This window comes from Diadema setosum, chromosome 4, assembly GCF_964275005.1.
Source record: "Diadema setosum chromosome 4, eeDiaSeto1, whole genome shotgun sequence".
NCBI lineage: Eukaryota > Metazoa > Echinodermata > Echinoidea > Diadematoida > Diadematidae > Diadema > Diadema setosum.
Genome location: NC_092688.1, coordinates 17,005,515 through 17,134,884, shown reverse-complemented (window position 1 = coordinate 17,134,884; position 129,370 = coordinate 17,005,515). Strand labels below are relative to the sequence as shown.

General features: G+C 37.9%; 5 protein-coding genes and 1 long non-coding RNA gene across 7 annotated transcripts; 3 read left to right on the top strand and 3 right to left on the bottom strand.

Moving 5' to 3' along the window:
• Positions 1-1,245: 1,245 nt before the first annotated feature.
• On the top strand, positions 1,246-5,157 carry LOC140228037 (uncharacterized). Its single transcript, XR_011901072.1, has 3 exons — positions 1,246-1,368; positions 3,284-3,436; positions 5,048-5,157. It is a non-coding gene; the product is annotated as an uncharacterized lncRNA (long non-coding RNA).
• Positions 5,158-19,514: 14,357 nt separating this feature from the next.
• On the top strand, positions 19,515-24,368 carry LOC140226957 (large ribosomal subunit protein mL63-like). Its single transcript, XM_072307391.1, has 3 exons — positions 19,515-19,667; positions 21,998-22,109; positions 22,976-24,368. Exons 1-3 carry the CDS (start codon positions 19,597-19,599, stop codon positions 23,117-23,119), a joined length of 327 nt encoding a protein of 108 aa, XP_072163492.1. The 5' UTR covers positions 19,515-19,596; the 3' UTR covers positions 23,120-24,368.
• A 4,351-nt stretch (positions 24,369-28,719) lies between these two features.
• On the bottom strand, positions 28,720-69,945 carry LOC140226956 (apoptosis-inducing factor 3-like). Its single transcript, XM_072307390.1, has 16 exons — positions 69,844-69,945; positions 56,733-56,900; positions 55,458-55,578; positions 54,608-54,717; positions 53,760-53,869; positions 53,253-53,297; positions 52,388-52,469; positions 50,544-50,656; positions 49,088-49,266; positions 47,384-47,514; positions 46,940-47,055; positions 44,233-44,445; positions 43,137-43,254; positions 31,283-31,381; positions 29,525-29,600; positions 28,720-28,828 (listed from the first exon to the last, which is right to left on the bottom strand). The coding sequence occupies exons 2-16, from the start codon at positions 56,770-56,772 to the stop codon at positions 28,720-28,722; spliced, it is 1,662 nt and encodes a 553-aa protein (XP_072163491.1). The 5' UTR covers positions 56,773-56,900; positions 69,844-69,945.
• Positions 69,946-70,213: 268 nt separating this feature from the next.
• LOC140226955 (uncharacterized) lies at positions 70,214-83,232 on the top strand. 2 transcript variants are annotated; one of them, XR_011901004.1, is made up of 8 exons: positions 70,214-70,781; positions 73,058-73,206; positions 73,599-73,703; positions 74,146-74,295; positions 77,604-77,699; positions 77,927-78,043; positions 78,584-78,696; positions 81,954-81,979. XR_011901004.1 is itself a non-coding variant. In XM_072307389.1 (8 exons), the coding sequence occupies exons 1-8, from the start codon at positions 70,352-70,354 to the stop codon at positions 82,001-82,003; spliced, it is 1,215 nt and encodes a 404-aa protein (XP_072163490.1). In that variant the 5' UTR covers positions 70,214-70,351; the 3' UTR covers positions 82,004-83,232. The 2 variants fall into 2 exon arrangements, 1 of the variants encoding a protein (XP_072163490.1); XM_072307389.1 differs by having other exon boundaries at positions 77,922-78,043; positions 81,954-83,232.
• Positions 83,233-87,499: 4,267 nt separating this feature from the next.
• Positions 87,500-117,423, bottom strand: LOC140227577 (N-alpha-acetyltransferase 25, NatB auxiliary subunit-like). Its single transcript, XM_072307992.1, has 24 exons — positions 117,363-117,423; positions 114,482-114,567; positions 113,874-114,012; positions 112,557-112,675; positions 112,112-112,186; positions 111,147-111,333; positions 110,326-110,437; positions 109,570-109,656; positions 108,591-108,805; positions 106,626-106,807; positions 105,812-106,037; positions 104,942-105,052; positions 104,441-104,510; positions 103,442-103,541; positions 102,577-102,728; positions 101,575-101,630; positions 101,034-101,106; positions 99,787-100,066; positions 96,994-97,117; positions 96,402-96,473; positions 94,522-94,619; positions 93,087-93,200; positions 92,163-92,309; positions 87,500-91,122 (listed from the first exon to the last, which is right to left on the bottom strand). Exons 1-24 carry the CDS (start codon positions 117,421-117,423, stop codon positions 91,000-91,002), a joined length of 3,009 nt encoding a protein of 1,002 aa, XP_072164093.1. The 3' UTR covers positions 87,500-90,999.
• A 3,671-nt stretch (positions 117,424-121,094) lies between these two features.
• LOC140226954 (uncharacterized) lies at positions 121,095-123,888 on the bottom strand. Its single transcript, XM_072307388.1, has 3 exons — positions 123,587-123,888; positions 122,232-122,526; positions 121,095-121,367 (listed from the first exon to the last, which is right to left on the bottom strand). Exons 1-3 carry the CDS (start codon positions 123,784-123,786, stop codon positions 121,191-121,193), a joined length of 672 nt encoding a protein of 223 aa, XP_072163489.1. The 5' UTR covers positions 123,787-123,888; the 3' UTR covers positions 121,095-121,190.
• Between the last annotated feature and the right edge of the window lie 5,482 nt (positions 123,889-129,370).

Below are 129,370 nucleotides of genomic sequence, written 5' to 3'. Positions count from 1 at the left end.
GGAAGGGTACGATCGGCAAGTACAAATTTAAGTGGATATATAGCCGCCCTAAACAGTCTGAGTACAATGATACCCGACTTGAGAGTAAACTAAATGATGAACCCGAGCTGCATAATATCCTGCAGTTGTGCAAAATACAATAAAATAACAGCCAAGAAACGTAATAGCTGTTTTGTTAGGGAATTAAGTTGGCCACCTTGAATGAACTTTTAATTAGGTCTACGTTTAACTTGGGAAATTGTGGAAGACATTGTATTTGAGGGTCCTTTGTCCTTAGCTGTGGAGGTTAGCTTTTTAAGTGTGAGAAGGGGAGCTGAATTTTAGATCTCGCCGAGTATACAGACCAACGTAAAGCTATGTATATAGGGGAAGAACATTTTCTGAAAATGATGATTATAGCCTGCTGCTCATCATCAGTCAGTCCGAGTGTATAGTCTTCGAAGTCTGAAATATCTTGTGACACTTTGATAGATCTGGTGAATATGTAACTTTGGTTACAGAAAAAAAGCTGCCGAGGTCAGATCCGAATTACACACCAATTGTTGAAATCTCCCTATGTTGGAATATACAGTATGTGTGGCAATGATGGTGATGACAGTCAAAAAATGGGACTGTGAGAACAAGCCCACAGGAGTGCAATTTGGTGATGCCTTCACCGCGTATCTCTCTCTCTCTCTCTCTCTCTCTCTCTATATATATATATATATATATATATATATGTAGATATATATGTGGGCGTATAATTATGTATATTGATATATACATACAATGTACTTCTTTTTTGCTTCTGTGTGTGCCATGCCATAGCATTACACATTCCCTTGAGAAGATGACATTACAAAACAAAGTATACAAATGAATGTTCCCACCAGATTAGATCTCAAGGTCTTAAAAATGAAGGAAATATTGAGCTATTTGCTGGACAGTTTAATTAAGGAATTCTCCATTTTTTGTGCATTATTTTACTGCAAAACAAAAAGTAGATAAGTACATGGGAATGTTGACAACCAAAGCCTCAGAAGCAGATAGGAAAGTGGGATATGAACCAGTGCCATCCATTTTACTTTCAATAGGTGACTTTTTTACTTTGTTCTTTATGTACCCTAGGGCAGAGTGCTGATGATTGTAGTTCCTCCTTAATTTGTAATACATTTTTAATAATTTCTTGATTTTGTGAATACAAGATTTTGTTTAAAAGTGATAACCGGAAGGTTTTGTTTCTTTCTTGGATTATATTTTGTTAGGTCATAAATGAGTACCTCCATCTTCTTCGAAATGAAATCAATGTACAGGACTATGGACATGTGTTCATCATACCCTCGTATGTTGCTGTACAGTGGAATGTCCGTGGAATGGCAGTTCAAGAAGGTATGGTCACGAGTTTTGCAGGCAATGTTTTTCTACTGTAAAGCAGTTGTGTTATTACGAACACAAAAGACTTTAGTTACTTTCATACGCAGTTGCTAAATATGAAACTTACGTATAGCAGTTGATGATTAGCTCCAGTCTTGACCTCACAACGCATGTTCACATGTGCACAAAACTTTAAGATGAAACTTAAAGGACAAGTTCACCTTCATAGACATGTGGGTTGAGTGAATGCAGCAATATTAGTAGAACACATCAGTGAGAGTTTGAGGAAAATCGGACAATCTGTTCAAAAGTTATGAATTTTTTAAGTTTCTGCTCAGTCACGGCTGGATGAAAAGACTACTATAGCTTGTGATGTCACATGAGTACAACTATATAAAGAAAGAATAAAGAAAATTCAACATATTTCCATTTTTCTCGCATAACAAAAGAACACTGGACTTCTCTCTTTCAGAAGGCAGGGGGAATGATATTACCCTTAACATACGTCAGTAGCAAGTCGAAGAAATGTGCACTTTATTCAAAAAGTAAAGTTTTGTGAAATTCTCTTTTTATTTTCCTTATGTAGTTGTACGCATGTGACATCATACACTGTAGTAGTCTTCTCTTCCAGCAGTGACTGCGCAGATACTTAAAATATTCGTAACTTTTGAAGGGATTGTCCAATTTTCCCCAAACTTTCACTGATGTGTTCTACTAGTATTGCTGCACTCTCTCAATCCTTATGTATATGAAGGTGTACTTGTCCTTTAAGAGTGAATCCTGCTCAATTTTTGTACAGGACTTGCAGAATCTTGTCACATAACCTTTAATATACCCATGCAAAATAGCGCAGCTGGAGGTTGACCCAGACGCAAACTCACAAGTTCGTTGATTATTGTTGTGAGGTGATGTTGGGCACTGGTGTGTATATTGTGTAACAATCTTTGGGTTTGTACTCAGATGAGTGAGTATCAGCACTCATAACATTGTGGGGGTTTTTTTTAGAGCGAGAGAAAGAGAAAGAATATTTTGGGCAATAAGGTCAAAAATCAAATGTAAAGCGTTGAGTGAAAACGTGAAAATTTTATATTTCCTCATATCTCGAAAATGGTTCAAGGTAGGCCTATACATCATTCATGGAACTTAGTGAATATGCAAATACTGATTGGCAGTGATTGTTGCGAAAATGTTATGGTCAAAGGTCAAGGGTCAATGGCCAATCAAAAGGTCAACTCAAGCTTTCATTATTTCCCTACTATGTATGCGTGTTTTTTTTTTCTTGTTTTGTATGAGCCTGTAGTAATTTCACATTTTTATATTCATGTTATATTGCATATAAATATTGTTTCTTCATTTTTGTAAAATCAATTTTAATTCAGCCTCTGGCTGTGTTCAATGATTTGTTAGATAAAGGTGCTTAATAGTAATAATAAAAAATTACTAACATTATTCTGTGTACTCACTGATGATGTGTTTCTAATCATCAACTAATCTTTAAGATTGCTAGCTTTTGAGTGCACTCACACGGCACTTAACTAGAAGCTAATCATCAAGAGTTTAATTTTGAACGTAAACTTATGTAAAGTTTAGGAACAGCAAGTGAATGCAACTTTTCTAATGAAGCAAGTTAAAGTAGCAAGAGTGGGTTTGTGTAGTCTAGTAACAAAGAATTGTTGGCAATTAAAAAAGTATGAGAAGATAAAGCTTATCAACTGCTTGAGCAGATCGAAATCTGTCAAAAGAACCAATTCCACGCTTTGAAAAAAAAAAATCATAAAATATAAAATGCCCACATACATCGATCCTCAAATCGTTGAAATGATGTATGAAAAAAACCCACATATACCTCCTTGAAATACTAGACATTGTAAGGAATGACGAAAAGTTGTCATTCACTTTAAAATGAGAGTATTGGTTTATTTACCTGTAGGTGACCCTTTCAAAGTTCAAGTGGGCATTTATGCCAATCAACATTAGACAGAGCCACTAGATCCTTCTTGTGGCAAATGTTCCAGAAATGAAAATGTCTGTTCCTGACTCCCTTCGGGATCTGATCACACCATCTATACGTGGACAAGTTCAGGTCAGCTTTTCAAAGATAATGTGCAGAATGCCAATAGACATATGTTATGTTTTGATATCGATCTTTTATTCTTAGAATATTAATTTCAATGGTGTTTAGTACGCCATTCAATGAATTTATTACAGTGAGTATATAAACATGTACATTCAATTTTTCACTCACAGTTCTGCAAATCAAAGGAACATTTATTATGTGTATTGACCTATATTCCCTCAGGTTTTTAACAATTGACCCCAGACTTGACATGTGCAACTACTATCATAGGAGAAGAACAAACCCCCCTTGTCTCTTCAAAGATAATGTACAGAATGCCAATGGACATATATGTTATGTTTTGATATCACACTTTTATTCCCTCCATTTCAGTGGTGTTTAATGAACCATTAAATGAATATGTTATAGTGAGTACATTGTCATGTACGTACATACATTTCTTTTTCACAGTTCTACAAATCAAAGGACAATATGTTTATTGACCTAACTCCCTCAGGTTTTTTTTTTTTTTTTTTTTACAATTGACCCGAATTTCAATTGCTTTCATAGGTAGAAGTACAGACCACAAGAGTGTTTTGTAGTCAGGATATCATAACGCATAACCATGGCAGCATTACATTTTCATTAAAAAAGATTATTACTTCACATTTGGCTTCTTCAGAAAGTTTCAGCGAAGAAACACTAATTTCATACAGTGTAATATTGTTAATTGAAACTGGAACATAAAAAAGATGCAAAGTCTGACTGACACGGTTGTCAGTTTATAGTTGCCATTGCAACCAGCAATAGCAAAGATAGCTAAATTATATATCAAAATGTCTGTAATAAGATTTGAGGAAAAGTCACCAAATTTGGACAAAATGGAATGAATGGCGAAGGAGTGGCATATGACACCGAATCCTGAAATGCACTAGAAAATATATCAAAAAAGGCTTTGTTTTAAATTTCTTATTGCATTGTCACTTGATACTTTCTCAATTAAGGTTCATGAGTTTGTTAATGCTGGGAGCGTGCCTTCTATTGTCAAGCAATGAAAACTGTCTCGCCACCCCTTGATCATGTTATCGTCGGAAGGAAAACTTTGAAGGTGTTTTTCTCGAAACTCTGATTTCCTCAACCACTTGACATGCGCTAATATAATCACTGACATCTCCGCAATTGAGTACTTTTACGAGTTGTACTAAATATGACATTAGAGTAGAAGAGTAAGGGAATGATGTCATGCCATTTTCAGAAGATTGTCCTCCCCCGACCTTCGGATCCTTTTGTTGTAGCGGGTCACATATTATACTTGTGATCTCCAATAGGGCATTTGGTTAACCTCAACATAAGCCAGGAAAAAAAAATCAAATACATTTTTTCGTCCATAAGAAAGATGTTCTATGTGTGTGTCTAGATCAACGCTGATATTTCTTTATGAATTACAAATAGAGTGTTGTCATCTATTAATAGATCCAATTACTTAAGTAATGCCAACAAGTTGACTTCATTTTGAAGCTAATGAGAGTCAATCCCTCATCCCCACCACCTCAATCTTATCTCCTTTTTTGCATTTTGGCTGTAGCTCTTCAGTAAACCTTTACCTTTACCTTTATCTGTTTCTGTATGTTGGTAAAGGCACTCCATGGCACAGAGGGCCCAAGAAACAGGGGAGCTCCAAGGTGAGTGGAGCCATGATGAGTCCCTGACGTCTGCACTGCAGAAGGATGGAAGTTCGTGTGGTGCCTTTGTAATGCTGGTAATTAAACAGGACTAGCATTCTTCTTTATTTCAAATATTCTGTGAACAAGAACATGTACTAATATATTCTTTTCTTGTGCCCATCATGTAAAAGTGAAGAGGTACTGCATGCTTTCAGGTTGTTTATTTGTCCATCCCATAACACTTAATTGCAAGTTTAGAGAAAACAAAAACAACAACAACAACAAACAGGCTTTTATGTTGGCTGACCATGGTATCGGCTACAGAGACTAACAACTAGTCTAGGGCTAAATCTCTCAAGATCAAAGGTTTGATGTGAATTGCATAGATAGGTATGCTAGTACTACAGTTAACAAAAAGAATATAGCCTACACGCATTTAAAATCATGGGGTTAATCATAGAAAAGAGTAGAACTGAATTCTCACCATATTTCAGAAATGGCTAAAGGTTTATCTTCATGAAACTGTAGGCCTACTCATATGGTTGTACTGACTGACAATAATTTTCTCAGGAAGTTCTTATGCCTCAGATACGCCATAAAGTGTCACCTGAGGCATTATATATTTTCAGGTTGTCCTTCTGTCTGTCCTTTCGTCTGTCTTTCTGTCTGTGTGACAGTTGAACTGACCTGTCTTTTGGGAGTTGAAATGAATATTTCCTCTGAATGCTGTGTTGCTATTTTCTTACAAGGTCAGTCTAGAACATGAAATCTTAGTGTTATGTGTCTGCAGTAATGACATTTATTACTTTGACAACGTCAATTACAGATCCACTTCATCTTTTACTTACAACAGCTTTGTTAATGGTCCTTTAAAACCAGGTAGACGAGCTTGATGATTTCATGTTGATATCTTATCAATACTAGTTGACTATAATAAGACATTCACATATAGATTTCATACACTAGAATTTGAATTTTACATGTTTCAGCATGTTGATGTTCCAAGTTTGCTTATTGATATTATCACATTTGTTGAGCCAGTCTCCTGACTCTTTTTTAGGAATATGTTTATGATTGTATTTCCTAATTAGATGTAATAGTACACGTGATTGGTTACGTATTTCTTTACTCACATAAATGTTAATGAATGTACGTATATATGTGTATATGTGTGTGTATATATATATATATATATATATATATATATATACACAAACAAACAAACATACATACATACTTAGTTATGTTCATTAATCATTATTATTATTATTATTATTATTATTATTATTATTATTATTATTATTATTATTATTATTTGTCTTTGTCTTTAGAACGCATTAGCGATCACAAGAGGTCTGAATCCAGCTAGCCTTGGTCAGGTACATGCAAGAAATATGAGGGATATGTACTAAGGGCATTACTGGCAGCAGCAGTGAAACCACCCAAGCAAAGACGAATCTGTGATGCTGTGGGGTGCAGCAAGCCCCCTCTGCCAGCAGACTGGGTTTGTTGTGAGGTGTGTGGGAGGTTGTGTCACCTCATATTTGTTGACATCTGCAGACCTCCAAAGGGTGACTTTGTATGCCCTGTGTGTAAGGCACAGTTCAGTAGGTGAATATAGAGGACCATCTTCCATATGACTGTGACCGTGCATCACAAAACAAAAACAAAAAAGTCATACACTTGATTTTACGTGAGGACTCTTGAAAGGGGAAATGGGTCAACTGAGTCAATCTTGTGTGTTTCATATTTGCTGAAAGAGCTATCCTTCTACATAATTCTTTAGTTTGGGATCATAACATGAATGTGAAATTGTGTTTTCAGCAGTTTTTCTTCAACCTTTTTGGAGGAAGAGTAGAACGATCAGGTATGTCCCCTTTTCATTTCTTGAAATTATTTACACACTATTTACTTTTAAGTCTAATAACTTTTGAAACGATAAGTCTACTGATTTGAAAGTTGACATTAAACATGCATAGAATATGTTAAAGGAGCATGCTCAATTTCAGCTTAATCTGATAATCCCTTCATTGTGGTAGCTCCAGTGGTTTACATTCATTGCACAGCTAGCGCGGCTTGGTAAAGATTAAGTGCTTGAATAGACCCTCTTTTCTCAATTCACACTTTTCCAGAGTGTGTGCTTTCGTTCTAGTATTTAGATAGGGTAGGGGAGTCCATTTGAATTGTGTGATACATCATTTTAACCCTAACTAGGCCGGGCTATTTAGGTAGATCATAGAGCCGGGGGGGGGCCTCCCAGGCCCCCCTCCAGATCTCGGCCGTCGACCGCGCAATCGCGACGAAAATTGGCACACACATTGCCTATGATGTAATCTAAAGTACTACGAAGTTAGATTTTTGAAAAATTGTCATTTATGCTAAATTATGCTAATTTATGCATAATGATGCATGAAATCAGACAATTTGGTATAAATCACTAAATAAAGCCCGAAATGGGCACATTTTTTGTGTAAATATTCTTTTTAGTGTCCTAAGCAAATATAAGAGAAAAAAAATTGAGCTATCCAAAAAAATTTCTTAAGTATTTTATTGTTTTTTGAATTTCTTATGTATTTCCTTGTTTTTTCGACTTTATGTTTTTCATTGTTTTTTCGATGAAACTTGTCCGCGACATTGTTCTGAACGAGAAAATATGTTATTAGTTGATTTTAATCAATAAAACCCCAAAATAATCATGCTTTTATCAAATTTGACTATAAGCACAGTTTCCATTGAAATTGTACACGAATTCACGTTTTTGAGCAATTTTTGGTCTGACATGCATGTACATATTTATGCGAAACTTCGGAACCGTGCGCCCTGGCATCGCAAATTTGGTGTCAAAAGATGCGGGAGACTCGACAGAAAAAAGTCATGAAACGCCGCGGCGATAGCTTTTCGCGTTAGCGATACATCGCGCGGAACGTCGAAGGGGGGGCCTCGGAGGCCCCCCCCCGGCCTAGTTAGGGTTAAAGCTTAGAGTCCGCTCTTTAAGAATCTGCCCTTAACTAAAAATCAATGTCTGGCAACGTTTTGTTGGTTTTGTGATGCACGGTCACATTATGTCACATAATCATCCTGGATGGAGACATCAGTTCTCCAAGTATATATATTATAATGCATTATTCTACCAAGTGGGATTTCTTGAAAAAGGCTTGCATTAAGGTCATAATGACATTTCAATCTTGTAAAGATAACTTGGGGAAACAGTCTCTTCTGCCCAAAATTAGTATACCAAATCATAAAATCATAATTGTGTATGCAAAATGGCGGCTGAATCAGCATAGATTGCAATTTCAGAAATAAATCTTCTCCAACCATCTTATTATAGGAAATATGTAGTATATCATGACAAAATACCATAGGCACATGCCAGTAAATGTTTTCCTGGCTGTATATCAAGATCCTTTTATTTTCAGTGAATGTTTAATGTAATTGATAGAGACTTTATCCTGATATGAATGCATTTGTACATGCCTTTATACAGTTGTTCATACTCATACTTCCATGAAATGCAATGGAATTGATAAAGGAGACATGGCCCTAAAGTCTAAGTGAAAATTTTACACATGTGCCCAAGCTTAACCCCTCGATCGCCCAAGTCCCCATTACACAAAACAGTAAATGCAAATGCATTTGTTATAAAAGCATAGATGATTTTCATCAAACTATCACTAATGCCTGTTCTGAAAATGTGCACATATACCATTTAGGACATTCCTTTCTGAAGTTGCTAATTTGCATATTTGGCTACAACATGCTTGTGAGAAACATGTAATAAGATATTTTCTTGTAACCCTTCATGGTTAGTAAGGAGCACCTGAACAGTATTTAAGTCAAGTATATAGTATTAGAAAAAATAATGAAAACAAAATAAGTAAAAAAGGATGGAGATCCAGTATACAAATGAGATAAGATAAGTATTAATCATGCTGTTATCTGTTTTCGTGATATCTTGTAGAAGTTGTAGATTCATTCGTCCAGTTCATGCACATAGTTAAGACCTTATAAAATCTTCAATCAAATCAGTAGTTTACCCTCTCAATTACCCTTATTTACAAACAAATTATTTCATATATTTTATTCACTTATTCATTCATTGACCTTGTACCTTATATTCTTTAAACTTTCTTCAACACTCAATGAACAGTTTGTCTACACTGAATGTACAGGCCTTCTCATAATGCATGGGATAAAATCTCTTTTGCCTTGCAATTTTCAGTTCTTTAAAAGAATTGTTGGTAACGATTCATGAAGATTAAAAAGAAGTATTATTTGGTGGCCATATTGTTTATAAGTGTAAGAAATGGCTTTCTGGGCATTACTAAGATTCTTTTTAAGAACTGGGTATTTCTCTTGCCCATGTAGCACAAACGATACATAGTAATCATTTTTCCATCATAGCTGCCATTGTCCTGATCGGTGTCTTTCGCGTACTCTGTCAAAATTTCCATATGGCTTGTAAATGTAAATCAGCTTTCCCTAAGAAGCACAGACGCAAAGTGCTGTGGTGTACTCGTATTATCTTTCCGCAGATTTGAGCCATATGACCCCCAAAACTGGCACCACAAAATGTCTGTGTCAATGTGCTTGAATTATGTTTAAAAGTCTGATTCCCCTAGTTTTTACTGCCACATGTGCTTGCACGCTATCACATTTTTCAGAAATCCCACTTGAAAGAAATACAACTATGCACTCTTCAACTATAGCACCAATTGATTTATCCTAAAACTGTTGCAGCTCAAAGTCATAGAAGAGTGCTAGCTTTGCTGTTATGTAAATTTTATGTCAGATTTTTTTTTTCCAATGCAAAAGTATGAGAGTAGGAATGATGCGTCACCATGGGCCACAAAGCATTAAGAGTGGCACAAGTGCATCACCAGTTTGTTCATAACATGCTTACCGTACATTCTGTATGCAAAGTTGTGCAGTATAGGTCAGATTCTTGTGAGTAGCAGACAGTATGCTACCATGGTAAGAGTATATAATGGTGCAAAATCAACAAGGTCTTGCAACGTGATATTTGTCTCCAGCTAGTAGACAATTCCGACGAAATATGTTTCCTGTGATTATTTTGAAAATAAGATGTGTAAGACTTATTTATGACAAGCCAAAAGCATGTTAACAGTAACATGATTTCAGTTATTGTTGTCTCCAGTGCAAAAGGATAAAAGCAAGAATGGTTTGCAAGCTTTGACCACAAAGCATTAAGAGTGGCACAAGTGCATCACCACTGTTTGTATTCAACATGCTTGCATTCCGCAAAGTTGTGCAGTATAGGTCAGATTCTTATGAGTAACAGACAGTATGCTACTATGGTAAGAGTTTATTATGGTGCAAATTCAACAAGGTCTTGCAATTTGATATTTGTATCCAGGTAGTAGACAATTCAGAGGAAATATGTTTCATGTGATTATTTTGAAATTAGGTTGTGCAAGACCTCTTTATGACAAGCCAAGGACAGGTACCCAGAACATGATTTCAGTTATTGTTTTTTTTTTTTTTCTTCCACTGCAAAAGTTTGAGAGCAGGAATGGTGTGTCAACATAGGCCACAAAGCATTAAGAGTGGCACAAGTGCATCACCATTAGTTTTGTTTATAACATGCTTATATTCTGCAAAGTTGTGCAGTAGGCCCTATAGGTCAGATTCTAATGAGTAGCAGACAGTATGCTCCCATGGTAAGAGTGTATTATGCTGCGAAATCAACAAGGTCTTCCAGCTTGGTAGTTGTCTCCAGTTACCAGAAAATTCATACGAAGTATGTTTCATGTGATTATTCGATCCATCTGATCCTTTAAGTGAGGCCTCTACCAGACATAGACTTGAAGCATGTATTAATGATATGACAGCTTGGATGATACGGAACAAACTCAAACTGAATGATGGCAAAAGTGAATTCATGATAATTGCATCAGAACATCTGCCAGCAAAGGTCCGTAGTCAATCATTACGAATTGGACGTGTCAATGTACAATCTGTATCAAATTGTAGGAATCTGGGAGTTTATTTTGACCATGAAAAGTCAATGGCGACGCACATTACAAACACATGTCGATCTGTATATTTGCTACTACACGCAATATTCACATAAGTATCAGGAAATCCTTATAAAACAAAGTTGCAGCCTCTGTTATTCATTAGTATGTTTTGTCTCGTATTGATTATGGAAATGCATTATTGTTCAAGGCTTCATCTTACCAACTGGCCAAACTACAGCGTGCTCAGAACTCTGCTGCTCGGGTCCTCAGTGGAACATCTTGCTTCTCCAGCATTACCCTAGTTCTAAAAAATCTTCACTGGCTATAAGTATCCAAGAAGATAGAGTTTAAAATTTTTCTTCATACATGGAAAGTATTACATTCTTCAGCTCCAAAATATTTGCAAAACCTTGTTTCAGAATACGTCCCTGGCAGAAATCTCCGTTCATGTAATAATAAACAATTAACGGTTAAAAGAACAATCTCCACTCTCGGAGAAAAAGCCTTTGTTGCTGCAGCCCCATCTCTCTGGAACGCTCTTCCACTGAGGATCCGATCAGCAGAGACCACTGAAACATTCAAAAAGCTTCTGAAATCACATATTATGTTCGCATCTTGTTTTGATTGAATTTTCAACGAATTGGTCATTGGGTGTACATCTCTATCTATCTCTTTCTTCTTTTTCAACCTTCTTTTGTACAATTATGACTACGATGTATGTTATTCTTTTTGTAATTACGACATTTTGCTCACAACATCTAAAATAAGCCTGTTCTGTCAATGTGGCCCACAAAGTATTTAGTAGACAATTAAGAGGAAGTATGTTTCAAGTGATTATTGTGAAGTAAAGTTATGTAAGACTTTTTTTAGACAAGCCAAAGACATGTACCGAGTAAAATAATTTCAGTTATTTTGTTTTCTGATGCAAAAGTATGAGAGCAAGAATGGTGCGTCAACGTGGGCCACAAAGCATTAAGAGTGGCACAAGTGCATCACAAGTTTGTATATAACATGCTTCCATTCTGCAAAGTTGTGCAGGTCAGATTATTATGAGTAGCAGACAGTATGCTACCATGGTACGAGTACATTATGGTGCAAATCAACAAGGTCTTCCAACTTCATGTTTTTCTCCAGCTAGTCGACAATTCAGAGGAAATATGTTTCATGTTATTATTGTGAAGTTAAGTTGTGTAAGACTTCTCTATGACAAGCAAAAACTTGTGTCCTGGTAACATTTTAGCTACTTTTTTTTTTTTTTTTTTTACTAATACAGAAGTCTGAGGCCTGGTATAAGAAACAGTTGAAACCTTGCTCTTGTGTTTGCATTCTATAGTATGAGAGTTCCTAGGGATTTCAGGATCCATTCCAAAAGTAAGTAGTTTAATTAAAAAAAAAAGTAAAGTCTTACAAGTTCAACCGTAGAAATTTGACTGAAAAACTGATGAAAAATTAAGAAGTTATGAAATGTTGAAGTTTTGCTAATTTCTGCAAAACAGTTCTTGTACAGTGGATATTATGTAAATGAGTTATATAACCATGTTACAACCTCACAGTTTTCTACTGATTGTGTTAAAAAAAAAATGAAAATTCAATGCTTCCGTCAGTGAAATCTCAGACATGATGTTATTCCGTGTTGAATAACTTCAGAATAGTTATCAGATAGATATATCAGGATTTCAGCTTTGGGCATAAATGCGTTTTAAACGGGAAGTTTGTCCATATTTACAAATAATATGGAAAGTTGTGAGGGGAAGGCATGCTCATTTTGCCATTTGTATATTCATAAAGACTGTTCAAGAACTCTTTCGTGAGAAATTAGCGAAATTTCAAAATGTCACAACTTCATTGTTTTTCTTCCGTTTTGATCAGAATTTTACTGTTATACACATAATATTGTACTCTTTATTCTGAGACTAATGTATATTTCGACTAAATTTTCCCTTCAGCCATTGTTTGCAAGGAAAGAAATCAGTAACATAAGTAGTGTGAAGGGTTGACTGCAAATCATCGATGAGTGTGCATAGAGCAGAATCCACTTCTAAGGCAGTGCATCTTCAATTTTTTCTCAATTTATTTGTAGTTTTGAAAAACTCTGAAAAACTTATGTATACATATGTTATATATATATATATATATATATATATAATGTGTGTGTGTGTGTGTGTGTGTGCATTATGTACAAAACATTGACATTGGAAGAACAATTATACTAACATGATAGTCATTTTTAATGCTAAAATCACATCAAAACACCAGAGTTTAGAAGACACGTAAGTGTATTTAGTTCGTCACCTTATTATCAAAATATTTTGTTGTAAATCCAATTTTAGTGGTCGCCAAGTAATGACCAAACCTCGCTCTACTGTCGCCTTTTTATAACACATAGGCATTAGAAGAGCACTTAATACTAAGATATTGTTATTTTCAAGGGTCGAATCGCATCAAAAGACATGAGTTCGGCTGCAGGGGCTCTGTTTGTTACTCTACTAAAAATAATTTAAGTTAAAAATTCAAGTTCATCGGTAAATTCACCAATATGACCAAACCGCACTCTACTGTCGCCTCGCCACACTCTACTGTCGCCTCGTTTTATGTGTATAACGCATAGGCATTAGAAGAGCATTTAATACTAAGATGTTCACCAATTCACCAATATGACCAAACCGCACTCTACTGTCGCCTCACCACACTCTACTGTCGCCTCGTTTTATGTGTATAACGCATAGGCATTAGAAGAGCACGTAATACTATAGATGTTGTCATTTTCAAGCGTCGAATCGCATCAAAAGACATGAGTTTCGGCTCCAGGGGCTCTGTTTGTTACTCTACTTAAAATAATTTAAGTTAAAAATTGAAGTTCATCGGTAAATTCACCAATATGACCAAACCGCACTCTACTGTCGCCTCACCACACTCTACTGTCGCCTCGTTTTAAGAAGCTGTTTTATGTGTATAACGCATAGGCATTAGAAGAGCATTTGGCTAAGATGTTGTCACTTTTAACAGTCGATTCGCTTCAAAAGACATGAGATTCGGCTCCAGGGGCTCTATTTGTCACTCTACTAAAAATAATTAATGTTAAAAATGCAAGTTCATCGGTAAATTCACCAATATGACCAAACCGCACTCTACTGTCGCCTCACCACACTCTACTGTCGCCTCGTTTTATGTGTATAACGCATAGGCATTAGAAGAGTTTGGCTAAGATGTTGTCACTTTTAACAGTCGATTCGCTTCAAAAGACATGAGATTCGGCTCCAGGGGCTTTATATGTCACTCTACTAAAAATAATCAATGTTAAAAATTCAAGTTCATCGGTAAATTCACCAATATGACCAAACCGCACTCTACTATGTCGCCTCACCACACTCTATACTGTCGCCTCGTTTTATGTGTATAACGCATAGGCATTAGAAGAGCACGTAATACTATAGATGTTGTCATTTTCAAGCGTCGAATCGCATCAAAAGACATGAGTTTCGGCTCCAGGGGCTCTGTTCGTCACTCTACTAAAAATAATTTCAGTTAAAAATTTAAGCTCATCGGTAAATTCACCAATTATGACCAAACCGCACTCTACTGTCGCCTCGTTTTATGTGTATAACGCATAGGCATTAGAAGAGCATTTAATACTAAGATGTTGTCACTTTTAACTGTCTAATCGCTCCAAAAGACATGAGTTTCGGCTCCAGGGGCTCTATTTGTCACTCTACTAAAAATAATTAATGTTAAAAATTGAATTTCATCGGTAAATTCACCAATATGACCAAACCGCACTCTACTGTCGCCTCACCACACTCTACTGTCGCCTCGTTTTATGTGTATAACACATAGGCATTAGAAGAGCATTTGGCTAAGATGTTGTCACTTTTAACAGTCGATTCGCTTCAAAAGACATGAGATTCGGCTCCAGGGGCTCTATTTGTCACTCTACTAAAAATAATTAATGTTAAAAATGCAAGTTCATCGGTAAATTCACCAATATGACCAAACCGCACTCTACTGTCGCCTCACCACACTCTATACTGTCGCCTCGTTTTATGTGTATAACGCATAGGCATTAGAAGAGCACGTAATACTATAGATGTTGTCATTTTCAAGCGTCGAATCGCATCAAAAGACATGAGTTTCGGCTCCAGGGGCTCTGTTTGTCACTCTTCTAAAAATAATTTAAGTTAAAAATTTAAGCTCATCGGTAAATTCACCAATTATGACCAAACCGCACTCTACTGTCGCCTCACCACACTCTACTGTCGCCTCGTTTTATGTGTGTAACGCATAGGCATTAGAAGAGCATTTAATACTAAGATGTTGTCACTTTTAACTGTCTAATCGCTCCAAAAGACATGAGTTTCGGCTCCAGGGGCTCTATTTGTCACTCTACTAAAAATAATTAATGTTAAAAATTGAATTTCATCGGTAAATTCACCAATATGACCAAACCGCAGTCTACTGTCGCCTCACCACACTCTACTGTCGCCTCGTTTTATGTGTATAACGCATAGGCATTAGAAGAGCATTTGGCTAAGATGTTGTCACTTTTAACAGTCGATTCGCTTCAAAAGACATGAGATTCGGCTCCAGGGGCTTTATATGTCACTCTACTAAAAATAATCAATGTTAAAAATTCAAGTTCATCGGTAAATTCACCAATATGACCAAACCGCACTCTACTATCGCCTCACCACACTCTACTGTCGCCTCGTTTTATGTGTATAACGCATAGGCATTAGAAGAGCATTTAATACTAAGATGTTGTCACTTTTAACTGTCTAATCGCTCCAAAAGACATGAGTTTCGGCTCCAGGGGCTCTATTTGTCACTCTACTAAAAATAATTAATGTTAAAAATTGAAGTTCATCGGTAAATTCACCAATATGACCAAACCGCACTCTACTGTCGCCTCACCACACTCTACTGTCGCCTCGTTTTATGTGTATAACGCATAGGCATTACAAGAGCATTTAATACTATAGATGTTGTCACTTTTAACGGTCGAATCGCTCCAAAAGACATGAGTTTCGGCTCCAGGGGCTTTATTTGTCACTCTACTAAAAATAATTAATGTTAAAAATTGAAGTTCATCGGTAAATTCACCAATATGACCAAACCGCACTCTACTATCGCCTCACCACACTCTACTGTCGCCTCGTTTTATGTGTATAACGCATAGGCATTAGAAGAGCACGTAATACTATAGATGTTGTCATTTTCAAGCGTCGAATCGCATCAATAGACATGAGTTTCGGCTCCAGGGGCTCTGTTTGTTACTCTACTTAAAATAATTTAAGTTAAAAATTGAAGTTCATCGGTAAATTCACCAATATGACCAAACCGCACTCTACTGTCGCCTCACCACACTCTACTGTCGCCTCGTTTTATGTGTATAACGCATAGGCATTAGAAGAGCATTTGATACTAAGATGTTGTCACTTTTAACGGTCGATTCGCTTCAGAAGACATGAGTTTCGGCTCCAGGGGCTTTATTTGTCACTCTACTAAAAATAATCAATGTTAAAAATGCAAGTTCATCGGTAAATTCACCAATATGACCAAACCGCACTCTACTGTCGCCTCACCACACTCTACTGTCGCCTCGTTTTATGTGTATAACGCATAGGCATTAGAAGAGCATTTGATACTAAGATGTTGTCACTTTTAACGGTCGATTCGCTTCAGAAGACATGAGTTTCGGCTCCAGGGGCTTTATTTGTCACTCTACTAAAAATAATCAATGTTAAAAATGCAAGTTCATCGGTAAATTCACCAATATGACCAAACCGCACTCTACTGTCGCCTCACCACACTCTACTGTCGCCTCGTTTTATGTGTATAACGCATAGGCATTAGAAGAGCACGTAATACTATAGATGTTGTCATTTTCAAGCGTCGAATCGCATCAAAAGACATGAGTTTCGGCTCCAGGGTTTTTGTTTGTCACTCTACTAAAAATAATTAATGCTAAAAATTCAAGTTCATCGGTAAATTCACCAATATGACCGAACCGCACTCTACTGTCGCCTCACCAAACTCTATTGTCGCCTCGTTTTATGTGTATAACTCATAGGCATTAGAAGAGCACGTAATACTAAGATGTTGTCATTTTTAACGGTGGAAACACATCAAAAGACATGATTTTCGGCTCCAGGTGCCTTGTTTGTCACTCTACTAAAAATAATGAATGTTAAAAATTCAATTTCATCGGTAAATTCACCAATATGACCGAACCGCACTCTACTGTCGCCTCACCACACTCTACTGTCGCCTCGTTTTATGTGTATAACGCATAGGCATTGGAAGAGCACTTAATACTAAGATGTTGTCATTTTTAACGGTCGAATCACATCAAAAGACATGAGTTTCGGCTCCAGGGGCTTTGTTTGTCACTATACTAGAAATAATTAATGTTAAAAATTGAATTTCATTGGTAAATTCACCAATATGACCAAACCACACTCTACTGTCGCCTCACCACACTCTACTGTCGCCTCGTTTTGTGTGTATAACGCATAGGCATTAGGAGAGCACTTAATACTAAGATGTTGTCATTTTTAACGGTGGAAACACATCAAAAGACATGATTTTCGGCTCCAGGTGCCTTGTTTGTCACTCTACTAAAAATAATGAATGTTAAAAATTCAATTTCATCGGTAAATTCACCAATATGACCGAACCGCACTCTACTGTCGCCTCACCATACTCTACTGTCGCCTCGTTTTATGTGTATAACGCATAGGCATTAGGAGAGCACTTAATACTAAGATGTTGTCATTTTTAACGGTCGAAACACATCAAAAGACATGATTTTCGGCTCCAGGTGCCTTGTTTGTCACTCTACTAAATATGATTAATGCTAAAAATTCAAGTTCATCGGTAAATTGACCAATATGACCAAACCGCACTCTACTGTCGCCTCACCACACTCTACTGTCGCCTCGTTTTATGTGCATAACGCATAGGCATTAGGAGAGCACTTAATACTAAGATGTTGTCATTTTTAACGGTCGAAACACATCAAAAGACATGATTTTCGGCTCCAGGTGCCTTGTTTGTCACTCTACTAAAAATAATGAATGTTAAAAATTCAATTTCATCGGTAAATTCACCAATATGACCAAACCGCACTCTACTGTCGCCTCACCACACTCTACTGTCGCCTCGTTTTATGTGTATAACGCATAGGTATTAGGAGAGCACTAATACTAAGATGTCATTTTTAACGGTCGAAACACATCAAAAGACATGATTTTCGGCTCCAGGTGCCTTGTTTGTCACTCTACTAAATATGATTAATGCTAAAAATTCAAGTTCATCGGTAAATTCACCAATATGACCGAACCGCACTCTACTGTCGCCTCACCACACTCTACTGTCGCCTCGTTTTATGTGTATAACGCATAGGCATTAGGAGAGCACTTAATACTAAGATGTTGTCATTTTTAACGGTCGAAACACATCAAAAGACATGAGTTTCGGCTCCAGGTGCCTTGTTTGTCTCTCTACTAAAAATAATGAATGTTAAAAATTAAATTTCATCGGTAAATTGACCAATATGACCAGACCGCACTCTACTGTCGCCTCACCACACTCTACTGTCGCCTCGTTTTATGTGTATAACGCATAGGCATTAGAAGAGCACGTAATACTAAGATGTTGTCATTTTTAGCGGTCGAATCACATCAAAAGACATGAGTTTCGGCTCCAGGGTTTTGTTTGTCACTCTACTAAAAATAATTAATGCTAAAAATTCAAGTTCATCGGTAAATTCACCAATATGATCAAACCGCACTCTACTGTCGCCTCACCATACTCTACTGTCGCCTCGTTTTACGTAATATTCGCATAGGCATTAGAAGTGCACTTTTTGTCATTTTTAACGGTTGATTGAGATGAACTTCGAATCAATTAGAACTTCCAAGAATGACTGATTTCATTGAGTGTACTTTTCTGTGTTTTCTGATCTAGCCCATTTTACCCACCCCCCCCCCAAAAAAAAGAATAACAACTAACGTTAGGCCCTAACGTTACTAAAAGTATTTATTTGAAGAAATCTTGACACCCCTTACCACAATGACGATCAAACTCATCGTCAAACCATGTTTGTACAGAGTCTGTGGGATGTCAACAAGGGTGAATCGTCGATGGACATTCCTCGAGTGAGTGACAGACAGACGGACACACACACACACACACACACACACGCACACACACACACACACACACACACACACTGCTGCAACTGTGAAAGCGATATGTGTTTACATGACGTTCACTCGGTGGTGTACGTTTACAACGCAGGGGAAAGGGAATCTCCCACCTCATACATATTCAATAAGGCTTCGGCAGTCTCCGCGCCAGCTCATGAATAATTAATGTCTGTGACCTTTGGTGAAACTACTTCCCGCAGAGCATTCTCGCCTCTTAAGTGCCTACCTTGGGGGTTCCCAGTCTACCGAAGGCCAAAGGTCTCATCATTCAAAGGTCTCATCATTTTGGGCACATGGAAAGCGACTGAAGTTGCTGAATCGTAAATTTGCGAAATATGTGGCTGACAAGAATTCTCTATGGACATAGATTCCGCAGTGCCAAGGTCCCGGGACTTCAGTGGGCTGGGTAAATATCAATATAAACCGTATTGTGTGAAGTTATTTATGGCAAAAATAGTCAACCATGGAAACTGTAGTCCCATACATGAGAAACGCTGTTAGTAATCCTCAAATATAGTAGTCTGAATAAGATTAAATAATTGTTCATGCACTTCATGCACTTAATGTCCTAATTAGATAACAAGTAAATACAAGTAATTTAATAAGTATAATGTCTTGCAAACTCAGAGACTCCAACCCCAAGCACCTTCTGATCTGGAGATTCTCCCGCCCGAAACCCCTAGCAAACGGGAGACTCCCAAGTAACGTTAGACCCGGTCTAGATGTGTGCGAACCGCGAAGTTCCTAGGGTTCTAGATGTTCTCTGGTGCTATCTAAGGCTTATTTTTTCAACATACGTTAGCAATAAGTAAGAAATCCTTTCCACCGGGAGACACAGAGCCAGGGCGGGAGAAATCAAATCTCAAGCGGGAGAACGGGAGATTTTGCAAAAATGGGCTTTCGGCGGGAGATCTCCCGTCGAAAACGGGAGAGTTGGAGTCTCTGCAAACTACTGGCACCAGGTATACACATTGTACTTCAATTGTTACTGCTCTGCTCCTATGTCCTAAATTTAAATTTAAATTTGATTTAATACACCTGCACCTACTACTACATGTAAGTATGGTTGGACCTACTACTCATCGACCACCTAATGTTTATTTGCTTGATAAGAATATTTAACACTGAAATTCACGTAAAAACTTGACCTACTATGTGATGATTGAGAAAATCCAGCACTATCAAATGCCGTTCCCTTTTCAGTTCGAAGTTTCAGTGCAAAAATATCGCCGTCAAACTTGCGTGGCCTCGTTTCAGCTCCCCGCAGTGCCGCTCCTTATTGAGATCGACCGCTGTTTTTGCATTGACAATGCACAGCGGTGGGACTTTCTTGCACAGTATGATACAAATGTAGTTGATACTCATGAATGTGACCCCACCAAAGGGCGTTTACCGAAGTGATACACATGATTGATTCAGTACCTAAAATAGCAAGGCCGATTTCCACAGCAGAGCAAGTATTTGTGGACATCTGCCCTTTAATTTCTGTCAGTTCATTTCATATTTCCTTATTTCACTTTGTCTTTCTTTATTTTCCATCCTTCTTTCCTTCTTCTTTTTTCTTTTCTTCTATCTTCCTTTCCTTCTTCCTTTAATTATCAGAAAGACTTCGTAATGTCCCCCCACAAATTTACTTTACCCCTCTACATAGACAGAAAGATCCGTCTGTCCAGAGGACTCTTTTTATATTTTGCCATTAACGCTGTCCTCCGTAGACAGACGGAAGGTTGCAGTACCCATTGCTGTGTGGATGTTCTTAACCACTGTCTCTATGGAAAATTGGGTGAGGTACCTCACCCTTCTCGATTGCAACTAATTCACGGCCCTAGGTCGGCAAATTTAAGCTTGTATAGTGAAATTAGCTTTTTAAGAATACATTACACTCACCAGATTAATGAGTAATCCAACATTTTAATAGAATTTTCAACGTAAAACACAGCCTGTCGCGTCGTCACGTTCAAACTGCAGAAACATACACTATGAATCTATTAGCCAATCACATGCGAGGTAGTTTCTACGTGTTTGTTTTACTAAAACACGTACCTCGCATGTGATTGGCTTACAGATTCAAAATGGCGACTTACAGCTTGCGAACGGCGATGTTGCAATATCGATAAAATTTCTGCGTTATAACTGAGTTTATGTGAGTATTTCGATTGCACAATGTGAGAAATGTTTCCCAAATATTGCTGCATAATGTGTCATGTCATGTCAAACTTGTTTGAATGTAAAAAAGCTGTCTGAAATTTGGTTTATTGTAACATTTGATCTGTGCGCGACTGCTCCACACAGGAGCCGCAATCATTGACTTCGGTCTGTATACGGAGGGGATCCGTGAAGCCAGACGCAGTCTCCGCGGAACATTCCCCGACGGACAGATACAGACCGATCTTTCGGTCAACCCTCTACACTGCTTAACCTTGATAGCTTTCGCACAGATGCACACACTACCGGCACCTTATGGTGGTGCCTATTTCACAATTTTGCTTTCTTTTTAACAGGACAGACACAAGAGGAGTTCATGTTCATATTTCTATTCCCATTGTGCTTGATCTTTCAAGCTCAATAAACAAAGTAACTAGATTATATATTCTTTTAAAGATTGTAACACTTAATAAAATGTAGAAATTGAGTCAAGATTTCTTTAAAGGTGAAGGAAAGCAGACTGATGATCTCGTAGTGGTGATGATATTAATTTCATTCTCACCATGCACATTTCATTCACTTATTATACAGCAAGTATCGACGATTCAGACCCATCACAAGGTATATGATAAGGAATATGGAAAAGAGGTTGGCCATTGAGGAGGAGAATGCAAGACACCTTAGCAGACCCTTCCTAACTCCCGTAAGTATGATACGAACTACACATTTTACTGCCAAGGAAAACAAAGACGCAATCTTAGTTGGCTTTTTGGTATTACCATGGATTAAATGGTGGCTAAAATACTGATTTTGTTGAAGTGAAATATAGAGCACATATTCCTTTACCTATTTACCCCCTCTTTCATGTAATTTATTACATGTGTATTGTCTTGTGTCATGATTGGATAATATTGGACCTGATTTTTCTATATCAACCTGCTGTCTTGTGAAGAACTTGACATATAAAGGGCATGGTTGGATGTAGATGGAGCTCCAGTAAACTTGAAGAACACCCTGTACCATTCCCACATCTACGACCTAAAACACCAGCAACTTGTCTCTTGTTAGAATGAACTTTATCTCCTTTGCCACTTTCTTTGTCTGAAAGATTTGTATTATACCTTTGATGTTCATAGTCTTCATTGATAAACTTGCCCAAATTGTAGAGTAAAGGAGCTAAACCACTTGCTGACAATAAATTGATCTAGATCATGGCAGGAATAGGAGTGGGCTGCTTGATCAGGCTCCACCACATTGTTTTATACTGTATATTCCTCATTTGGGCACACTTACTAAAGTCTCTTGTCAAAACTTTTCTAAATAGTTACCAAGTCATGTGTGTATTTTTCTTTCTTTATGAACATTCAAATAATACATATGTTTATTTTTGTTCATAAAGAGGATGTCCAGTGTGATATTTTTTTTTCTCATGTGAATTGCTTAGCACAGCGTACAGTGGAGAGTTACTACATGAGGACATGTCAAAGGTGTGATATTTGTTTTATGAGGCTAAAGTGAAACCCAGTGAATCATGTTATTGTTCTGATTTTTTTTTTCTCCTCTGATCAGGAAGAGGAATTCGGTCATGCCAAGGAGAGGGCAGTCGAGGAGAAGAAGCAGTTTCTCACCAACTTGCGATTCAAGAAGGTCCCGCCACACCGGTACATGGACGACCACTTCTCCCACCTCAGGATATCCCGGAAGTGGGAGTGAGGCTTGGATGTTGGGTGAAGCATTGTGATATGGACTGCATCCGCAGATTGAAATGACTTTGGGACGGACAGGAGTTGGGAACTGTGGCAGACGTGATGCCTCCTCCGTGACATCGGACTCCGACTAATGTTGATATAATCAGGCATTTTGTAAAGAACATGTACACAGGAGAGGCAGTATTCTTCTCATAGCATCCCCAGCCATGTGGCTGCCAGTTTTGTCTAGTGGTAGGTGCTCATTGACATACATAAGGTTTATTTTTCCATTGTAGATGTAGGTGTGGTCAGAATATCACATGTGCACCACCTATATCCATTACATGTGAAAGTGTTGAAAGAGCTGAGGACAAGATTGAGCTGACTGTGAACTGTTCATTGATCCCGCCTAGAAAACACTCAGTTCATTTCCGTAGTTGCATGTTGTGATTTCAGAGCAGTATACAGAGTACATGTATGTTGAAACCATCATCTATTATGGTAAAATGTGATCAGTCCCATTTTGACGTGTCCATCAGTAGTGTACACATGATTATGTTATTCTTAAACTCTAAAAGGGTTCAGCACATGCACCTCAAGCTGTTAGTCATGTCACATAGATCACAGGGCCCCCAAGACTGAATAAACAGCACACAGAACTTTACCTGTAACTGACAACAGCTGAAAACTTTGTGAAAACTCTGTGAAGTTGGACCCAGTTCTGTGTTGGAGATTGATGGCAAGCAAAGTCATTTTATCATTATTGCTATGCAAAAAGCTAGGGTTCCAGCCCCTCTCACCTGTCAATGTAAGACAACAGCTCTGTGCTTGCATGCATTTGGTTAATTGAGTTCAGGGTGCATCTTGCCAATGTGATACAATGTGATATATGGGGCAAGGATTGCAAGATATGAAGCAGGGTTGGTCTACAACATGTGGGATATTTTGAAAAATACAGAGTGAATGTCTGATACAAATTGTGGAGTAAAAGACCTACAAACACATGTCACTTTCATTGTGTATATTTTTTGCTGCCTGCCATAGCAATGGTAATACAGTAATATTGACTGATGCATTGTCCAAGTGAAAGATACCGAAAATGAATTAGAGCATTTCTCTATCTCGGGACAAATTCTTGGTAAAATCAAAGCTGACAACATGAGATGAGCAAGATACTTTTCATTGCATGAATTTTTTGCAAATTGTAACTGATGGCCTTTTTCATGGCATGAAATTTTTGGCAAATTGCAACTGGTATTCAATGCAAATAGTGTAGATCAGAACTTTTGCATGCATTTTGATTTTGTGAATCTTGTCTCTCATGAAATTTGCAAAATTAAAATGCACACAAACATTTCTGGTTTTATAGTACAGTTGAACCTCTTGTATCCGGACCAGTCGGGACCGGGGCTCATCCGGATAAGGGATTTGGCCGGATATGGGAGACTCAATGCTTTATACATGTACATATACATACACATGTACTGATGTAGCCCATTGTAGTACCACATGTAGTAATGTGTATACTGCAACCTTTTCATTGTTACATTTGGGGATGTTTGGGGATGTTAAAATGTCTGAAGGTAAGCAATTTGGAAGGAAATTTGATGTAATGTATGATAATCATGTTGGAAGTACACGTAATATGTAATTCATGTGTGTTTGTGTAGGAGTTCTCAAGGAGTTGGGAATTCCCCTTTCCTCCCATAATTAAAAAAAAAAAAAAAAAAAAAAAAAAAATCACGGCGAGATTGCGTCCGTATAATAGAGAGATCCAGATAAAGGGAGGCCGGATAAGAGAGGTTCAACTGTAGATTACTTTTCTTTGGTTGATGATACAATGTAGTAAACATACACTATGTTTCATCATAATCAGTGCTCAAATAAGAGTTGCTGACTCGACAAACACATTTTTTTTTGTTTTTTTGCATGAAATATTAAAGAGCATAGAATTCTAGGAGGAATTAGTTTATTTTATGAAAAATCAATTTTGAAATGGCCGCTATATTCAAAAACAAAGTAAAACAAAGTGGTCCTAGTAAAAAGTGGGACCCACTTTTTATTAGGACCTCTTTGTTATTGAACATCTTGGCCATTTCAAAACCGATTTTTATCTAATAAACTTTGAATTCCTCTTAGAATTGTATGCTCTTAAAGATTTCATTTAACTGGTTTCTAATCATTTCACAAAAAGTTCAAACCTGAATCCCCATCCCAACCAAAAGTGTACCATCCCTTTAAGGCTTCCACCATCATCTCTGCGGGAATTTTCAGAAAATTTTACATTCTGAAATTTTCTTTGCGCCCGATTCTCATGAAACTTCCGCCATTCTGTATGTGAAATTTTACTCAATTCATAAAGTGTCCTTGAACATGACATGGCATGGCATTTGAAAGTTTCCACAATCTCACTGTATACTATCCAAATGGTAGTGTTCCAATTACACTATTGTACGTACACCAGATAATGCTCTATAAAAGTCTTCTCATTCCCAGTGGTGAATGTGATAAAGAATGCTGTTATGCAGCACTTCATATACATGAAACACAACATCAACAAAAATTGACACACAAGTCGCACAGAATCAATAAAATTCTGATTTATTCATAGTATTTTCATACATGTACTGGATAGACTTTCTCTGTTAAGGAAATGTAAACAACTATAAATACACATGACACAGACTTCAGATATCAGTACACAGCTATATGCATAATCCTACTGTACATCTCTACAGACACTCGTGCTCTAGGTACAAGCATAGGCAAACTATTACCACAGTCGTATGACTACTCATCACACATTACGCCCTGGCTGTTGCTGAAAGGAAGATTGGATTGGATTTGTGAAAGAGAGGGTAATTGTCCAATGACATGGCACAGACTGTTTAGAATATACATGTATATAGGATGTCTGTTGCTGCCATAAACGTTTCCCCATTTACAATGCCACAGGTGTGCGGTGACTAAAAAAGTGCTCTTCTCTAGTACTGGTGCAGTACATGTACTGGTCAAGACAGCATCATCTAATACAGCATATATATTAATATGTACATTGTCTGGAAACACATGATAAATATGGTAGTATTTGTACATGTCATGATTCACAAAAATGTAATGTACATAAAATTTTAAAGTAGGAGATTGACTCACAGCAAATACATGTAGAATGCAGGCAGGTTTGAAATTCAGATTAAGACATGTAGCACTTGTGACTATGGACTTGTGTACTGATACATAAATAGTACGTAGGGCAGAGCAGCCTGAGAATCCCTTGTACTGGTCCAGAATGAAAACAGAATTAATGACGCTGTCTTGTTTAACCATTATTTAACCTCTTCAGTGTTTACTAGCACAGAGGGCCCTACCATTATTACCACTCCAGTATTGTGAGGTACCCGTTCGCAACACCTGGGCTGAGAGGGGGACATTGTGGGTAAAAATATTACAATGTACTACAGTACAATTGTAGTCTAATTTCAATTTCTGAAGCATTATATGCTCTTAGATCTGTGGAAACCTGTATTCGTATTCACAAATTAAGCCCATGCTAAAGTAGCATGGTGGTCTGCAACAGCATCTTCCAGTACATTGTTTTAGTGTTCGAAAACACTGTAGATAAAAATGAACAAAATTCACATCACAGTTGCATGAACAACCCTTGCTGTGACATCACGGGGGAGATGGAATTTATTTGCATCAATCATATCCGCAATGAGTACAATGAGCATGATGTGACACTTGTACCATATGTCTTATAAAAGAAGAAAGAAATATCCAAAATATGACAACAACTGAACGTAAGGCACTCGTGCTGAAAAGAAGACATTTATCAGGAATTGATCCATACAAATACAGTACAAAACATACATTCCTTTATAAAATCTGGACGGGATTGTTATGGACGTCTTACCATAAGCCCTGATTGTATGACAAACATTTCAAAAACAGTGCCATGCTCGACATTATTCCATGGATTTATGAGATAACAATGGTGAGAAGCTATTTATGAAAACAAAGGTAACTATGACATTAAATTTACAAAAGGAACTTCGAAAAGGGAAAACTAATAAGTCTGTCAATTACATTACTCAGAAACTCAAATACATGTATTTCCATTGTGTTTCATCAATGCTCTCAGAAGGACCACATTAAATCAGTGCGCAGTAACACAAGCTTGTTTTTTCTCCTCAATCAATTATCTTAAGTGCATCATAAAAGATATGTCTGTATGTAGAAGGAAGCACATATTCTCCTGAGAGTTGCAATGAAATCTATTGAGTCACCATTACACATGGGCACAATTCTGAAGCTAAACTTTTTAAATATGCCATGTCAAATCAACAGACATTTTTTTCCCTTTTTTTTTTTCATTGTAAAGGATCATAATGGGCCTGTGTGTATAGTGTTGATACTTCTGAGAAGCATTTTTTTTTTTCAAACTCTAGCCCAAACATAAGAACACACATTACAAATGTTCATGTCAAAGTAAATGTGGCTGCCATTTTCATCAAATACACCCCCCCCCCCAAAAAAAAAACCCAAAAAACAAACAAACAAACAAACAAAACAAAAACAAAAGATCAAAACATACAGAAAATCTATTGCATACATAGATCTGGTACTGCTAAGAAATAAAAACATGAAACCAATTAGCTGCTCTCAGCTTACAAAAATATATTTACTTGAGTATAAAAAGAGAGATGATATTTTAATGCAAAGGACTAAGAACCTCTTTGAATGACACTAGTCCTGAACCAGCCTGGAATAGTAATTATGTGAATAATGGCATTCCACACTAGTTTCTTGCCACTCATTTCACACAGGTATCTCACTTCTCTTCTGCAGGCCAAGCCTGTGAAAACGTCCATGGTCAAAAATAGGCTGTAAGGGAGATGTCACTAATTAGGAGTGGTTGCCCAGATGGCTGGGGAATTAAAAACAAAATTTTAAGCAAGCTGACATCAGAATTTGCTTGTCTCATAACTTGCTCTGCCATTGCGACGGGTCCCCTCCTCTGTGCATGGAAACAAGAACAAAGACAGATGTGAGTGAAAATTAATCAGAAGTGAACATCTCTCGAACTCAAAAAATGGTTCTCGCAACATGACACCGGAATATCAATGTGGTCAGACAGTTTAGTGTTATACACGATATCCATCTGAACAGTACTATACCACTGATTGTGATGTTTGCCAAAACACAAGTAATAAAAAAAAAAAAAACACCAACAGCAAATCACTGTCAGCTATATCAGCTTGCTTGCTGTTTTTATTTCTGAATCAACACATAAAAAGAAATCATGGCATTCATATCATCTGTGCTGAAACAACCATGGCATGAATTACTGTAAAAATGTGTGTCACATATCAATTTGATTTGAAAAACAACACAAAAACAAAAATGATGTCTAAAAAGTCACATTCTTTTAAATTGAACATAAGAGAGAAGGTAAAAACACATGCAATTCTGCATATACTGATATTCCTTAGGTGAACTTCAGCAAAGTTCATTGTGTTTCAAACAGTCTTATTCTTCAACGTTGAGGTTGGTGCAACTGTATGTGCAAAAACAAAAAGCTGAAGAAAACTTCTCAACTAAACTTTGTGGATCTTGAGGATGTACTTACTGGATCTCTGATTTGGTGAGTTCCTGTCCACTCGCCAAGAGCTCGGCAAACTGGGATACCACTGGGTCAGAGTTCATGCTGGCTACAGCCGTAACAACCTCATCCCTGGTGGGAAAAATGATATACATGTAGATTAGCACTGCATCGCATACTACATTAGCTTGGGTAGTACCATAGCATTGTGGGAACACAAAACAAAACAAAACTGTAATACATGTACAAAAAAATGATTCCATATTTCTTACTGCCTAGACTCTTCTTTATTAAGGATCAAGAAATAAAAGCAAGAGTACTAATAACTGCCATCCCTCCTTAAATAAAAACACACAATTTAAATATCATGCATTAAAGCTATCCTTACAAAATACACTACGATGTTAATATTTCATAATGCCACTCTCTCCTAGCCATGCAGTTTTGAATAAGTAGCTATTCATAAATACAATGGTATTTCTATTTGTGCATTTTGATAGCTTTGATAGCTCTGTGGATGCAGAGTGGAAAAAAAGGGGGGAAATGGTACTTTAAAAAGAAGGTTGCACAAGTCTGGGGGCAAGCATAGCCCTCCCATCCCACTGATGCTTGAAAGGAAAAGTGGTAACCACACTGCTGAAGCTCTTACTAAGTCCTCTGACAACCACCAAATTAAAATGTTTATTGACTTTCTGCACAAAGAGCTTGATGATGGTAACTACAGTGTTGGAAAAAGCCAATCAAATCATCTACAGAAAAATTTGCTGTTTTGATTTTGTAATAACTGAATTAGGTATTTAATCTCAGGACCATGAGTAGTTAACTTACTTGAGGTAGTATGCCACAAACTTGAGTTCATCTGGGTCTCCGATGATGACAATGTCGTCATAGCCCTCATTGTAGCCTGGAATGGGAACAAAGGAAAGTGTAGATGAATGTGTGTCTGTTGTTATTGATGAATGCACTTGAATGTTAGCAGGAAATACAAACTTGAGATTTTAGACAAAACAGGGTCACCATCGACATGTTAACAAAGCTTCATTACCTTTCTCTTTCCAAAATTAAAAAAAAATAATGATAAACTTTTCAGAGGACGGGTTCGATTCCCACTGGTTCCTTTTTTCTGATATGTTTGTTAAAGGACAAGTTCACCTTCATAAACATAAGGATTGAGAGAATGTAGCAATATTAGTAAAACACATCATTGAAAGTTTGAGGAAAATTGGACAATCTGTTCAAAAGTTATGAATTTTTGAAGTTTTTGTGCAGTAACCGCTGGATGAGAAGACTACTGCAGTGTATGATGTCACATGTGTACAACAATATAAGGAAAATATAAAGAGAATTTCACAAAATTTCATCTTTTGAAAAAAGTATTCATTCCCTTGACTCATTACCGACATATGTTATGGGTAATATTATTCCCCCTGCCTTCAGAAAGAGGCAAGTCAAGTGCTCTTTTGTCATGCGAAAAAAGTGAAAATATGTTGAATTTTCTTTACATTTTCTTTATAATGTTGTACGCATATGACATCACAAGCTGTAGTAGTCTCCTCATCCAGCGGTTCCAACACAAACATTTTAAAAATTCATAACTTTTGCATCGATTGTCAAATTTTCCTCAAACTTTCACTGATGTCTTCTACTAATATTGCTGCATTGTCTCAATCCTTATGTTTATGAAGGTGAACTTGTCCTTTAAAATGTAGAATAGCAGTTCCAATCTTCAAAATTTGTACACAGGGAGACAAATTGAAGAATATGTTAAAGGTCCAGTTTACCTTTGGGAGCAGTGATTTCAAAAATTTTCACGATATCATATTTGATGTATATGTGTAGGTCTGTTGTATCATAAAACATCCTACCATATGAAATATTTGCAATAAAACCTAAAATATAAGGAGATATCATGGTTTTTCTCAATAAACCGTAACTGTATACGGTTTAGTCTGGAAAATTTTTTATTACAACTATTGTTCACATTTTGTGTATTTAACAACACTTAACATCGATTATATGGATTCAAATTTTGACAGTGGTTGTTTCTATCCCTAACTCACATTTTAGAACTATTTTATAGCACTAATGCTTTCATCTGCAAATGGTAAATTATGCCTTTAAAGCCATATCTTCACCCATCTGCTCAATATTCATATCTTGCTTTCATCTTATACTTTTCAAGACATTATTCAACAATTTCAAAGATTTAGGTATGATAACTGTTTTATATTAAATGGGGAAGTTTCTAGTAGCTACATTTTCAAACAAATACTTTTATACTCCCTCTATACAAACTTTACAGTTTTGTTCCAACAAAACTTTAACTGTCTGGTTTTGACATATTTCTATATTCATATTCAACTTTGATGAGGAGTAGAGTTTCCACTTAAACTGAAGCTTCTTCATTTGATTTGGTTATCTTCGCTGCAAGGACAGTGAGGCTAAGTCCATGCATGGAGATCTGTGGCCAGTCGATATGTGAAGAGAAATATGCTTACATACTGTTATGAGCGCTGGGGTAGACATGACAGATAGGCCTACATTGTCCATTTTGCTTTAATACCAGATGCCAGTCGGCCAACTTACCTGCATATCTGACACTTTTGCCAAAGATCTGAGTCCAGAAGAAAGGTATGGAGTCCATTTCCACCTTCTGACCAAGAATGTTCAGTGCTGCCACACGACCTGGATTGCAAGAAAAAAAAGAAAAAAGAAGAATGAAATACGAGCATTGACAGATTAAAAAGTCACAAGACGCGTTTCAAAGAAATGAAGAGACAGTGAGAGAGAGGGAGAGAGAGAGAGAAGGGGGGGGGGGGGAATGAATCGTCATACATAGCATAACAAGTTAAAAACTTGAAATGCCACTCTCACATACTCAACCGGGAATTTCCTCTTTCCTTCATCATGATGAAATCACGACCCGAGAATCGTTGATGTATTTTCAAACATGTTATTATCAACGAAGGTGGCAGAGAGAGAGTGAGAAAATAAATCTTACTTTAATCCCCCAACATCACGGCGATATAAAGGACGGAGCAATGATACATTCACGCTCGGAAATATTGAGGCATGCCTTTACAAAACACATCGTACTGCGAAATGTTTATTACACTAGACAATGACGATGACGCTTTTACGTTGCGAAATATCATGAAAATAAGAATGCACAATGCATAACTACTACCTATAAACGAACAATTACTGAACGCGAATAACACGACGGCAACGAAGGGAATTTTACGAAAACCTATTCAGTAGTTGCGCTTTCCCTTCCCTTTTTACGTTTGTCGATCCTTTGAGAGTCGCAATTTTTTCCCCGCATTATCATTCTCTTTTCCCTTGCACACGGCATAGTTCAACTCGTTCTCGTTCGAACATGATTCTTGCTCTAAAACAAGGTGAACTACGCTGAGCCATAGCTTTGAAGTCGCTTTGAAACCGGTACTTTGGTAAATGAAAACAGTTTCTAATACGTAGTACGTAGCAATGAAGAATAGTAGCAGATTTGTATCTAGTCCCATCCACTCGCACGTCAGTCGTTGGTTGCTTTCATTCCCGAAATATCGGAAAACATCGGGAACTGCCGCACTGTGCGTTCCCGCTACCTAGCCTATTATTTTCACTTCCGGAACTGCGAACCTTCGGCATAACGAACTGTAACTAATGCAAGTGCCCCTGCGTATGTATGATCTAAAAAAGTTTGCTACACTGATCCGAACACCCATCCTAACTATGCCTCGACAAAAAAGTTCAGTGTGCGGCGATCCTTGCCACGTTGATGTCTTGAATATAAAATCTTTCCCTATAATCATGATTCTAAGAATTGAAGATTTTTTTTTTTTTTTATCCATTTAAGAGGACAATTATTCAAGACTTCTGTCTAGTCAAGTCGGTCTTCATACGGTTACTTCATTTTAATATGTCAAACTTTCGCCGCATACATCTATGTAAGAGAACATCACACCAGAAATGGGAACAACAATTAATGATGACTACTTTTAGAAGCACGAAAGAAGTACATTAACATAGAAATCGACAGCAAGTATTGCATGCGGGAAAATACGAGACGACTATACTGCGGGTTCGCAGGATGTTGGCCGAGCGGGAATTATGCTCCCAATAGGCAGATTTTCGCAACGGAAGAGAGTTCGTTATAAAATGCACGTAAATTCACGCAATTCGCCATCACGATGAGGGTAGTACAATACAGAGTTCAAGTGGAAGAGCGTATTTCCGGGCGAACTGCTACAGTAGTTTATTGGCGGATACTTTCCGTTGGTACCCATGACCGACATGAGTTGTTTCAAGTAAAATTACTAAGCTTCTAGCTGCACAATACGAAGACTTCGGTTAGACTCTTTCCAGAAGACTCTCTAAAAACTCTCCTCCAAAAGTTCCTAATTGCTTCGTCAGAGCAATCGATATCTATATACCTCCGTCATTAATATATTTCTTTAAACTCATGAAAGTGTTCCGGTGATTCAAATTATGCGAAAGCTATACGAAACACAATATTAATATATGCACACCTTGACATTATACAGTAGGATACAACGGAATTCTTCAGCAGACTAGATAGGCCTACCCAAAATAAAATTTGAAAAGATGTAATTCGGGGGATGGTCAGGCATAGAATGTGTAAGTAATGTGTACTTTTATCAGAGATTCAGGCTAGCAGTGCGGAAACCCCACTTGTTCTGGAATGTGCCCTGCTGGGTAGAGTTATGCCCCCCCCCCCAAAAAAAAGGGGGGGGGGGAGAAACCCTAATATATATTTCATGGAGGGAGAATTCCTTGAAAATGGAGGAGCGTTTGGCACGAGTGGAATGTAAACACAGCCCCCACGAGAATTCGTCGCGGAGGGCAAGTTGTTATCATTTACATGTTCGGCATTCAGAGAGGTCGTCGGTGGTTTTTATGCTCATCAACATTCGTTACAAAACTGCATCATGGTTATGTACACTGCATGACGACTGGTCCGGTGCGTTTAACTCTAATCCCCAAGAAGGACTCCAATAGTGTTTAACACCCATTTGTTGCTATTGCTGTTGTTCTTTGTTTGTTTGTTTGTTTGTTTGTTTTAGTTCTGTCATATAGAGCGTCATTGCTCAGTACTAGCAAGGAGGCACCTCCTTATAAAGGCCTACTACTAGTACTAGTATCTGCTATCTGGACGAATTTCAGTCTGAAATTGCCCTGGCATGACAAGTTCACCTTTCCTGATTCGCTTCTTGTTCGTTGACCCTAATCCCCCGTAATTCCCGTTTTGTTTCAGACCTTTGAAAGGGACCCCGCAGCTTTGATCATGGAGCTCCATGCTTTGATAGCTTCGGAGGGTTTTCATTAACACCCCCCCCCCCCCCACGCGTCTGTAGAAGGAACTACAGTATGTTTATCTATTGTGCCTATACTCTTGCATGTGGAGCTCCAGCTCTATCGTATACTTCAGTACACTGTACTTGATTATGCACGTACTTACCAGTCATCAAGCATTTTTTTTCCTTACAAGAGTACCGGTATCGTAATCTGTGCTGTGACAAGCATTGCTCCTTAAAATAACATTCTGCTCGTTTCAGCGACACGTTCGATGCATGGAATTTACAGGATGCGACGTCTGACATAATGCGTAACAAACGAAATGAAGGAGTCTCGCTGGTGGTATGGACGTAAAATGAAAAAGTGCGGGATTTTTTTCCCAAAAAAACGTTTTCCTTTCCCCAAAAAACGTTTTCCAAAAAGACAGATCATGCATGCAGTGGATCGCATGAGCTATACCAGCGGGATCGCGGTGGCGCATGTTTTCAATCCGCTTAGAACGAAATTCATTCAGTATATTTCCCGTGAACTGACATCCTACGATTCAAAATCATTCTCTGAAGAGATCGATATAGGCTATGACTTTGATGAGAAAAAAACAAAAACAAACAACAACCAACAACAAGCATATATGCCATATCAGAGTTTCGACAGAAATTACACCATCGCCTATATAGCCTTATTTCTTTGAATACGCGACTGTGTGTCCAACATCACTGCCGCGCGAAATACGATAAACCTGATTCCACGAGTCGATTTATACTTTGCATTACGTTTCTTTTTCTTTTTCTGTTTTTTTTTTCCTGGAACAAAGAACAGTTTCTTTTTCGTCCAGGTTCTGAAAACGGAAAGTATGCCCTTGAAGCACTAACTTCGAAACTCCTGTCCAAGTTGTCTCTCATCACAAACTCCGTGGATACTAATCCTTTACTGCCGTCTGTTGGCGTTCACGTAATAAAACTGTTTGTTGTTGCCAAAATGAGGGTGATGGAATTAATTTGCCCCAGCCAGTACTTACAATCAGACGATATTACAAACAAATCAAGCACTATTATTCTATGTTATAGCAATTTTTCTGCGAGGGAGCTCTTGATAATAATCGTCTCAAACTATTTGTGTTTAGAGGTAATTTACGTGGCCACTGCTGAAAGCACAAGCAAGTTACCCAGATAAAGTGCCTTTTTTTTTAACGCCGGCTGCATGAGAATTTTTTTTTTTTGAATGTTATATTTATTTATCTTGGTATTCAAGCATTTTAAAGCAGAGTAATACAAGGATCCGAGTAAAACAAAACAAAACAATCTTATAAAACATAGACATGAGAACAAAATATACATGAATACGGAGGGATGGTCCAATCAGCTGATACTGCTGTTCTTCTAATGGGGTCCCGAGAGAATAGATACGGCAAAAATATTCATATGGATAATATTGATTCAATAAAAATGCATATATACAACTGACTCACAAAAATTCAGTATGAGATATCTGAGATGGAGAATTACAAGAATTCAGGAGAAAAAATATTCAATTTATCTCTAAAAGATATAAACTATCACACAACTTCAAGTTAGAAGCAAGACCAAATAAGAAAAAACCGTATTGCAAACGAACTTTTTCTTATAGAGGTAATCTTCATATTTCGGGTCTCCCTTCTATTAAAGTTGTCTGATAGTTTATTACCTTTCAGAAATAAATTGAACATTTTTCTCCTGATTTCCACCTCCCTGCTCGCTTCGTTTGAACCAGGGACCTCACCATTGAGGGTCCGTGGTCTGAACAAGGAACCACTCAAGCCACAACGACTTGTCCTTTATGCAGGGAGGTGGACATCTCTTACCACCTCCCTGGTCCAATTGCATTACTTTGTATTACAATTTCTATTTTGCCATTATTCAACTTGTACAACACTGTAAAGGACTGCAGACCCCAGCAGACCCCAATACAAACAAACAGAACGGTGCAAATGTATCAGTCTAAATATCCGACGATAGATCATTTATCAATAGCTTGTATAGTAGACAGGTATAGAGGAGGCAGAGAGGAAATGGAAGACAGGAGCACTCCTTGATTGACAGCAGGGGTGAGCGAGCGAGAAGTACGCGGAGACATGACTCCTTTCCTTTGTTTATTTGCAAATCACCGCGACGCCGCTCACTGTTCGGATGACAAGTTTGATAAAAAGTTCCCACGCTGACCGCTTGCAATAAAAGACACAACAATGACTTCGGTAACATGACAGACTAATTGCAACAATAAAGGAGTTTAGAGGATTAACACGGCTACTCTGGCCTTCTTTGTTTACACTGGGATAGTTCAGCGATAGTAGGGCTTACTCGGACGCTGCGGTCAGTATTGACGCAGTGAAAACAACAACAACGGAAGGAAAAACGGGACTCTATTATTGTCAAAACAAAGGAGGTTATAGTAGATTAACGTGAGATTTTAGCCAGGCGATGTCCATGATTGTTTATCACCGCCTTTGATCGTTAATCGCCGCATTCATGATCAATGAAGGGCGGGAAAGGGGCAGTCGCGGTCATTTTGAAGTGAGTAATCGTGTTAGTCGGTGTCACATTCTTGTCACCCCTCCTTTTTTTTTCTCGAGATTGCGTAAGGTTACCGAAAGGAATGCTATCTCAGAAATTGACAGGTGTGGAATCAATTTGCGGGGGGGGGGGGGGAGGAGGAGGGGCCTAATGTATCACGTGACACAATGTGACCAATACACGAAAGTTTTAACTAGCTTTTGACCAATCGCTGATCTCTTTTCAGTGTTGACAGGGTGTTACGCAAGCTACATACAGCGATTTACGAAAGTAATATGCGATCTCGCTGTAAGCACATGTCAGAAGAAATCCACGCTTGCGATATTCAGTATATACATACACACTGCTCCACTGATTATTGTTTTCTACTGACACTCCAGATACAATTTCTGGCTACCTAATCAGAGCATCACGAAAGTTAATTTGTACGAATTCAAGTGTCAGGATGTCATCTACGTACAGCAGAAGCAACTGGTATTCTCCATCATCACTCCAGACGGCGGACGGCTTCAACTTTTTCCGGGAGATCGAGAGCTTCTGGGATGGTGTCACCGAGACGCAGCCCGAGTGGATGTGGGAGCGCGCGGCCAACTTCGAGCCGTTCCCTACCACCACGCTTGCTAATCCAGCGAACACCAGCCAAGTGACCTCCACTTCCCCGTTTCCTGTAGCTGTTCAGAAGTCTACGAGCTTGCCATCAGCTGATTTTGTGTGGAGGTCGGGACCTGATGCCCACCATCCTGGGTTCGCCACCTTTAGTGCTCAATTCGGTCCATCGTGCCCGTGGTTGTCTCCGCAGCAGCACACTGATCCACGGACACCTTGCCCACCGCCGCCGCCCCCGCCGCTTCCGCTTCCCATTTGTGTGAGCAGCAGCGAGTCATTTGACTATTCCATAGCGCCGGTCCCTCCCCCCAGACTTCCGGACCAGTTCCTGAGTACCGCTGACCAGGATGCTAGGAGCACGAGAATTTTGCCCCCATTCTCATGCTTCCTAAATCCTTCCAGAACACCGATGTATTCGGACAAGTGCAGCGAACCTGTCAGTAGCTCAGATGACAACAACAATGATGTTGGTATCGAAGGCAAGGAGGGCAAGGCTGGGGAAATATCCGAGATGACTGATATGGAAACTGCGAAGCTGTGTTGTGTTGATGCTGAAGGCCCTCCCAACAACACTGTGGACTGTTCAGCCTGCAAACCTACAGAGCATGATTCCACCACACAGGATCCTGCTTCCACTGGACCTACTCGTCGTAATACCAGCACTCGTGATGAAGATGGCATCAAGAAATCTCGCTCCGTCCGCAGATCAGCCAAAAAGCGTTGGTCCCCGGCCGTGCTCCTTGCCAGATCAGCCCCGCAGCAGCCATTGAAGAAGGAGTTCCCAGAAATGCGAGCTGTCCTCATGAGCTACCTGGCCAACGTCGTCAGAGCAGCCAGATTCGGCGAAGGTGAGGAGCGCGAGGTGGCTCAAGACTGTCTCAAGGAAGTAACTATTCCCAATCTGAGGCACACTCTGATTCGTCTGGTGCCTGGTCTGGCGGAGCGTGGAATCAGCACTACCAGCGTGTCACGGCTTTTGCATCCCCTCAACACCGTCGTCATCAAGTCTTCACTGCGGGACGAGAAGTCGTGGGCGATAGTTTGCGATCTGCTCGACATCGTTGGTGGAAGAAGCAGTCTATAGACCGTAGTCTGTAGCTTGGACATGGCGTCTAAGAGTTGGGACAAATCGCTGTGTGTCTTTGTTTGGAAGGCAGAGGGCTTTCCATTACGACTAGTTCATGTTCCCTGCCTTGTAGGTTAATGACTATCTATGGTTTTCAAAACTTGCAAGCCCTTTGAGCGTGTGCCCCAGTCGGGCTTTGCTATGGCACGGTTAGATTGGATTATTAGTGGATATGCAGACATTCCAAGGATGGATCAGACAGTAACATGTGTCTATGTTGTGACTTCACATTCCGCATTCCTCTGTTGTACATTGCTGTATTAAAGCTACAACTGCCTGAATATGAACTGTAGTCATTGATGATACATTTTGGATCATGACTTCCGAGTTCAGTTTGAGAGGAAGAGTTTCACATTAATCTTTTTGAAGTGTTGACTAAACTGTATTCATCAGTAACATGTTTTGTGTCCTGACCCGAGTTTGAGTTAAATCATTTGAATAGTAAATTGGGTTCTGAGTACCAGGTATGAGTTTTAGACACTTTATACAGTATGGTACATTATTCTTTGTAAACTACTGGCTCAATTGTATTCATCAGTTAAGCATTTGCGGTCCCAGTTGAGTTTGCTCATCAGTAATGTTCTTTGTTCAGAGTATGAGCTTGGGAGGTACAGCTTCACAGTACTCTCTGAAACCACTGCCTGAAATGTAATCATCAGTGAAATGTTTTGAGTATTCTTGCTCTTAGTGTAAAGTTTAAAAGGAAGAGAGCTCTGTTGTGATCCTCCCCCCCCCCCCAAAAAAAAAAAAAAGAAAAAAAGAAAAAAAATGCACTTGAGTCTAGGGAGTGATCAAAGTCATTTTTCTTTCCCCCTTTGTTTGATCCATTGCCACACTTGGAGATAAAACAAAAACAAAAACATATCTTCAGAGGTAAATGTCAATCAGATTTTGACAATGTTCAAGATCCAGACACTATTATTTGGGAGTACCCTTTCTGAATTACTTGCCAACTAATTTGTGTGCTTCATCATGATCATGGGTTCTGGATTCTATTGAGATGGAAGTCATTAAAGTTGAAATGCACCCATCAGAAGTGGAAACATGAAGAAATTGGTATGGATTCATTGTTTTTTAAGTGTTTTTTTTTCATAAACAACAATGCTTGATGTGAAGCATTTCCAGTAGTACGCACAAATTGTAGCCTCCTAGCTGGCACTTGGGGAATGCACCTTTTATAATAATGTGCAAAATGTTAAGATAGTAGGTCCTAAGTTGCTGAATACGGTCTACAAAATCAAATTTTGATACTCACCTTTCATCAGTTGTTAAGAGTGTTCCTGTTCTTGCCAGATTGTTGTGTAGAAATAAATTAAGCTCTTGCCATTCGTTTTTGTGAAAAAACATACTGCATTCCCCAAAGTACTCTCATTTACAGTTATAGTGTACCTGTATGTACAGCAGAAGTACTAATATAGTATCACCTTGAATGCATAACCTTGATTTGGACTGAAGATGACTTCACCTATCAGTGTGTCATGTATTGATTTCCCATAAATGTGCATCATGTTTATCATTCCAGTGAAATGCTGCTCATCTTGAAACTTAAAGCATTCGTTCCAAGTGATTGAAATGAGGATTATGTGTGTGACGGTAGGCAAAGTGTACAGCTGTACTTAACAATGTATTACATGTAACATGCCTATCATTTTGTGCAAGACTTTGTGTACAAATATTCAAGTACTGTGCCATCGTAGATGTTGAAACATTATTAACTGTTATACTATAACATGCATTAGTATGACATACAGTTAATTGTTGTGCTTTGACAATTACTTCCAGGTATTACAAACATGTAAGTCCATAAATTAACAACTACGATACATTGTCAAATTTATGGTGAACTTTCCTTGTAAATACACATGAAAGCACACAATGTTACATTGTTTTCATGCAATAACTACATCATCTACCTCTATGAACCTTTTAAAGCACAGAAAAACAGGAGAAAGTGTTAAGCTGTACTGTACGTGGTGTGTGTTCGGTTACATTTGTAGTCCAAACTGAGCATTTTTGTGATACATTTGTACTGCTAATAGAGCAGCTGCTTAGTAAAGTTTGTTATATACAGTATTACTGAGAGTACTTTATGCCTTGGTACCTCAGTACAATTACACACTCTTGCCTTTGTAGAGTTTTGGTAATAAACTCTTTTTACTTACCTTTGAAACAGCACTGAGTGAAAACTGTTCATTCTTCTTTTTCTCTCCCAAATTGGGATGGTTGAATTGTCTGTTTGTTCAGATAAAAGTTCTTATCAATTTGGTGACAAGATTAATATTACTGTGCTAGAGATGCAATGTTAAAATATTTGTGTGCCATAAATGGTGAGATGTGCAGTGCATGTGGTTCATTACATTTGTCTGGGTGTTTGAGTGTGTGAGCATTTTTATTTGTGTGACTGTGTGTGTGTGTGTGGTGGATGCATTAACGTGTGAACCAAAGTCGAGTATATTCAGTATTCTATTGTATTTCGTGATACATTGTACACTGGTATGATGTACAAACCGTGGAAACACACACACACACATCCAAAAAAAAAAAAACCACACCAAACAAACAAACATAGAAATTTGTCCTTGAATTTTAAGAAGACGCAAGCTACAATTCTCTACCATGCCAAATTCATGAAGACAATGGTCTTACTAAATTTCTTCCTCCATAGTATCTTTGTTGTCACAACACGGGGAAAAAATGATACCGGTATGTAGGTGTACAGCACAGTGCACTCATATCAAAATGAGAACAGTTATAATGAAATTGTTATAATGAAATTCTTGTTGAAAAAAAGTAAAAATTCAGGTCCCCAAATAAGCATCTATACATTTTCATGTTCTTAATTGTTTCGCTATAACAGAAGTTAGTCTTAGATATAAGGAAAGAAACTGCTAGTCCCAAGGACTTCTATAATGAGAGTCGCCTGTACGGTACCTTGAAATCCATGACGAAAGCAGACCATGCTCATACTATTCTACAGAAATGTACATTTGTATGTATGTGTGTGCCCAAAAATGAGCGAGTGGTTGTGCATGCATGCATACAGTGTGAAAGAATAAGAGAGAGATACACTAGAGGAGGAGTGTGTGAGAGAGAATGAAAGACTTTGCAATATACTTCAGTAATAAGTGACATTCCTTTGCACACCCCTGCTGAGAAGCTACATTTGGTATTTGTGAGTGGTCAACATATCAAATATTTCACACTATCTCTGTCTCACTCTATTTCTCCCTATCCTTTCTCACTCATGCTCATCTTGATGAATGATTCAAAGGATAATCAATAGTAATATTGCAAGTTCTGCTCATCTGCTACCACTTCATAAATCTCTATAATAAACTGTACACTGGAAAAGGTACATATAAATGCCACATCATGTACCATGTATGAATGGCGAATTGCTCACCATTTATTGCTCTTCACATAAATCATACACATGAACCACTTTGATGAAAAAAAAAACAATGCAGAATTGATACGCCATGAAAGATGATTATTGAACTCAGATAGTGAAATAATTCAAAATTATTCATGATTTTACAAATATGCAAAAAAGATGATCACCAAAGACCAGCCATCACACACACACACACACAAGAAAAAGCAAGAAATACCTTGTCAGGAAGACACATGATCTGAAAATAACACTAAACATTCTCACGCCATATCACCAGTACAGACAGACATTGCTATGAGGGCTAACTACATGTACTGGTACCCCTACAAAGGAAACATCAAAACCCTAACAATCATATCAGTTAAAAACAAACAAACAAACAAACAAAAAACTGCCAAGCTTCATCTTCGAGTCAATGTGACAGAAAACACTTGTACATGTGCTGGTTCTTAAAGAAACATTGAAGAAACAGACAATCAAAAGGACAATAACCTTATCAGAAAATAACTAATGTTCCGTATACTACACACAGCTACATGTATATCGGTATTTTCCGGTGCAAACAGTCTTAACCCGTTGAGGACAAGTCCCGAGTATACTCGGGCAGGTGTCTATGGGAAATGCGAGTTGTAGCAAAATCAAACCGTCCTCAACGGGTTAATGGATTTGTTATATCACTGTTTATCAGTCAGATAATCCACAAGGGATAGGGATTGACATTATATACACAAACAACCATTCCAAGCCATGTAACACACTATGAAAGATACCCTGTATTTTATCCTGAAAATACTGTCATATTACAAATTGCTAACATGTTAACCTTCACTGCAAAAAAAAAAAAAAAAAAAAAGAGAAAAAGATAAAAGATAATGTTGTGTGTATTCATATGCCCAAGTGTAATTGCTAGTGTGTATGTGTGTGTGTGTGCACCTGAAGAAGAAATCTATACAAAAACTTCAGCTTCAGACAGTTCTATCAACACATGCTACTTGCATGTTCACTCCTTGTATACCATGCACTGTCAAACATTGTTTGTTTTTTTTCAGTATCACTGAATGAAATCCAAATAAATACAGTCAACCTCCCATAATCACCTATTCAAAGTCAAAGGTCTTTTCCTATCCTCTTCTCTCTACATTCTATTAATTCCAATCCCTCATAAGTCAAATTTTCTCTAAGTCAAAGCTATTTCTTCAGTCCAAATAGATTCGACTGAGGCAAGGTTGACTGTATGGAGAAAACTATGAACATACATGTGCATGTGTGTGTTTGTGTGTGTGTGTGTGTGTGTGTGTGTGTGTCTGTCTATATGTTTGTATGTGAAAGGTGAAGAGAAAGAGGGAATGAGACAGGAGGATAGAGAGACATACTCAAGCAGAGATATAAAGCGAAGACAAGATAAAGAGTGACATGCCAGTGTTGTCCTCATTCTCAGTGGCTTACCATGTGCGTGTGCAATCTGCCAATGACCGATGCTGACCTCCTTACTGTCTGCCATGGCCAAGGGAAAGGAGGCAATGTCTCCAGCGGCATAAATGTTGGGTTTGTTGGTCTTCAGGTACTGGAAGAAAGATCACCATCACAGTATGACACCATCACAGTATGACAAATGATGAGATGGTGTTTCTCAAAAGTAAAGCTGGTGTTACATAGGATATATACTCAATATCACACATAAAGAAAAGGTGTCAGTACACATGCATGCTTGTATCGCACAGTAAGCAACAAAGTTGTTTGTTATCTGAGATCACTGATGAAACAGTCTTTGAATAAAAGAAAGAAACTGCACCGACAAAATGACTCATCAGCATTTTGATCTTGCAATCCTCATGTATCAAATATTTTCACTCTTTCATGGCTATCTCATTTGCCTCATTTATTGTGCTACTACTACTACACCTGATCACTAAAGTCACTGTACCTATTGAACATGATTAAAAATGTAAACCAGTAAAGTGGAGTACTGAATGACAAAGCAAGGAAAAATGATTAGACTCTTCTAGATGTAGGAATGCACTGAAAAAAAGTGAAATGATTTTGAGTGCCTGGAGTTATGCACACAATATGACACATGTAAGGATAGATTGTAATAGCAATATGGTTATTCAGACACGGACAGTCAGAGAGACAGACAAACACACACACACCCAACATTCTTGAGGCCTCAGTTTTTGTGACAATCATCGAAAGTACCAGAAGTTCAGAGTACACTTTCCCCTCCTCAACCAAAAGCAAACAAACCCCCCAAAAAAGGGGAAAAAAAGAAAAAAAAACCTCTCCTAAAAACTAACATTGACAGAAAGACTTGCATAAATGACTTTAATAATAACAATAATGATATATGTATGATTTATATAGTGCCAAATCCACTCTGTAGAGTGGTAAAGGTGCATACAAACTATTATTTGCTTTACAAAGAAATAAATGACGTGCTTATACTAAAAGAGAGAATGCCTTGCTTCTCAAACAATGATAAACATGAAATCATAGATATTTGTCAAGGGGAAACACAAAAATTTTTTAAGGAGCAAATAAACACCTTGTCAACAACCACTGCACCACCACTGGTCATGCTGATACCGCTGTCGCGAAGGAAGTCAGTTGCTGGGGTGACGCCAACCCCCAGGATGCAGACATCGGCGATGACCGACTGACCGTCTGTGAGTATGACCTCCTTGAGGACGCCATCTTCACCTTTGAACTCTGACACGCCACTCTTCATGATGAACCTGACACCCTTGGATTCACTCAGCTGGAATCAAATTATTGACAAAGGTTGGAAATTAAAGAGAATAGAATGATGAACATGAGGGTGTATTTGGACTTTTACGGCACAGTCATCTTGGGAAGAAAGACAATCAGGCCTTGGTAAAAGAGATATATAGACTTAATATACTACATCAACTTCAAGTGTTTTATTAAACTACATGCCTCCACAACTCATTGGGCAAAATAACAGGGGGAATTTTCATTTTCTAACTCCCTTGACAAATCAAGGAATAAAAATGCTAATGTTCTTTGTTCATCAGTTTTTACATCTGTACCTTTATTCTTCCTGGCTGATCTTTTCTATCTTTTACTGTTAGTCTAATCTTTCAATGCATTCAGTGCACTACATTTTCTCTTGACATCTACATATTTTTTTTTTATGTTTAGGAATTATACCCCATGAACAATAGCTTTCTTTTTCAGAATAAAAAAGACAAGCTGGGAGACATCCTCCCACACTAATGACAGATTGATATTGGTACATGGAGATAACAAAAATAACTAGAAATGTCGCTATGGCGACTGGTATGCCTCCGCCTGAATGCATGGTTCTCCTAATAGGTCTATAGTACAATGTCTTGACAATGTATGATGAGTTTCACATAATTGGCAAAATATTAAAATGACAGGTTTGTCACAAATGTGTTGAATGTTCACTTTCCTTGAACTAGGTTTAATTGGATGGATGGCCATACTGCCTAAGAGCGCAGATATTTGGGGATTTGAGGATTTTTACTTCACTTTTGACCCTTTTTTTTATAAGTCTATGCATTGACTAAACTTTCAAGGTATGGAGAAAAAGTGTAATTTCACTATCAAATAGTAAAATTTTTGCATTTTAACTCTATGACCCTAAAATTCTAAAACCTAAAAACTCTATAACCCTATGACCCTAAAATTCCCAAGAGAATCACCGTCAGGTAGAACATGCATAGATACTGCGTAATAAGTTTAATGATGACACCTTGAGTCACTTTCGAGATATGGACCAAGAAATGAAATTTAGCATTTTCACTTGACCTTTGACCTTTGGGCAAGAAACTTCCAAGAGAATCTCTATTGGGTTATTCATGTATATATCAAGATTCAAGAAAAATCCGGCAAATATTGCATTTGAATATGAGGGAAAAAGTGAAATTATTAGGAATCGGCCTTGACCTTTGACCCATGACCCCCACATTCCCTAGATAATGACTGCTAGTCAGTACATGCATATGTACTAAGTTCCATGAAGATAGCTTGAACCATTTCCAAGATATGGAGAAAAAAGTGAAATTCTAACATTTTCACTTGACCTCTGACCTTTGACCTTTGGCCTCATAACTTGAAACTCTCTGGAAAATCTTTATTTGGTATTACATGTATACACCAAGTTTCTGGAAAAAACCTCCAGGCATTGCATAGATACAGGGGAAATAATGAAATTTCGAGCATTTGACCTTGACCTTTTGACCTTTGACCTTGAGCATGTGCCCCCAAAAGTTAATAGGCACAACTTTGTCAACTCATGCATAAATATACCAAGTCTCTTTAGGATACCTTAAACGTTTTTTAGTTTATACGCTGTCCACAAAATTGATTACGGATGGAAGGACAGACGGACGGAAGGACGAAGGACAGACAACCAGAAAACATAATGCCTCCGGCGACACTTTGTGGCGGAGGCATAAAAACTTGAGCACACTCACTGTACAAACTTTTGATATTAGAATTGTAAGTTGCCATATCGTAAATTTATCACACTTTGAATAAGTTTGATATTTTGTTATCTTTATTGAGTCTGCTCAGGTTAAATATATCTTGCCTTTTAATAGTTGGTATGTTTTCATCTATCAATATTGCAACCACGACAAAAATCAATACCGGTTTAAGTAGGTAATTTGATATATCCATACGACTTTGGTACTCCACAATCAGCTACAGTCGTACTGGGATGCACAGACTGGCATTGACCTTTGCTTTTTTAAACTTGATTTTTAATAATGAAAATGGCAATCTCATTACACACTTAACCCGACAAAGAGAATGTATTTGAAGCCCTTAGTTTGAGTTCTTTGTATACCACAACTGACAACTTCTGCAGGGCCCTGTTTTATAAAGAGTTAAAAATTGATTATGTAGTTGATTTCAACTCTAAGTCTATGGCAGCTTGTGTGGTAAGGAAATTTTAAATCAATTTTATCTTTTGATAAAACAGGGCCCAGATCAAATAACAACTTGATGCACAGTGAAGTAAACAGTAATATTCTGGAGCATGAATTATATATTTGTTTGAAAAGGGAAAATTGCCCATACAAAGCATTCTAAACCAAATTCAAGAAAAACATATTTTTCATTTTTAAAGACAAGGTTATCTACCAGTACAATAGCTGATGGAATATCTTAACTATTGTGAAACCATATCAGTTAGATTAAGGTCTGTTTTTGGGAAAGTATAGCTAATATATAACCTCTTCCATCTTTCCTCAATAGTTTACCTTTTGCAGAGCAGCACCAATCTTCTCCCCAAGAGTTGCCTGGTATGGGGTTGACCCTCTGCCAATGACAGTAACATTGGCTGCCTTGCCTGCCAGGTAAGCTGCTACCTCCATTCCTGCGGGCAGAAATGGTAATAATACCTCGAATAACACACATTTCTTAAAATGCAGCACATATCACTTACAAAAAATGCAGCACATATCACTTTGCATGCTTGGAAATAAAAAAAATGCAGCTGAAACCATCTCTGAAAATGGATCATACCAGACTGCTTTTGCCAATTCAAGACTATGTGGTATTTACAAAAAGAGAAAGACTGTTTCATCAAAGTTTGAGTGGCATAAGAAATGCAAATATGCCCATATGAATGTGGTTATCATACTTTTTTTTTTGGATGTAGTATATAAATGATGTGGATATAAGGATTCAGTTGTGTATCTCACCAATGAAGGAGGTCCCCACCACTACTGCATTCTTGCCCTGAGCAAGCTCCGCAATCCTATTGCCATCTTCTGGACTGCGAAGCAGACATACTCCCGTCAGATCACTGCCTGGGATACCCAGTGATCTAGGCCTGTCAGAAAAAGTAAATTGCAGTCAGGTGAGATTGTGTAATGACTATACAATACAGGAATCGCACATTTCCAGTTATTGCACATCAATCTAGAAGGTGATAATTTCACATATTATGTCACAGTTTGACCAAGGAGGTTTGAGAGATGGAGTCACAATTCACACTCCTCTACCAGAGGGTCTGACATTATCATTACCCTAGTGTTGCCAGGTCCACATTCATACACTTTGGTCATGAGGGACATGTTGGGTAAAAGCATCTTTATATCTTAAGGACTTTGGCACTTGACAGGATTCAAAATCGGGACCTCTGACTGAAAGTCAAAGAGTTTTCTCCACTATGCCACAGTGCTCCCACATTTCAGTGAAGTTCTTATTACAGAATAAAGTTGGGTAATCAGCGATTTGCATCTCATCCTTGCTGTAGATATAGAAAATACATGTTACACACAGTCTGAGACATTTATGCAAGTTTGTGTAAATTTGATATTACACTGCATGAGTGACAGCCTGTACAGATACACTTCCTCTTTGATGTGATAAAATTGAATGACAGAGAGAAGGCTCTGAAATGACAGAAACAGAGGATGACAAAGAGAGGGGAAGCTGAAATATAGATAGATAGATCTAGAAAGACAGATATATAGATAGATAGATACATACATTTGATAGAGTCTGCTTCGCCTAAGTTATATTCAACAGGACAGAAAAAAAAGGCTTCAATTTAGGCAGAATTTGGCTTGCATGACTGAATGAGCATACATCTGAGACAATAGGACTTTGAAATTTCCTGAAACTTAGCCAAAATTCAACTCCTGCAATTTTGACTTTGGGGAAGTCAACTGTAGATACTGGTAGATAGATACAATTGTAGATAGATAGATAGATAGATAAGGCCCCCCCCCCCCAAAAAAAAAAAAAAAATGTTGTATTGGCGTAACATGAGATTTTCAAATAGGGTCGGGCGGGCGGAATTTTTTTTCTATTTTTTTTTTTTGCTACCTGTATTTTACGTGTAAAACTCATATCTAACAAAACCCCATTCGATAGAGAGGGTCTGTTGCATCCAAAGTTTGTTATATCACCGGTTTAAAAGCCGTCACAACATACCGGTCAGAATACGAACGAACAAATTCCTGGGCTAAATCACCCAGCGCCACTGACAAATCGATTCTCCGAATAATATCAAATAAAATCTTCGAACCGGACTTGCCGGTCGCCGACACGCTGTACTGCGTGGCCATTTCCTGACACCAGCTGTTGTTGTTGTTGTTGTTTTTGATAATTCGCAAACCCGTATCGCGCCCTCTCTCGGTAAAAACGATGTATTTCCTTTTTTTCTTTTTTTTTTGAAAAGTTCAGGGTCGGGGTTTTTTTTAGGGTCGGGCGGGTTACGCCAATAGAACGATTTTTTTTTTTTTTGCCTAATGGATAGATAGATAGATAGATAGATAGATATATAGATAAAATTTAGATAGATAGATAGATAGATAGATAGATAGATAGATAGACAGACAGATAGATGGGGAAGGGAGGGAAAGATGAAAAGTGGGAGGAAAGAGGATGACCCATACCTTCCACCAGTGGCCACGACAAGGTTGTCAAAGGAGATGCTGTCCCCATTAGAGAAAGACACAGAGTTGAGCACAGTGTCAATGGAAGTGGCCTCCTGCTCAGTCTTAATGTCGATGTCATAGATGGAGAAGAAGTCTGCATTCCTGAGGGATATTGAGTCTGCTGTGGAACTCAGTGCCTGGGAAAGACATCACAGAACGTCATATTACGAAGTGGAATACATACAAAAGACATACTGTATATGCCATATATTTCGCGAATTTTGCCAGTCGGGTGCTATTTCTAAAGTTTAAAACAGAATGCGATGTGTACATGTACATTTCTCCATTCATCGCTGTACTCCATGAGCATGAACGAAAAAAAAAAAAAAACTGTGAAAAATTTGGATTGGTAAATATATAGCATATAATAATGAAATTCTCTGTCATGAAATTGTATGTTCAGTTTCTAACTATTAATCAGTTACTATATGTTTTTCTTCCTTTCCTATTGTAACAGATCACTGAAACTTCAGAATGCAAAACCCCATGTTGTATCAAATACTGTATATGCCATATATTTCGCGAGTCTAAATTCTTGTGAATCAGGAATTCCCGATGATTTCGTGAGTGGTTAAATTTGCGAGCGTGGGATCCTGCACTGAATGGAGAAATGTACACGCGTTCGTAACATTCACATCGGGGATCAGAGTTAATATTTTTGTGTGTCTTTAATTTCGCGAATAGCACCCGACTCGCGAAATTTGCGAAAATAAAAGCCTCGCGAAATATGCGGCGTATACAGTATCTGTCACATGTCATGTTCATATATGCCTTGCCTCTGTATCTTTCTTTCTTATAGTCTTCTCTTCCAGACCTACATACTCTGTGAGGAGCAAGCACATATTTCTTTTGGCAGAGATATCACCAAGGAGGTATCATACCTCCTTTATATCACATCTGGGCCCCGTTGCTAGAAACTTTGCGTTTAAACGCAACTTGCAACTGATTGTCACTGGCCAATCAAAATCATTGTTGCATGCATGTCTTCTTAATAGGGCAGACCCTGAGCCAATCAGAATGGTTGTTTCAAAATTAGCAATTATTTGCAATTGATTGCAACTTTCTTGCAACGGGGCCCAGTTCATATAAATCTACACAAATTTCAAATCTATTCATTATCTGTGTTGTTTTTCTATTCAGGAAGTATCAGCACCCCTTCTGCTAGCAATATCATACCACTATCTTTGTATGCCCTTACAGAATCTGTTAAGATATGATAAAACAGATTAGAATACACCCCTGAGGGCCACTGCCAATATTTTTGTTCCTATAATACAGTGCAGTCTTGACTTTGGCAGTGACTGGCTTAATAATGAATGCAGTCACAAGCTAGTTTAAAACCCAATGACTGCATCAGGTATGACAGGACAGGTTGATTTAGACAAAATCTTTGATATGGATCAAGATGTCTCACCTTGCTCAGCTTTGGTCTGTCATACGGAAGGTGCTTCTCTTTGGTTGCCACTATCAGCTGACCCTTGAACCCCTCCTGACGTAATGTTTCTGCGCAGGTGACTGATGCCGCGCCTAGTGAGTGTGGAATTAGATACATGACAAGATATTAATTTGTTTACTTTTCTTTCCACTATCAACATTGATAGTCATGAAACAGTAGGACACCTTTGAGCGTGATACTATGGTATACAAAATATGCGCCTATTAACCCGTTCCATACTGAATTCTAAAATGCTCGTAGACTTAATACAAAGGCCACCAGGTTCCCATACAGAGGATGGCACATGGTCATATGTCACATAGTGATCACAGGTAAAACTGACAATGTTGCTGCTCCTGCTGTATCTACTACCATCAGCAATGGTAATGATGATGATGATTCTGGTGATGATGACAATAGCAAGCTTTAGATCAGCAACGCGAACGCTAAAGACAACGCCATCAGTCTTACAATGTTGTTGTGCACATGTGCAAGGCAGCTGTTTCCATTATTCAACCCAGGAGGCTGTTGTCATCTTAGCGTTCTCGTTGCAAATCTAAAGCTCGCCAATGATGTTCATGATGATGATAATACTGATGATGGTGATGATAATTGTGATGATGTTGTTGTCATCGGTGATGATGATGACGGTGATGCTGATATTCAAGATCATGTTGTTTTCAATAGGTGACATTGTTGTTAATGTTGTTGATAATTTTACTGATAAAGGAGATGATGATGCCAAAGTCGATATTCAAGATGTTGTTGTTTTCAATAAAGTAACACTGATATTGATGTTGTTGATGATTGATTCACTAATCAAGGAGATGATGATGATGACAATGACAGTGATGGTGATGATGAAGAGGACAGTGGCAACAACAATGATGATGACAAGGAGTTTGGAATAGAAATGAAATTATCAACATGTGCTCATCATTGAGGACAGCACATGCATGGATTTAAAGGTACATGGTTCCGGTGCATTAGTCAAATGCGTACATGGGCGCACGGCGCAAGTTTCCTACAGAGACCTACGCTATCGACTCCTCTTAAGCGCTTACGCTGTGGCCCACTTCCCCGAGTTCGAAGATAGTCTGATTCACTGTAGTCAGTGGTCCGATCACTGTTCGGCTCATGATTCGGCTGAGGGGGATGACAGCTTTAGCAAACTTCTTTTGTGATGTCATAATAACAAGCACATATGCACGCACTCTGGCATTACTACAGACTGCGCAATGCGCAGAGAAGACAACGAAGGCAACGTTACTTAGCAACACCTATGCACTTTACTCTTGATGACAGCTCAACCTCGGTAATCTTCGTATCAATGCTAACGGTGATCGGCAGTATAATCAACAGCGCCCTCTACACTACCGGGACTATGCACCTTTAAAGGTAGGGGATACCTTTTACAGAACTCCCAAAATGCAGCAAAACATTGAATATGAACCTCAGGGGACTTGTTTAGGCCACTGCTTAGAAATTTGGAAGTCAACAGTTATCTACAATTTGAATAATGCACAAAACTCAACTACTCAAAGGTGGCCTAGTAATGTACTGGAATTTACGGTGAGCCCCGAAAAGAATTCAATTCAAAATCTAACAGTCAATAAAAATGTACTAAATGTTACCTTCCACTTTCAATACTTTATGGGAGTTTCTAAAATGATACTCTCTTCAACATACCACTGTGTTTATACAACTCTTCATTTAAGGCATGCAAATGGGATTCCCTACCTTTAATGTCAATTAGATGTGAGGACTTGACCCTGTAAAACCTAGAAGGATTGATGGTGCAACATTTGAACAACACAACTCACCTCCACCAATGATGAGTACTCTCTTCTCATCATCTGGTGAACAGGTTACCATCTTCTTCACTCGTTTATGAGACAGGAAATCCTATGGGGAAAAAACCCGAGGGAAGAGCAATCCTCATATACATGGAATAAGAACATTTACTATAGTGGTCTGTTATAAGAACCTAATGGAAAAACAGACATCAGCACAATAAGAATAGATTTACAACTAAGATACTTACTAAGGCATCTTGCTTTATTCACACATGCTTTAATAATTCCTTCTTGATTTAATTCAATAACTTTTAAAGGTATTATTTACCATTGAGAGCAGTGATTTTAAAAATGTTCGAGATTTGATGCTTATGTGTCGGTCAGATGTATCACAAAACCTCCTACCATGTACAATTTTGCAATAAAGCCTAAAATATAAGGAGATATCACTATTTTTCTCAATAAACCAAAACTGCAGAAGTTTAGTCTAGAAACATTTTCATTGTAACTATTGTTTACATTTTGTATATTAAACAATACTTAACATGAATTACACTGATTCAAATGTTTACTTTGGTTGTTTCTACCTCTAACTCACATTTTAGAATTATTTTGAAGCACTAAAGTTGGGTTTTTGTTTTATCTGCAAATGGTAAATTATGCCTTTAATCAGTATTTCATGATTTCAATTGATTATATGACTGACCTGTTACCGTTCTGTTTATTAAAAACATTCATGAATCCAGTTTTAAGGACAAAGTAGACACTAAGGTCTAGCTCCTTAAAAAATCATGCCAAAATTTGTACAATTGTCCAACAGGTATCATATTTTATTGACGTGTAAACTAAATGTCTTGTGTTAAAGATCAACCTGGAGGTATACCAAGCTCACCTCTGGATTCGCCTGGACAATGACATCATCTCCACTTATTCTGACCTAAGAGAAAATAAAAAAGTACGACAAAGTATGAATACTGCTGGGCTAGAATGCCTGGGTAATGATTTGCACTGAACAATTATCAAAACAAATAATGCCCCTTGCATCATCCCTTCATACTGCCCTTGAAAACTAGAAGTAAATAATTAAAATGCTTCGTAGCTATTCTATGAAGCAGAGTGAAGATATTATCACCAACACAAATTTCTGTGGATGAACATGCCATTCAAAAAAACAAAAAACAAAACAGATAAAAATAAAAAGGCTCACTCTTTCAAAGGTAGGCTTGCCTTTAGATCATTAGACTATCTTGATAGTCTATTCATATCTCTCTACGCATATACACCTTTTGTCATCGAAACCACACACTTAATTTTGCATACAAACAACCAAATAAAACAAAATGTGGTACGAACAAAAAAATGATACATGGCATTAGCTTACAAAATGCTTTTGACTGACCTCAAATTTGGGTACACTGTCCAGCCCTGGAAAGTCTTCGATATCACCTGTCTTTGTGTTGAAGCAAGCTCCATGCCAGGGACAGCGGACACGCCCATTACACAGAGCACCTGTGTGTACATGAAATGCCATTCAAGAGGTGTGCTTCATTGAGACATCTCAGAAAACTTTACATGACGGGCAAGAAAGTAGGTTCACCGAAGGTACTAAACATTTAGTTGATTCTTATAATGTGCACAAGTCATTGCACACATGCACTTTCCTAAACATACATTGTATGTGACTTGATAAATCAGAAGAGTTGCCTCAGTAAGAGTAGGTCTCTTGATCTTGAAGGTGACACACATGTTGAAATCAATTCTAATTAAAATCAAATTTTGGATGCATGCCGGAAACACTTAAAAGATGAGGAAGGAAAAATCTTAGAAGACAAATTGGCTTTCATCACCAATCAGCTTTCAAACCTAAAATCCCAGCAGGCTTCTATGCCAAAATAGATGTCAAACTGATACATTATTATGATCTTAGATATTACAGAACAACATAATGTATGCTTTCTGGTAAATCATTCATAAGTTAGACTCTATTTGCTTGGCTCACTATGAAACTGGACAAAGAAAGATTAGGGTACACACTCTTTTCCAGACTACAACCTAGAAATTCTGCCTAGCAACACCATACCAGAATGACAAACAATAGAAAAATAACACAAAATTTTTCTTTCGCACGACACTTTTCCTAACATAGTGATTATACTTTTTGCACTCAGTTAAAAAGCAATAAAACATAAATCATCTTTGCTTTTGTGCAGAAATTGCTGTTTCATTTTCTATGACAATAATTCTTACCTTTAACTAGAGGTGCTCCATAGTGAGAACACTTGTGTCCGATGGCGCTGAACTCACCGAGCTCCTTCACCAGAAGTGCCTTGCCAGTGCCAATGTCCACTTCTCGCATTCTAGTAAAGTGATAGGCAGCATCAAGATAAACCGTATTAAGTGTTTGCTCTTCCTCTCCCCACTTACGGCACATTAGTTAGGTGAATGCACAATGTTACGAACATGATGTTTTTCAAAGTCCTACTATAAAGCCATAGGCATAGCAAAATATTTTATGACAATTGAAACATTTATATGAAAAGGTTGGGCCAGAAAGTGAAGTTCTCTTCAGTATGCTCACTGCATCAAATGACTAAACAAACACAATACAATCAGAGGGAGTTCAATCTCAGTGTAGATGCAGAAGGATGCTAATTCCAGGTCTCTCTTGATGGATGATAACTTTGTATAAGATGAGACAAAAAGACTTAAACACCCATCTTTCTATTTTTCAGGACTGCCCGGTAATCAGATTGCAATAGCTATCCCTTTGAATAGGCAAGCCAAAAGGTATAGTATGTACATGTAAAACAGAGAACACAGATCATATATATCAAACTATAGTATTGTAAAACCATAAACATTTGCGGCATAACATTTTTGCAAATTGGAGCGGACAACTTTTTTGCAGCATGAAATTTTTGCCAATCGCTAATGACATTCAATGCATTGTGTAGACAAACACTAAATTGTACATGCATTTTACTTTTGAGAATCTTGGCTCTCTGTGAAATTCACAAAAGTTTAATGCACCCCAAAAATGTCTGGTTTTACAGTATGAAACCCTCAAAATAATGAAAAAGAGTGACATATATCTTACTCTCCATCTTTCATGTCATCCACTTTGCACACTATGGCCTCCAAGCCAGGTGCGTGGGTGCCAGTGCCATTCTTCACCGGTCCCTTCCCAGGGGCCTGCTTACTGGTACTTTTCGTCCCATCTGCTGCGAGATTAGGGGTGCCACCGGGTGGGGCAGGGGAGGAGTTAGAGGGTGTGGCAGATGAGGTGGGTATGGAAGGGTCAGTTTTGGCAGGAACAGACAATGGACTGACTACAATTTGTGCACATGTAAAAGTGTAATATATTCAGAGAAATGGGTGTGTTCATACATTGAATCATGCACATTCATGAGGTATAATAAAGAATAATATATATCAACTCAGGTGTAGAATTGCAAAAGGAACATTGCACCGTAGTGTAAAGGAATGCATTCCACACAAGTAGAAATGTAGTGCATATATTGCATTATGAGCAACAATGAGCATGTGTGAAATGAAAAGAAATATGAAATTACAATAAAAGATACAAATACGGACCCCAGAATGTATGTGGTTGAATACAAAACATTTAATTTGGAATGCAAATCATATAGAATGGTAACACAAAACATTTAATTTGGAATGCAAATCATATAGAATGGTAACACAAAAATGGCAGAATGTAATAAATATCCATGAAAATAATAAAAAGAAGGCATAACAAATCATATTCACAGACACAATAACACAAATTGCCAATAACAGTGACATAACAATGTCAGGGTATATATATATCCGAATGATGGAAAGATAAATAAAGAAGTGGTGGGAGAAAAGGTGAAAGAAAACTGTAAATATTTTTCTCATTTAAAGACGGCTATATAGATAGACAGATAGAAAGAAAGATAAAAAGATATATAGATAGACAGATAGATAGAAAGATAAAAAGATATATAGATGGACAGATAGATAGAAAGATAAAACAATAGATAGCTTGATAGATAGACAGGCAGAGACCTCATGCCGCACATTTTATAGATTAAAACAAACAAACAAACAAACAAAACTTCTCATTGCGCAGCAATAATGTTATGAGAGTTTGCAAAAAAGAGTTGGAATCCTATTATTATTGAAGAGAAAAACTGCATGGCTGGAAACAACTTAAAAGTCACTTTATCACATTACAATCTTCTCACTTCAATAATTATGGTGGTACCAAAGTTTATGCTGGTATGTCCTTGAAGTGAAAACTGATCTCCATGGTCTTGCAGAGTAGGACTGTCTTGGTTTTATGTCTTACCAGGGAAATGTCTCTCTTCCATCTCCCTGGTCTTACCTTGACTGACTGTCTGGTCTTTGGATGAGCACCCTCCCATGGCGTGTTGTGTCGGATGATACTAACTTCAGCTGGTGTTCAATATACTTCAACTCATATAATGGATGAATTCAGGGCTCTCTCGCAAACTCCTTCAGCCCACTGTCATGGCAAATTCTTCAGTGGCATCTGTTGCATGGAAACAAATCACCACAACTGAAAATAATCAAGGAGTCACTCAGCACTGTATTCTTTCTATCTGTTGTTGTGTGTAAATGATGAAATATCACCAGGAATATAATCACCGGCAAGAAAATGCAGAGTAAATCACCAACCCAATTCCATACTTGGCACAAACCCCACTACACTTGGTACAGTCTCTAAGCTGCAAATGCAGAATGCACACAGACACATATATCTTGTTTAAGAACTGCATATCAAAATTGTAAATATATTTGACTTAATGCTGATTCATAGTTTAACACAAAGTGCTTTCTATCAAATTGCCGAATCATTCAGGTCTATTGACAACTGAGCTGGTTGGATGCTCAGTAAACAAGTGACAAGGTACCTTGTTTTTACAGATTCCTTCCAACCTATTGGTCAGCAAATTTTGATGTGCCAGAGAAGCAGTACCATTTAGAATTCAATGTGCACTATTTTGATTTGAGTACTGGTGGACTTTGACTCGGTACATTTATTTACTCAAGAAATCCAGGTCAGACATTTCAGTCACCCGTCTAAACAAACATCACAGTTTGATACTTTCAGTCAACTATGAAAATATGAATGGCAATGAAAGAAAGAAGAAAAAGATTACAATAACCTGCAAATTGCCTTGGAGTGACATATAACTGTTTTCATTCAATCAGCCCTGTGGAGTAATTTCACAATCAAACTGCTTCACCATGAGCATTCCAGTTTTTAAAGTTTGTAAATTAGAAGAAAGAGTCTACCTTGTAGAGAAAGCTGTTTGAGTGGGTGCAGTGATATCGGGGCAGCAGATAAATGGAAATTTATGCAAAACTTGGAGTCAACAACAGTATTAAGACTATTTCAGGTTCTTGTATAAAATATACAGCCTTTAAAATGTATGGTAATGTCACTCAAAATACAATTACCAGTAAGTTTGCATAGGCAGAATGTGACACAGATTAAACAAGAGTAACCCAAAGTGATGTTCCCTTAAAATCCATAATTAGAACTATAAATCATGACAACTTGATATACTGTCTGTGACGCATGCATGTCAGATTCACAATTGATCCCATTAAAGGACAAGTTCACCTTCATATACATGTGGATTGAGATAATGCAGCAATATAAGTGGAACACATCAGTGAAAGTTTGAGGAAAATTGGACAATCCATTCAAAAGTTATGAATTTTTAAAGTTTCTGTGCAGTCACTGCTGGATGAGAAGACTACTGCAGTTGATGTCACATGCGTACAATGATGTAAGGAAAATGTAAAGAGAATTCCACAAAATTTCTTTTTTTTTTAAAAGTACACATTCTCTCAACTTGTAACTGATATATGTTAAGGGCAATATTACTCCCCCTGCCTTCTGAAAGAGGCAAGTCATGTGCTCTTCTATTATGCGAAAAAAGTGAAAATATGTTGAATTTTCTTTATAGTTTCTTTATATGGTTGTACACATATGACATCACAAGCTGTAGTAGTCTTCACATACAGCAATCACGGAACTGAAACTTCCAAAATTCATAACTTTTGAATGGATTGTCTAATTTTCCTCAAACTTTCACCTATGTGTTCTACGAATATTGCTGCATTCTCTCAATCATCATGTTTATGAAGGTGGACTTGTCCTTTAACATGAACAGCAGCAAGCCAAACCATGTCATAGCACATCATTATTTATGGCAGGAAATCAAATATGTTCTGAAATCCACTCATATGTGTACATAACATCACATGACTTCACATTTACAATTCTTGCTAAACTGAGAATGATATGTTATCTCACCTTGAAATCTGCTTAGTTAAGAGTTTTAATGTGTATTCTAATTACTGTACACATTTACTCAACCAGTTTAGATATTTGTAATTCCACTACCCCCCCCCCTTCTCTGAACTACACTGTACATTAAAGAATGATGTAGACACATGCACACCCCACACACACATTCACATAAGTGGAGCTACAATTGGAGCACCTGTACACTTCCATCACACATCTTCTTGTTCATCCCTTTGTAACAATGACACGACAAAATCTTCAACCTTCTTCCCACAGCACTTCGTGGATCATCCCACAACAATTCACACTTCACCTCACACCTGTGACTTTCAAGAGACATCAGTACCACAGGCAGCATACTATTTTTTTTTCTTTTACACTGGTTAACACAATGATCTGGTGTCTGCATGGTCTCTTAAAACTTAACTTGTGTAAGTATATTATGTCTAGCTGCAAATGAGTGGACCATAAAAAGTATTGCAGTCACAAAACTAATAATCCACAATTCTTTAAATTTTCTACTGACTTAAAGAAAAGAAAGGAAAGAGAAGGGGAGAGAGAGAGGAGGAAAATAAATGATGGTCGGAAAGGCAGAGAGAGAGAAAGAGATGAATGACAATAATATGTGGGGGTTCAAATGATTGTAATTTTGTAGAAATGTTCTATTGAATATGTTCATGGGGTAGAAGAAGGAATTTATTTCCAAAAGCAAAAATGACTTTACAATACAGCTGCAAAACAAGGCAATCAATACTGAACAACAAATTATATGATAAACTACTGGCAGCCAAGAGTACCTACGTATCTAGGTTTAACACTCCGTAAATTATTGATTTTCAATCCACCACACAATGATATTGGTTTCAAGCCTTCCAACACCCACTGAAAATCGGGTGCTGTTCATTATTCCGAAGGTTCGCTATTCCGAAGGTTCGTTGTTCCGAAGGGTCGTTAATCCGAAACACGCAAATTCCCTATACCTAGAGGTTTGTTAATCCGAATATGAAAAGGGGTTCATTAATCCGAAAATTTGTGGCATTATTCCGAAGGTTCGTTATTCCGAAGACCGGTTAATCCGAAAATGAAATTCGGAACAATGAACCTTCGTAATAACGAATCTTAGGAATAAAGAGCCTTCGGAATAACGAGCTGTAACTCTGAAAATCAACATGCAAGTACACCCAAGGTGTAAAGCTATGACATAGCATGTTATTAACACGTTGAGGATGGGCTGATTTTGCTACAACATGCATTTCCCATAGACACCTGCCCAGGTATATACTCAGAAGTCTGCACGCCTGCTTGCCTGTCTGCTTCTGGCTTGGGATGAAATAAAGGATAAAAAGGCAAGTTTCAGACAGTATCAGTAAAATATCATCTTGGGTTTACTCTTGCCTTAATAATACTTTGGCTGATGGAAAATGTGTATACTGGTATGCTGATGTCAACACATCCAGTGTGTGCTGTCAGAAGGAGGGTATTAGAATGAAGTCTACAGTATTGGAATCAATAATTAGGGCCACAGGCAGCAGTTGAAATAATTGGGGTTTTCCCAGTCCATGCAGTACGTTCATAAGCTTTTCATTATAGCAAGTCAACTGTGAATAGACTAAATTCATCATCCTTGACAGACATTCATTCAGCCTGAAACCTTAAAACTTTGAGGATGACCTGATATTGCTGTAACACGCATTTCCCATAGACACCTGCCCGAGTACACTCAGGATTAGTCTTCAATGGGTTAAGGTATATGAAAAACAAAAGTATCTTGTCACTCCTTATAAAATATGGATATCACATGATCTGAAATGTAAAATCAGCAAAGGGCATGAAGCATTCCAAGTGATCCAACAGACTGTACCTGTAATTCTGTTCTATCTATTTATGTACACAGTAAAAGTGGACATTTTCACATATTCCTTGCAACATGAAACTAGTGCGAAAATGAAAGCACTCGATCTTTTTTTTCTTTTTTCTTTTTTTGGCCTATTATATGTAATACCCTACTTCATATTTTGTTTGAAGCCCGCAAGATTTGTCTTACCTGGCTGAGCACAAAAATAACTCATGTAGATATTTCCACTTTTAAAGTGTCTATATACCTGTCTGTCTGTCTATCTATCTATCTATCTATCTATACAAATTCAGAACTTTTAACATCTCACACAGGAAAAAAGGACTACAAACTACACAACAACCAATGAAAGGAAAATGCATCATGCCACAGTCATGTTGACCATTTAAATGGACACAAACTTAGCCCACTATGCCAGTAAATGCTGCTGACTGCTTGTGCATGCATGATCAATCTATATATGCAGTACTGATTCATCAGTGTCTATGATCTGCTAATTGCCATTAACAATGTATGGCGACTGAAATTGTTGCAACATCTCATCCCCCAGGCTAGCTGCAATTAACTTTGTAATTGCTTCGTAATGAAACGTCCACAGCACAGAACAATCTATTAAACATACTTGATAATGAAATTATGGAGAGAAAGAAAGAGAGAGAGAGAGAGAGAGAGAGAAGTAAATTTTAAAGTTCATATACTGCCATATTATATGAATATAGTGATGAAGTCTCTAAGACTGAATACTTCAAATGTACAGAAAAAACCCAACAATTTCACGTTTGTACAATGTAGTTATAATGAGTAACAGTGTATGTGACTGTACTCCATCTTGTGTCAAACGATTTCACATCCCAACCCCCCTAAATAGATAAAAGAATAAAAAATCTTTGATTGTTTAAAAAGTAGCAAATAGGAGATGGAGACAAAGTCCTAAATTAGCTACCAGTGTCAAACAAAAGAGAGGGAGAGAGAGAAAGAGAGAAAATACTAACCACTCTAAATTCATTGTAGTTTACTAAGCTGTTTTATCCCTGGATGACAGACAGCACCCCCATGAAAAGGTGGATCTAAATGATTGCTTATGAATAAAATTTATAAAAACAACTATGTGCACAGGATATTATAGTCAGGGCTTGACATTAGAGGAGGCTTTTTGGCCCAGGGCCACTACAAATTTATGTTGGGCCACCAAATTTCCCAGTAAAAAAGGTTATCTTTTGGTGGTCTGATTGGCAATTAGAATTTAGAATGAAATTTCATTATATTTCCTTTCATTACGGGCCACAACGTTTTGTTTTGTTTTTGTTTTTGTTTTTGTTTTTGTTTTTGTTTTTTTTTTTTGGGGGGGGGGGGGAGGGGCATCAAAATTTTACATTCAAAGATTTCAGTAGCCCGAATAGGCCACCAAAGAAAAATGTAAATGTCGAGCCCTGTTATAGGTAATTGTGCCTGTTCATCATAATGTTGGATCACTTGTCACAGATCTATGAGCAAATAAACATGTTAGGATGCACCTGCTTGTTGTCTGACAAGGCCAACATTTCCAAACACAAAAATGCATATTTGTATACAATACATTGCTGTGAAATGTCCAGGTTTTTGCTTTTCATTATAAAGCTAGCTAAAAGTAAACACTGAAATTTCCACACTCCACTAGATTGCATCAATAACCACTAACAATTAGAAGTTAACATTTTTGTTTATCACTCCTCAAACAAAAATCCACACTTTAAACACACTGTGTGCCACAAAACTTACCCCATTCAGCACTGGATCCATTCAACATTCACGATTACGTATTATACCTGCATTAAAGGACAAGTTCACCTTCATAAACATAAGGATTGAGAGAATGCAGCAATATTAGTAGAACACATCAGTGAAAGTTTGAGGAAAATTGGACAATCGATGCAAAAGTTATGAATTTTTAAAATTTTTGTGTTGGAACAGCTGGATGAGGAGACTACTAAGGCTCGTGATGTCATATGAGTACAACAGTATAAAGAAAATGTAAAGAAAATTTAACATATTTTCACTTTTTTCACATAATAAAAGAGCACCTGACTTGCCTCTTTCTAAAGGCAATGGGAATTACCCATAACACATGTCAGTAACGAGTCAAGGAAATGTATACTTTTTTCAAAAGATGAAATTTTGTGAAATTCTCTTTATATTTTCCTTATATTGTTGTACGCATGTGACATCATACACTGCAGTAGTCTTCTCATCCAGCGGTGACTGCACAAAATCTTCAAAAATTCATAACTTTTGAATGGATTGTCCGATTTTCCTCAAACTATCAATGATGTGTTCTACTAATATTGCTACATTCTCTCAATCCTTATGTTAATGAAGGTGAACTTGTCCTTTAAGCAGAATTAAAAGTGTTCATCCCTGTGCATAAAACACTATAGAGACACACTCTAAGGGTGACACTTGCTATAATTTGTAGACAGGCACCGATTTTATACGAACCTGTGATGATGACCTTGCCATGACACTGAGGACAAACTTTTGATGTCTTTACACAACTGCCTGCATACCGACACTGTATGGCGCAATATGTTTGATAATTTGGTATTAACTTTCATAGACTGTGCGATGGGATATCTCTGCTGTTTCAAATGCCAAAAGTTGAGGGCAATGTACCATGGAAGCATACATTTCCATTGATGCATGTACATGTACATGCATAGTCTGAACATAAAGACTTCTTACAAGGCAGAATGTGCCTGCAGGTAGAATGGGGTCTAACCCTTTCAATTCAACAATCTCAAGATGCTGTTGACTTTGAGTACCATAAAATTAAAGTCAGACCTAATCTTGCAACACAGTATTTAACTGACAATTCAATTCGCTACAAACCAGTTTCTAATCTCCGTTCTACTTGGTAGTTATGATCCAACTCATCTTGTAGAACTTTCCTACATTGTAGATTTAATCTATCATATTGTATTCTGGCACCAAAATGTTTTGGCTTTTATGCTCCCAAAGTACTGGTACTGTACGGAATACACTACCGTACCCCAGTCAATGAGAATCCTTAAATGGGGTGTACAGTTCTGGTTGAGGTTAGGATTTAGCTTTTAATGTTTTGCGAGATATTGAGAAACCACTCTATGAGATGTCAAAGAGCATGCAACTTTAAGGGGTATCAAAAGTTTATTTGATGAAAATTGGTTTGGAAATGGCCGAGATATCCAAAAACAATGTAAAACAAAGAGATCCTAATAAAAGGCGTGGCCTGTCGCCTTTTATTATCACTTTTTTTTTTGGATATCTCGGCCATTTGAAAACCAATTTTCATCAAATAAACGTTGAATCCTCCTTAAAATTACATGCTCTTTTATATTTCGTAAGAGGTTTCTCATTATCTCATTTAGGAATGTTATAAACCTGAATCCCCACCTCAACCAGTACTGTACAGTCCCTTTAACATTCACATTATATAAAAATCAACATAAATCATATCTATTCTGTAAATTGTAATATAGTATAGATCTGTTATTTTAAGACCTGTAATTCTACAGTATAAGTGTAGTTTTGTATTTCTAAACATTGCATTTATTCATGTTATGTCATTACCACCTTTTGTAAGACTGTGTTGTCATACATTGTACCTACATGTACTGTGAACCATTATAACTATTATCATTATAATCATCATTATCATTATTATTACAGAAGTTACTAGTAGAATGTGCCTAAGTTTTGCCTTGTTTATCATGAAAAGTATAAAGAAAGCATTCTGCACATCTAGACATATCATGCACCAGCATTCAATTACCATCATCATGGCTTGTTTACCATCCATTCTGAGCATTCAATCAATGAACATGGTACCCTGTACCTTTCCAGTCATCAGCAGTGTTGCTTATGGCCTACTTCATTTAACCATGCAGCCTGCCATACAAATTATGTAAACACAAACAGATATTCTAGACAAAGGTATGTAAACTCCAAAAAACAAACAAACAAACAAACAAAAAACAGTCATGCTCATAAAGAGTAGACTACACTGTCTTACGCTGTTGCCAGGTACCCGCAGCATATAGTAATCACTTCCTATCGTGTTATCCACAGGAAGGAGTAATAAAGTATCATGTTTCATTTGACAAGGCTGTCAATTGGTATTTCTTAATCTATAGTTGCTAACACTACTACGGTATACTGTAATACAAGTGAAAATGTTTGCACATTCCGCCCAACATCAAACTAGATAGAAGATAAAAGTACGCTAAATTTTTCAGTGTCATATATAATTTTTTTTTTATTATTGGTATTTTGATTCCACGGAATTAAAAACGTATATGTGACATTCATCTTACCTGGCTGATAGTGATGAACTAGTTGCAAAAAAAATTTCCACTTTTACAGCAACTAATGCATATAAACAGAGTCTTTCCCTGTACAATGTATTTAACATAGTAAAACACAGTGCACAAGCACCTATCTTACGTCCAATACAGGTGTAATATTAAGACACTTTAAATATTTCTTCAATGAATATCCAAGCTTGCTATGAGCACTTATTTAGAAAACCCTTCATAATTAAATATAAACAACAACAAAACCTGTCATTTCATCTAAATTGAGGAAGAATATTGTAGTGAAGAGTAGACAGGACTGAGGATTGATCTCTGTAAGTACCTTGTTTATCTTTTCCCCCAGTGTAAAATGCGCAACTTCATTAAAACTAAAAGTGCCTCAATTTACATTACGCTTACAAGTGGAACATATGATCAAGTAATGTAGACTGTTTATAAATTTGTGAAAATGCAGCACATAGAATGCCATATGTTACTCCAATAATATAGATAAAAACATACCGGACTTTCCCTTTTCCTCCCAAACAGCAAGTGTCACAACTGTTTCCATGTTTCATGGAAGCTGTATGGCTATGAACACCCCCCCCCCCCCCCTTGTGATATCACAAACAACACAAGTCACTATGTAAGAATGCAGAGATCCTCTTGAACTTTGATTATTGATACGTGTGGAGAGAGTACACGCCTGTTGAGAAATACCGGATGAAGACCCAGTGGCAGTCCACTGGCCTCCTCTTGCGGCAGACAGGAACACAAGAGGGACAACAAACATTGTGACAGGGATTGGAGAGGGGCTGTTACTTGCTATCAATCCAATCTAGTACCATACACTGACAACTGATCCTGATCATATTCTATGGAATTGATTTCTTAAACAGAAAATAAAGAAAAATTGCTAGCTTTGTCTTGCAATATTTTTTTTTCACCTATTGAGATTCAGCCCTACCAAGCAGCCTCACTAAAAGAGATTAAAATCCACATACACTTGTACATGTGAGTTATACTGAAGTATTGACTATTTAATGTCTACACATTTATATGCTAATCACTACTGCATTTTTGTGGATGATGAGCTTAAACTTAGGGCTTCTCATTACATACATATTTTATCACAGAAAATGCAAACACATACTTTACACTCAGATAGAAGTGATAACAGATGCATGGATATCCAGCTCATATAGCATTTTAGTATGCTAATTTGTTATGCTCACACTCCAGATATTGATGCAAGGACAAATTCATGAAATATGCATGCAATGCTATACTAGTACCCCAAGTTATGCTCACATTTCATGTCAAAATCAAGTGGAGGTTTGATCAGTAATCAATCTAAATGCAGGAATAACTCCAGTACAGAGTTAGATGTGTACACATAGACTTAAAAGTCATTATCAAATTCTCTAATTTCACTTCTATGAGAAAGCTGTTTAAATACAAAGTCTGGAAATAACAGTACAGCCCCTCATCAGCAAAAGAATTAAAAGAAATGTGATGATATGATTTAGAAAGGGGTTTGCAATATTTCCAAGTGTCAGGAAGTCATAATTATTCTAGAGACCTGTGAACAATCTGAAAGAGAGCTGCTTTCAAGCCTGGCTGCTTTGGTCCATGTGAATATGACAATTCTCGATATAAAAGTCTTCATGTTCTTGTGCATAATAAGACCCTGTATAGTATAATAGGACTTTTGCAGAATTGGGAATCAATACCACATGTCCAAGAAAATTATTAGAGCGTATAACATTATCATCTTCTTGATTCTCTTATCTGGGAAGAGCTTTAAAAATGAAATGGATTACTGATCCCCTACACACAAACTAAAAACTGAAAGTGGGTTGTTTTGCAAGAGTCATAAAACAGTCATAGAACCAAGACAACTTTTCTACAAGCATATAGAATATCATTTCACATGACAAATTTTTGCAGATTCAAATTAGTGTGATTCTCTTCCATTGATCTTCTGAATGTGTTCCGCTGCATACTTGTACACAAAATATTTCCATGATGACTAACTATACACAGCCCAGTCGCTGTACATGGTACGTCGTGACAGGGCTGTACGCGCGCGACCACCAACCACTAGGAGAGCGACGTAATCGTATTACAATAGCTTTGAATTTTGATACTTAACATCATTTTTGTCACCTCAAACTCAACAAGTATACTTTTCAATATTTACTCTACATCTGATGCTATCAGTATTCAAATGTACGCAATGAAACTTATCGAAATTGATCATCATATCCAGCATGTCCACACGGTACACAATCTTTCACGCCAGGCCTAACTATACACAGCCCAGTCGCTGTACATGGTACGTCGCGACGTACCGACGGTCAGGAATTGCGCCAGAAAGTGTCATTTATTTGTTCCACGGACTTATCGCAAGTGGTCTCCATGGACCCAGTGTGGCGAACTATTCTTCTGTAATAGAAACATGCATTTAACGTGAGTAAAGTATTCTGTTTAAAGGAGAAAAGTATACATTTTCCTAAGTTTTGTAGTTGTGTTGAGGTTCCTCACTTTGAGGCTGCATGCCGCGCTCGTCAGATGCTGTTTTCGCATAGCGTAACAGCGTCTGGTCGGGCTACATGATGACATGTTTTTCTTTAATCCACCTTCCGTCAAAGACCTTTTCCTGGGGAACTTGCAACAAATTTTCAATACAAATTCTATCATAAATTATAAAACCATCTATTGTTTAGTCATATTTTCTTTTTCTTTTTTAAGGAAGTGTAAATCACAGACAGTTCAGAACACAAAACTACCTAATAGACACACACCCTGTGTCTTAAAAGTACCAACAAACAGGGAGTATTTTATGTGTGTGTATAGCAAATGACAAGATCAGAGGTCTATCAAATCATGAAATACCATGACAATGTGCAGTGATTGTTAAACTCTGCATGTCATTGCATAGTTGTGTAATAATGTCATTATCTTGGCCTTCATCAACAGATTGTTGCTAATAAGGTTCTTCTAGACTACTAGCTGGCTGACAGAAGCTTGGTTGCCATGCCAATGTCAACAATGCATCCAACAGAACTGCAGAACCTTGGTGGAATTGCTTTGTTTTGTTTTGTTGGTTGTTGTTGTTGTTTTTTTACCTTGGCCAGTACATGTAATCAAGCTGTGAATCTGCAACAAGTAAGACTATCAAGCAAAGAAAAAACTATTTAATAGTGTTTGTTATACTGAACCAGTTTTCCAATAAGAAAACGAGAAAGAAGACAAAATGGTAAAAATTTAAGGGTAATGCACAATGGATAAAAAAAAAGTACCAACTTGATACAAGAGGGCAATGAGGCCTAGCTCTTACACAGGTATTGCCTATCAGATGTAATGTTTGTTGTCAATGACAAAACTTGAAGTCGAGCCACCAAATTTAAAAAGACACTATCTTTTGGTGGTCTGATCAGCTCATGCAACAACAATTCAAAGTGAATTTTTAAACTTCCTTTCATTTTGCGATTTTTGGGCCATTGCATTTCTTTTTCAGGCCACTAAATTTTCAGATTCAAAGATTTTAGTGGCCAGAACAGGCCTCTAGAGAATAAAGTTAAATTTGAGCACTGATCATGGTAGAAATATTAGACTACTTGCTCTTCCCTGCCAGGAGTTCCCCTGGTATGCTACAAAACTTACAAATAGTGATACAATGGCTACAAATCACAAAATCACAAACAATGGAAACACATCTAGTGCAACATGTTGCAGAGTAGGGTTTAAAAGTAGGGCAATCATGCACTCACTCGATAATATAGCCTTATAGTTATAGGGCCGTAAAGTGCACAGTTGCCAAAAGGAGGACCAAATGGAATCAAGCTATTTATGACTTGAAAGACTGGTCAGTTTCTGCTGTTGGAACAGACAAATATTGTCAGAGTAGATTCAGTAGAACCACTTAAAAGTTGATAGTTACTTCTTGCATCAGGGCTGCATTTATGCTGCAAAATGAAAATTGTGGACTTCTTAAAACATTCCAGTGGCAAAAAAGAAGACAAATACAATACAGATACTCATGACATTTTCAGCCATAAGAAACTTTTGTGCTGAACCAAAAAACTACACCAGTTTCTATGCAAGGGTATACTTGTGTTACTGGCACATCATCAATGAATATTTATCAAACTTTGAAAAACAAAACCAAACATAATTATACAGCCTAACTTCATCAGTGACATCACCTTTGCTCAGGCTATGGTTTGCATTTAGAGTATACTAATTTTCTATAGGTGCCGAGGTCTAATTATTATTTGTTTAATAGAACTCTAACGTTAGATCTTTTCACTGCATGGTAGGTGATGATGAAATGGAAAGTCTATTTGCTTTCAGAAAATTGCTCGCATACCATTGAAAATAAGAGCCATAGAAATAGCCGAAAACTCACTCAATTGACACAAAAAAAGAAAAAAAAATGTTTTGCAAGTGCAACTTTACTTCGGGTAAGGTACAAAACACTGACTGAGCATCTTTTTTTTTTTTTTTTTTACTTATAGGGCCGAGAGTCTAACTGTTAGTGTTAGTCACTCACCATTAGCATTAGGCATGTTCTAATACTTCTAACGTTAGAACTTTCTAAATCTTGAACTTGGGAGAGATTAGACTTTGCTTCTACAACTTGTACAAGCTATAATTTCGGGAATCTGCTGTAGATCTACATCGATTTGACCGATCTTGGGCAATCCTGAAACCTATAATGTGCCTGATAAAGAGATACCCAGATAGGCTACCCATTCATTACCCACAGACGGCACAGCCCAGACCCTGAGCCTTGCCTGTCGGGACGGCACATCAGCCGGGGACGGTAACTCTCCCGGTATACCGTACCAGCCGCTGTCGTCAGTCGCAGGCCGACTCTCTCTGGAGAGTGGGGTGGGTACAATTATAAACATCTCATTTAGACTCTGAAAGAAAAACATTAGCCTACTTAGAACATTACTAGACCTAGATAGCTTCGTCCTACCTGTCCACCAGTGTATTTCCAAATGTTTTTCGTCAATCAGAAAATAGGTTTTATGCCGAGTCAGAATTTCTGTTGGAGCTGCCAGATAGATGCGATCATCACACGTCGTACGCACTAACGTTAGTTAGCGGCTTCAAGCGGTATGCATACACAGTCGCTTGACAACGTCCGACCCCTCCACTCCATTCATTCAGTATGGAGGGAGTTTTCAATTATCGATACTACATGATCGAACAAAATTACGACAAGGTGAGTTCCTACTCCATGGTAATCTACGCGAGGCAACAGTAGACTAGCGAGATACCAACAACTCGATATTGGAATATCGATACTAATGACCAGATTTGTTTACACACTGGCCATCCCCATCCTTATACAGGCAGTTTTAACGGCTTCCTCGCACAACATTGGCGTCAGTCCTACCTGATCACGATCCTGTGGGGGAAACTCGAACAAGGTACTGAGTACCTGTACCTACAACCGGGAAAATCAAATCACAGTTCGCAGAATGGAGATCCTCCCGTCGACGCCAACGTCGTGCCCGTGGACCAAGGTATGGACGCCGGTATCAGACGATGGATTACTAGGTTGGGTTTCGACACTAGAGGAGGCTAAACGAGTACGATCACTCTTCGAAGTCGCCAAAGAGATACGGTTTATAGGGGAGAAGAAAAGAGGGAATTTTGGTAGCTTCACGAAACCTGCTGATGTCGGGAAAAATGTCACTTGCACTGCGATTGTCACGCCCACTCCGGGTCGCACCCCTCCACAAACTTCAAAGACTTCAACCGAGACGCCATCGCTGAACCCTTCTTCCTCCTCCTCCTCCTCCTCCTCTTCCTCTTCATGTCCCCCTGCTGCACCTGACAATGCCAATGGTACAGCAAACACTGTATTATTCAACCAATCCACCACTGTTGCTGGCACAATGAAAAATGGTGAGAATAAGAAGAGATCCTATGGTTTCCAAAGGATCCCTATAGGTTATGATTTTCATATAATGTTACTGATTTTGTATAGGTAAAACTTATACTAAAAGATTGCAATGAATGTTGATATGTAAATGCACCATAGAATAGTGATGTAACTGTTAAAATGTACCGGTATCATATTTTTGGGTAAACTTGGCCCCTTTACGACGCCATTCAAGGGGCCAAGTTGACCTTTAGGCAGAGTTTACCCACCAATCTGATACAGTGTTACTTGATATCAATTTTTACCAAAAAAGTACACTACTAACTTTGTTGGAAATTATTTCTTTTTTTCTAGTTGTATGGTTGAGGGGTCTAGATATCGCGCACGAAAATTTGAAATGCTCTTATAATAGAAGTTATTCCATAATCGTACCTGAATTTCTCAATGAATATCACGAAAATGCAGGAAAATCACCTCCCAAAATCTCCTGATGATACGATGACGGAGTAGTGCGCTGTCGCCGTTTATATGTCGGACTTTTTTTTATGCGTTCAATTTCTCGGGGTATGTAAAGATCGCGCAGCTGCCCTCTGTAGTTTCATGCGTGAAAGTGTCTGCCCCTCTGCGGCTGTAACGTGCTCCGGCTTTCGTAGAATGTTTTTTCACTTGATATTAAATTTGTCCCTGTTAAGCAACAGCAGTATTATTATTGTTATTATTATTATTATCATTATTACTATTATCACCACCACCATCATCGATCATCATAATCATCATCTTTTTTTTTTCTTTTTTTTTATGAAGCAATGTCATGCTGAAAGTACAGCTCGATTCTTTTTTTTTTTATGAATGCGCTGTCATGCTAAAAGGACAGCTCCATTTGATTTTAATGAAAGTAAGTAAGCAGTGTATGTTTTTTTTTTTTTTCGGTGCGTTGTATATTCTTTACGAATGCACTGTTTCTGCTGAAAGTACAGCTTGGTTTGATTTCATTATAATTGTGTTTTGTTGAATCGTGGATTCTATGATACATGTGATTTGATTTATCATGAAACTGTATTGAATATGGAATCAATAAAAGATTATGGAAAAAAAATCATCATCATTATCATTTTCATTATTATTATCACTTCCACCACATCATCATTTTATCATTCTTATTATCATTATTTTTATCATTGATATTTTCATAATCGTTAATGATTTTCATTTATAAAGTTTTCTTACAATATTTCTAATCACTTTAACCAATAATATACACGTAATATAAAATGGAAAAAAGTAAAATATGAACATATATTTTGTGTGTGTGTGTGTGTGTGTGTGTTTGTGTGTGTGCTTACCCATTCGTCACCCTCTCATTTTCGTCACCCATTTGTCACACTCTCATCTAATTTTTCTTCAGTATCATTATGACCCTCCCCTGTCACAAATATATCACAAGTTAGCGCAAGAAATCACAAGCAAATTCAAATTGAAATCACACTTCAACTTCGATACACTGAAATATTTATTCCTTTGTAATATTATAATCGTTGTGTTAAAATTTGACTTAAAACAACATTTATTAACAGTATTTCAGCGTAGCTGGCAGCATACATTGTTCTTGTGTATGATGACGTCACGTGGTAAACGATCGATCGAACAAATTACGAATTCTATCGACTACGAACGAGACAAGCGAGACGACACGTCTAGGCTACAACACCCTTAGAACAGATTTTAAGGTTAGGTAGGTAAATTACAAGGTAAAAAATTGGAAATTTAGTGGAAAATTTGTTGGAAATCAAAATTTCTTACCTGCTTCCTTCTCATGTTGGGCGGTAAGTCAGGTATGTTTATTCCATGGGCGTATCGGCAAATTTTGCGCTTAGTCCTACGCGTAATATCGCTTGGTATACGCAGTTACGCTATGCGCGATCATTAGGTCCCTGCGCGAGACCTAGTACCCTTACTATACCTACGGTACTCAGGCAACTCGTACATAATTCTAACTGTAGACCTCTACATTATAATAGTGAAGTCCTTGCAATTGGCAGTTTCTGTTAAAGATGAAGAAGTCGAATACATGTATATAAATGGTGGTCTAGGTCCTACATGATTAATGATTTTGGGACCAGAATACTCACACTTCAATGCAACGAAATTTCATTTAATGATATCTGTGCTCATTTTAACAGATGCATAGTAAGAAAAAAGAGAGGGCATTTACACTAGATACTAGTGGTCTAGACAAATATACCAGCTGACAAGTTTAGCCTTTACTAATTTTGTCATTGTTTGTTTTAAACATTTTAAGCTTTCATCAGATTCAAAGACAAGAACGTTCCCGGAGATGGGGTTGCTTTCATGGTTATGTCAAAATTCGCCATGACCTGCATGTTTGGACGTGACAAAAGCCAAACCGCAGCCAAGAGGAAAGCAGCGGAGAAAGGCATACAAGTGGAGGTAGAAAGTATTTTAAGATTTTAAGTGTACTGAAATATGTTTTTCTCATAGGTCTACTGTGATCAAATATTGTATCTTGTACGAATGTATTGTTCATAACTGTGCATGTAGTAATATATAACTCCAGAGTAAACCACAGGGAAATGTAAAGAGACCACCCTCGATTTAAATTTCCGATGTCATGCTTTACATACAATGTACATTGCCATTATTCAAACATTTATTCAAGTTTCACAAGTGAATTATGTATCAGTTGTTTCAGTAAAGAGCTTTCCAATTGATTCAGAGTTAGCTAGATGCTTCTGTTACATTTTTCCTGCAATATTGCCCCAAATTTCAAAGTCAAATGCTGCATAAAGAGTTTTGCTCTGCTTTGATACCTTTCCTGCAAGGATGATCAACCAACCAAGAAAAGGAGGAAAGTACGGGAGTCCAAGAAAAAGGGATGTCGAGCCCGTATGATAATGAAGGAGGTCCTGAGGTTTCCAGAGTTTAAGGTAAATGCTTGAATTGATGATCACAAAGTAGTTCTTAGCGCTTAGAAACTTCAGTAATAAGCACTCTATAAATGATGTTTTTTATTATTATTATCATTCTTATTATTCAAAACATTCAAACATACAATACACAAACACACTCATATATATATTATACACACACACACACACACATATTTACATATATACAGTGGAAAATCGATATAAAGAGATCTGATATTACAAAATATCTGATATAAAGAGCAAATTGTCTTGGTCCCAATTATCTTGTTATACTGAGTTTCCACTATACATGTTGTGCTGCACACTCACATCTTAAATGCCTAGCCTTATTTATCCTCAGTCACATGCATTTTGTAAACGTACTTGAACATTTTCTATATTTTAATCTAAGGTGTTCATGTGTTTACTTTGCTTGTTTTGTTTTGCTCTACAATTGAAGATAGACAAATACACCAAACATAACTGCAACGCAATGAGCAGGGATCTTCGATACGCCCTGTCCGGCGGAGAGAAGGTGCAGTATGAAAGTAGAATCTACATCGCATTGCCAGCTGATGAGATGCATGGTGACTTACACAGTATTGGGCAGGTAGATAAACTGATCGAGTTCATCGGCAAACAGCAGTTTGTGTATTCTCTCCTTTGTGTAGAAGACATGTGAATGTGTGTGTGTGTGCGTGTGTGTGTGTGTGTGTGTATGTGTGTCTATCATATGATCAAGGCAAATGACAAAGGAGATAAGAGATTCATCAGTAATACCAAGTTTCCTCTATATACCATCTCCTAAGTTTCTCTCATCACTGTTCTCTTATTTCTCATCAATGACAGTGTTCTTCTCAAGTAACTTCTCCCATATATATCCAAGTCCTCATTGATAACCAACAACTGGCTGAGATATAATAAACCCCTGCTTCATCTTCTTTCCATACTGATAGATACAGCCATTACTTTGTCAGTCTATCTCTTTTCTCCAGTTGTTGCTGTCATATCCAACATAAACAGCAAAAAGTTACATCATATGTCAAAAAAAAATATATGATGATGATATCCAATACACTGCACTCCAAACTGCTCCTTATTAGTACATATATCTGATATATTCTAACATGTCTCTTGTGCTAAAAGGAGAACAATAAATCATATTAGACAGGGTATCATATACATGATTGTTCACTGGTTTGTGGATTCTTTCATCAGTTTTAAAGTGAATGACTGATCCTCCAATGATCCACCAAAATGAAAAGGGTGCACTGGCGCTCTTGCCTTCCAAGCGCAAAAATTGCGTCAGGTTGTCGAACTGTGCCTATTAACTCATTGAACTTGTGGTCTGTGTGTGTACCGTTCGTATGTACCGTACTCGTACGTACCTGCGTACGCAAAACACGTGTGGATCATACATCTGCAGGTTTCTGTGTGGACGTGATAGCGGCGCCTTCATTTGCAAAATGCCTCGATTTTCGGAATATTTCACACCAATGACGGTGAACATTTTATTCAGTATGGGGGCAGGAGTGCTACTAGGCTGGTTCATTAAAGGAAAAGTGGGAAGACAACAAATTTTGCGCGCTCAGGCGGCGACAAGATCATCGGGTGCTGCGGATGTGAGTTAATGTGTGGTCCCACGTACTACTTTTTATGTGTTCACTTGAGAAGGCAGCTATGAACGTGGTACGGTAGTCATGGTCAGCATTCAACATGTTCAAATCAAATCCGATGTTGATATTCACACAAAAGTTTGAAGTCCACAAAGAGTTGTTTTAAGATTGACAGTACACCGACTCAGATATTTTCCGATATTTTCAGATCTGACCTAGAAACCTAGTCGAGTTTGCTGTTTTCAAAGCTAAGTTGATGCACTTTTACAGATTGTTTGCAAGCAAATTACAGTTAAACTCGCCTAAGTCGACGTCGCATATGTCGAATAATCGCGTAAGTCGATGATTTTAAAAAGTCCCGTTTTTTCCCCATTGACTTACGTGTATTAATTCACTCACAAGTCAAATTTTGTAAGTCGAATACTCGCCTAAGTCGATGAAATTCCAAGAACACTTTCATGGAAAAACCATTGAATTCACTGTGCCTAAGTCGAATAAGATTTTATTGTGTAATAAATCACTGTCATTCATTATTCATAATTTATTACTCATCATTATTTTGTTTGTCAGATGAGTTTGATGTGAGAAAAAAATGATCTAAAATCAAAATTCAAAGCGATCGCATGGGATCGTTGAACTCTCTTCGTGTTTGGAGGTCCGCTGGTACAGCCCTGTCAGCTGTCGCGCTACGTACGTACAGCGTTCGTACAGTACACATGCGTTCATTTACATGTACAGTATTGAGCTTGCAGTGTAGTTTGGTATTTGCAGCGCTGTGCAGTCAATGGTATAATGGATGAAGCTGCTGAGTTTTCAAAGCGGAAAGTAGGGGGGAAGTTACGGGCACGGGTAAATCAAAATTGCACCTCTACACACATTTCAAGCCACGGTATGGTATACTAGAATCAATCACTGCTCAAATATCGTTCATATTCACTTCCCCAAGGTTTCACAAGGGTGTAAAGTAATCGGACCTGTGCCAATACTAATGCACTGTCCATGCAAAGTTAGCCGCGGCCCTGCCGGGCGACCCGTGCCGCGGCACATCGCTCCAGCTCTCGGCTCCAGAGTAGACAACATATACATTATACATACATGTATGTACGTGTGGTGAAACTGTAAGTCGATTTTTTTCGACTTACGCACAAGTCGAAAATCGCCTAAGTCGATGTGTTTTGCTCAGTCCCGAGAAGATCGACTTATGCGAGTTTAACTGTACATATCCAGTTCTGCAATGTATTAAATGTGTATTTTATGAGTTGTAAATTATTACTTTAGTGCATAGATAGTAGTGCTAAGTGCTAGTGCTACTCCAGTGCTGGACCATGCTCAGTAGACCAAGCTTGCTCAATAGACTAGACCTATGCATGCAACATTTTCCAACATTTGTCACATCATTCCTTCAAATTTATCACATCGGATCTTGTTTTTGATGACTGGTTGAAAAGTGTCAATTCCGCTGCAGTTCTTCTTCTTCTTCTTCTTCTTCTTCTTCTTCTTCTTCTTCTTCTTCTTCTTCTTCTTCTTCTTCTTCTTCTTCTTCTTCTTCTTCTTCTTCTTCTTCTTCTTCTTCTTCTTCTTCTTCTTCTTCTTCTTCTTCTTCTTCTTCTTCTTCTTCTTCTTCTTCTTCTTCTTCTTCTTCTTCTTCAGCTTCAGTAGTACTACTACACTAGTCAGTAGGGTCATGCCTATGTACTGTCCAACACCCTTCTGGCCCCTGTTAGTGCAGTGGTTAGGGTTACTGTATACGGCATATAGAACTCTATTTAGCAAGTCTAATTTTTTGCGAATCAGGACTTCTTGACAGTTTCACAAGTGGTTACAAATTTGCAATTGTGGAACACAGTGCTGAACAGAGAAATGTATGTGTGAATGTTACATTCATATCAGGAGCAGAATTCATATTTTTGCGTGGTTTTAGATTCGCAAATAGCACCCATCTCGAGTCACGAAAATAAAAACCTTGCAAAATATTTGGCATATGTACAGTAGCCTACAGGAGCCAATCAACCAGACATTTGCCCCAAGCCTCTTTCGCACCCCCACCCAACACCAAAAAAAAAAAAAAAAAAAAAAAAAAAAAAAAGGGAAAATCAAACAACAATCTACATGCATGTTATAACAGTACCGGTACATATGCTCTTTGATGTTTTCTTTGTGTCAAATTACTGTGTTATTTTTCTTTGTCTGCCTTGAATGAATTGTATACATTTAATACTCAGAAATCCTATCACAATACCTTTGAAAGCATTTGCCCCAAAGGCTTCTCAGCAAATTTTTTTCATTCATTGTTTTCTTTCAGGGTTCATCCAGTGTGATGTCCGAGAATGGAGAGTACAAGATGGTGCTCGTTGTCAGAAATGACCTCAAAATGGGCAAAGGAAAAGTCGCTGCACAGGTGAGAACAAAACAAAATGAACATCAAAACAATTGAATTTTAGTAATCTTAATTTTATTTGTGAATGTTAATTAGTTACACTTCAAAAGTCATGAATATCATGAATCAGATAAGTCCCATTTTGCAAAATACTATACTCACAGATATGGCATGCACATTGTATTCCAGAGGAAGAGACCATAGTGCTTTACAACATGCACTGTTTATCAATCTGTCTTGCAGTGTAGCCATGCCACCCTGGGCTGCTACAAGAAAGGTCTGCGTATCAAACCAGACTGGGTGAAGAATTGGGAGCTGGACGGTCAACCCAAGGTGGTGCTCAAAGTTCAGGATGAACAATCATTGTAAGTATCACAAAGTGATAATGATTTGAGGCACTATATGGCCATTCACAGTACAGGTAACTCCTTTATTGTTAACCCTGGTATTCCAGAAGGCACTGCCATTATTACTTCCTCCAAGGAGGCACCCTGTACAAGGTCTGCAGCAAATGAGTTTTACTTTATATGGGTGGAAATGAGCTTGGCAAAGGTCTGCGCTGTTTGAATGCTTTTCTTGTTATTACTACCACTTCCTTACCAGGTATCCAGTTTTTAAAATGAGGGATATAGTCAAAAGATGTAATCACTAGGCAGGATTGGGAATGGAAGCCAGGATCTTTTATATAAAATTTGCCTTATTCCCTATATACTCTTGTGCGGAGGGGCTGCTTTAGGATCTGTACATTATCCTTCTGCCCGCACTTAATCCATTGACATGAAGGGGAATTTACTTCTAGCTTGCAATATAGAGCAAAGTCTTCATACATTTGTCTCTCTCCTTTCTTCATCTCCTTGTGCACCTTTCTCTCTCCCCCCCCCCCCCCCTTCCATTCTGACATCCAGACTAGTGCTTTCAGGTCAGGCCACACGTAAAGGCATCCCAACCTCTGTCATCCAGGATGCGGGGAGGACACAGATTGCTCCAGGCACAAAGACGGTCATAGGGATCGGACCAGGTAGGAATCCTTTTCTGATCATTGTTGGATGATTAGTGTCCAACTACATCTGCTGATGAGACACCTTCGACATATCACAAAATATTCTGTTGAGTTATTCCTGTGGTGTCCTACCTCATTTGTACCACCGATAATGACAAAATGTTTTTCTCTCTAGTGGCATCTACCGTGGTGTATATGAAAATGTTTTCCCGTTTATATATTGTCCACATGTAAACTGATTCAAATCATGGTATCTGCATACCAGATCAGCAGGGGACACGGGTCCAACTAAATTAAACTCAAGGGCACATAATTTGGTTCTGCTATATTAAGCTGAAACTTCGATGAGAATCCTAAAGAAGGCAAATTATACCCCTTGTATAAGCTGAGAACATACTAAATATGAAAATTATAAGTTGTGACTTGGGAAGGTGGATAAAAGATGACTAAAGGTGAAAACAATCGTTCTGTGCACCCATCTTCAGTTTGTACCAGAAGGAAGTTAGTACTCGTGTTAGCCTAACGCAAGTGATGAAGGGCATTGCAATAATTTTTATTTTATTTATTTTTTTTTTGCGCTACATTTTTTGTGTTTATGATTGCTATGCATTAATGATTCTTGAAGAACTTTAGCAAAAGTTACAAACAGTACTTTGTGTTAGCTGACATGTCCGATGGTCTGGTAAGAAATCTCGTAGATTGCGAGACTTTAGGGTCAAACATGACTTCACAAACTTTCCAAACACATATCAATGTGTGAGGGGCAGGTTTATCTCAATATGAAATGTGAAGAAAAGAACTTAGGATAATACTGTAAATGCAGTATACATGCATTTGAATATGAAGTACGAGCAATATTGTGTTATTCCATGAATTTCCTATTGAAATGACTGCATATATTTTCTAACCAAAGCATGATTATTTCAAGGCAAAAATGGCTTCACAAGCATTCCACAGACATATCATGGCATGAAGGTCATATACATCTCAATATGAAATGTAAAGGAAATGACTAAATTAACACTGTCCTTGCAGTACAAATACATTTGAAATATAATGTGCATGGATAAGATACACAAAATAATAGCAAAATTAGAATTACCTGCATTATCAATAGTAAATAAGATTTCATGAATATATACTGAAGTTTGATATTAGTCTAAATCTTTACATCATATGATATAAACATACATATTCATATAGAAAAGACTTCCTACTGAAATAACAGCATTGAAAATGTTGAAGACAAAGATACCTGGGTAGTAATTGATAAAAGATCAAACACAATAGGCCTAATAATTTCATTGTTGGATTTATTTACTTACTTTTATTATCAACTTAGATCTAATGTAAGATGATGGGGTACAATTAATTGTTTTTCTCGCAAAGAATATCGTAGGCGAGGTGTACAACGTTGTGCTCACTACTGCTGAGCTTCGTCAGGTACAACGAGACACAGTGGTGTGTGCACGCAGGTTAAAGCGTGTATGTGGATGTGGTTGTTGCCACCCCATCTCTGGGGCCGGGTCGGGCAGTGTACCATCCTTAGTCCGCTATTTACCGCGTTCATGTTCATGGACCTAGTTGGCAGCACGCCGTCTCCCGGGGCGGTCGGGCAGTGCACCATGACCATCCTGCATCCGCTGGTTAGCATTCCGGGTCAGTGGCTCTCCTGTACACATCAAAGGTGTGAGACCACATCTGACTTGTGTCATAAACGTTGGTGAATACGAATGCAGCGCATCCATGACTCGGGCAACTCCACTGCCAACATCTCTGTTGATGTTGTCTACTGAGTCTATGTGGATGCCTTCTTCCACTCTCCCTGTGTACCAGTGTCGTGCTGTGTCTCTGCCCTTCGTGCCCACCCAGTCTTAGTGATGTTGGGCACTCCATGCATGTTTGGCTATAGCAGATGCCTCCATTTTGTGGTTTGTGATGTCTTGTCGGTGTTCTGCTAATTTTTCCCCAACCAGGTTCTCTACCCTTTCCTGGAGAATTACTTTCTCCCTCCCTAGCTCGTCATCATGCTCAATGAATGGAATATTTTGCAGCAGTATAAAGTCCTCTTCGACAGCTTTTGGCAGTTGAAATTTGGGAGCCTTTTCCGTGTTTATGACTTGCTGTCACAATGCTGAAGCAGCCTGGATAACTTCATTGTTGCTTAGCTCCTGCAGCTGACCAGCTGGGATCTCTAGTATTTCAGGGAGTGTTTCATCATCAAGAAGAACTGCTGCTGCCTTGAGAAAGAGAAAGGAGACAAAGTATTTTATCGTGCATGAATACAGAATACAAGTGACATATAAATTCGAATGTGAGGAAATAGACTATAAAAAGAAAGAAGAGAGCATTACAATAATCACAAATCATAAAACATATTTGATTTGCTTTTATTTTGTGCAAGCTATAATGATAATATAATTCATGAATAAGCATTCCAAACCTTAAAACAGTACTTCCTGTCTTATATTGTACCCATGTCCTCCTTCTGTAGAACCACGGTTGTTGGTCTCCCAACACCTCTATGGGTCCTCTGCTGTGAATAAAGTAAATAAAGTAAACTATCTTAAGTGTTTAATAATACAGTAAATTTGTGCGATTGTCCACTTATTTCATGCTTGCTTGGTATACACAAGTATCTACAACAACTTACTTTATTATGATCCAAGACATCACTGCTTAAATCTGCTCTGATCACAGCTGAAGAAAACCATTCATGACATCATATTATTCATGACGAAAAATACTTGCACCATTAATTTCAAGGCAAAATGTGGTTACACGGACATGGAATTTGTTATTCCGTGATTTTTTTCTTTCTAATGACTGCATATATTTTCTCATGAGAGCATAATCAATTCATATACTGAAATGCCTTCACAAACAGTCACAAATTTGGAAAGAGCGATGTGGAGCATTGCTACATTGTACGCTTTCTGTAGACTACACTGTGAAAAGTCACAGGTTCATTGTCCTCATCCATTTTCATGTCTGCCTGAGAATCGCCGGGACGTGGTTGGTAGTGTTGCTGGAGTTTGCTGCTCTCCCACTGTTGGCTGCACTCCTGGGCCGTCTCAGCCTAATGTTTGTAATAGATTATTCTGCCTGGGTGTTCTGTGTGGTCTCCAACTTACACCATAGTTGAAATGGGAGGAAAAGACTTACTCTCTTGTGTTAATGCATCATTTTTTTCTTTTTTATATTGGTCGTACAACTTCTGTATTCATTTACTTTTTGACTCTATAAATTTTTTGCTTCTTTATCTTGTGTCACAGGTCCAGCTGAACTTATAGATGAGGTCACTGGAGACTTGAAGCTGTATTAATTTGAACATTGAGGATACATTCATCATGGACGATTCCCATTATGGCATGCCACCGGGATGGTTCAGGACCAGAGAGGTGATGTGAAGAGTTTGGGAACATGACCAACCTGGTTTGGACTGGAGTATGATCAGCACACTGATGCAGCCGGGCCGTTTGAAACATCCTAGTGGGCGTGTCATCACCATGGCAATGGGTAGCCTTGGGCATCGTTGAAATGCCAAAACAGAAAACTTCTCTCCTCTGCCTCCTTAGTGACCTGAGTGGAGAGCTGCAGCTGCCACATGGTGTACCCCTGAAATAAAGAGGACCCTCAACAGAATGAAGTACTGGACAAGCCAAATATTTTTGTAAGCGTATCGTTTTCCGAGTAGAGGAACTTTCACGTCACTTTCACCAGTGGTTGAATTTGAAATTACGAACCACAGTGACAAAATGAGAAATGACTGTTATCCCTTTTCAAGAAAAAACTGAGCATTTTTCCACCTCAGAGATGACGTGCATTGCAATTGTGTGGTATGGGAAGCATTTTTTTTCCCCAAGATGTTGAATCAAGGACTGTTAGTTGACTCATGAAATAAAAAACAAAAAATAAATAAAACTGCAAAATATATGGCATATTCAATACCCTGGACCAGACAGGCTACTCTGCCTTTGGAAGTTATAAGACTGTTAGTACAGTGCACTCCCATTATGACAAAGTTCTAGGTACAACGCAGCCAAAATTCAGGTCCCCAAATTTTCATCTATGATACATCTTTATCTACTTTACACTTTGGCTGTAACAAAATGTCAATATAATGAAAGAAAATTGCCAGCCCCGAGGACTTTGTTACAGTGGGAGTTGCCTGTATTCCTTGCCTAAGAGAAAACACAGAAAATAGCAACGGTTCCTAATCTTCCTCTTTTGGAAATTATTTTTGTGCATTGAGAGGCATGTTGCACACAAGTATCTTCCTGATTTCTCCTTTATAGAATCTCCGTGATTTAATGGTTGAATGTTAGCAGCACCAACAATTCCTGGAGTGCTGTAAAGTCGTAAAACAGGTCACTTAACTTTGTTGTTGTTACTGTAATATGCGTACAAGATTGACTCATTCTGTTTTTCTGTTTCGGTACTGGGTACATCATAATGGTCTTACAACATGATTATGAATTGTTACTAGGCTAATTCATCATTTTGTGTATTTGATTATTCATTGTCAGTATCTTATGGGATTCCCTCCCCCCCCCCCCCCCCCCCAAAAAAAAAAATGATCTAAGGATGCAAAATGGACATCACAGATTTCTTCTACTTTAAGACTGCATTGATTGGTAGTAACCATTAACTATTACACACAGTCTGAGGCCTTGCCCGGGTTTAACTGCACTGTTGTGTGTAAGGGAAACCAGTGTGGCATATAATCATTGTTACATCATATCTGATAGTGCAATACAGGTGATGAAAGAACCTGCTGTCTTTGAATTTAATGATCAAAAGCTTTCAAAGAGCATTCCAAGGGGCTTCCTTTCTTGACTGGTTTCAGCACCAATCTATTACTTCATTATACTTCAAAATGTTATCCTTGGAATAAGTGTAGTAATTATCTGTGAGTGCACATGGTATTAAAGACGTTGCTTTTACAAACCAATCAATATTGGCCACAGAAATGCACTGTATGAGGAGAAAATGATGTTTAAAAATCTTACTCAACTGGTTTTGCAATGATTGAAAATGAAAATTTGAAATGACATCTACATATTGGAGCAAAATATGAAAATACATGTACCATGTAAAGATTTTGTCTTTCTCTGGAGCTTTGCTAGATACATTCTGGAATTGGATTGAACTTAATTCTTAGTTTGGTACAAAAGATGAATTAGTAAAACATCAATACAGAAATTCATTGACTGTGCATATCAGAACAAGTTTTGGCTTTTCTATGTAATTTGTAATGTGTCATTTTTAATATGCCAGAATATCCAGAATGGTTGCCTTATTTTTATTGCCTGTTCACAGATGTTACCCATATGTAAATGTGCTTTGTCGCTAAGAAACCAAAATTGGTCATCTGGCACAATTAATAAAGCTGCATGTTCTTGGGCCTCAATAAAAGAGCTCTCTTTTCTTGAATAGTGTGATAGAGTAACTGAACACCCATGTTCAACAAAGTATACTTGCTGCTGATAGTTTTCTTTTCCACTAAGCACTTTCTTCAGTGATGAAGTGTTATACAAAGAAAGGTAATTGGAGGGAGCAGGTTAATAATATGGTTTGTTACTGGGCAACAGGAAAGGAAACATCCTCAAATTATAATACATATGTACATTACAGGAACATTATTGTACTTTGACCATGCTTGCTTTTAGAATTTCATCCTCGTACAGTGATCAGGGTTCATCTGGTTGTCCATGCTACTTTGAAAGGAATTTGAAAATAGTATTTGGTAGGAATTCACTTAGCGTTTATGAGTTGCTGCCAGGTAGAGCAAGCTTCTGGCAAGCTGTGTGGTTGTGACGGCAATCTTTTGTGAACAAAACATGCACTGAATTTGAATACATTACAGATACAGTCAATTCTGACAGTATGTATTACACCAAGAGCAAGGCAGTGGCATGATTTACTTGTATACTTTATATACTAGTATCTTGTTGAATAAGTGGCGGATCCAGAGGGCGGCGCACCGAATGCGCGCCCCTCTTTATTTCTGGTTAAAACAAAAGAAATAAAAAGAAAAAAATGGGGGGGGGGTGGTTGCATAAGCCACCCTTTAATTTTGCAAAGGCACCTCCCCTTTACAGAATTCCTGGATCTGCCCCTGTAAATGATTGAACAGTGACATGATGATCATTAATCATTAATATTATGATAGTGATCACTGTGTGTAGCATCATGTTGTATGATCCCAAGCAAGGTCACTGTGGATATCTTGTAGCTTGCCACCAACAACTGTACTTTGCATGTAAGTAATAAACTTTAACAAATGTATTTTCTGTAGTTCCTTACCTGCCACCCCTCCCCTGTTTTGTTTGTTTGTTTGTATGTGTTTTTTTTTTTTTTTGGGGGGGGGGGTATCTGTTTTATTTGTAGGGCTTGACAGGCATGGGTCAAGTCATTTGTAACTGCTTTCTTACTGAGAAATCTTGATAATTTGGGATTTTTTAACATCTCAGGGTAAAAAAAAATCACTGGATGGCAGGATGACTGGAAAAAAGGGGTTCCATGGAAAGTGACTGAAAATACTTGTTCAGTTCAGCTACAGAATCACTCGAGTCATATTTTTAGGACAGTGTACAGTTCTGCCTTTTGTAATGTAACACCATATTGGAATAAATGTGAAAGGATAATGGAATAATCAGACGAGTTCCTCAGTTTTGTATTCATGAGTGCTTAGTGAACTTTACTACAGTAATAACCTTCCCTTGCTTCACTTCATTTATCTATCCATCCATCCATCCACCCATCTTTCTATCTGTCTAATCTTTCTATCTGTCATTGAATACATTCAAATCTCAAGCAGTTACTTCACACGACATCTTATGGCTGTCTGTAATAACATGTTGTCACATGAATTACAGGGATGGCTATGCTTTGCAAATGCATAATTATTGACTTATATTGATTCATATACCCTTATCACCACTTATGCCACTAAAAGAATATCTAAATATGTGCCTCATATTCATGATAATTTTTCAATTTTTCAAGACAAAATTTCAAGGAGAAAAAAAATCCTATTTCACTTAATTACAAGCAGTATTTCTATGTAACATTTTGAATGCAATTCTAGAAGAGTTAAGGAAATAATTCATTTAAACACCTGCATTTCTGCTGTTTCTGTTAATGGAATCTAAACTGAAATGCAGTGAAACTTCAATTCCTCTTCAAAGATGCTCACATTTGTGCATGTAGGTCTCCATTTCTTAACCTAATCAGGCCGGGCTTTTTTGGCTATGCTAAAACCGGAGAGGGGCGGATTCCGCCCTCCCTGAGATCTCGGTCATCAGAGGTGCAATCGCGACGAAATGTGTCATGCGTGACACCCATGTCAAAATCTACAAGACTGTGTCATAAGATTTTTTGGAACACTCAATTATTAATTTCAATTAATTAATTATGCAAATTAAGCAAAAGATCATATTTTAGCCTGATTACACGCATTGAGAGTCTACTTTTTGGTCTGTATATCTGTTTTGAGCATATTCAACAAAAACTTCCATAAGTCATTTCAATTGTACATCATAAAAACTTCCAGAAGTCATTTCAATTCTTATGTATTTTATTGTTTTCAGAATTTATGTGTTTCTTTGTTTTTTAACTTTTGTTTTTGCTTTGTTTTTTATTGGAAATTTTCACTGACCACTTTTCTACCATATATAACATAAAATTAATCAATAAAAGTGATTAATTGTAAAAATAATCAGGTTCTTATGACTTTCATGACAGAGCACAGTTTTCCATAGGAAATGTGCACAAAATCACAAAATTGTGCCCATTTTGGGGTGACATGCTGTTACAGAAATGGGTGTGGCTTCAAAAAAAGTAATGTGGATGTTGTAAATTTGGTCTCAAAAGTTGGGCGAGACTTGAACAAAGAAAGTCAAGAAGCATCGCGACGAGGCCTTCTCACGTCACAGAATTATAGCGCAAAACGTCGAGGGGGCAGATTCCCCCCCCCCCCCCGGCCCCTTTAGGGTTAACCCATTGAGGACGAGTCCCCGAGTATACTCGGGCAGGTGTCTATGGGAAATGCGAGTTGTAGCAAAATCAGACTGTCCTCAATGGCCCGAATTCACGAAGGTGGTACAAATGAAACCATGGTTTAAACCATGGACAAAAACCATGGAGCGCCAAGTGTCGCATGGAATATTTTGTTACGAAATCAGTCATTTTGTCGATGGAATGATTATTTTGTAACGAAATGACAACATTTTGTAACTAAATGAACATTTCGTCCACGAAATAATAATTTCGTTAACGAAACGGTCATTTTGTCGACGAAATGACCAATTTCGTAACGAAATATTCTGTGCGACACTTGGCGCTCCATGGTTTTTGTCCATGGTTTAAACCATGGTTTCATTTGTACCACCTTCGTGAATTCGGGCCAATGGGTTAAGCATGTTTGATCTTTCAAATAAAAGTTGTCCGCTAAAGTGTGTTGCAGTATGTTTTTCAATTTTTTTTTTTTTTTGCAGTGTAAGTGTAATTTTTACACTGCATCTTGATCTGCTGCTCCAAGTCAAAGCATATGCATTCATTGTTGCTAGTACATTGAAGGAGGGAGTGAACTGCAGCAGGGTAGGTGTGCCGTGAAAGTGCTTACCATGCACTCTTTTGTCAAAGCATGTGGGTACCACTTGTCGTTTAGTGCATGACTTCTCAGTGGTGTTGCGCACGACATCAAAGAAGAGCAATTCTACTCCATCTACAACACATCCCTGATACAAGCAAGGAAGGAAGCATGCACAAGACAAAAGTCGACATCCAAAGACACACTCGAGTTGTGATAGAAAACTTTGTTTCCTCTTCCAGAGATGTTGCTGAAACAAGTTTATTGTACAAAACCTCGGTTAAACCCAAAAGGGTCATAAGTGATGGTAGTTGTATAAATTAACCAGTGATCACATTTACACACTAGGCTTCGACTAAAATATGTAGTATCCATGTTCAACTGACTCCACAGTCAATCTATACAGTGTACCAGTATAATATGCTGTGTCCAATAATTTGTGCAGTGCCATTGCAGTACCTTGGGCACTGATAAATGTACCTGGCATGCTCTTAATTGCCACTTTTACATCCATGCACTGTGGCAAAAATAATCCTGAATTTCACCAAAAAAAAATCATAAATCAAACAAGGCATAGTTGACACAATTTGCACCATACTCCTGAAATTGTAGTTCCTTTTTCATGTCTGTCTTTTCTTGCATTTCAGTTTCCTTGTATAAAAAAAAAAAGGATACATAACTGCTCTTTTTTTTCACGATAGTATACTGTACATTTATTGACTCCTGGTTAGAGAGACAGACAGATTATGAAGTAATGACGATCTTAGACTTCTTTCAAACGTTCACCACATGAGAAACATTTGAACTGAGTGAAAATTTACCCGAAACTTGGAAACTCATATGAGTAAGTGGCAAATTCAGGGGGGCAATGTGGAAATGTGTTCATTCATATATCCATAACAGTATTTTTTAATTACCAAACAACACATAAGTCACAGATTAAATATGGCTATAATTATATTTGGCAAATATGAGTATGTCAATGTGATATTTGAAAGTATCCATCCACTGTCTTATGAATTGTACAACAGGTAGACTGGGGGGGGGGGGGGGCATTTCATGAAGTGTTTGGTCAGTGATTTTCACCAACAAATTTACTCTCGGCCAATCACATGCAAGGATTTCAGAAGCTTAAAAAAAGTTGCACGTGACTCACACGTTTGTGGCATCATTAAAAGACAGCATCAAAACAACAACAAAAAGAATATCTGACATATTCTTGGAATATTACTCAGCAAGGGATACAATTATATGAAAATTTTGGCCGATTGCATGGACTCTGTGACAATCTCAGCCCCTGTTTTAACATTTCCACCAGCTTTATCAAAATGTGTCAAAACAGAGAAAGCTAAATCTTGAGCTCATGCAGTGTCAACACTGCAACGCAAACACCACCAGTTCCCAGTCTTCCTTCAGGTACTACATGGTCTGATATTTAGCAGCTGATGTTGTTCATTTTTTTTTTTTTACTTTGAAAGAAACTCCTTGATTTTAGCACCACCGATGAAAAAACAAATCATACAACTGAAAGCAAAACACACCATGACAAAGGTCATCAGCAAATTTGGACATTTTTCCTTTTAGCTGCTAATTTCTCAGCAAATTTGACATGGTTGCTGGAGGTACAGAAATTTCTCATTCTCATCTGGACCACCATTAATAAAATGTATTTACAGTGTCAGATTTTCGGTTGTTGTTTTTTGTTCCATTCAATGGTATTCTGGGTTCATTATTCAAATGCTTATATTAGAATGAGTTTTATAGAAAAGAATCTATACAGATAATCTGCGTGCAACCACTGTGACAGTCCCGTCCAGTCAATGAATACTGATAAGTCTTCAGACTGCAAACATTTAAACAGAAGGAACATTTTAGCATCCTCATCAGGTCAGTGTAAGTTATCCCTTGCCATCTTGACAATACACTAAATCATCATTAATTCTCAAGCATGTTGGGACTTTGAAGATGACTCATTAGCTGCAATCACACTGTGTGATTGTCCCGAGAAAATGATTAATAAAAACTGGAAACCTTTTTTAACAGGACATGATGCAGAGATTCAAGTAATAATGTCCTTTACCAACCATCATCATGGTATCATGAATGCAGATAAGGATATACAGTGCACTCCCATTATAACGAACACGGTTATAACAAAATTCTGGTTACAACAAAGTAACCATGCAGACCGCAACATTATGAACTCTTTGTCTTTCATTGATCATTTGTTTGGTTAAAACGAAATTTCGATATAACGAATGAAAACTGCCGGTCCCCGAGGACTTCCTTAAAACGAGAGTCCACTGTGTACCCAATCTTCTCCTTTCACATCAAATGAATGGTGGGAGATCCTGAAACACAGCAACCGAAGCAAAGACACTGAAATTATATCGATATAATCATACTTTCAAGTTGATTGCTTTCAGGTTTCAATAGATAGTGGGGAACATCCTGTAGGCACCGAACCTAACAAGAAACATCCAACAGTGTCAACTACTTTCAATATAAAGTTATTTTTAAGAGGATGTATTTAATTAAGTGTTCAATTGATGATGTGAAATGCATATGCGTCTCTCTCTTTTGACATAGAAAATCAAACAGTATGCACACCTCACAAGCTGGAATCCACCTTGCATGCTTAGAAAATTAATTACGGCATTTTTCTTATGCTATACTGGTTTGATTATCAATGACCGATTTTAGATTCATTGGTGTATTAGTTGTTTACGTTTTATTCATCTTTTAATTCTTTGTGATAAAACTTTCCAAAGCACTCCACGCCACACCATACATAGGCAGTATGCATGGTGATCATACATTGAAAGCTTCTCAACTCTTGATGTGTCCCGGCAGAAAGTGTTTCACAAATCAGGATTTGAAGTGCTAAAAGTAAGGGCCAACCTTGTGTATGATACCGGCCTAAGTAATTTGAGCTGAATCACCTTACTGTCACATGACTACATCTGCCCTATGAAACCGCTGCAATTAATTCTTTTGTCATGCACTAGGAATTATTCAAGCGAATAATTGAGCCATGTCCCATAAGACACCTCCGTCAACGATGAAGTGAACACGATGTGTTTCAGGTGAAAAACATTTACATATTGGCTTGCTCTATCAAAGAGAGCTATATGCAGCATGGAGGACAAGTTACTTATGTTAAATCTCATTGATGTACCACAGGGTACAAAAGGGATAGAGGCATGGTACACTTAAGTGCCAAACACACCCACTGGTTCGGGGTCACTCGCCAACCCGAGTATTCCAGGAGTCCATAATCTTGTCCATCTTTCTCATCGTAAGGTACAAAAAGACATAAAAGAATAATCTTCATTCTACAACTAGTGTCCGACAGTCTTGTATTCAAATTACACACTTCCATACATCTCTCAACTCATCTGCATCATATGCTAAAATTTTTCAGCTAAGCTGTGGTTTTTCTTCTTGCATTGATTGGTTTTTTTCTTTCTTCCTCCAATAGAATCACATGGTGCATGCACATTTTCAACCAGTCTCTGCAATCAGTTGCACTATCAAAATATCTGCTTGTCGCATTTTCAGTCTAGCTTTGTGGTCGACACTTTCTGCCCCGAGTCTCGTCGCCACTGATGCCTTCAAATCCTGCGAGATGCCACAAACTCCGAAGGATTCATCCTGATGCTCCAGTGTCACCATGGAGACAGGAGTCTGGTCAGTTCCTTCTCCTTCAAGTTGCGGTCATTTCATCATAATTTCAGCGAGGCGAGGTATTCTATCTTGCCCTTCAGGGCTTCGGACATCTCCTTTGATGATTCCTGGTAACTCTCCTCCACCTTGGACCACACCCCTCGCTCCTCTTCCTCAGTGTACTGTGGAGATTAAACAAGAGAGGCAAGAATAGAGGGTGTAAAGAAAAGTGTGTATAAAGGTAAAACATAGTTCCTGTATGACTGCAGACACTGTGAATTTTTGCTCTAAATGGAAACCTATGCAAAGGAAATGTGTGAAATAATGCTTGTGATAACATGTTTTCACTTGGAAACGACCAATTCTTTTTTTTTTAAATGAAGTATGCCACTAATGTGCACCAGAAGTATTGAAATCTCAGAGCATTCCCGAACATAGTTGCTATTTGATGTTCTGTAATCAATTAGATAGATTACTATATAGCGGACCATAGCAGCAGCAGTATCTATCACGTGAGAGTAAATTACTTTCGCAGCTTGTTAGCTGCATGTGATTCAACACTACTACTAGAGCACATCTCAATCATCACACACTTGTAACATTCATCCTAACCACGACGACATGGGGAGGGCACTTCAGGAGTAAAAGTCGGGTACATCAACTTTCATTATTTCACTTTGGAATTCAAAATACTCCAAAACGACTAACCCGGCAAATCACGTCAGCCAGACAAGTTTCTTTGTAGAGCCTTTTAATTCATTGCAAGCAAATTCCAAATGATGAAGGATGAATTTTCAGCCTTTCTGAGAACTGTGTTTTAGCTTCAAAGGGAAATTATATCCTGATATTATGTTTCCTTGTATGAAAACAGAAAATCAGAGAAGTAAATCAATGAACATTTGGGGGAAAAATTGGACACACAAAAAAGTTATGAATTGTAAACACACACACACAAAAAAAAAAAAAATAGCTCAAACGTACGGACAGATATAGAACTTATCTGATGAGGAGGACATGCAAAAATGCATTACTTTTATTGTGTAAAGTAAATGTGCCATAAATAAATGTGAAGAGTCTTTTTTTTTGGGGGGGGGGGAGGGGGAATGAAACTTTGAGAAACTGAAAACACCTCACTTGGCCAAGCATGACAAATTACTCATGCAAATATGGCCGCTTTTGCAGTAATCATCAACAAGTAAAGCATCACATGACAGGCACTTACGAATTCATGGTCGCTGTCAGTGAGTTGCATCTTCTCCAGCTTGAGGAAGAGGAAGACGATGTCCGTATCCATGACAGCCATGTGGAGGCCATCCATGAGTTGGTGGAGCTCCTCCAGGTACGACTTGAACTTCTCAAAGATTTCAGGCTGCAGCAGAGAGATTTGAGAAAGATATTTAGAATAAGCGAGTTGTAATGATAATCCAACAAATTTCTGAAGCACATACCTTCTTGCAAGCCATAATAATGTCTTTTAAAAAATTTTTGTGTGAAGAAATTTTCTGACTACCTTGAGATGGGTTTCTAACATATTCAGATATTTCACATAATAAAAATTGATTTACAATGAATATTGATTTAAAATCTGAATTCTAACAATTCATTAAGGAACAGTTTTCCAGCGAACACATCGCGTTTCCTACATTTTTTTTTTCCTGAAGAAAAGTAAACAACCAGCTTTAAAATTAGTGTTGTAATTTTTGACAGATGTCACATTTTAAAACAGTGGAAACTCAATATAAAGAGATCTGACATAACAAACTAATTTCTCTGGTCCCAGTGCATTCATTTCCTTTGTTTTGTATTGTTTATTTGACTACTTATATGACAAAATATCTGATATAAAGAACAAATTGTCTCGGTTCCAAGGATCTTGTTAAAATGAGTTTCCACTGTAGCATGTAAGAAAAAAAAAAATCCACAGTGAAGACAGTTATGAATCTATTTTGAAGTACATCTTCCAAAGAGCCCTGATGTCAATCAAATTCTGCTTTCCTTTCACAGCATTTTCAAACTTTTTATCCATTCTACCATTTTTTTCTATATTTGCTTGTTAGTCTGTTTGTGTCATTTTTGTTGGGGGGGGGGGGGGCAGTTTTGGTGGGAAGGGGAGAGGGAAATGGGAGAGGGCATTTAAGGATCTTACCAGCGGCTTCTGGGGACCTCCCTTCTTCTTCCTGCTTCTCTTCTGGGCTGCTTGTTTGAGTTTCCGCAGCGTCTTGTAGCACACACCACTCAGCAGGATCAGAAAGATGGAGGTCTGTGGTAGGAGAGAGGGAGAGGTGTTAAGTGTTAACTTCTGTGTGATTGCTTTTTCATGCTGAGCAACTTCAAACTTATATTGTCTGAAATTTTGTAGACTGGAGTAATTTTTGTACCAAAATTCAATATCTCTTCAAGTATTTGCTTGCCATGACATTTTCATTAAAATTCAGTGGAGTATAAACTTCTTCAAAATTTCCAAACCACAAATTATTTTATTTCAGCTATATAACTACAACATCTTCCTCAATGTACCTTACTTTTGACATGTTCAAAATATCATTTGTGTCATGATGAAGATGACCAAGGAGGTTCTATACATGGAGTTCCAACTGGCTGTAATTATTCATACAGTTGTCAGATTTCTATAGATGTACAAAAGAATTCCACAGGTGCACTTGTGCCTTTGATGATCGATGTTCGACGCCGCCATCTTGCTGAGCAATCTGAAGATTAATTTTGAACGTTATCATAATGTTGGCCACATTTTGCTTATTTATTTATGAAATGAAATGAAATTTCACTTAATGATAAAGCATATAAAACAAAAGTCAATTCCGTCCAGAAATATGTGCAGAAGTGTAAATCAGAGCTGTATCATGTGAAAATGTTTAAAACTGTCCTATCCTGGAAAGCTGGTTTTATCACTTTTCCGCTGAATTTCCACAAATGAACAGAATATGGAATAATCTTCAAGTATAATTCTTTATTAATAGTTATATCAGATTAGTGCCCGGATATGCGCAGTCGAGTAATTTCATCTTTATTTCAGTACTTTTTGCTCAATTTCTATTCGCGCATCCTCGTGTCTGTACCACCTACCTTTTATAAGAAGGGATAGCGAAAAGTAATTACCATTACAAAAACATATCTTCCTTTGAAAGTGGCTGGTGATTATGCAATGAGACACGAGTCAATTGTCTTCGTATCTGCGCGGTAGATCCTGTTTGGCACATGTTTCAAATAGTTTTGAGCGGCGGCTTCGAACATCTAGCAAAGGAAATAAGACGGTTGTGACTCCATTCTCTAAAACCTCCTTGAGATGACAATGAGCACAACAATGGTATCAGTGTCATCCACATCATTATTAATACCAATATCGTATCAAATAATTATTATCGTCAAACCATTTGCAAACATGCAAGAATTCTTTCCAATGTTGACTACCTCCTATTCTGTAATCTGTGTCAACACCTCATATCATTAACATGATCATTACCAGCATTATTGTATGTGTGTATGTGATGTCAGTGTATTCCTAGGTTTAGGTCCCATCCCACTGGGGTTAAACATTGCAAGGGGGTTCAATGTCAACCTACCTCCACAAGCTGTTCCACCTCCGATAGCATCCTCCTGTCCAGAGTCTTCTCTTCATCCTTCTCTATGACGATACTTCTTCTGCTTCTCCTGAGGGAGTCTGTGAGGATGATGACAATGCATTTATGATAACCAACCTTCACACAGATAAGAATGACATGACATTCATCAGTGGCAGTCATTTTGTTCTTGTTTTTTCCCCTTCCTTTCTTCTCAAAATGCCCCCAAAACAGGTGGCAGCAGAGTTGAACACATTGGAAAGTTGACAATGACTGGCACTAATAAAGCAGCTTCAAGAAGCCACCAGCTATCCACCCCCCCCCCCCCCAAAAAAAAAAAAAAAACCACACACATGGCATCAAAATACAAGCATATCACATGGACTACTGCAAAACCCCAAATGTTTGCATGCGTGAAGCTTTCACGAATTTCGCGATGAGCCAAGAATCATGAATGTAAAATGACCATAAAAATGTTTGTCTACACCATTGAACGCCAGTGGCTATCCACACAAGTTTCATGCTGCGAAAAAGGCAGTCGGCTCCAATCTGCTAAGTTTCATGCTGCAAATGTTTCCAGTTTTACAATAACAGCACAAATGTATAAAGCATACTCTGTGCACAGGACACAAAAGCTGTGCCGTATGTGCTATTGGCTTGGTGAGAGGATGCCACAAAAATGACTCCTATGGGAAATTGACCAATCTGGTGAAGAAACTAGAAATGTTGCTACGGCGACTGGTATGCCTCCGCCGTAATGCATGATTCTCCTAATAGGTCTAGATAGTACATGTGGACAATGTGTGATTACATTTTCACAAAATTGGCAAAATATTAAAATGACAAGTTTGTCACAAATGTGTTGAACGTTCACCTTCCTTGACCTAGGTTTAATTGGATGAATAGGAGAGCATGTATTTGGGGATTTAAGGACTTTAACTTGACTTTGACCCATTCATACATTTATGCATTGAGTAATTATCAAGGTACCGGTATGGAGAAAAAGTGCAATTTCTGTATTGAATAGTAAATTGTTACCATTTTCATCTGGCCTTTGACCCTAAAATTCCTAAGATAATCACTTTGAAATCACCTCCATAGACTACTGTGCTAGAATTATTCTCGGACCGAGAATAAATGCAATTATCATAGATATCTTCATAGTTAATGTGTTACTTTCATTATTTTTGCATTCTTGTTTGTTTTGTCATCCATCTGAACATAATTAGACTGGTCAGGCAGCTCAGTTTTAGATTTTTTTAAATCGATCAAACACAATGTTAATCAGTGGCTTTAAACTGAAGTTTATGGGTCTAACATCTGTAATATTATAAAAATATTCTATTTTTGTTATATCATAAGGACCTTTGTGACCATTGACCTTTGACCCCAAAATACCAGTGAATATTTGTCTTGTCATACTCTACCCTCACACCAAGTTAAACATTCATGTCTCATATTATGTAAAATACTGTACCAAAAGTTTTTTTTTAACAAAATAACCTGTGACCTTTGACCCCGTGACCCTAAAATCCAAACAAAGTATTATCCCCCCAGGATATACCCTCATACCAAGTTTGATGTAAAACCACCACACGGTTCTTGAGATATCGACAAAAACAAAACCGGACGGACATACGGACGGACGTACGGACGGACGGACGGATGACCCAAAAACATAATGCCTCCGGCCACTTCGTTGGCGGAGGCATAAAAAAAAAAAATGGCGACACTTGCTATCAGGAACACACAAGATGTTTGAGGAGGCTGTACACCCCTATATAACACTTAAAAACCCTTGGAATGGAACACAATGAATGTTCCCTTACCGTTAAGTCATCGTCTCAGCACAATCATCCATGCAACACTTTTTATTTACTTACCCCTGAGGGTGGTCAGTAACTCCTGCGACAAATCGTATATCGTGGTCTGCATCTTTTCATAGCTTGCATCCTCTGAAAAGAGATCATGAGGAAAACCAATGAAGAGAAGCGCTAGTCAAAGTTGCAATGCAACAATAACAAAGTAAGAATGGTTGAGACGTAAATCAATTCCTCACGGGCCATGAGAGAACAAGACCTGACCGCATCATGCTGTGTTAAAATATCACTCTACATTGGTAAAGCAGACAATACATAGATGTTCACCCTTTGTAAAGCATAGACCAACAAAAATGAAATCAAAATATACAAAAAAAATATTTCTGTATGGCATGATCCATAAAAACAACCATTCCGCATCTTAGCATAATGACAACGGCAATGCTATAATTTTCCCTGTCATTTCCCCCAAACTATTCATGGGCTGACTAGAAGTGAAAAATAAAAGAGAACAAAAACAAGACAAAACAAGGAGTGTCAAAAAGGTCTCATCAAGGCATCATTCGTTTGCCTTCCTGGCTTCCTCTTGTTAAGACTGGGTGATCACTGCCACACTTCTAGTTCTCCTTCCTCTTCTGAGAGGAGGATCGCTCACCTGAACTGAGGCTTGAGAAGTCATAAACGTTGAGGACTAATCTGAGGCCAGCTAGTAGGAGAGAGTCATGGTTCCCTGCCAAGTATTCACCTGTCGCTGTCTGAGGTGGTCCTTGTAGTGGATACTGCATGAGGAGGGATCAAAATTTGATAATTGTCAATCAATTATCTTTCAATTAATCGAAGGTTGCCATGTCTGTCAAATGAGTGCGTCTTGAAATCGAAACTGCCCAGGTTGTGAGATATGAGTACTTGTGGGACTGTGCAAGCAACATTATGAATGTGGGAGGAAGGAAGTGGGTGGAAAATGAAAGTGCTATTCTCATGACTGGTCATAATACATCAAGCTAGGATAAGCTCTAGTAAATTCAAATTTGACTAGAAATGTCGCTTTGGCGACTGGTATGCCTCCGCCATAATGCATGATTTTCCCAATAGGTCTAGATAGTACATGTGGACACTGTGTGATTACATTTTCACAAAATTGGCAAAATATTGGAATGACAAGTTTGTCACAAATGTGTTGAATGTTCACCTTCCTTGACGTAGGTTTAATTGGATGAATAGGAGAGCATGTATCTAGGGATTTAAGGACTTTAACTTGACTGACCCATTCATACATTTAGGCACTGAGTAATTTTCAAGGTACAGGTGTGGAGAAAAAGTGCAATTTCTGGATTGAATAGTAAATTGTTACCATTTTCATCTGGCCCATGACCCTAAAATTCATAAGATAATTACTTTCAGGTAGAACATGCATAATATGTACTAAGTTTCAAGGTAACTTGAGCCACTTCCGAGATATGGAGGAAAAAGTTAGTTCAGCACTTTCACTTGATCTTTGACCTTTTGACCTTTGAGGCAAAAAGAGAAAAAAAAAAAACTTTCCAGAGAATTTCTATTAGGTTACACACGCATACACCAAGTGTAAAAAAATAACCCTGCTGGCATTGCATAAATATGAGGGTAATAGTAAAATTTTGAAGTCTTGGACTTGACCTTTGACCCCTGACCTTTGACCCCATGAACCCTACATTCTCTAGATAATCACTTCCAGTCAGTACATGTATATACTATGTTCCATGAAGATACCTTGAACAAATTTCCAAGGTACGGAGAAAAAAAAGAAGTTTTAATATTTTTACTTGACCTTTTGACCTTTGACCTCATGACCCAAACTTTCACCAGAGAATCTTAATTGGGTAACACATGTATACACTAAGTTTCAAGAAAATCTCTTCAGGTATTCAATAGATATGGTGGAAATAGTGAAATTCTATGTATTTGACCCTGACCTTTTGACCTTTGACCTTTGACTTCATGACCCAAACTTTCACCAGAGAATCTTAATTGGGTAAAACATGTATACACTAAGTTTCAAGAAAATATCTTCAGGCATTCAATAGATATGGTGGAAATAGTGAAATTTTATGTATTTGACCTTGACCTTTTGACCTTTGACCTTGAGCATGTGCACCCAAAAGTTGATAGGCACAACTTCACCCCTCAATACACATACATGCCAAGTTTCATAAGGATACCTCAACAGGTTTCGATAGTTACCTTGTCCATAAAATTCATTACGGACGGACGGAAGGACGGACGGACGGACGGACGGACGGACGGAAGGACGGACGGAAGGACGGACGGAAGGACGGACGGACAACGGACGGACGGACGGACGGACAACCCGAAAACATAATGCCTCCGGGACCACTTCGTGGCGGAGGCATAAAAATGTGTATTTGACACAATTTTGATACGTAGTAGTGATGACTTAACAACTTAAAAACTACACACAGCACATTAGTCCTGTTCTTTTTACTTAGCTGTTGAAGTGCTATCATTATATAACTCACACATACCTGAAATGCAAGGCTTCATGTCCAAACTCTTTATATTTATATGAGAAACCTGATATAACAAGGAAATTGGTTTGGTATCTTGGTCATCATTATAAGAGGTTACCCTGTAGTTACACAGTCAAACCTGTCTATACCAGGCACCCAAGGAAGACAAAAAAAAAAAGTGATAATCATAGACAGGGTCTTTAACATGGCTTTTCTCTCTGGGAGAATTTTTAAGAGGTGGCCGCTAAGGAAGGTTTTTTTTTAAGCAGGTGGCCACTAAGGAAGGTTTGACTGTATTTTAAAGGGAAGGTAAACCCAAAAAGCAATGTGGATTGAGTGAAAGCAGCAACATTAGTAGAACACATTAATGAAAGTTTGAGGAAAATCGGACAATCGATGCAAAAGTTATGAATTTTTAAAGTTTTGGTGTTGAAACGGCTGGATGAGGAGACTACTAGAGGATATGACGTATGAGTGGACAACAATACAAAGAAAATATAAAGGAAATTCAACAAAAATTCACTTTTCTAGAATTATGAAAGAGCAATGGACCAACCTCTTTCAGAAAGCAGGGGGAATAATTGCTACCCCTAACATATGTCAATATCAAGTTGATGGAATTTGTAATGTTCATGAAAAATGGATTTTTGTAGAATTTTCTTTATATTTTCTTGGTATTGTTGTCCACTCATACGTCATAACCTCTAGTAGTCTCCTCGTCCAGCGGTTCCAACACCAAAACTTTAAAAATTCATAACTTTTGCATCGATTGTCCGATTTTCTTCAAACTTTCACTGATGTGTTCTACTAATGTTGCTGCTTTCACTCAATCCACATTGCTCTTGGGGTTTATCTTCCCTTTAAATATCACAGGCTGCTTCAAGAATCACAGAGTGGCAGGAAATGGTGCTACCTAAAAGAAACAATCATTATCATTGCTATACCCGTTTGTTTAAGTTTGGATCCTCCCTGAGTAGTGCCGCGTGGCTGCTGAGTTCCTTGATCAGCCTCCTCAGCACCTCGCCCCTGTCCATGGCCTCCCCATTGTTGCTCTCAGTTACCGTTGCTGTCGGCGCGTTCGCGTTCTCCGCGTGCGTCAGACTGGGGAGGTGTTGTGGCGAGAGGTGGGCAGCGGCCGAGAGGGCCCTTAGCAACAGACTGCGTAGCCTCAACCACCGCTTTTCTTGTTCCGACGAGATGGCGGCGTCCTCCTCACTGAGTTGTCTGCCATTTGCAGGACAAAATTTCAGTAAAAATGTTCACTTCTTATTAAAAATCGTCGTTAAGTTGTCACAAAACCCATAGTGTTCGAGACAACTTAACGCCCTTTTCATTCTCAACAGACGAAATATGAATTCCTTCAACCTGCTGCTGACATACATACAGGGTGGTTGTAATATTCTCCTGTTTTCTGATAGAGGTAAGTTGAGAGCTCTGTCATTATGCTAGCAAAATGATAGCATGTTGACTTCTCTATTTTTCTTTATGCCATTGTCCTACTGTGTCATCAGGAATGGCTCTAGTCTTCTTAACCAGTGATGATGGGCTTTAGGTTAAGTTAAAACTTTAAAAATTCAGTAAACTTTTGAATAGATTGTCCGATTTTCCTCAAACTTCACTGATGTGTCCTGTGGCCATTGGCATGAAAAAGTGAGAGAAAGGGTGTAGCCTTTCCTCTATTCCTCCTTCCAGCAATGAGATTGTTATAACTGCTTACTTTTGGTAACCATGTGATAACTACTTCCCCCATGTAAAGAGAGGCCTGACATGCACTTGAAAGAACAGGTAACCCCATGACAATGACATCACCAATGGTCATCAAATTTAATCCTCGTAATAAAATCTTGAAACGAAATATACATACTGTAAACGTGGATATTTTCGCGCAACTAATTTTTTGTGCTTGACCGGGTAAGAAGAGTTTCGCATGTTTTTAATTCCGTGGAATCAAGACATCAACTACTGGGACATATGGCATGCAATTTTCGTGCTAGCTTCTGGTTGCGCGAAATGCACGAAAATTTCAACACCGCGAAAATTTCCACAATTACAGTACATATACATCTATATACATAAAGATCATACATTCTACAGTTTTTAATTTCACTATTTGCATGTTTGAAAACAAAAAAGTCTTGGTTTCAGGGAAGTTTTGTATATTCATGCTTGTTAAAAGCTCTCCAAGACTTACCGCTCCTTGGGTGCCCATGAGACAAAGCAGTGGAGATCCCTATTGTCTCTTAGCAACTCCCACTCTGTGTCATCTGCAGAAAGAAGACAAAGGAGATTGGGAAAATATTAGCTCATCTCAATAGCCGACTCAACTCTCATATCAATGACACTTGACCAAGATTATTGTATTACCAATGGCACATTTCAATGATTTATCAATATTCCAGAAGTCATGTTGCATAAATATGCTACAAGTTTCACTAATATCCAATTGCTTTTTATAAATTAAATGCAACTTTCTCCCTAAGGAGAACACAATTTTGCTGATACAGTTCACTTCTGTGATAACAAACACAGTTACAACGAAATTCTGGTTACAACAAAGTAAATATTCAGGTCTCAACATTATTTGCTCTGTGTTTTTTTATTGTTTCTTTGTTCAATTAACCCGAAATGTTGATATAACGAAAGAAAACTGCCAGTCCCAAGGACGTCATTACAACAGGAGTCGACTGTATTCTGTAACTTCTATGATTGATGCTCCTAAATAAATATCTTACCATTTGCTGGGATGATTTCCATATCTTGCACTACAAACTCAAATGACTTATTGCCACTGTGAGAGAAAAGAGAAAGAAAAGAGACATAAAAAAGACACATTTATGGAGTAAAATGCTTCAAAGGATATGTCAACAGAATGATAATCTGTTTCACCAGTGCATCTTTACATTTTCAGCCAACTTTTACTTCACACACCTAAGCTTTAATATAAAAATGGCAGTAAGCAACTTGACTTATTCTAGCAATTTTTTCATGTTCTGTCAATAGACACACTAACATCAGCACTGATGCCTTATCCATGATTTAGACTCAAGAGCAGTGGCCATCTGACATAATTACCTTCATCATTTACATCATCACCAATATCACCATCAACTTCCTCCTTCTCCTCATCATCATCACTACAACACATCAACATTGCCATAATCAAACTGCTGCTATCATCAAACTCATCAGCAGCAGTAGGGTAGTCTGCATCATCAGCATCTTCTTAAAAGAATTATTGCTAGCATCATTATTCATCTGTTTTTCATCATCCATGTCCTCTGACTAACCCATTTACCATCTCAGCATTTACTATCTTGATTTTTTTTTTCAATTAGTAATATTCCCTTCTTTTCATTCCACCATCTCACCTTCCTACCATTTGTGAAATCCTCCACATCCACTGTCACATCCACTTTCATATCCATGTGGAAACTTAACTACCCATCATTTGCGATGTCCTCCATTCTAGCCATTTGCCCACCTCGCCTTGGAAACTACCATTCATAGCATACCCCCATTTATCTCTCTCCCACCTAATCCTTTCCATCATCGATGGCACTGTGGACTCTGTTCTCAACCACCTCATCTTTCTACCATTTGCAATATCCCCTTGTTTACCCCTCCACCACCTTATCATTTTTATCGTCGATATCACCCTGGACTCCATGCACCACATCATCTTGCCTTCCTACCCCCAGTGGCATCCTCCCTTTTGCTCCCGCCTCCCGTCTCACCTTTCTGATTCCAGCATGATGTCGAGGAGCATCTTCTCCACCGTCGTCTGGGCGAAGTGAAGCGAGTGCTGGACTCGCTTCCTGAAGGCCAGGAACTCTGGGATCTTGTGAAAGGAACCAAACTTGTACGCTGCTATGATGTGCTCTGTTGTCTGGTGTGGAAGCAGAAGACAAAAAACAAAAACAATAAAGGAGAAGGAAGGAGGAGATTTCACAAAGGCCATCAATTTTAAAAGAAGCAAAACATATGTTTTTGAATGTTTTCTATTGGTTGGCATAAAAAACAAGATCAAAATTAGAGTTATTACAAAGAAAAAAAAATAATAATTCCTATCAACCAAGGAAAATGTTTATTACCAAACTTTTGTAACAATTTTAAAAGAAGATAATTCAGAAAATGCTCATAGCCATACTTTAATTAGTATTCAAAACTTAAGCTGATTCAAAACGAGACTGCCAACTTTACCATAAATTAATACTTCCCCACTCTCCAGCATACTGATTTACACTGAACTTAGCATACATGTCTGTTTGTCTGTACATCAGTCTGTTATCTGGAAGTATAGCCTTCTGTCTCAATATGTCCAAAGGTCATATGGAGATTAATATTCAGTTCCATTCTCCATCAGAAAACACCTAATGACAATTTTTGCATCCATGGTGAACCAAAGTACATTCATTCTAAACAAGACGCCTGGTCACCGAGTCAACTTTTCAAACTGGATGAATGCAATCCCTCATACCCTCAGTTAAAACCACGTAGAGCACACACATATCAGTACTTGGCAGAACTATAAATCAGCTTTGAGCTGGGGAGACATCAGTTGACACTGATCTAGTGGCAGTAACACAAACACAGACTTACATCTTTGTGATTTGAGGTGAAAAAGCGCAGCGTTGAATTGTACAGCGCATTGGCCGACGAAAAGTGACCCAGCGACTTCACAAACCTTGCTGCATTGTACCTGCAAGAAAAAAAGATTGCATGATACTTGGCTGAAGATGTCTTGTGTCTCTTGGCAATCAGTGACTAGTTAAACATCTTCAAAATGCAACAGTCATTCCTAGAGCAAAATCTACAGCATGCAATTACATTTCATGTGTACGTACACTATTTCTGTACACATAATTCTTATATCTATGTATCCATCAACATATGTATGTGTATATCTAGCTGTCTTGAATTTTATCTACCTATCGATCTTTCTGTATGTCTGAGCAAGATACCTATGTCACATCAAAAGTTTATAAACTTGATAAATTCTGCAAACACTATCAATTATTCTTTGTTTTTTCTTCATAGAAATCATTGTCATGCTATACATATTTCATTGGCATATGCTTTTAAAGCAAAGACAGACATTAAATCAATTTCCCATCACTTCGTGGGTCTCTTTAACAACTTCAAACAATATCAGTGTATTCAGATACAAATAACTGAAGTCGGGATTATCAGTACTCTGCTGTATGCAGTATTGTATAGCACCAAGTACACATCATTTTATATGGTTTATCACATACTATTTTTCTCTCTTTTATTGCAATTTGATGAAGAACATATGAACATGTAAACTTTGAAAATGCATTTCAACATTGCTTCGTGTCACAGCCTCTGATTAGGTACGACAATAGTGACTGCCATTCAAATAGTTCCCAAACTGTTTGCACAAAATGCGCTGCAGCTGGAAGGACTATTTAAATGAACTTGGAATTGATGGAAACTGCTGTGCTTTTTCCAAATCATATCCAAACATTTCAGATCCTCATAATGTATCATGGGCTGTCAAAACTGAAATGAAGTTCTAAAATTCCTAAGATGTCTTCAGTGAATAATTTCCTATGAGGGACATGCTGTTATTCTTACCCTAGTGTGTCTTGCTGTATGTGTTTGATGTCTAGACTAGTGAAGAGGTCTGGTACAGGACCAAATGCACCTGCAAAGACAAACACAGAAAAAAGAAGAGAAAAAAATACATATAAAGGAGAACCTCTTTAAGTATGATTTCAGTATACCACACCCTCATTGACATATCACTAGCAATGCAGTCATGTCATCCTGAGCTTCTCAACCTATCAACCGAAGGCCCATTTTGGCTCCTATGAATTTTTTTGGATTGACTTAGATCGAATGCAAATCTTTCTTCTTTAATATTTGGCCAAAATCGCCACCCACCTGTAAGAGCTTTGCAGCCCATCGGTTGAGAAGTGCATTCCCAAGGTATGTCTCAAAACACTACCATGATAAAATTTTGTGAAATGCATCATATCACTGTTCCACTTGCACTGCATACATGCGTAGAATTTGGTCATCCACACTGACTCCTCTTGACCCGTTCACCTCTGACCCCTGACCATTCATGCTTACCTGCAAGACAATATAACCTCATGAGCAAGAGCTTCATCTGGCTATTGTGTTGGCTGTTCTTGATCCCCATTTCGAGCAGAAGGATAGCTTTCCACAAGTGCTTGTCGTTCTCTGGAGGGAAGAATAAGATATATAGAACTTTTTTTACCTTCGAGTCTCCAAATCAAAATCACACATCCATTTGCTGGAGGCATGTAGGTGAAAAAAAACATGCACTGTGTTAACATGCAGGTGAGAGTAAATTTGATGCGCTTGATTACTCTCTACCTTCTCTCATAATACTAAACGAGTCTTTTCATCATGAGATAAAGCTGCAGCTTCAAATTTGAGCTGAAATGACGTGTTTCCTTCTTCGACAGTTAAGCCACTAAATTTTAATTAAAGGAAGCAGCAAATTCACAAAGATTTGCTACAATGTATGCATCATATACCAAACAACGATTCCTATCACAAAGTATGTGACACCCTTTAATTCCCTGGACATAAATAAAGAAGGGGCACTATGGCATAGAGGATAGGGCTCTTGACTATCAGTTTGAAGTCCCTAATTCAAATCCCATCAAGTGCTTACATTAAGATGTTTAAATTTGACCACTATGTCCCTCTTGATCAAGGTGTATAAATGGGTACCTGGCAATGCTAGGGTAATAATAATGGCAGGCCCCTCCGGTAGAGCAGTAGCAACACTGAAGAGGCTACCCTAGACAAAGAAGACCATATCGTCCGCCTCATGCCAAAAGGGCCCTAACAGTGTACAAAGTCTATGGTGTTAAGGCCCTTTTGGCATGAGGCCGACAACATTGTAACTGGAAGAAAGATGCTGATGATGCAGAGTTGTTGGCTTTCACAAAGAACACCTAATCAACCAACCTGATTCCTCCCACACATCTAGGAGAATATGCACTGCCAGTAAGAGGTAGTCGTCAGCGTACTGGTGGTCGGCGGTGATGTTGCCGGCAGCGAGGCGCAGGCTCTGCCGATGGGTGGCGGCCATCTCCATGGCGACGTCGAGTTTTTCGGAGATGGACAGGTTGGCCTGGATGCCGAGCCGCCTGCTGAGCTGGATGGTATTCAGGTGTCTTTGCAAACCCTTGATCTGTTGGCAGGCAAGACAGAAAGAGGCTTTAAACACAGGCTGGTGGTAGCACAAGCCTCTCCAAATATTGCTATTTAAGGCTTGGAATCCTTGTCATTCCTTACCTGCAGGTCAAGAAAATTGTAATGTCTTTTACCATTTTTTTTAATGGGGGGGGGGTGGGTCTACCCTCTCAATCTCTTTCCCTTGAAAGTCTCAGTACTAGCGAAGGATTTCTGTGACTCAGACTATGCTCTGGCTAATATCTGACTGAAACTAGATTAAATCAACCTTCCATGTCTGATTACAATTGTAATTTGAGAAAATGACAATTTGGGGAGAGCAACATACTTCTGATTTAAGGAGAATCAGGAGGCATTTTTTCTAACAAGTTTTCAAATTACTGAAAAACACAATATTTTCGCATCATAAAATTGCCTCTAACAATCAACAATTATAGTGTAGACAAGAGCTTTCATGTGCTTCTTAAATTTGTGAATCTTGGCTCTCGCGCAAATCGCAAAATTTAAATGTATGAGAACATTCCTCATTTTACAGTAACACATGCTGCCAACGCAGCGTTTGCTAAACGAAGATGAGGGAACTCACCGATGTCGCTATTGACAACCCCTCCTCCTCTGCATTGGGGGACCTGGCATCCACCAGGCTCTGGGTGAAGATGGCACCGTCCTCCCCAGCGAGGAGGTCGGTGTAGCGACACAGGTCGCTATAGCAACAGAACTTGGCTCCAAACAGCGAGTGGTAGTGCCTGACAAGGTCTGGTGCAGTACCTACATAGACGGAGACAGACGAATGTATGAAGACTTACAGGGGCATTCCACACGATTTTCATAATTTCACATCATGTAGTAAATAAATCGACATCGCCATGTACAGATTTGTGGAATTTATTGTGGTTCTTGAGCAGAGAAACAATACTTTGAATAACATCAAACAAATTACAGTGAACAAGGATGATGACATTGGAGGCTCACATATTTCAGAAATGTAGCAGTGTAATTCCATTACAAGACTGCTTTGCTTGCGAGTTCACCTGTATATGATCTATGCATGCCTTCTTCTTTTGTGCTGCTTCCTTGAGCCCTAACTCATGCATTCTTTTGGTGACTCTGCCATGTCATTTTCCTTGTTCCTTGCAATTTATTCTAAATTTTGAAAATATTCTTATTCTTCATCCCAAATATTATAAATTATGAAACTCTGTCCTCAGTATAACTAATTTATAATACTGTTCAAATGTAAAAATCTGAAAACCATCCGGAGGTCTCCTTTAATAAGAAGCTGGGCAATAATGTCTTATAGTTGTCACCATTTATCTAACCAATATGACAAGATGCCATAAGCAAACAAAGTCTCCCCCACAAGCGTACGAGATGTTCCCAACATGGAAGAAAACATTATGCTGTTAGCCGCCAAGATCCGATAACAGGCACTGCCGATCTGATCTCATCCTCTGCTTATCACTCACAGTGCAATGCCACAATCTCTTTGAACTTGTCTTGACAGATGGAGTGTAATGAAATGGAATAGTGGAAGGATCATCACAATCTGACCTATGATATGAAAATTAAGGAATTTTAAAGTTTTATATGCTTGCACGAACCATAATACAGGTTGCAACCATATGACTATGAAGTGGCAATGCCATCATCTCACAAGGCTTCCAATTGACTCGCAGACAAATCTTCACAAATTTTCCATGTTTGGAAATGTACCTCAATCATAAGAAAAACCTGTATCACCCGCAGAAAGCAAGAAGCTGGTCATGTGAGTTAATATTGCATTCTCTTTCACAACATCTAAGCCCTCCTCATTAATTTTGAACAGTGGTTTAGTGGACAAGACAATGACGAGATATCTGAGACTTTAGTTTGAGGGATTCATAGTGGAGTCTTGAAAAGATTTGAGCCTAATCTTTTCCTGGCTGCCGTCTCCTCCTCACACCCTCTTTCAACAAGTAGCTTTAGAAAATTCCACGCTTGGAAGTGTACCTATATATCAATCATGAGAAAAACTTGTATCCTCCACAGAAAGCTAAAAGCTGGTCTTCGAGTTAAAATTGTATTCTCTTTCACAACATCTAAGCCCTCCTCATTAATTACCTCTGCCAAAGGAGGTTATGTTTTTGTCGGCGTTGGTTTGTTTGTTTGTTTGTCTGTTTGGAAATTACTCAAAAAGTATATTGGATGAAACTTACAGGCAAAGTTGATAGTGACACATGGAACTGATGATTAAATTTTGGTAGTGATCCAGGAATATTTATGAATTTTTGAAGGATTTTCCTTTTTAGCTTTTGACAACTAGGGTCAATGAACAGCTCAAGGTGCCGCGTAGCAGGAAGCTGATATGATGAATTAAACACAGGGCTTCTTTATCATATTGGGTGATTTTCAGCATGTGTGTATGGGTGGAAATGAACTGCTTGGCAGAGGTCTGCGCTCTCCGAGTGCTTTTCTAGTTTTGAACTGTGGTTTAGTGGAGAAGATAATGAGGGAACATTTGAGACATTGGTGGTTTGTTAGCTTGGGAGTTGAGTCAGGAAATGATATGCACCTATTCTCTCCCTGGCTGCCGCCTCTTCCTCATGCCCCCTTTCAACAAGTTGCCTCAGCAGCTCCAGGCGGGCCAAGAACGGTCCCCTCAGCATCCGGCCACCCCCAGCATCCCCACTGGTGTTGGTCTTGGCCATCTCCGCCTCCACCCGCTCCTCGACGAAGCTGACCACCAGATCCAGGGTGTGGTCCACCTGACCGAGCTTGGACTTTTCTCTGTGGGCGTGGCGGCAGAGATTTGATTGTTGGTCAGGGTTGGTCACAATTTGAGATTATTTAGGACATTTTATCGAGATGGTGTTTGATAAGAAAACTGTGTTCGTCTTTGCACTACAAATGAAATGCTGATAACAACAAAATAATGACATTATTTGAAAATAGGAGCAGACAAAAAATGGGTATGTGTGCCATATATAATGCTACTTGAATGCATTTAATGTAACTGCTATAGCTTGACTGAAGAAAGAAGTCTCTCAGTCACTACATATTTCCTTCATGAGCAACAAATTAAACTTTAAGTAGGCCCCACAATGCCATAAAACATGGCAAAACTGAGAAAGCATATTGCTTCAAACAACACATATGTTACTTCAGCAAACATAACAACAATATTTGAAACTCCTGTATGTAAACAATCTGTTTTGAGTAGCTGGGTTGTCATTATATCTGTATCTTTGCTTTAGAAGCAGCAACGATGTTGAGCAATTACCTTAAACCTAAATCTATTTGTCCCAATGTTTTTGATAGTTGGAAAATGATAACTGCCTTTAACCTCTAGTGGATCAATGAAACCATACAAAACAAAACAAAAATCCCAAATGTTGACTAGTTACTGACCGCATGAACATTGTTAGTTTATTCTTCATTAACCCTTTGCGTGCATTGAGTGCCAATTGGCACTGAAAACCCAACAGCACTGTATTCACTGTCCAAAGTTCCTGGCACAGACAGGGTTTAACAAAGTTCTGGATGCCACTTACTCCTCACTCTCTGGGGGTGTCCATGCCGAGTCTATGAGTTTGAATGCCGACTTGTAGTACTGTTCATAGAAAGACCAATTATCTGGCCTGCAATGGGGAAGAAATTCACAAAAAGCATTCAACAAACACAGTCTAAAAGAGCATCATGAAGTCACTTGTTTGAGAGTTAAATGCAAAACTCATACAAAACTCATCAAGCTTGTCGTTAATGTTGCAGATTCATTAAAATTAACACTTTTTTTTTTCTTTTACACAATGCAGCAATACTAAATTAAATCCACCATCACATATCTTGCGAGGAACAAACTTCACTGCTTAACTGGCTGGAATGGAATATCGCACAGTAGATGCATACACAGAGATTTGTATTTCGCAATAAAGACTACATTATCACATAGTAGGATCATAAGCATTAAGTCACAATGTAGACACAATGACAGCATTCCCTGATAACATCCTTTATTGGGCTGTTCACACAATATTATTGGTTCATTCTGAGCATTTTCTGACATTAGTGTCAGAATGTCAGAACAACACATTATTCACATGCAAGTTTTATATCACATTTCTTTGACCTCCTATTCCAGATGAAGGAAAAATAAAATGACCTGAGTTGTATAAATTTATCCCTTGCAACAAATTCATCCAGCAAAACATATTGATGCTACACTAAAAACTCTCCTCCTTAATATGGCAGTGAAGTAAATAGATGCCCATCTAGTTTTACACAGGAGCAAATGGATTTAATGCACATACTCATTTTGCAGCAATTTTCTGTAGGCACTGTTGGCCTCCGCCCATTTCTCCATCTTGAAGTAGAGTTCAGCTTTCCGGCACGGAATCCCGTGAAACTCGCTGTTCATTAGTTCTGCAACAACAAAAATGATGGGCTTACTTACACTGTCGTTGACAATCAACAGAGGCTGATAAAAGACATGATAATAACAGAAAAGACTGAGACACAAACTGAATTATTTCTCAAGGCAAAATAAGACTTTGAGGGTGTGGCAAAGTATGATTAGCAGTTGAGAAGAGAATCATGACCACGTAAGACAGAAAGAAATATCACATGGGTTAAAAAAGACTACAAATCAAACAAATAAGACTCTATCTCCACACCCATGGCCAGAGACTAAAGAACTCATTGCCACAGGCCATAAAGTATACTGTAAAGGAAGAAATATTTGTGGCATGAAATTTGTGCAGCATCTAATGCATTATAGTGTAGACAAGGACTTTCTCATGCATTTAATTTCAATGAATCTTGGCCCTTGCAAAATTCGCAAAATTAAAATGCATGCAGAAATTTCTGGCTTTACAGTACATGCAGTCTAGTTACAACAATCAATTATGACCTGCTAACACAACAATTTTGGTGAAAGCTGTGATTGATTTAGAATAAATCACAACTATAGACAGATTTACTGTTGATTCAGGCCAAAAAGTTAGTACTGATTTTCATCACAATGTTTTCATAAGATGGATTGGCAAATCAGTCACAAAGTTATGATTGATTGGGGGACTTACGATTGAGCTGAACCAATCGTAATTCTTCACAAGATGGGGACAAGACTTACTTCCTAGATCGCTGTCGAGGATTTCCAGAGCCTTTTCGTGTTTGGAGAGGTAGTTGAGGATCATGAGATAGAGGATGACTTCGGCCTCCGCATCCAGCTTCTTCTCCTTCACCATCTTCTCCACCATCTTCTCGGACAGCGGGAAAAACATGGTGGAGGATAACTTCTGGTCCGGGCTGGTTATACCCTGGAGGATGATAGTCAGGTGCAGAAGTCACAGAGGAAGAAAAAGTGCAAAATGCAGCTTTGTTCAGAATTGTCACAGACGCTATACCAAAACACAGTTTGTGCCTTTCAGACATGTTTGAGTGAAAATCATAACCGTTTACACATAATCATATTCCAAAAAGACTTTGTTCAGTTGTAACTGGCTGGAATAACGAACTCTTTTTTTTTTTTTTTTCAAAGCAATATCTGTCAAATTAAATATGCCCTCTTGAAATGATGACAACAAAAGAGTTCAGTATACTTCTTGTAAACTAATTGTGATATAATCTCTCACTGAACCTGTAGCAGGACATAGGCAAATTGAAAAATAAATGTGTTGGAAACACATACTAGAACACAGTGCGAGACCAGGAGCAAGAGGAATCAATGATACAAAGAAAATAAACAAACCCAAACTATATTGCACATGAAAATAAACAATAGACTAATACTGTTCTAAAATAATACTTGCTTTCAATGTTTCTTCAGACTAACAAATATTAAACATCTACCAAGTACTATACTGCAAGAACTGAAATTTTGCAGTGGTTTTATTTTTTTGGTGAATTCCGTAAATTGATGCAACCGAATCACAGCAACGATTACTAGACCCTCACATCTGTGAAATTAACAACACAGGGAAATGTCCAACAAGTTGCAATTTGCAAAATTATCTGTACACGAAAATTTCAGCCAGTACAAAAAGTGCCTTCTGCATTAAGCATACAATGACCTTAAATTGCCTTTGCCTAACTCACCTGCATGACAACGCTCATAACACCCCAGAAGTAATATGGGTTCTTTGGGAAGACTTTGTATAATGCCATGGCAACCTGTGTAAACAAACACGGATTGAACGTAATTAGAAACTTGTTAACACACTGAATCATCTGAAACAATCATCTGAAGAAAACTTGTGTATACGGGCAGTGATGAAAATAAACAAAGAATGCTCAGCTGATATCGTAGGATATGTGCGCTTGTGAAAGAGACATTTGATTTCCAAGTATACTCGGGCAGGTGTCTGTGGGAAATGTATGTTGTAAAAAAAATCAGCTTGTCCTCAATGGGTTAAAATCTCACAGATGTAACAATTGCAAGGCATGGAATAAACATTTTAAGTTCCTTATGATGATACAAATGATATACTTTTAATGTCTGGACAAAGAGAATATGAGAAAAATATCGAGAAAAAAAGCTCACTTGTTGCTGACGTTTGGCATTGCCTATCCTGACGAGAGCCATGAAGAGATGTGTGTGAAACTCCTCATTCTGTGGGTGGCTTTTCAGGGCACTTGAGTAGATCTCCACAATAAGTTCAGCTGCAAAAAAAACCCAACAACAACAACAAACAAACAAATAAAACGGGTAAGAAGTAAGATATCAAGCTCAAACACATTTAGATTCATGCTGGTAAGCACTGCACATTTTCATTTTGTCTTCATATTTTTATGTACATTGTATACAGGGTAAATATCAAGATACATATTTACAACAAATCAATTTAGGTGCACAGACCTGAACACAGTATTGGAGTACAAAATGGAGTATCAGTTGTAAGCTTCTCTACATTCATGGTAAAACAATGGTCGCTTACATAGACTGGGAAAAAACTAGGGTTCAGGCCCAACATGCTCAAATGAAAAAGACCACAGTGGGCACAAACTTAGTTTCTTTCCTGTGCCAAACTATACCCAGCTTTCTTTTTAAATGTTCATTCATGAATTGAAAGCAGCAAAGCTTGATGGCTAATTTTGGAATTGATACCTATAAATACAGAACTTCAAGCACAAAAAAGAACAATTGTTACTCTGAACTACTGACCATGGGTTTTATCTTTATATACACTAAATATCCCATTCATAGCACTACAGGTCTTATTTGTTTGGTTAGTTGTTTGTTGCTAGGATGTTATTGTTTCTGTTTTTGCTTTGTTTACTTTTGCACAGTGAACCTTTGACATGCTGACACCTAGCAAACAGATGGTAAAGTGCTCACTTGTAAGGTGGAGACAGAGATATCCAGGTAAATCATTCATTGCTACACCAACAGTAAATGCTCTAGTCACTTTCCCTCAATGCATTAGTGTGAATGACAAAACACAAGTACTCTTGTGCAAGTCAAACTCACACAAGTCAAACACATCAAGACAGTGTAAGCTGTATTCCAGTCTTGTTTTGCTTTTATTTAGCTTTCCAAAAATGGAACTGAATTCAAATAATAAAACTAGAAATATTTGCTGCTGCAAAATGCAAATGCATCCTATGTACACATGTTCTCTTAGGTGTAACATTCTATTACTGAGATGAGAAATCTGAGCCATTAATCAAATTGGGTCTCAGGCCATGTGTACTATCTAGTGTAGCTTTTGTAATACAAAATCCACAGTAATTCCAAAAGGGATTATAAATGCATGAAGAGAATGCAATGAAAATCAGCACTGAAAGAAACACAAAATATATCCTCCATTTTTGCTGCTGATAGTGTACAGCTAGGCTAAAGTATCAGAGAATTTCTTACGTTTCTGCATCTCCCTGAAGCATATTGACAGTGCTGACAGTGTGGGTTCGTCTGTCGGTTTCACAGCGACGACCTCCTCTGTCAGGGCGAAGCTCTCTTTTCTTCGGCCGATGCGCAGCAGGGCTAGAGCCTTTAGAACCTGTCCGTCAGTAAAGGTCACAAATACATAACTGATACATTACAGAGATGCCAATCTTATTAACAGTATTGCAGTATTTTGAGGGCTGAAAAGGGGTATTTTTTGGTGGAAAAACAGTAATTCCACCTTTCCTGCTATAGACACATGTAGTACTACAATTGGGAAAGACAGAATTTCCATGAAACCTGCAGTCTTTTGGCCAAAAAAGACAGTATGACATACAGCATATATTTTGCAGTTGGCATCTCTGACATTACTTTTCATAATACGTATCTACCAAAAGCAGGTTTCAGAATCTCTGCACTCCAATTGGCCGATTGCTAAGGGAATTCATATTACTCATAAGTGTCCAAATTCTTTCATTTTAGAGGTCGTACCTGTACCATCTGTGTCTGTTAAAATTGAGCCATATATCAGCAAAACACACACAATTTATTTGGGAAGACAAGTTTAATTTCCTCCTACGTACCTTTGCACAGTGGAGATCTTTGTGCTTCTTCAGAAGCTTGTCAGCTGCCTGCAGCGCTATCTTGTAGTTACCATTGTCAAGGTTATCTGTTGAAGACATATTTTACATGTAAAGATTTACATTAAAGGCATTATTTGCCATTTGCAGATGAAACAAAAAACCAGCTTTAGTGCTTCAAAATAGTTCTAGAATGTTAGCTAGTGATAGAAACAACCAATGTACAAATGCTAATCAATATAATCAATGTTAAGTATTGTTAAATATATAAAATGTAAACAATAGTTATAATGAAATTGCTTCTAAATCTAGAATAAACCATCTACAGTTATAATTTGGTGAGAAAAATAGTAATATCTCCTTATATATTAGGCTTGCACTGCACAATTTTTATATGGCAGGATGTTTTGTGATACTGTACAACTGACTTACACATTTATGCATCACATGATAACTTGGAACATTTTTTTTAAATCACTGCTCCCAATCGTAAACAATACCTTTAAGAGTTGTATAAATGCTCACTGAGAAGAAGGTGAAACTAGCAGAGTGCAGCACTTATTTATTTCCAGTGCTTATTATTTGAACATTATTGGCACATACCGTATGTCCCGAATAAGAATCACAATGGGACCCTCCGCAATGATAACTTTAAAGGACAAGTTCACCTTCATATACATGTGGCCTGAGTGAATGCAACAATGTTAGTAGAACACATCAGTGAAAGTTCGGGGAAAATCGGACTATCCGTTCAAAAGTTATGAATCTTTCAAGTATCTGCACAGTCGCTGCTGGATGAGAAGACTACTACAGTATATGATGTCATATGCCTACAACAATATAAAGAAAATAAAAAGAGAATTCCACAAAACTTCACTTTTTCAATAAAGTGCACATTTCTTCGACTTGTTCCTGACATATGATAAGGGTAATATTATTCCCCCTGCCTTCTGAAAGAGAGAAGTCAAGTGTTCTTTTGTGATGCAAGAAAAGTGAAAATATTTTGAATTTTCTTTATTCTCTCTTTATATTGTTGTACACATGTTGTACACATCACAAGCTTTAGTAGTCTTCTCATCTAAAAATGTAGCCTTGACTGAGCAGAAACTTCAAAAATTCATAACTTTTGAACGGACTGTCCGATTTTCCTCAAACTCTCACTGATGTGTTCTTCTAATATTGCTGCAGTCACACAATCTACATGTTTTTGAAGGTGAACTTGTCCTTTAAAAATAGTGAATCAATCCAAATACTATAACTATAACTCATTATCCACGTCTTGCAGAAAACCCCATCTGATTTGCTTCAGTGGCCAAAGAGAAATGCAAAGGATCTTTGTAGAGCATGTCAGGAATCCCTTCCCTCCAAGTTCTGTCCATCGTGTTCACACATTAATATGCAGTTCCAAGAGCATCAAAGTGCTAAATTTGGAAGAACCATATCCGTGACCATGACATGCTTCACATTTCTCTGTGACCATTTAGCTAATTGAATGGGGTTTTCTGCAAAATATAGGTTACAAGATGTTATATTTTTAGACCCTGAAATAGACAGTTTAATCATATTGGAAGTTAACAAGGCAAAAATCCTATTGTATTCTCTTTTTTTTTGGGGGGGGGGGAGGGGAGAGACATACTGCATAATTCAAAGCAAAGATTGGTCTATGACTCATTTATCAAAACTGAAAAGTAAACACGATACTGACACTTGATCTATGACTGTAAGTCATCTAGTGTATCCTCATTACTATATTAGGCAACATGCATTGACAATGCAGAGTGCAGATAAGGCAGAAAGTAAGATTGAATAGGAAGTTAAGAAAGTAAGACAATTGAGGAAACCCACAAAGAAATGATTTATTGGGAGGAAAGGCAAAGTTACGAATACCTGAAAATTAAAGAAGATAGAAAAGAAAGAGAAAGATAGGGGCTGCACACACACGCCCACATGCACGCACTCAACTGCTTTGTATAGAAGCTACCACAAGACTCATTTCAGGAAAAGGGAAAAACGAATTTTAGCTTTTCAAAGACATCACAGTCTACACAGAATAGTCGCTGTGCTGAGACCGCTACATTCAGATCAAACGATCGACCCTTACTGCATGCGCTGAATGAATTCTTACTGACCAGCATTTCAAGCGATCAAAAAACTTCCAACACTTGAAAAAGAAAAACATAGGCCTAGCTTCTAATAACTATTCGACTTTGGAGGCTCAGACACAATTATGTTAGGTTACTCACTGAATAACAAGGGTGAGTTTATGTTTGTGCATGTTTGGAGATCATTTGTCCAATTTGAAATAAATTAATTTTGACAAGGAGGTGCAAAAGTACACCAACGAATTACCACTAGAACTCCTAACGTTAGCACCATTCCTTTTTGACAAGCAGACTAGATCTAGGCCTACCATCTGACCATGCCTACATAGAAATTCATTAGAATCCTTTTGGCTTTATGTTTGTCAAAAGGCAAAAAATGTTCATAGTTGATGGCTTGCTTGGTTTTGTTTAGTAATAGTATTCAGGCAAAAAATATGGTCAGGCATGTCTGCCCGCATAGTTACATAGCGAGCTTCCGGTCAATTGCAAACACTGTTTCTATCGTACCACCCAATCTGGGTTTGGAAGCTGCAGCTGCTGCTTCATGCGTGCTTTCACCACAGCACAGGACACCACACGGTGCATTTGCAGCGAGCGAGCACAGGGGACTCTCCCCCATCAGAAATAGTAATTACGGATGTAGGCCTACTGCCTCGAGCCACAATTAAGTCAACTTGTGGGCACAACTTTTCAGCAAACACATAAATGAACAATTCATTACATTCCTAAGCCAGACACAACACGAAACAACTCAACATCACATCTGAATTTGTCGTACGTACCATACAACGGCTTCAGTCGACGTTCATTCACAGCATCCACATGGCCACTGCGACCCGCCATGTTGAAAGTTCACTCCGACCACATTTCTCGCAGCTCGCGAGATTATTGTGCCTACGACAAGCCGTCGAACGAGACAGTGAGCATTTTCGACGAGGGTGTGGCCGCGCAATACCATGAAATACCTCTTAACTTCTTCTTTTTTTTCCCCTTTCATTTTAGCTTTTCACTAATTTTCTGCACAGGTATGGGCAAAAATTAACATGAAATAACTTTGTGTGAAAGTCCGGAAATTCATTTCCTGAACCAGGTCACCTCTTCTCAATAAAGTGCTGTTGTTGTTTTTCTGTTTTATTTAAATTGAACAAACTGAAACTATCATAAAACGCATAGTACATGTAGTGTATCTATTTATGCATTATTATATAAAGTAGCCGTATGTTATGTAAAAGACTTTACCTGAAAGAACAGCGCATGACATTTTAAGGTGTCAAAATCGATTCTCCACTTTTGAAAATGAAGAGCTAAATTTGTTTCTTCTCTCAAATACTGTATAGGCCCTATGCTATAGTGAAACTCTAAATCTTTGGTACGTTTTAACTGGGTTTTGAAGCAAGCAACAGCAAGAGGTTTATAGTTCGGGATTTGTAAATATAAATGTAAATTTTTTATCAGCAAAATCAAGTAAGTTAAAAACTTATCGTCAATAAAACAAAACAAAAAAGAAGACAGATGCTATGGATGATGTAATGTTTCGACCCCTTTCTTGCTCATCATAAAGACTGTGTGCAGTACGCCGATGAGAGAAATAATCACTTACCAAACTTATACCAAATGACTTTAGATGCAACCAATACAGCATCACTATTTTGATGAAAACTTGCAAAACTTTTAAATCCCAAATAGCTGTCTTAATGTCCGATTGTACTGAAACATTTTTTTTTTCTGCACTTCGTTGTGTGTGTCATCTTAACTTGCAGTGAAAATGGAGCGGAGAAAAAAAATCATGAAGAAACATAACAGCATTAGACGGAGAGTTCTCGGCATAACTGCAATGGAATTGGATTGACTGAAATGGTAATAAGATTGTGTAGCAATTTGTATCATTGTGCGCACATGTAGTTTTCATTTTTTTTTGGGGGGGGGGTCATTTTCAAAACTGTGAAGAGTTTGGTATGGGTGTTCCGTTGATCTCCTCCAAGAAAAGCTACATGTTCTTCATTTTATGAAATAAAAATCGATACAATATACACGAACACTCAAGCGAACTCCTAATCCTAGACATCTTTACTTCATACAATACTGATAATGCAGTGAATTAGCAATAACTTAACAATTTGATACAACAGTGGTAGCATAGGCCGACACATGCTACCAGAAAGAAGATGATTCTGGAAAATTCCATGTCGATAAATGAAACCTGAATTACTGATTGCAAATTTCACGAGTAAAACAGACAAAAGAAAAGCACCATGCATCTCCAGTCATTCGTTTGATATCATGATGGCAATCACTTTATTTCTGCAGATCATTTTCTCATTACAATGTATTTAGTTCTTAAAAGCAATGAGGTATTCGTTCCTGGTCAGTAGAAAACAAACACATTACCTTCACGTATTAGAATTCATCTGAAATTTTCAATATAAGAACTTCTATCTATCGCATCTACTCAAAATTAATTCATTGTCTATATAACTATCGCATACAAAAAGATATCAACATGAACATGTATTTTCGCATAGGCCTACCATTTGTCATTAATCCACTCTTGATGTTTGAAGTGTATTATTATTTTCATGTTGTATATATTGTTTGTAGTTACTGTAGGGCTGAATAGAACTGAACAGGCCTACCCTGCAGTAAAAATAGATAAAACAAAATAGATGAATAATAATGAATATAGAATAGAAATATTCAGTCAAATTTCCATGCACAATATACAGTGGGTGTCTGCACACTATCTTATACACGGAGACTTCAAAAAGAGACTCTTAAAGTCGTTAAGAATTGCACACATTGCCGATGTTGCCCTAAAATTGCATGGTACACTGTAAAAACATCGGTGTTAGATTTAACACCACGGGTGTTAAATCTAACACCGATCAAACTTCAATAAAGGACCACACCCACAGGTGTTAAAAATGCACTGTGATGGTGTTGAAAAGTGTTCACCTGACACTTCGTGGTGTTAATTTGACACTGCACCTGGTGTTATTTTGACACTGTACTGGTGTTAATTCAAAAATGACACCACATGGTGTTGATTTGATATTTGCTGGTGTTAGGAGTATCAATGGTTTAACACCCGTCCAGCTTCAATAAGGGACCACACCAGCTGGTGTTACTTTGGTGTAAATTTATTTTCACATTTTTTCAAAAATCTAGTATTTTAATGTAAAATTCTTGATCGTCTTGTTTAAATTAAAAATGAACAAGAAGTGCAGTTACTAAGAAACTCTTCAAAAAACAGTTTAAAATTTGGAAATGACACCCGTAGGTGTTAATTTAACACCATAAATGAGCACCAAAAATTTAACACCAGCTCGGTGTTCACTATTTAACACCGGACTTTTTGCAGTGTACCCTCAGTATAGCGAACATGGTTATAAATAACGAAATTATCATTTACCCAGGCCGTTTCCGAGTCTTTTAATACAAAGAAAGACATATTCAAAGGAAAATGCGTCCCGTTATAAGAAAATGAATATTGTTTCTATACCATAACTGTGTAATCATTAAAGATAAAAGTCCAGGCAGTGATACACGTGAATTTCGTACCGTAAAACTACTCGAAAAGTTCTTTAAAGTTTAATATCTATGCCTATCTTATGACTCAGAGGAATTAGGGATAGAAACACCTGAGGAATTATTTAGCAACAAACGCATGCAACACTATTCTAAACTCCGACAACCTGTATACAAGATTGAAAAATACTCTTATATACATTGCATGAGTTTATGTAAAATTTATATATAAGAGAGCTTCCACTGAGAAATGAAACAAACCATTTTTCTATAACTGGCTACTTCCCGTAAAAAGGAAAAATTGTGAATTATGATGACATTTTCATGCATGACAATGACGCCCCGAATTGCACTACAGCTGTATGCTTATGCTGTTTTTAACGAGAATATTTCAGTTTTTCTTTAACCTTTTCTTTTTCGTTCAGTTTACATCACGTTGTCAAGATTAAGCTCAGATTACTCTAAGCGGCAAAAATAAAATAACTGCAATTCAGAGTATAGATCCACTGGGAGGAAGACAGTCTCACGTATACAAAGGTGGCGCAAAATGTATTATTATTGACAAACATATTTTTTTCTTGTGCAGCTCTACAGGGAAAATGATTCACATTTTTCCACTTCATCGGAATGGAGAAAGTGCAGAAAGAGAGAAAAAGTATTTTCGATGAAGTCGCCAATTTCTTGTTGTCATAATACCTGAGATACACGATATGTCAAATTCGTGATGTAGCTGAAAACTAATGGGGTGTTGCAAGAAAGTCGAGTTGCAATATTGATTGCAAATATCATATTGCAAACTTTGCAATAGATAGATCAATTGCAACTTGCAATCAATTGCAAGTTTCCATTGCAAAAAAGGAGCTTGCAATTGATTGAAACTTCTTGCAACACCTCCTGAGAATGTCCTGAGTTGACTACAGCCTTTTGTTCAGCATCTTCGCCATGGTACGTAATAAATATCCTGTATCTCACAAGATATCACAGATCCTGTTACGCTACACATGCCCACAGTCAGTTCAGTCTCTGTAAAGCCTGTTTTTGTATAGCCATGCATGGCATTGTCATACAACCGATCATGTCACTGCTCAAGAGCCCAGTCCAATCAGACTTGCTGTTTTCGGATTCGATATGGGGTAGACACGTTCCCTGGCGACCACCAAGAGATTCAGGCGTTTCTTGTTTGCGTTCTTGGCCTGCTCGTGGACAAAATCAGTGACGTCACGAATGTTGACGATCCATTCTGTCCCGTACTTCCGTAATGTCTACAGAGGGCGAAACATGTGAGAAAATCAATGCAATAATATCTGTTCTTTTTCACACTATGTATATGGATAGAAAAGGTTTACTTCGACGACATTCATGTACTTTATTCATTTCATGAATATAATTATTGAAACAGAACATGAAAATACAATACGAAATTTCAGTCTGATACTTGACACATTAGAAGTAATCAAATCAAACTCAGAGAAATGTGAAAAGCAGGTGAGAGCAAGTGAGATGAATATCATCTCTTAAAAAAAAAAATAAATAAATAAAAAAAAAAAAAAACTAGTCGTGATTTCAACCCCTGGTCAGTAAAAACAGCATGGTATACGACATCTTGTTTTGTTTGATGTTGTTAGACAAATTTCATCTGTCGGATTGTTTCCTTTCTTGGCTCAAAAAATAATCAATATTCACTTTCATACATTCTCATACGCGCAAATGAAAAGAATACTTTCTTCACAGCCGAGGACTCACTTCTATTAGGCCCTATACGTACACGTATAAGTAAAATTTTATAGCCGACATAGCACACAGATCTTCGTTCACAATTTTAATGATGAATGATAATATTCATATAAAACAATGCTAAAGCAAATCATTTAAACAGACCGTAATTTATTTATTGCAAAATCTCTACTTTGATTCACAGATAATGAAGAGTACTAGTATTGTATTTGAGTTAAGTCTCGTATCAGCTTTCTGTCATGTTTGTCTAATCTTTCATTTCTTGTCTTCGCCCAATATTACAATTCCTGTAATTTGTTAATCTTGATGGAATTGAACAAATAAATTGAATTGAATTGAAAAAAAAAAATATTGAATTGAAAATTGAAATAAAGCATTATTTTAATTCTCACCTCCCCTTTCAATCCAAGTTGTATCGCTCTCCTTTGCACCTTTTCACCGTCGGGGGCGTGATCGGGATCCCACTGCAGTCTAACCTCGATGCCATCCTTCGTCAACCCCGCGTTCGCCTGCGCGCCCGGGGTGTACGCGCGCGAAAGAATCTCGTCAAAGGCGTCGCGCCTAATACGCACTGCCAAGACGCGCTCTTGTTTAGGCTTGGACGCCCAGCCGCATCGATACATCATCCAGAGGAAATTGGTTTTAATCCACGACATACGGGCGAAAGAAAAAGCTTCCCCTCCGAAGCTGGAATGGAAACAAATCAAACAATGAATTGTCACTCAGAAATACAAGAAAACGCATTTCCTATCCTACTAATAGGGCCTAACGTATTAACTGATTCTTATGATTACAATTCTTAGTTATACGAATCATTAGGTGGACGTACTGACTGGACTTAATATGAAAGTACTGTAAAATCATTACAACGTATACATTATTTTGTGGAAAATACAGGTATTGATACCCCTATTCACGTCAATCGTTTTACTCTTGTGACATGAGCGGAAATAGAAAGTTTGGATGAACCTACCACTAAATCACTGACTCTCGTGATTATGACAAAGTCTACCAATCGACAAATCAGTTCATAAATGCCACCTACAATGGATTATTTCAATAAATCAACGTACAAACAGACTATGAGAAAACCAGGGCCCCGTTTTATAAAGTCTTCAAATCAATCACAAGTCCCCAAATCAATCGCAACTTGCATTGCAGCTCACAAGAAACTTGTGATTGATTTCTATCACAAGTCTTTATAAGACAGGCCCCAGTTCTTCATCTCCATTTCATTGTTTGACAGGAAACAAAATTAAATACACACACAATCATAGCTGCTATTTAGTAGAAGACGTCAAGTTTGAGAAAAATCAGACTATCTATTGAAAAGTTATAATTTTTACAAGTTTTGGTGCTTTCCATCGCTGGATAAGAAAACTACCACACTGTTCATGACGTCATTTTGGACAGCAATTTAAAGAAAATTTGATGAAAATTCCACAAAATTTCATATTTCATGAAAAGAACACATTCCATCAACTTGTTAGTGACATACTTTATGTTAAGGGTAATGATTTTACCCCTGCTTTCTGAAAGAGGTCCCTATACATACCATTAATAACATTGTCAAGTGCTTATTCATTATGCTCAAGGTGAAAATATGTTGAATTGATATAAAGTGTACACTCTGCACTGCAAACATAAATTTCTTTGAAATTAGAGAGAGTGAGGGAGAGAAAAAAAGAAAGAAAGAAATGATGAAAAGGAGGGAGAGATCAGAGCGCAGTTCATTTAGGTTTCTTACCGTTGGTGCTTTACAGCCCAGTCCGCAATAGCTGGACAAAACGCCTGGTACACGACTATACTATTGTCATCGAACTGAGCGAGAATATGTTTCCCAGCTACGGGCCAGTGTACACGCTCCTGGTCGTTGTACGGCTCCGTTTCCCAGTCACTTCCCGTAGTAGCTGCGCTCGTGCAGGCCGCTAGATCCGATGAAGACATCTTTGCTGCTTCTCTTTCAGGTTTAATGGGAGTAAAGTATTAGAAGCGGTCCTTATAATATCAGGACGTCCTCCCTCTCCTTCAACAGTCGTGAAATTTCTGAGCTTGCGACACAGTCGCGTCACAGCGAACGGTGAATACTCTGTACGATCGCGGATTGCAACACAATCAAGCAACGATTTCCGCATTCGCTTACCCTATTATAGTCTTACTTCAAGACGGGGTGAGTAATGATGATTTTTAATTCATAGCACGAAGCTAAAATGACATTTTCCAGGCTTCACCGGGGAGTGTGCTGAAGAGTGATACGAAGACACACAAAACCACACACACAAGCATAATACACACTGATGCACGCACGCTGCAGATACTACAGGCATAGTAAGTACATACACACACACCCACGAGTATTCACACGCAACACTCACAAATATACGGGTATATAAACACAAACAAATTGAGATTATTTTCTGCTTTCATCTTCCTCTTTCTCTCGATCAGCTTACTAGGGTGATCATTGGATGTATCAAGTGGGAAAAAAAAAACAAATTAGAAACATGCTGTGAGCGTCTGTCTTTCACGTTGCACATGCCACATCGAAAAAAAAAGCAGAAAAAAGTCAATTAATACTCGACTGATGTACACAGAAAGCCAGTCTTTATTGATCCGTAGGCCCTATGCAGATATATACTACATTGGCTTGATCTGTCATACTAGCCTACTGTCTGTCGTGCAGTTTAAATACCTCCCCATGTTCATTTGTGAACATGATAAAATCAAAACATTTAGACTTTGATAGTAAATGAACAAGCAAGATGTGTAACACGCTGCGTTTGAAGGAGGCCAAACCCCAAATATAAATGTGGATCGAGTAAAATCAGCAATCTTTGAAAACAACGTCAACGAAAATTTTGAGGAAAATGGTACAATCGGTTTATAAGTTCTGAATTTTTGAAGTTTCAGATAAAGATAAGGATAGGGAGACTACTACAATTCATGACGTCATTATGGATAACAATAAAAAGAAATTTAAAGAGAATTCTGCAAAATTTATTTTTTCATGAAAAGTACCCATTCCATCGACTTTCGCTGTCATATTTATCTAAAGGGGAAATATTATTCCCATGCTTTCTGAAAGAGGTAAGTCAAGTGTTTTCTCAAACTGATGTGTTCTACTTTATATTCCTGTTTTCATTCAATCCACGCCAACCATTTGGGTTTGATGTGTGCACACATCGTAGGTTAAGCGAGAACTGCCCCCTCTAGCGATCAGTTCCGCTCAATTTCAGGTGGGGATATTCTATTGTACGTGTGATTCTTTGCGTCATATCTGTCGTATAGGTCTCTATCATTTTGCGTCAAATCAACTGAGTTTTTGCTTTTTTCTACATCGCCATCATTATTGTCATTTTAGGTGTGCGTCCTGGACTCGACCTCCACAATTCTTACAGTCCATTACCTATGTCATGTAGGCCCTATCACAGCTCACAAGTCATACTGCCAACGAGTCATACAGCCCATGAGTTATATATAGCTCACGAGTCATACAGTCCGCGAGCTTGAGAGAAAAGGGACCCACGAGCAAGACATCAAATAAAATATGCCCATTAGTGTCTAGCTCCTGCGCCTGTTTTGTCTTCTCTTTTGGTCACATTTTCCTGGTATACATGACCAAATAGTGTCTGTGCCATAATATTGCTACGTTACAATATATTTTATTTGCATTCTAAAACAAGTATTGTTGATAGTATGCTTGTATTATCACCATCACAATTCCTTAAATGTACAATGGTACATACAGTAGGTGAATTTAATATAAATTCATTTTATTGGCATATTGGTGTTGCTGTAGTTTCCATTCCAGTGTTTCACTAGCTTGGCTTTTTAGTGGAACACTCTCTTCCATCGTTATGAATGCTTCTTCTTTTTTGTTACCATGACAAAGTGTGCATTGTTCCTTTTCGTTGTTGTTGCTATGATACCATTCGTGCATATATTTTACATTGTATTCAATGAACTGTCCTTTCCAGCAAGATGAATGTCAAATTGACACATGTACCGCTTTGTATCATTTTTAATGGAAATGAATAAACTATTGAATTGAATTGAATTTTACTAGGTGTCCAGCTCAAGGGCTGTAATTGTAATTGATTCCACCATCGCCAGTTTCTATTCATTGTTGTCTTAACAATCTGTCGGCATCGCCGTCCTCACCTTTTTTTCTTCCTTTTTTTCAGTAGTTCCTTTCTCTTTCTTCTCCTCCGCTTTTATCGTGCTTCTCTAGTTCTTCTCCTTTCCTCCCTAATTCTTCTTTCATTTTATCACTTCTACACAACGAAACAATCAAAATCCTAAGAAGTTGTCGAGAAATTTATACCGCCATCAACCTTCTACCCTCCCCCCCCCCCCCTTTTTTTTTTTTTTTTTAATGCTGGCATTCCATGTTTTGGCTAGTCTTTCCCTTGTGTCTTTCATGAAACAAAGTTATTAGGTTCAAGAAGGATCCATTCTATTTACGGGCGCGAGGCCTTCGGCACTATAAATACAAGTACCGGTACCCGTTTCAAGCAGTCACCCTACAATTCATGAAACATATACGCCCCCACATGACGAGCGCAAGACAGGCTGCCCTTGCGCCCGTATGGGGAGTCGAAGCGGGCAGAAAACGCCATTAATATTTATTCACATTTAAAACAAAATGGGAACAACTTATTACTATTCCGTACGGAGCAAGGGATAAGGGTCCCCTGTACTCTTCTGATTGGATTGTGGGAGATGCTAGAAAGACGATTCGTGGCATTGTTCCCTTATCTAACTCCTCGCCGTTTTTTTTTTTTTCTCTCTCTCTTTAAGGGTAGGGTGTCATCTTTCGACTGCGAATGAGAGAAGTCGCGGAAACGATACCAGAGAAATTATTAATTTTCGGGAAAGTGCAAAATGTAAATGACGTCGTGACAACGAAGAGGATCAGGTAGAATTCTCCATTACCAGTCCTTTCAATTCATGGTGCGATGGAAGATATTCTATCCCTGCAAAAGCGGGACTTTGAATTCGGTGAACCGCGTCGCAAAATGACGTCGAGTTCTTCTGCCAATGGGCAAATGCAGATTAGAGAAAATATTCATGTTGGCGCGGTAAAACCTCCCAGCATAGAAGTCCCAAAGCAGTAAAATATCGTCAGAACATATAAAATCAACCAGGTAGTGTGTTTGCATTTTTTTTTTTTTTACTTTGCCGATCAATGCTCAAGGATGACTCCTTGATAAGACGAGGCTCGATGCTCTGGTAATGCTAATACGGAAAAAAGTATGTTATGTTCAGATCCCAAAACACGATTTTTTTTTTTGTTATAATTTATCAACATAACTTGCATAGTCGTATATGTAAACACTTTATTTGATTCAGAAATTAAGAAAAAAATATTTAAATGAAATGAAATTATTTTTACACTTGATAGACTGGAAAATACAATTGTTTTCAACATATATCATACCTCGTTACCTAACATAAATCCAAAGCGATGCCGATAATCTAAAGCCTATATATATATATATATATATATATATATATATATATATATATATAGATATATATATATGTTGATAAGGTAGTCCACGTGTTGGCAAGATAAAAAGATAAGTAACAAAGCTGCAACAAAGTTCATGCTGTATTCACCAACGGTTTATTTCTTCTGTGAAGAAATAAACCGTTGGTGAATACAGCATGAACTTTGTTGCAGCTTTGTTACTTATCTTTTTATAGATATATATAGATATAGATCGATAGATATTTCAGATTAGACTATTTACCTGGTCCAGTAATGATACATTATTTGACATGGAAGCTTTATAAAGCTAATGACAAACGGCCCAAGAGTGTGTGATGTTTAGAATGCTTGTTACTGTTAAAAGCAAAATATGAAACTACTTTGTCACCGGCACGCCATACGTTTAATTTCAATTCGAGGACGGCCAAGCCTTGCCCACCACTGTCTTTGTACTTGTCTCAATCGATGTTGTTGTTGTTTTTTTTGACACCGATTTGTTTAATGAAGATCACTCTCATACCCAGCAGAGTTGGATATCGTGATCGAGCACGATCGATACCAATGTTCAGAAGTGTAACTGACAGATGTAAAGAAAGTGAGACAGGGTGAGGGAGAAAAAAAAAAAATAACTCACCCCATACAATAAATATCCCACAATCTGATTGTCTGCAACTCGTAACACAGAATTGGCGGGACACCAATAGACGTCCACAAATTACGCGTGATAATGAGGGGCCGCGGTGGGGGATCGCACGGGGTGTTAGCTTTCCCGTCGTGTCCTCTGGCTTGTTGAAGACTTATCGTTCTTTTCTTTTTTTTTCTTTTTTTTTTCTTTTTTTTTTTTTGGGGGGGGGGGGTATTTTTCTGAAGAAGAAAAACAAAACACGGAACGTTTTCGGCCTCCCGTCATGCATGCTAATTCTAAAAGGAAAGAAACGAAACCCTTCCATTTATTATGATGATGTGAAATCCTCAATTTGCGAGTGACTCCTTATAATTTTGATAAAAATTTTCTTTCAGACACTGATGAGGGACATTTGGACACTTTCGAATGTTTTAGACACGAGAAAAAAAAAATGATCTGAAGACTGACATAATGTCAAAGAGCTAACAAGTTACGCATTTGTTTGAGAAAACAAGAATGTAACAGTAAAGATAATATGAACCTGAAACGTTCCGTTTTTCCTGGGTGTGTCGTCATTTCCTGTGGCATTCCTAATGTTTTACACATACGAGTGCACGTCACGAGTTCGACAACCACGAATCATACAGCCCTCGAGTCATACACCTCATAAGTCATACAGCCCACGGGTAATACAGCCCATGAGTGCGACACTAAGCAAACAAAGCCCACGAGATCGACACATGGAAGTCCCGTGTTGTATAATGTCGAACTCGTGGGCCTTATTTGCCTAGTGTTGAACTCGTGGGTTGTATGAGTATCGTTGTATGAGTATGAGTGTCGTTCTCGTCACACTGGTGCTCTCGGAGCAAATCATTTAAGCTAACTACAGAACAAGATCAACACACCGACGAGATTTAGTGATAAAGATAAAAGTCTTAAGTGTACCGTCATCTTTTACCCGAGTGTGTGGAGTATTCAAACTCCCCACCCCCCCCCCCAAAAAAAAATGATACTCTGTGAAGAGTCATTAGGCCTAGGTAGTAGACTTTGTTTTGTCTTTCTCGTTGTTTCATTATTTCAACAGCCTTCGCCGTTTTACACTCAGCTGAGCTTAGAGATTCGGGTTTTCCTCGACATTCGTCTGTTCGACGAAATTTGATTAAATAATCAATTTTCAAAAAATTCATCTCATGCTCAATATCGGCTAACTATATACGTACGATGTTTGTTTGTTTGTTTTTATTTCTGCATTCAATCAAATACAATTTGAATACAAATTTCAAAAAGTACCAAGACAAAGAATAGCAAATGCAGTGAAATAAATCGATAACAGTACACAAATAGATACACATAGGTGATTGCATTGAGCAATGTAGATACACAGAAACACAAAATAAACTATACAGTATTTT

Coding starts and splice junctions, on each gene's coding strand:
- LOC140226955 (XM_072307389.1), top strand. CDS start 70,352: ATGGAGATCCTCCCGTCGACGCCAACGTCGTGCCCGTGGACCAAGGTA. Junction 74,296..77,603: donor ACTTACACAGTATTGGGCAG/GTAGATAAACTG, acceptor GTTTTCTTTCAG/GGTTCATCCAGTGTGATGTC. Junction 77,700..77,921: donor AAGGAAAAGTCGCTGCACAG/GTGAGAACAAAA, acceptor TCTGTCTTGCAG/TGTAGCCATGCCACCCTGGG.
- LOC140226957 (XM_072307391.1), top strand. CDS start 19,597: ATGTGGCTGACAAGAATTCTCTATGGACATAGATTCCGCAGTGCCAAG. Junction 19,668..21,997: donor CCGGGACTTCAGTGGGCTGG/GTAAATATCAAT, acceptor CTTATTATACAG/CAAGTATCGACGATTCAGAC. Junction 22,110..22,975: donor GCAGACCCTTCCTAACTCCC/GTAAGTATGATA, acceptor TCCTCTGATCAG/GAAGAGGAATTCGGTCATGC.
- LOC140226954 (XM_072307388.1), bottom strand. CDS start 123,786: ATGTCTTCATCGGATCTAGCGGCCTGCACGAGCGCAGCTACTACGGGA. Junction 122,527..123,586: donor TGGGCTGTAAAGCACCAACG/GTAAGAAACCTA, acceptor TTTCCATTCCAG/CTTCGGAGGGGAAGCTTTTT. Junction 121,368..122,231: donor AACTTGGATTGAAAGGGGAG/GTGAGAATTAAA, acceptor CGCCCTCTGTAG/ACATTACGGAAGTACGGGAC.
- LOC140226956 (XM_072307390.1), bottom strand. CDS start 56,772: ATGGGAGGGTGCTCATCCAAAGACCAGACAGTCAGTCAAG. Junction 49,267..50,543: donor ACAGACCAAAGCTGAGCAAG/GTGAGACATCTT, acceptor TGTCTTTCCCAG/GCACTGAGTTCCACAGCAGA. Junction 28,829..29,524: donor TTTGTGGCATACTACCTCAA/GTAAGTTAACTA, acceptor TTTTCCCACCAG/GGATGAGGTTGTTACGGCTG.
- LOC140227577 (XM_072307992.1), bottom strand. CDS start 117,423: ATGGCGGGTCGCAGTGGCCATGTGGATGCTGTGAATGAACGTCGACTG. Junction 114,568..117,362: donor TCGACTGAAGCCGTTGTATG/GTACGTACGACA, acceptor TGTCTTCAACAG/ATAACCTTGACAATGGTAAC. Junction 112,676..113,873: donor CTTCAGGGAGATGCAGAAAC/GTAAGAAATTCT, acceptor TTTTTTTTGCAG/CTGAACTTATTGTGGAGATC.